General features: G+C 55.5%; 9 protein-coding genes across 17 annotated transcripts; 6 read left to right on the top strand and 3 right to left on the bottom strand.

Annotated features, from left to right (window-relative positions):
- The first annotated feature begins 91 nt into the window (after positions 1–91).
- LOC128059907 (hemoglobin subunit alpha-1) lies at positions 92–806 on the top strand. Its single transcript, XM_052652166.1, has 3 exons — positions 92–206; positions 308–512; positions 617–806. Exons 1-3 carry the CDS (start codon positions 112–114, stop codon positions 743–745), a joined length of 429 nt encoding a protein of 142 aa, XP_052508126.1. The 5' UTR covers positions 92–111; the 3' UTR covers positions 746–806.
- Positions 807–3,567: 2,761 nt separating this feature from the next.
- Positions 3,568–4,309, top strand: HBA1 (hemoglobin subunit alpha 1). Its single transcript, XM_052652161.1, has 3 exons — positions 3,568–3,684; positions 3,786–3,990; positions 4,095–4,309. Exons 1-3 carry the CDS (start codon positions 3,590–3,592, stop codon positions 4,221–4,223), a joined length of 429 nt encoding a protein of 142 aa, XP_052508121.1. The 5' UTR covers positions 3,568–3,589; the 3' UTR covers positions 4,224–4,309.
- Positions 4,310–6,423: 2,114 nt separating this feature from the next.
- On the top strand, positions 6,424–7,117 carry HBQ1 (hemoglobin subunit theta 1). The gene is made up of 3 exons (XM_052662612.1): positions 6,424–6,546; positions 6,685–6,889; positions 6,989–7,117. The coding sequence occupies exons 1-3, from the start codon at positions 6,452–6,454 to the stop codon at positions 7,115–7,117; spliced, it is 429 nt and encodes a 142-aa protein (XP_052518572.1). The 5' UTR covers positions 6,424–6,451.
- A 7,261-nt stretch (positions 7,118–14,378) lies between these two features.
- Positions 14,379–43,873, bottom strand: LUC7L (LUC7 like). 2 transcript variants are annotated; one of them, XM_052657010.1, is made up of 10 exons: positions 43,684–43,873; positions 41,710–41,804; positions 37,137–37,235; positions 26,920–27,030; positions 25,793–25,936; positions 22,320–22,496; positions 19,825–19,913; positions 16,315–16,344; positions 15,788–15,955; positions 14,379–15,173 (listed from the first exon to the last, which is right to left on the bottom strand). In XM_052657010.1, the coding sequence occupies exons 1-10, from the start codon at positions 43,742–43,744 to the stop codon at positions 15,032–15,034; spliced, it is 1,116 nt and encodes a 371-aa protein (XP_052512970.1). In that variant the 5' UTR covers positions 43,745–43,873; the 3' UTR covers positions 14,379–15,031. The 2 variants fall into 2 exon arrangements, with proteins under 2 accessions (XP_052512970.1, XP_052512971.1); XM_052657011.1 differs by lacking the exon at positions 43,684–43,873 and adding an exon at positions 42,448–42,676.
- A 5,657-nt stretch (positions 43,874–49,530) lies between these two features.
- Positions 49,531–68,963, top strand: FAM234A (family with sequence similarity 234 member A). Of its 5 annotated transcripts, none has more exons than XM_052661763.1 (14): positions 49,566–49,585; positions 58,917–58,992; positions 60,560–60,607; positions 60,898–61,195; positions 64,618–64,737; positions 64,933–65,124; positions 65,860–65,990; positions 66,165–66,297; positions 66,440–66,569; positions 66,875–67,015; positions 67,230–67,305; positions 67,410–67,565; positions 67,845–67,947; positions 68,036–68,963. In XM_052661763.1, the coding sequence occupies exons 4-14, from the start codon at positions 60,931–60,933 to the stop codon at positions 68,245–68,247; spliced, it is 1,659 nt and encodes a 552-aa protein (XP_052517723.1). In that variant the 5' UTR covers positions 49,566–49,585; positions 58,917–58,992; positions 60,560–60,607; positions 60,898–60,930; the 3' UTR covers positions 68,248–68,963. The 5 variants fall into 5 exon arrangements, with proteins under 5 accessions (XP_052517739.1, XP_052517748.1, XP_052517723.1 ...); XM_052661770.1 differs by lacking the exon at positions 49,566–49,585 and adding an exon at positions 53,154–53,168; XM_052661779.1 differs by lacking the exon at positions 58,917–58,992 and having other exon boundaries at positions 49,531–49,585.
- A 1,448-nt stretch (positions 68,964–70,411) lies between these two features.
- RGS11 (regulator of G protein signaling 11) lies at positions 70,412–77,508 on the bottom strand. Its single transcript, XM_052635540.1, has 17 exons — positions 77,446–77,508; positions 76,975–77,071; positions 76,851–76,901; positions 76,640–76,746; positions 76,013–76,064; positions 75,845–75,903; positions 75,609–75,685; positions 75,411–75,492; positions 74,265–74,333; positions 73,434–73,463; positions 73,298–73,359; positions 73,077–73,190; positions 72,887–73,002; positions 72,708–72,795; positions 72,492–72,630; positions 70,594–70,676; positions 70,412–70,520 (listed from the first exon to the last, which is right to left on the bottom strand). Exons 1-17 carry the CDS (start codon positions 77,506–77,508, stop codon positions 70,412–70,414), a joined length of 1,398 nt encoding a protein of 465 aa, XP_052491500.1.
- A 2,318-nt stretch (positions 77,509–79,826) lies between these two features.
- Positions 79,827–82,033, top strand: ARHGDIG (Rho GDP dissociation inhibitor gamma). Its single transcript, XM_052635886.1, has 6 exons — positions 79,827–79,899; positions 80,962–81,141; positions 81,212–81,295; positions 81,528–81,604; positions 81,685–81,748; positions 81,834–82,033. The coding sequence occupies exons 1-6, from the start codon at positions 79,827–79,829 to the stop codon at positions 82,031–82,033; spliced, it is 678 nt and encodes a 225-aa protein (XP_052491846.1).
- A 347-nt stretch (positions 82,034–82,380) lies between these two features.
- On the top strand, positions 82,381–85,394 carry PDIA2 (protein disulfide isomerase family A member 2). Its single transcript, XM_052654295.1, has 11 exons — positions 82,381–82,636; positions 83,219–83,425; positions 83,505–83,638; positions 83,712–83,849; positions 83,924–84,040; positions 84,117–84,242; positions 84,311–84,508; positions 84,591–84,711; positions 84,795–84,976; positions 85,090–85,200; positions 85,323–85,394. Exons 1-11 carry the CDS (start codon positions 82,381–82,383, stop codon positions 85,392–85,394), a joined length of 1,662 nt encoding a protein of 553 aa, XP_052510255.1.
- A 404-nt stretch (positions 85,395–85,798) lies between these two features.
- On the bottom strand, positions 85,799–124,819 carry AXIN1 (axin 1). Of its 4 annotated transcripts, none has more exons than XM_052654261.1 (11): positions 124,699–124,819; positions 121,003–121,963; positions 102,016–102,156; positions 99,733–99,829; positions 98,929–99,066; positions 94,848–95,377; positions 94,245–94,415; positions 90,205–90,450; positions 88,742–88,849; positions 87,103–87,270; positions 85,799–86,504 (listed from the first exon to the last, which is right to left on the bottom strand). In XM_052654261.1, exons 2-11 carry the CDS (start codon positions 121,878–121,880, stop codon positions 86,378–86,380), a joined length of 2,604 nt encoding a protein of 867 aa, XP_052510221.1. In that variant the 5' UTR covers positions 121,881–121,963; positions 124,699–124,819; the 3' UTR covers positions 85,799–86,377. The 4 variants fall into 4 exon arrangements, with proteins under 4 accessions (XP_052510221.1, XP_052510229.1, XP_052510236.1 ...); XM_052654269.1 differs by having other exon boundaries at positions 94,848–95,374; positions 124,699–124,812; XM_052654276.1 differs by lacking the exon at positions 88,742–88,849.
- Positions 124,820–135,390: the final 10,571 nt, after the last annotated feature.

Below are 135,390 nucleotides of genomic sequence, written 5' to 3'. Positions count from 1 at the left end.
CCAATGAGCGCGGCGCGGGCGGGCGTGCCCCTGGCGCCGGGCGCATAAAGGCTCGCGCACTCGCAGCACCGCACTCTTCTGGTCCCGACCCAGACTCAGAGAGAACCCACCATGGTGCTGTCTGCCGCCGACAAGTCCAATGTCAAGGCCGCCTGGGGCAAGGTTGGCGGCAACGCTGGAGCTTTTGGCGCAGAGGCTCTGGAGAGGTGAGCACCGCACCTGCCCCGAGGGGACCGGGCCGCTCGCCGGGCGCGTCCTTGTCCCGGGCCGCTCGGCCTGAGCCCGGCTTTCCCGCCTCTTCACCCAGGATGTTCCTGAGCTTCCCCACCACCAAGACCTACTTCCCCCACTTCGACCTGAGCCACGGCTCCGCCCAGGTCAAGGGCCACGGCGAGAAGGTGGCCGCCGCGCTGACCAAAGCGGTGGGCCACCTGGACGACCTGCCCGGTACCCTGTCTGATCTGAGTGACCTGCACGCCCACAAGCTGCGTGTGGACCCGGTCAACTTCAAGGTGAGCTCGCGGGCCGGGCCGGGACAGACCTGGGCTAGCGGGGCAGAGAATGCGGCGGCGCCCCCACCCAGCTCCCACCCCACTGACGTCCCCTCTCTCGGCAGCTTCTGAGCCACTCCCTGCTGGTGACCCTGGCCTGCCACCTCCCCAATGATTTCACCCCCGCGGTCCACGCCTCCCTGGACAAGTTCTTGGCCAGCGTGAGCACCGTGCTGACCTCCAAATACCGTTAAGCTGGAGCCTCGGCGACCCCTACCCTGGCCTGGAGTGCCCTTGCGCTCTGCGCACTCTCACCTCCTGATCTTTGAATAAAGTCTGAGTGGGCTGCAGTGTCTGTCTGTAGCCTCGGGTCTCTGTGTCCGCGAACCGGCCGGGGTGGGCGTGGTTCTCAGTCTCCAGGAGTGGGAGGGTGGAGGAGGGCGGGGAGCTAAGGCTGAGGGTCCCAGAATCTGCTGAACCAAGTTCCCCTCCTGGGAAGATTTCCAAGGGTTCTCTCTGAGGTGGGGAGTGCTGAAATAGCCACCCTGTTTTGAAATTTTTCTGATCCCCCTTAAACATAGATGAAAACAAAAAACAAACCACACAAAGAGGCTCTTCCTGTTGCAAAAGTAGGGGCAGGACAACCTCCAGGAGATTCCACTTCCTCCCGATCAGAGACAAGGGGGGTTGGAACAGGGGTCACAGGAACTCTTTGGGGCGTTGCGGGGGAGGGGCAGTCAGTGAGAAGAGGGGCCTCGAGCTCGCTTCCGCCTTCAGCAGGCTCCTCCCTCCCTTGTCCCTGGAGTCAGCGAAACTCACCGTGCCCCCAGCCCTGGGTTCCCTGGCCTCTAAGCCCCCTCCCCACATCCGGGCTCCTGGGGCTCTTGGCAGTTCTGCCTTGGTCCTGTGAGCAATCTTCAGAAAGGCCCTTGGACTCCACACTGGAACCTCGAACACCCCACCCACCCTGTAGCCCTTAAGGATTCAATAAGCGCCTCCAGCCCAGCCCCGCACCCCCACCCCTCCACCCTCATCTTCAGGGCAACTCCGCGTTGGATAAAAGGTGAGGAGGGTGGCGGGGCCACTGATGATTAGGTTCTTTTGGGGCAAGGACCTCTGAACAGCTGCGGAGTTACTTCCCCTCTAACCTTCAGTTCAGTCGCTCAGTAGTGTCCGACTCTTTTCGACCCCATGAATCACAGCACGCCAGGCCTCCCTGTCCATCACCAACTCCCGGAGTTCACTCAGACTCACGTCCATTGAGTCCGTGATGCCATCCAGCCATCTCATCCTCGGTCGTCCCCTTCTCCTCCTGCCCCCAATCCCTCCCAGCATCAGACTCTTTTCCAGTGAGTCAACTCTTCACATGAGGTGGCCAAAGTACTGGAGTTTCAGCTTTAGCATCATTCCTTCCAAAGAAATCCCAGGGTTGATCTCCTTCAGAATGGACTGATTGGATCTCCTTGCAGTCCAAGGAACTCTCAAGAGTCTTCTCCAACACCACAGTTCAAAAGTATCAATTCTTCGGCGCTCAGCCTTCTTCACAGTCCAACTCTCACATCCATACATGACCACAGGAAAAACCATAGCCTTGACTAGACGGACCTTACTCTTCCACTATCCCGCAGCCCCATTCACTTTTATTTAAATGTAGAAAATAAATGAAAAGTTAAAATCCACCTACGTTTTCACAAGGGACTTCCCCAGCAGCTCAGTGGTTTAAAAAAAAAAAAATCTGCCTGCAAAGCAGGAGATGCAGGTTCCATCCGTGGGTTGAGAAGATCCCCTGGAGGGAAATGGCAACCCACTCCAGTATTCTTGCAGGAAAATCCCATGGACAGAGGGCCCTAGAGGGCTACAGTTCATGGGGTCGCAAAAGAGTTGGACATGACTGAATGACTAAACAACAACAATGTTTTCACACATGTGCACCTTTTTTATGTTATTCAAAAGAGTGAGAGAGTCCCTCCATCCTGTCTCCCCAACCTCCACAGAAACAGCTGAGGTTCAAAGTCTGGGACTGAGCCCACTGGCTCCTATTCTGTGCTGAGGGGATGCAGTTATGTCTATAACTGTACTTTTTTTCCCCAAAAAAATAGCATTCTACCTTACACATTTTCTCCTTCAACTTTTTCTTCTCACTGATCTGTGTCTCCTCTACCTATTTTCTGGCCAATTCATTCAGTTCTGTCTCACTTATTTCAATATTCCTGTTAATTTTCCGGTAAAATCCTTTGTCAATTGTTCTCATAAGTCATTTGTCTTTTCCTTATGTCTATGCTGGAGGTCTTCCCATATTATGAATGTAAGACTTCTGCTGAGAAACGTTCAAGTCTTGCCTTGAAACGGCCGGGCTGCAGGAACCAGCACCTGGGAGAAGAGACTTGAACCCGGACTTGAACTCCTTGCAAATTCTGTAACCTGCTCTCAGTATCTGTTCTTTCCAAGACTGCCACTCAGTTGCACCCAAAAACTCTCTGCGGAAAGAAAGGAACCTGGAAGCGCCAAGGCTGAAGAGGAACAGGAGGGTTGGACGGGGGTGGGGAGGAATTCGCTGATTACATGTGAACGGTGAGCCAAGTGTGTTACGTCCGGCTGCCTCTGGCACGGACTAGGCGCACTCAGTCTCCCGTTCCTTCACTGATACTGCCCAAGTTTAAAATGCCCAGACTGTGCCAAGCCTAGGTCCGGGGAGGGTAGCACGGGCTGACTTACTCCCTTCCGTTCTCAGGACAGCTGGCGGACTCCTACAGGATGCAGGAGCGGGCATCTAACCATTCCACAATCCCGCCCCTGCCACCTGGCGCGAGGCTACCACGTCCGGGGAAGGTGGACGCAGCGGGCGGGAAGCAGACGGTGGAAGCAAGAACCCCCGGTCAGAGTCCAGGTCTGGGCGGGTGAGGGAAGCACCCATCGCCCGGCGGGGCGCAGGTCGGACGCCGCGCGCCCCCTGCGGTCCTGGTCCGGCCGCGCATGCCGCGTGCCAGCCAATGAGCGCGGCGCGGGCGGGCGTGCCCCTGGCGCCGGGCGCATAAAGGCTCGCGCACTCGCAGCACCGCACTCTTCTGGTCCCGACCCAGACTCAGAGAGAACCCACCATGGTGCTGTCTGCCGCCGACAAGTCCAATGTCAAGGCCGCCTGGGGCAAGGTTGGCAGCAACGCTGGAACTTATGGCGCAGAGGCTCTGGAGAGGTGAGCACCGCACCTGCCCCGAGGGGACCGGGCCGCTCGCCGGGCGCGTCCTTGTCCCGGGCCGCTCGGCCTAAGCCCGGCTTTCCCGCCTCTTCACCCAGGATGTTCCTGAGCTTCCCCACCACCAAGACCTACTTCCCCCACTTCGACCTGAGCCACGGCTCCGCCCAGGTCAAGGGCCACGGCGAGAAGGTGGCCGCCGCGCTGACCAAAGCGGTGGGCCACCTGGACGACCTGCCCGGTACCCTGTCTGATCTGAGTGACCTGCACGCCCACAAGCTGCGTGTGGACCCGGTCAACTTCAAGGTGAGCTCGCGGGCCGGGCCGGGACAGACCTGGGCTAGCCGGGCAGAGAATGCGGCGGCGCCCCCACCCAGCTCCCACCCCACTGACGTCCCCTCTCTCGGCAGCTTCTGAGCCACTCCCTGCTGGTGACCCTGGCCTGCCACCTCCCCAGTGATTTCACCCCCGCGGTCCACGCCTCCCTGGACAAGTTCTTGGCCAGCGTGAGCACCGTGCTGACCTCCAAATACCGTTAAGCTGGAGCCTCGGCGACCCCTACCCTGGCCTGGAGCGCCCTTGCGCTCTGCGCACTCTCACCTCCTGATCTTTGAATAAAGTCTGAGTGGGCTGCAGTGTCTGTCTGTAGCCTTGGGTCTCTGTGTCCGCGAACCGGCCCGGGTTCTCATTGCCTCGGACCAAGGAGCTCTCAGGCAGAGAGAGAAGGGAAAACTGGACGGAGGGTGGGGGTGCAGCCTGCCCCCCTGCCACTACCTGGGATTCTCTGGGCAGCCCTCACCCTCAGCCTGGAGTGATTTCTGAGTATCTTGGCCCTTCCCTGAATTCATCCCAGAGCCTTGCATGTTCATCATGGAGTTTTTTGTGCAAATGATCAATTTGTTGGCAGACCTCCAGTCAGGACTCAGAGCTCTCCCAGGCCTGCTCCCGGAGGCCCTCTGGGAGGCCCTCTGGGCGCCTCCCTCCCCACCAAGTGCCTAGAGGAAGCTAGGGGTGCATAGTGCCCTTATAGAGCCAGGCAAGGTCCTGGAGGCACCTCTGTCACCTGGTACACCCCCCCCCAGGACACCCACTGGGCCATTGAGGGTCTGAAGGCCTGATTTGGGGGGCCCAGCTCAGGATCCGCACTGCCCTGAGGCCCACTGACTCCTCCTGGTGCTGCTGTGGAGAGGAGAGCCAGGGGCAGGGCGCCTACACTCAGAGGTGCTTTCTTCCTGTGGAGAATGCCCCTAGCGCCTGCGGCTTGAGGTGTCCAGTCCTGGCAGTGGTCCAGCCCCAAGCTTTCAGCTTGGGAAGCAGTGTCCTTTCTTCCCTGGGCCCAAGAGTCTCTGTCAGAAAATGGATGGCAAGTTTCCTGCCTCAATGTGCTCTGCTTTTAGCCTATGAGCTCAGTAAGAGGCAGTCTTCCTTATTTTATTATTAGGCAAAATGAGAGCCTGGACTAAAAGTGGAAGCAACCCAAATGTCCATTGAGAGATGAGAGGACAAACAAAATGTGGTCTAAACAGACAATGGAATGTTATCCAGCCATAACAAGCAATGAAGTGTAAATACGAAAGACCATGTATGGCATGGTTCTATTCACATGAAATGTCCAGAATAGGCAAATTCACAGAGGCCAAGAGCAGACTGGTGATGTCCAGGGGCTGGAGGGCAGGCGTTATGGACTGACTGCTGATGGGGACAGCGTTTCTCTTTGGGATGATGAAAAAGTTCTGAAATTAGATAGTGGTGATGGTCACACAGTGGATATGATTTAAGTCACTGGATTGTACACCTGAAAATGGCTAAGACAGTAAATTTTATGTTATGCAAATTTCAATGCATTTTTTTTTAAAGGATGTATAGTGATGCCTGGCACAGAATGAGTGCTACATGGGTATGAGCTATTATGTGGGGGATCTATCCTGTACTGTGCTAGGTCGCTTCAGTTGCGTCCAACTCTTTGCGATCCTATGGACCACAGCCCTCCAGGCTCCTCTGTCCATGGGATTCTCCTGACAAGAATACTGGAGTGGGTTGCCATGCCCGCCTTCAGGGGATCATCCTGACCCAGCGATCGAACCCTTGTGTTCCCAACACTCATGTCTCTTAAGTCTCCTGCATTGGCAGGTGTATTCTTTACCATTAGCGCCAACTAGATTTCTATTTGGGATAAGAAAGTTCTGGAATTAGTGGTGATGGTAACACATAGTGTGAATGTAGTTAAAGACACTGAATTGTACACCTCAAATGGCTAAGACAGTAAATTTTATGTGAATTTCAATGCATTTTTAAAAAAGGATGTATAGTGATGCCTGGCACAGAATGAGTGCTTTATAGGTATTGGCTATTATTTTTAGGATCTATCCTAGCCACTCTGAATGCTCATTGTCCTGAAAAGGGCATCTGCTATGAACCAGGAACAACCTTGGGAAGAAGAAACTGTTACTTTCCTTATATACCATAAATGAGAAAACAGACTGACGTTCAATGCCAAACTCCATGCTAAAAATCAGGGTCACCTAATATTGACACATACTAAATATTAGTTTCCAAAAATAGGGATTTCAGGGTCCAGGGCGATTGGGAAGGCCCCAGGTCAGAGCTGACGCTCCGTGGAGATTTCCTAGACCCCTCCCGGCCGGATTCTGCGACCAGAGGCCCGGCGCCCCCCGGAGGCCAAGAGGACAGCAGGCCGAGAGGCGCAGGCGCAGGCGCATCCCGGGCTTCACCGAGAGGCCGAGAGCGCGGCAGGCTGGTCTCCACGATGGTGCTGGCGCCGGCGGACCGCGCTGCAGTGCTCGCGTTGTGGCGGAAGCTCGGGACCAACGTCGGCATCTACACGACGGAGGCCCTGGAGAGGTGCGCACGGCCCCGGCGCATCAGGGCTCACCTGTCTTCAGCGCGCTCGGGGGATGCGTCCCCCGCCGTCCTGTTCCGGAGCCCTTCCTCCCCAGGCCCCGCCATCAGGACGCGCCTCACTCGCCGTTCCTCCCGCAGGACCTTCGTGGCCTTCCCTTCCTCCAAGACCTACTTCCTTCACCTAAACTTGAGCCCCGGCTCCGCCCAGGTCAGAGCCCACGGCCAGAAGGTGGCCAACGCGCTGATCCTGGCCGTGAACCACCTGGACGACCTGCCGCGCACCCTGTCGTACCTTCGCGAGCTGCACACGCACAAGCTGCGCGTGGACCCGGTCTTTTTCAAGGTGAGCTCGCGGGTGGGGCCGACGCCCGTCGCCAGGGGAGGGGGCTCCCCCCAGGCAAGGGGTGGTGCACCGCGTGGGAACCACTCTGTATGTCTGCAGCTGCTGTGCCACTGCCTGCTGGTGACCCTCGCCCGGCACTACCCCGGAGACTTCAGCCCCAACATGCACGCTTCACTGGTCAGGTTTCTGAACCACGTGATCTCGGCGCTGGCCCCCAGCAGTGGCTAAATTGGGAGGGTGGTCGCTGGGGGCTCCAGTGTTTGAGTAAAGTCGGCAGAGTCCCAGCTGTGCCCGTGTTCTTTTCTAGGGGCCTGACGAGGGTGGGGTGGCGGTGAGTGGGGGTGGGACGCCCCTCCCAAGGGGAGGCGGTAAGTCTGGACAAGGGGTCTCCACTCCCACGTGGTAAGCCGCGACTCACCATGCCTTTGAGCGTGGCCGCTTGGAGGTGTAGGCCGGGGCTCTGGCCGCTCGGGACCGGGCGTCACGGGCCCCAGGGGCCCCGCCTGGATCGTCTTCCCCGCTGCCGCCTTCAGACACCTCATATGCACCTAGTTAGTACCGCCCGGCACAGCTTGCGAGGAAATTAGGGACGGGCGTCCCTGCAGGGGTGGAGCGGGACTGCGCCTCCTGAACGCCCAGGGCACTTTAAGCAACCGGGAAGCTTGGGGTCAAAGGTGCCTTTGCCAGACTCTGGACCTGGTCGGAGGAGGTGGCGCCTGCAGCGCACCCTGCCCCGATTCCACACAGCAGACAGAACTCAGAGCGTCTTCCTTTAAAAATTTTTTCTCATGGAATCAATCACGGTCATGGCAGAAACTTCAGGAAAGGACTCCCAATTGCTGCACCTCAACTGCCCATGCCTTCCTGTGGGTTCCGGCCATACATTGCTTAACAGCATGAATTTTTCCTTCTTCACAATTTCACATACAGGATTTGTTCTTATGTATATCTCAGCAACCTCAGCACGTTTTTTTTCTTTCCCTATTAACTCTATAATTTATTTTTTCACTTAAAGGAAGCACTTGAGGTCTTTGGTGCATTAATTCCTCTTGGGCACTGAGGCCACTATTCAAATAAGAGTCACTGTGAACACGAGTGCTGCGGTACTAGGACAGTCCATCGGGTTCCAGAGAGGACCACTAAGTGACCAGGGACAGTGGTCACACCAGAGGGGTGACTCACACCCCAGTGGGGAGGGGCGGTGGCACATTTGGAGAGATTTCTCATAAGAATATATTCAGTTTCACATTGACATGATCAGAGGAAACTTAAAACACAGAGAGATGGCAGCAGCTCCCCCTAGGCAGGGCCAGAGAGGCAGAGAAGACAGGTACTTGATCTAATCCCAGGAAAGGTATGATTTTTCACTTATGTTTTCTACTTTCACAATTTGCAAAAAACCTTGCCCTCAGTATTTGTAGCTAAAAATCTATGCACTAACATTGTCATGCCCTTGGGGGATTTCTTCAGAAGTGTAATTTCTGGCTTTTTGAGAATATTGCCAAAATTGCTTTCCTGAGTTTCGCCAGATGAGAGCCTGCACCCTCAGCAGCCTCACTTCCTCGCAGCTAGAGGAGCGCCACCCACTTTCCAGGGTAGCGTTCTTCCTCAGGTTGACCCAGATTTGGCCTATTTCCCCTCCGGTATTTCCTGGGGGGACTCTTTCCTCCAAATAATCCCAGCCCCTCTTCAGGTCTCTGGGCCCAACCATGCTCCATGGCTCTGCCTGTTCTGAGCTGCCGTTTCTGATCTACACCCTCATTTATGACAATTAGGAATGATGAATAAGACCCTTTTCACCCTCTAACAGCAAGTGGATTCGGAATCTTCAGACCAGATAACCAAGTGAAGGTGAGAACTCAGATGTCACAGCACCTAAACCACCTGGGTTCTGAGCTATTTGCCACAACGAGCAATCGAGCTGAAATTCTTTTTCCTTATGGGCTCACAGTTTAAAGGGCCAGTAAAAGGTGATATACCCAAAAGGTGACTTTCCCATAAACCTGGGGCCCTAAAGATATCCCACTGGGTCATCCTTTCTCCAAATACAGGGACTGGCAAAAAAAAAAAAACAGAAACCAAAAAAAATAAAACCTTTTCAGCAGTAAAGAAAAAATGCTTCCCTAATAAATTGAAATCACATGCTGATACACAAACAAATCCCCCCTGCCCACCCCCCACCCGCTGAGAAAAAAGTACTTCACAGGCCACAAGGTGCCAGGGCTGACAAACTCACCAGGCACACAGGTCAAGGCGCCTGCACGAAAGCCAGCAGGCACTGCAGATGCCACATTCAGTGCAACTGGGTTTGAAAGATCTGCAGGGAACCACAGAATATAAAGGCATATAGGAGGACTTATCTGGTGGGCCAGTGGTTAATCTGCCTGCAACTAAACTTGAGTGCCACAACTGAGCCCATGTGCAGCAAAGAAACTTTAAAAAGATAGAAATAGTCCTTCTGACAGTGTGGAGCAGTGTGGTGCTTATGAGCTTCCAGCATGGCGCTCCGGGGCCAGGGCCAGAGGGTGCAGAAGGTGCTGGTGCAGCGCATCAATCTCATCTTCAGATGCTTCCAAAACAGATCGCAGACTCAGGTGTGTGGCTTTATGAACAAGTGAACATGCAGATACAGGGCTGTACCGTTGGTTTTGATGAGTATATGAACCTCGTATTAGATGATGCAGAAGAGATTCATTCTAAAACAAAGTCAAGAAAACAACTGGGCCGGATCATGCTAAAAGGAGAAAATATTACTCTGCTCCAAAGTGTCTCCAACTAGAAGTGACGAAGTGAGAAATTGTTTGGCAATACCGTTGGTTTTTAGGTGTCCTTTGTCAGAGATGTAGTTCTAAAACGTATTCACATTGTTCTGCTCACCCTTATGTTATTACCAGATGACAATAAATGCTATGGGACTCTTAAACAATGCAGGAATTCCCTGGCGGCCCAGTGGCTCGGACTCCACACTTCCGCGGCCCAGGGCACAGGCTCAGCTCCTGGTCAGGGAGCTAGTCTCACTTGCTCTGTGGTGCATGGGTTGGTCAGTCAAGTTCATTCTGGTTTAACTTTCTGGCCAACCCAATATTGACTATGTGACTTAAATGACTCAAAGGATAAAGATCAGACGAGGCTTAAAGATGAAACGTGCAAATACAGTAATAAGAATTATCAATGGATCTAGAGACTAAAGTGGACCCTGCAACGCTCCCTGCTGGTGTTCTCATGTGGTCACCTCCCCTTGTGTGGCTGTTTTGTTGCTGTTTTTAAATTTTATTGGCATATAGTCAATTTACAATGTTGCATTAGTTTCTGCTATATAACAAAGTGAGTCAGTTATACAGACATATAATAGTTTGCATTTGTTAACCCCAAATTCCCCATCCATCCCTCACCGAAAGCTTTTTTTAATGTGGTAAAATACAGGGCTTCCCTGTTGTTCACTGGTAATCTGCCTGCAATGTAGCCGACCCAGGTCGATCTCTGGGTTGGGAAGATCCCCTGGAGAAGGGCATGGCAAACCATTCCAGTATTCTTTCAGAGAACTCCATGGACAGATGCCTGATGGGTTACAGCCCATGGGGTCACAAAGCTGGTCAGACATGAAGGAGTGATTAACACTAACTCATGCAAAATATAGGTAACAAACCAGTTCAACCACTGTAAAGAGTATGACTCAGTGGCATTCACTTCTTTCACAGCAGTGTGCCATTCACCACCTCTACCCAGCTCCAGAACTTCCTCACAGCCCCAAAGGAAGCCCCGTGTCCACTACCAGGCATCCCCCTCCACACCTCTCTCCGCCCAGCCCCATGGCTTTACTGATCTTGGCCTTTCCATGTAAATGTACACAGCTTGTGGTCTCTCGTGTCCAGCGTGTTGCTCAGCACAACATTCTCAAGGCTTATTGGTGCTGGACCTGCATCTCATCCTGATGCCCTGATGCTCAGAAGCTGTGGGACAATTAACGCGTGCTGTCTGTGGGGATTTTCAAGGAGAGCAGAGCTCTCTGGAAGGACTGTGGGGCAGATGAGGGCTCCGAGGAGCTGGCGATGTACCTCCGGGCCTGGGTCTGCAGTGTTTTGTGCTCTCTTCTGCTCAGAGGTGGGCCCTGGCCTGGGGCTGAAAGGCCTGGATTCCAAGGTGGCTGGACTTGGGCAGGTGTTCCAAAGGGGACAGGAGCAGCCCCAGAAGGCCCAGGACAACGTAATACTGCCCTGTAACATATCATGCTGTTGTTGTTCAGTTGCCCAGTCGCTTCCAACTCTTTGTGACCCCATGGACTGCAGCACGCCAGGCCTTCTTGTCCCTAACCATTTCCGAAAATTTGCCCAAGTTCATGACCATTCTATCAGTGATACCATCCATTCATCCCATCCTCTGATGTATCACACTAAACACCATTCTGTACTGCATACTTGAAGTTGCTGAGTAGTGCTTAAAACTTATAGGAAAAACTTAATTTTGCAAAATATATATATATCAAGTCATTAGCATGTATACGTAAAACTAAAATAACATGTCAATTTAATCTCAATAAAAATTTAAAAAAGAAGGTGGCCAGGATCCAGGTGAGGGAAGTCCCCTTGGCCAGCAGTTGGTAGCTTCTCTCTTGAACCATGAGGACAGTACCACCTCCTCGGGAGGGCAGCCCTGAGCCCATAGCCACCAGCAATGAAGTCAGGCAGGCAGGCTGGGGGTGGCACGGGGGAGGGCAGGGAAGGGGGAGAGCAGATGCAAGAGGGTGGCACTCCCCAGCACTGTGGGGGCTCAGGACATGCAGGGACCCCCCAGGCTTCCCTCACGGGCTCCCAGGTGCCCCCGGGTGGGAGCGGAGGGCCGCCTCAGGCCAGGGTTCACTGGCACCTGGGGGCAGACCTCATGTTGACACCTATCACATGCGACCCTGTGCTGGGGATGTGGGTGAAGGTCACCTGAGGGCCTGGCTTAGGGCTCGTGCAGTGGACACAGAGCAAGCAACCCACCGCGATTGGGCCCAGGATGGCTCGGCCCTCTTCCCCTCGGTCCAAACAAGTGTCACCATCGCGTGTGCCAATGACGAGAGCTGGGAGACCTGCTCTAAGCTGTCCCAAAGATGCCACTGAGGGCTTTCGGTCCAGCTCTCAGGGTGCTTCGGACCAGCAGTGGCAGCAGCCTGGGTAAACAGCTACATTCTCAGTACCGGTACAGGCTAGAGTCAGGGGGGTGGATGAACCCTGTCGACACCACACTCAGAAGTAACTGACATTGATCACAAGTCGCGTTCTGCGATTCCAGAGACAGACAGCAGACCAGTGGCTGTCAAAGGCTGGGGCCGAGGGGCATGCCTACTGGTGGGTGCGGGGCTGGGGGTGACAAGAGTGCCCCGATGCCACAGTGATAAACACGACACTGCGAGCACACTGAAAACCACTAAACCGCACACTTTGAAGCAGCTGAAATGTTGAATTTTATGAGAGATAAGTTTATCTCCATCAAAATACAAACCTGCAAAAAAAGAAATCTACGTTCTTGGATCCCCATCCCAGATCCACAGGAAGCCTAGAGGGGCTCACACCACCTGCTACGACAAGGCCTCCAGGTGACAAGGATGAAGTCCCAGCACCGCTCAGCTTGGCCCTCAGAGCAGGACCACCCTGTTCAAGGCAGGGGACCCTTCCGAGGCACAGCCTCTTCTCCACACAAACAAACCACGGCTGGACACCGGCCCCAGCCCTGGAATCAATCCCTCCTGGCTCCCAGGCCAGCCGAGCGCACGCACCTACTGCACAGCCGTCACCCTGGGAAGACGGCCCTGTGTCTGCGGGCCGCAGCGAGGGTCTGGACCCCCGTGAAGGCCATGGAGTTCCACAGAGCTGCAGGGCCAACACCGCCCCTCCAGCCCTCAGGTCCCCAGACTGCAGACCTGGGCCTTGCTAGAGACCCCCAGAGAGGGGGGCAGAAACCAAAGCATCCCTGGACAGACTGGGGCCTCTGTGCCACAACCCCCACCCCCGCTCCGGAGCAGAAAAGTGCGGCTGGGGGAATCCCTGAGAACTCGAGGACTAGAGGGGCCAAGGGCAGCACACAGCCCTGCAAATGACCAAAGGACCCTGGAGATCTGCACCTATGGGCTCGGCCAACCCAACTCTCACCCAGGACTGCCATCATGGCCCGCTCCCGGCATCCCCACCCATTCCTGCTAAGCCAGCGCTTCCCCACAGCAGCGCTCTAACTAAGAGGCGAGGGCGCGGGTGAGCAGTGCCACCCCTGGAGCCGCGCTCACCCAGGCTGGGCTGTGGCCTCCAGAGCAGCCCGCTGCACGCCTGCCCAGTGGAGTGGAGCCAGCTGAGGAGCCGAAGCCCAGGGGGTGCAGGGAACCAGGCAGCCCCTGCAGTCAGGCCAGGGCACACCAGGGGCAGGCAGGTGCCTCTGGACTGATGAACAAGCACCCAGCTGCGGGGGAGCAGAAGCTTCCCCCCAGGTATCCTGTCCCCAGCCCACCTGCTTCCTCGCTGGGACCTCCAGGCTCCTCTAAGGTCAGGGACGCCATCTGCCCTCTGCCTCTTCAAAACCAGCCTCCAGGGATGGTAGCAGATAGACTGCCGCGCAACTGTGCGTCAGAAATGAAAGCAAGTGTGCCGTCACCACGCAAATAGAACAGACCCCCAAACACCATCTCAGAAGGTTAAGAACGGAGACATGAGGAGCTGGGCAGCCTTGGCCCTGGCTGCCCACTCAGTCCAGACCCCGCCGTCATGAGCCGGGTCGCAGGGTGCAGTCAGGAAGCACAGCCTGCTTCTCTGCCTGCCCTGCCACAACCACCTCTGCCCTCCCACGGCTTTCCGCCAACTCCTATCTACTTCCCACAAAGACGGCATGTCCCCTCTCCCCAGCAGGTACCCACCCGGGCTCTCAGTGGTCACTCTGGCCCAGCCTGGCTGCAGGCCAGGGCAATACCCCTGGGCAGAGGGACATGCTGATGCCGCACCTCTTTTCCGTGGACACAGCTGGCTGGGGAAGACCCTGCCATAGGGCAGCAGAGCAGCCCACTACCCACATCCCTCCAGAGAGAAACAAACCACAGTGAGGAGCCTGGAAGAGGACCACCGACCACGCCCTGAGGCTGGCAGCCACACAACTCAGACCCAGTGTCCATGTGCTCTGCACAGGGTGTGGGTGTGTGTTTCACAACATGGCCATCAGAAGCTGCCTCCAAAAATAAAACCACACATTCCCCTGATGAACTTTCCTGATGGCTCAGACGGTAAAGAATCTGCCTGCCAATGCATGAGACCTAAGAGACACAGGTTCGATCCCTGGGTCGGGAAGATCCCCTGGAGAAGGGAATGGCAATCCATTCCAGTAGGTTGCCTGGAGAATCCCAAGGACAGAGGAGCCTGGCCGCTACAGTCCATAGGGTTACAAAGAATCAGACACGACTGAACACGGACACAGTCATCCTCCCTCTGAAAAGTGAAAAAATGAAAGAGCTCCCAGTTGTATCGTCAGAATAGCTCACTTTAGTCTCAAGATACAAGCAGAAGGGCTGAGGGAGACTGGGTAATACCACCAGCCCTGCCAAGGGTGAGCAGAACCACGACTGACCCCAAAGTCAACGTGCCCTCCTCTGAGGACCTCGTGGCCGTCAGGTCGACCTTTCCATGGGTCTTTGCTCGGAGTAACTCCGAGACAGGGAACTGCAGCTTATCTGAGCTCCAGTGCTGGGCGGAGGCTGCTGACCACAAAGCAGACAGGCAGTCCTCCAAAGAAATGGGGGAAGAGAACAGCCTGGACCTCAGAAGGACACATGGGGCAGGGAGAGCATAAGGCAGAGGGGAGCCTGAGGATGAGTCACATTTCTGGGCTGCGTGCAAGTGACCCAGGCGTGCCCCCCACCCTGTGGAAGGCATGGCAAGTCCAGCGCAGCCAGGACAGCAGAGAACGCACCGTGGCCGCCGGGAGGCAGTCTGTCAGGTTGTTTATTCCCACTCGACATAACCCAGAACACAGGAGCAACTCTGTACACCTCTAGAAACTTACAGCTAGCTCCAAAACAATAGAAATGTTAAACTACAAAAGATGAGCTGTATTCCGCAAATAGAAAGGGTAACGTGAGGCCGTGTCAAACGTGGATCGGACTATTTACAGCGCCTGGGCGTGGGCTCAGATCTCGCCGGCCTCCTTCTCCTCTGACCTCCGCGATGCAGCCTTCCCGTTGGCACTCTCAAGCCTCCAGTCGGTGGCCCCCCGCTCACTCCGCCCGCGCTCCCAGGACTCCTCCCTTGAAGTCCGCTCTCGGGAGAACCTGGGGAAAGGGAACCAGAGGCTCATCGAGGGCTGGCCCTCCCTCCTGGGTGCTCCCCAGGCGCGGACACCGTGGACCCTCCACGCGAGGGAAGGGAAGACCCGCACAGCTGGGAGGGCCAAGCAGGAACCACACAGGGAGGGCCGGGCAGCTAACACAGAGTGGCATTTTCAGAGGGTTCTAGTAACAGGGACAGCTTTCACTAAAATGTAAACAGTGCAAAGGAAAATACAGCATGAGTTGATCCATTATGTAAAAACACAATGGAGGAAAAGTATTACCAAAGCGAAAGGTGGTCATCTCAGAATATGGTCATCAGTAGTGTGTTTTTTTAATCACAAGATGGGTGAGCAGCCTATCAGGGCTGTGTGCGCCACAGTGGCAGTGCATGTGTAGCCCAAGCACAGCCTCGCCTACACGGGACACCTCTGCAGCTCTCAACTGTCCAGCCCTGAAGCCCCCTGCCGCCCCCAGCAGGTGGACTCCCAGAGCCCTGGGCCCCGTCAGGACCCTCAAGGCCTCAACGCTCAGTCCCTGGGTGACAGCCCCCAGGGCCTGGTGCACAGAGCAGGGCTCCACTCCTGCTGCAGATACTGAAGGAGCAGAGTAGTTACTTGTATTTCGAGCTCCGGTCCCTGGATGCCCGGCGATGGCCGCGGCTGTGGCTCCGGGAGCGACTTCGGTGGCGCCGGTGTCTGTCCCGGGACCGGGAGCGGGACGACTTCCGCCGCTCTCTAGAAGTAGACCTCGACCGCCTGCGACGTCGGTCCCGGGAGCGCGACCTGCAACAGAGGCTGTGCTTACACCTTACTGCTGTATCTGCTCTCTCCTCCCAGACTTGTAACCCGGGTTCACAATCGTCCCCTCAACGCCACCCCGGTCACAAATAACTGGCCAGACTCACCCCACCAATGCTTCCGGAAACATGCCAGGAACTTTCTGATCATCCTTCTCACTGACAGTGAACACCCACCCCACACTGCACTGCGCCCCAACCAGGGCTCTCCTTCTAACCCATGCCCTGTGCCCTGTGACCAGCCCTGACCCCAGACAACAAATGCCAAGTTATAAAGGCTAAGTATCAAGAAAAAAGCACGTGGAAAAGGACATCTTACTGAGAATGTATCAATGGAAAACCTACCTCCTGCGATCTCTTGTTCTTGATCCAGACCTAAAATGGAAAAAAAGATGAGCAATTTCCCAAAAACAGCCCAATTCCTTATAGCTGAGGGGAGGTGCCCCACGTCCACATGGTGACGAGGGTCAACTTCCCACAGGACCTGCTTTGAGGCCCGCCCCGGACCCCCCACCTGTTGGAGGGAGAAGGAAGAGACCAGCACCCAGGGGTCCACGCTGCACTGAGCTGAACCAGTGGTTCTGCAAACTTCACAGCGGACACCAACCCAGCTACACAGATAGTCACGGTGCAGGGCTGGGCAGGACACCCAAGCTCCAAACACAGGCTCACTTTCCTGGGAGTGCTGCAGGAGCTCCCGGAAAACAGTACACAACCAGCAATGGAAGAAATGCACTTGAGGGACCTTCCTTGGTGGTCCAGTGGTTGAGAATCCACCCTGCAATGCAGGGGACATGAGTTCAATCCCTGGTCAGGGAACTAAGATCTCACATGCCACGGGGAAACTAAGACCGCGTGCCACAACTACTGAGTCTACGCGCTCTGGAGCCCGTGTGCCTGACGCAAAGATTCCACATGATAAGAGGAAGACCCTCAGTTCAGTTCAGTCGCTCTGTCATGTCCAACTCCTTGCGACCCCATGAACTGCAGCACGCCAGGTCTCCCTGTCCATCACCAACTCCCGGAGTCCACCCAAACCCATGTCCATCGAGTCGGTGATGCCATCCAACCATCTCATCATCTGTCATCCCCTTCTCCTGCCCCCAATCCCTCCCAGCCATCAGAGTCTTTTCCGATGAGCAACTCTTCGCATAATGTGGCCAAAGTATTGGAGTTTCAGCTTCAACATCAGTCCTTCCAATGAACACTCAGGACTGATCTCCTTTAGGATGGACTGGTTGGATCTCCTTGCAGTCCAAGGGACTCTCAAGAGTCTTCTCCAACACCACAGTACAAAGGCATCAATTCTTCGGCGCTCAGCTTTCTTTATAGTCCAACTTTCACATCCATACGTTGACCACTGGAAAAACCATAGCCTTGACTAGACAGACCTTTGTTAGCAAATTAATTAATGTCTCTACTTTTTAATATGCTGTCTAGGTTGGTCATAACTTTCCTTCCAAGGAGTAAGCATCTTTTAATTTCACGGCTGCAATCACCATCTGCAGTGATTTTGGAGCCCAGAAAAATTAGGTCAGCCACTGTTTCCCCATCTATTTGCCATGAAGTGATGGGACTGGATGCCATGATCTTCGTTTTCTGAATGTTGACCTTTAAGCCAACTTTTTCACTCTCCTCTTTCACTTTCATCAAGAGGCTCTTTAGTTCTTCACTTTCTGCCATAAGGGTGGTGTCATCTGCATATCTGAGGTTATTGATATTTCTCCCGGCAATCTTGATTCCAGCTTGTGCTTCCTCCAGCCCAGCATTTCTCATGATGTACTCTGCATGTAAGTTAAATAAGCAGGGTGACAATATACAGCCATGACGCAGTCTTTTTCCTATTTGGAACCAGTCTGTTGTTCGCTACGTGCCTCAATTAAGATCCGATGCAGCCAAATAAATATTAAAAAAAAAAAAACACTTGACAACAAGAATGCACTTTTTATATCCTGTTCTAAGCAGCAATTTTCAACCTGTGAAGGAGGAAGTGACAAAAGATGCTGCTCACACACCATGTGGCTAGAGGGCGATTTGATAAAAACTCCAGGAAAATAATTTCCTTAACACCTACCAGTATTTATATATTAAATTCCTCTCTCCCAGGAATTCTAAGGAACTTTATATATACTCACATACATACAAAGATGATCGCGCTAGCACTCATTCAAAAACAGTTTTATAATAAGTCACCAAAAATTAAAATTAAAAAGCAAAGTTAACAAAAGCAAAAGTCAACAAGTGGGACTACATCAGACTAAAAAGCTTCTGCACAATGAAGGTAACCATCAGCGAAATGAAACAGCAACTGAATGGGAGAAAATATCTACAAATCAAGTAACTGACAAGAGGCATTCATCCAAAATATGAAAAGAACTCACACAACTCTAAACGGAAGGAAAAAAAAAGAAGATTAAAAAAATGGGCAGAGGACCTGAACAAATATTTTGCTAAAGAAGACATACAAAGACCAACAGGGACATGAAAAATTGCTCCACAACTTTATCCATCAGGGAAATACAAATCAAACCACAATGGGCTGTCACCTCACATCTGGCAGAGTGCTCTCACCAAATGACAAGAAACACAGGTGCTGGTGAGGATGTGGAGAAAAGAAAGCACTGCTGCTGGGAATGTAAACTGGTGCAGCCATTATGAAAAACAGGATAGAGGGGTCTCAAAAATTAATGGAACTGTAATATGATCCAGCAATTCCAATTCTGGATATTCACTTGATGGAAATTAAATCACTATTTTGAAGATACTTACAACTCCGTGGTCACTGCAGCACTATTTATAATAGTTCAGACACAGGAAAATCTAAGCGTCCACTGACAGATGGACTGATACAGACGGTGCAGCTGTATATACACCGTGGGATGTCATTCATTCTCCCATTTGCAGCAGCACAGATGGACCCTGAGAGCACTACGCTAAGTAAAACAAGCCAGATGGGGAAAGATAAATGCTGTATGAGTCCTGTTACATGCAGAATAGAAAAGAACCAAACTCACAGAGAGAACAGACTGGTGGTTGTTAGAGGTAGGAAAACGAGGGTGGGCAAAGGCGGGAGGACAGGTGACGCCAACGGCACAGATGGCGCTGCGCAGCCAAGAATACGCCAGCTGCAGGGACAAAGCACCCGTGCACAACGCCACCTGCGAAGGCGGCCACCCATGTGAAAAGACCCTCATGTCTGTGCTTGATATTTTTATACTGTTCCAGTCTCTTTATAATCAACATGCGACATAATAACAAAAAAGTTAGCAAGTTATTCACACAGGAATCCCTCCAGGTGTCTGTGTGCCCAATATAGAGCCTGGCTACTCTGGGCTCCAGACACTGCCCCGAACTCTGACCAGACCCACCACCACTACCTGGCTGCTCTCAGGCATCCCAGCCCTAACACAGCCAGAACCACCTCCTCTCCCAAAACTCCGCTCCCAGGCTCCCTTCCTCTGTCACCATCAGCGGCCACTCCAGGCCACCTCCACTCCTGCTCTGCACAGCTCACATCATCTGCTAGCAGATGCCATCAGCTCTGCCCCCAGAGCACACAGCTCGCCCCTGCGCCCTCTTGGGCCTGGACCCTCCTAGCCACTCATGTTCTCCTCGCTCCCACCCGACCACCCTCAGCCCTTGGCCCACGTGAGCCCGTCCCTGGTGGATCCCGCCATAGGGCCTGCTCCGGGCAGGAATCTTTTTGCTTCTTTTCATGGCCATCAGGTACCTAGCAGACCTCAAGTGTCACAGGCAACAGCAAGGCTGCCAAGTACATGGGGTGTCCTCGGGATAGGTGGGGTGTCCTCGGGATAGGTGGGGTGTCCTCGGGATGGGGGCTGTCCTTGGGCTCACCTTCTGCTCAGCCGCTCCTCCCGCTCTCTCTCCTCTCGCCTCCTCAGCCGATCCTGATTTCTCTTCTCCTGTTTCTCAGCCACGGTTTTCTAAATAAAACGGAAAACTGGGAAGATGAGAGAGGCACAGACACACTAGGGTGTGAACAGTGTTGAATAAAGAACGTTTACATGACCTCAGTACTGGCGATTTAAGAACCTTAGGGAAATTCAGGGAACAGGAACACAATTCTTTTTGTTAACAAAACCTCTTAAACAGCAGAAAATAGATGGAATAAAAACTGTTTTATAAATTCAGCGACAAACTACTAATTCTAACAGGTGCTGTACTTCTAAGTTACAGAGAGTTTATCATATGACTTCAAATCAGTCAAGAAAGTTAAGGTGTTTACCCAAAGAAGACCCCACAAACTTTATGTGAAGGAGAACATGTGTATTTGATCAAGCACACCTTGCTAAGGGAAGCCAAGGTACCCAGCCTCGTTGCCGCCTGTCCTGGGGGATGGGTTGTGGTGGACATGGAGGGACAGAGGGGGACAGGAGATGGCCTGGAGACCCTGCCACTGGAGCACCCCAAAACCCACTCGGAGCCTTTCACACCATTTCATGCTGCTGAGAAGAAGGCCTCCTCACCTCCCCCTGGGGAGAGGGAGGTATCCAGAGCCAGAAGACAAGGCCCAAGAGGGCGTGCAGCATGACCTAAAATATCAGTGCTGACAAAAGCCAGGCCCCCAGGAAGAAAGGGCACGGCTGGGGGTGCGAGTGTGTCTGTGTGTGACCTCGAAGCATCTGGGCCCAAGCTCTCCTGTGCGGCTCCTCTAGCTCTGCCCTCTGACGTCATACATAAAACACTGGGAGCAGCACCTCGGCCTCCACACACCCTGCCCAAGAACCAGCCTGGGGGTAGCATCAGCTCCTCCCCAAACCCTCCCTACTCCCTGAAGCATTAGGTCCCCCCACAGGCAAGTCCTCACTCTTCCCCGCCTCCCTCCGCCGTGTCCATCCAGGTGCAGGACCTGCAGGCGTGCACACGGCCGGGACCACTGAGTGAAGCCCTCTCCGAACTGGGCACAGAGCTCCCACTCTCCTCATGGTTAAGAGGGGCACTTCCAAGCAACCTTTTCTGCTGATAGTGTAATAGCTATTTATTGAAATCTGCAACTTGGCTGTATTGTTCTATCAACTGAATACTGCTCATAACCACAATAACAAAATACAATTTTTAGATCAGTGAATACTTAAGTTCTAAAGATTTCAGGGAAAGAAGTTTTAATGTATGCTGATGTAAAAAAAAAAAAAAGGCTTTCAGGTATAAGAAACATTAGGGCAAGATTCTGGCATGTTATGGAATGGAATGACAGTTTAAAGGAAAATAGGAATATAAGGAGATTTTTTTATGAAGATGGCAGCTGCCACCAAATTGTTAGTTATACTATATTAGCTTTCATGCATTGGAGAAGGAAATGGCAACCCACTCCAGTGTTCTTGCCTGGAGAATCCCAGGGACAAGTGGAGCCTGGTGGGCTGCCGTCTACGGGGTCGCACAGAGTTGGACATGACTGAAGTGACTTACTGGCAGCAGCTACATAGAATATATGTTTATATTTTATACCATAAACTTATAAAAAAATTTCCAACCTGAAACCGTGTGACAGAAAGTATCACTTTTCAGAATTCCACCGGAAACACAGGAGATGTTCAAGACCAGCGGCGAGCCTGCAACCAGCTCCCTCTCCAGTCTGAGCGCACACCACCTCCCGGGACCCTCCCTGGGCATAAGGGCGCCACCCACTGCCCCTTCCTGGGGCCACAGGTGGCCTGAGGCCTTGACTGTCAAGGTGGCCTATAGTTAGGGGCCACATGTCTGTCCTTCCAGATTTTGGGCTTCTGGAGGAAAGGCCTGCATATTTCCCAGCATCCTAGTACACAGCCAGGGAGGTTTCATCCATCTGAAAACAATTCAACTTATCCCAAAGTTGCTTAATTTTCCTTCTCAGCACTCCATATCCAGGATGTCGAATGCTATAGTCTAACCCAGGAAAACAAGGAGCCCCGAGGAAGGGACAGGGGCATCCAGCCGTGGGGCAGGGCCACCAGAAAAAGCTGCATCACCTTCTTATGTTTCTAGCCTGACCACACTCCAAAGGTCTGCCTTCGCCCAAAGAGAAAAACCACAAGCTCCTGGCTCTCTCTCACCTCCAAAGAGAAGTGTTTCCAGAGGGGTGCACGGGTTCCCTGTACCTGGGATGAATTCTGCCATTGTTCTCTGTAAACAAGGGGTAGTAGCCTAAACAAACATCCCAGGCCCTGTTGGATTCTGCGATCTCAGGAAACACAATGATGACACCTGAGTAGCTCACTGTAAAGCTAAGGTATAAAACTAAGGCCTGATACCTCCACCAACAAAAAAACACCACAAGGCTTGCTACAAGCAGAGAGACATGAAGATGATCACGACTTCGCAGGCTTCTTCAGAAACACAGCACTTTAACATACCCTTAACTGATCGAGCTTCTCACGGATCTGAATGAATCCCAAGTGTAACTTGCCCCCGAAGTGGTCTGCAAGACGACGGTCATTGTCATGGAGGCCAAGGTAGGCCGAACAGACCTCACAGACACGAAGCTTCTGTTGCTGAAAACTGGACGCAGGCATGGAATTTCTGTATTCTTCCTGGAGAGCAGGAAAAGAGTGATCCAAGTGAGGTTAACTCAAATGCCACTGTCCACTCAACCCCTAAAATGAAGTACATGAAGGGAGGTGACTTTTATTTTTAGATGCCCAGCTTGCGGGACTTTAATTCACAGACTAGAGACTGAACCCCAGGCCCTGGCAGTGAAGTAGGAAATTCCCTAAAGCTGATTTCAAAATACATAAACCTGAATTGTTTACAAAGCTTCAGATACTTGTAATTAAATTGTAATTTAATTTCAATAAATTGTAATTAAATTGTAATCCAATTTAAAATGTTTCTTTAAGAGATGAACTAAGAGTCATTATTTCAAAGCACTGAGGGATATTCAGAACACTGAGACACACGGGAAACTGTGTGCTAAAGGCCAGCGGGGAAGGGGAGTCCCTGCAATGGCGGAGAGCTCTCAGAAGACCAGACTACAGGCCCCTCACGGCGCCTCTGATCACACCAGACATGGCGGAGCTCTGGGAAGATCAAACTGACTACAGCGCCCCAATCACACCAGACAGACAGGCAAAACACAGAGCATCCACAGAGTCTGTCCCAGTGTCCAGGAATGCCCAGTGCAGCCCTGAAACCTAAAATCTGGAAGGAGAAACACACCAGACATCTCTTCAAAAGAGGAAATGTGCCTAAGGGAACAGAACAAAGCGCACAATACACACACCCCCTACCCCTGCCCAGCAGCCAGTGTGCTCTGAGTCTCATCACAGGGAGCCACTCTGCCTCAAGGGAAAATACACGAATACAAAAGAAAATGGCCCAGGACACAGTGATGTCTGCCTGTGCTCAAATTAACACACTCCTTCAAAATCTAGGTTGAGGGAGCATTTCAACATTTGTCCTTAAAGAGAAGACAATGTAATAATCTTCCATTAATTCATACATTCAAAACATTCCCTAAAAAATGCAGGTTAAAATAAGACATCATGTCACTCACTAGACTGACGGAGACACAGAACACCAGGCTGTCCCATACCCTGACGCCGGCACCCGTGCAGCATGGTTACTGTGGCAGCAGCCTGTCTGTAAAGGTGGGCTTACCAGAAACATCCCTCACACGAGCACATCGCTGGACACACAGACCGGCCGTGAGATGAGAAACCATCAGTGACCTGGAAAACCACCCATGGACAAACAGCCACGTGCCCCTAAAGTGCAGTCCCGCAGCAGTAAACAAACTGCACCCACCGGCCTACAGCAGCCTGGAGAGCACTGCCCGGCGATGCAAGTGGGAGGACCAGCAGCACCGACGCGGGACGCCTCCACGCCTGCCAGGGACGCACATGGTTTATGAGCCCAGGTATGCAATGAACGCACACGAACACCTCTGGGGACAGAGGCAGAAAGACCAGGAGCTCAGATTTCCATTAGAGTGCGGCTTCTTTCCTAAAGAGTCAAACAGCTTAACGAGAAACACTAAACGTGGTGGGTGAGAGTAATCTGAGACAATATTCTTTCTACACCTTTCAGTAGTTTTGAAATTACGAATGCCATCCTCTAATATCCTTCAAAATAAATTCTACGCAGAGTGGAAAAAAAAGTCAATCCCTAAGGGTTACATACTGTGTGAATCCATTATGCAATGTTCTTAAAATGAGCAAACGCTAAGAATGAAGGGCAGACTGGTGGTCAGAGAAGTGGGTGTGCTGTGAGGGCAGCAGGCAGGACCTACAGGTGGCGAGTGGCCACTCAGTAGCTGTTCTGGGATGGGATGCTGGCTTACAGTTTTTTAAGACAGAACCACTGCAGGAAACCAGGTAAAAAGCACACAGCACCCCTCCTGCTCCACTTCTTAGGATACCAAACAGCCTTGCCTGCCACTAAGGGCAGGGTGGATGCTACCCAGACCAGCACAGCAGAGGCTTCCCCCCCAACAAGCCACCCTGTCTTGTCTGTTAGTTTTAAGTAAGGGGGGCACTCAGGTGATAAGGAAAGGGACAGTGGCCGAAGCAAAGCGCCTGGAGTCCCCGTGTGTATCTGACTCCTGCTCCCCTTGGGGCTGTCTGCAGACATCCGAGTGGTGAACCCCACATCTATATTATTTCAAGTCTCGGATCCACCGCACAGGTTTCTGGTGTCTGCTCTGCTCCTCAAAGCAGGAAGGCTCAGCCTCAGGATTCACTAAAAGGCTACAGAGCTCCTTCCTTCCTGACCCTCTGGCCTTTCTGCTGGGTACTGTCAGCAACCCGGGGAGCCTGACTCCATATACTCAAATTTTCCCTTTAAACACACAGAGGTTTGGATCCTACGTAAGGATTCCGATGCAGGACCTGGGACTCCCCACGCACACGTCACTGCTCAGTGGGCACTCGGGAGGATTCACGTGTTCAGCTGTCATCACTGAGCTCCACTTTGTCTCAGGTGCCACAAGGAGCCAGGGGACCAGCAACAACCAAAACCAGCCCTGTGCTGGCACGCTGCCCACTCTGCCATCACGTCTCCATCCACCATCCAAACAATCTTCTGTCTGGGTCTCAGCAAATGGCCTTCAGGATCACCCTGCCCTACCTGAACATCCCCTGCACCCCAAGTCACTCTTAAACTGAGACCTCATTTCTCTTGAGCGCCCGTCTTCATCAGAGTGAATCTTAGCCAGTGCTCACATGCATTCTGCCTGGCCCACAGGAGGAGGAAAGGTGCACTCCCGTCCCTCTCTCCCTGACTCTAACCTTCCCCCCATTCTCAAAGTCAGCCCAGGCCACCTCCACTCCAGCGGGGAGGATCTGAGCAGCAGAAAACCCAACAGAGGAAACAGTCCAGACAGTCCTGGACTCAGCTTCTGCACCACACGGCAGAGTCCTGGCCTGGCAGCCCAAGGACACCACCGGGGTGCAGCCCATAACCTGCAGGAGTCTCTCTCCTGAGGGCACAGTCACTAATAACCTGAGGCCTCTCTTCACAGCAACTGCAAAGCCAGTCAGCCCCATCACAATCAGCTCAACACCTTGTACGCCGGGCCCTTCCTGGAAGCAGACGGACACAGACCGGAGGTGCTCATTAACATGGACAAGCTACGCTCAGGATGCACTCTACACACGGGAGGGATGCTCAGAGCGCAAAGTGCTCAGTCTGAGGCCTCAGGGGTCAAGTGAGCAGCGAAGACACAAACCCCAGGGTGGGCTGACTTGAAATTGTACCATCCTGACATTATCACCCTACTTCCAACTCCTCAATATTCAAGAAAATGGAGGCATGGCTCAGTTTTAGTCCAATGGTCAGCTCTCCGAAGTTACTATGTTTCTTCCCTCTTTAAGACATTTTCCTCACCAACCTCAGCTTCTTTTTTCTTTGCACGGACTTTCTCCACTTCCATGAGAATCTTCTGTGATTCATCCACATTTCCTTCAGCTCCCAGCTGCTCAGCTTTAGCAAGAAGCTTTCCTATTTCTTCATTCAATTCATGTACTTTTTCTGCCTGGAGAGAAAGAGACAGCCAGGTAAGACACCTAAAAACAAAAGACGAGAGCTGGGATGGAGGCTGAAAGGATGGTGGTGTGTGTGTGTGTGTGTGTGTGTGTATAGTTATGACTGATTTGTGCTGTTGTATGGCAAAAACCAACACAATATTGTAAAGCAATTATCCAATTAAAAAAATAAAAACAAAAGATTTTTTAATGCAAAGGGTGTTTCTCTTGTTGCATTTCTGCTGTTTCACAGAGAATACACCAACAGCTGGAAACTTCACTGATGACATGAATTCTAACAGTTACAGCACCCACACTGCCACCGAGACCGACCGTTAAGTGTCAGACCCTAACAGATCTCTGCACTGAATCCTAGCAGAGGCAACAACACACGCCTGTCACTCCCACAGGCTGTAAGGCCCGTCCTGTGGGCCAGCTTCCAGGCCGCCACTCTGTATACCTTCCAGTACAGCTCAGTCTCCAGGTGAGGGTAACAAAATGTGTGAGCCTAAACACATACATGACTTACCCTTTAAGCAAAATGACTAATCACTGGGAGTTTCTTTCAGAAATAAACAGCACCACTGGGCTAGTTAAAAACTGTCTCTCTCCTAAGAAATCCTTTCATAAAACTGAAGGAGAAAAGAACACTGAAGAGAACTCACTCAAGAGGGGCAAGGCCTTCTAAATGATGCACATGCCGATTTCACCAGGTCTGCTTTTTTCTTCTGTGACACAGACACACCAGAATCTAACCACTTCCCTGCTAACTTACCCATTTCCTGTTCTGCGCAGGGAGGTTGATCAAGTAACTTTACGACATATGCATAGCACAGTGACAGGCTGCGAGCTTGGTGACAGCTTCCCTCTTTCCTTCTAACAGCCAGGGCAGTAGACACCCACTGTCCACCCCAAAATGCGCACTCAGCACCGACAGGTCCCAGCCCCGCTTTGATACCGACGACTTGAGGTGGAGGCCTCCCTCCCCGCATACCTTTGCAGAAACTTCTGCACTGATTTCCTCCTGGGTCTCTGCCAGCCGTTTCTTGGCAAGCTCCGTTCTCCGATCACACTCAGCGATGAAGGACTCCAAGTGATCCATCGCCTAGCTCAGGAGAGGCAGAGGGCTCCAGTCAGTGACCTGCCTGTGACCTCAGAGCTCATGTGTTCGATAGGAAGTGCAGTCCTGGCTTGGTTCTTAAGGCCTGTCGGTTCAGTGGGAAGATCTGCAGCTACACTACTGCTAACATGTCCACAATCACATTCAATCAAGGGGCTTTGTTAAACCAAACGACCGTGCACAAGTATGGTCTTCTCATTTGATTTATCTTCAAATGTGTCAAAGAACCCCCATCCCTCAACAATTTCAAGAAATTCTAAAGGAAGTTGAAACACCTGGCATAACTAACTGTTCTGAGGGACAGGAGAGGCTAGGCTGTGTTATTATGTCAGAGGCCCTCCACTGGTGAGGCGGGGGGTGCAGATGTACTCACTGGTCTTTGTGAGCCACGTAAATATTATTCCCTCATGTTCTGAGGGTAGAGTTCCCCCTTCCACCTCAAAACAAAATAGAACAAATGTTACTTGAGCGGTGAACACGTTCAGTTATGGCCTACCATCTAAAGTAGTGGGAAAACAGGTTACTACTTACCCAAAGAGATAAAGGAAAAGACACTCTGAAAACAGTTGGTGGAAAACAATAAAATACTAATCAATAAGTGGTCATATATGCTAAGCAGTTAACTTGCTGTAACTAGTCAAGGCCCCAACATAACTTCAGATAAACATACAAACAGGACAGCCTTTTCCAATCTCCAGGCTAGGACCAACCAGTGCTGGGCAGCAGGTCCCACGCTGCTGACGCAGGGGCGTGTTACACAGACAGCAAGTGACGCTGGGAGCGGGTGACGGGATTAGACAGGGTGAGCAGAGCCAGGAAAGCTCTGGGTGCAAATGGTAATAAGGCAGAGGCCAAGGGACCAAGAAGTGATGACCTATGTCCCTGCCTCCAGATGTGGTCTGGAGAGAGCCCCCAGCAGGGATCAGCGTTGACAGTGGGATCCCCGTTTTTCAAAGGAAAGCACACTTTGGCCCTGGTCAAGACAGGGAAGAGGCTCTGTGATAGCGCTACACCTGTGGTCCACCAAGGAAAACTCCCCGACTCCACACTCCTGGAGCTAAAGACCTCCTTCCTGTTATTGGTCCTCAAATATTCTCGATGAGCATTTGACTATGCTCAAATCAAACCATCAGGAAAGCCAGTGACTGGCATTCGTTGGCACGCATGCACTGCATTTCCTGGAAGGATGTCGAGCTGACCAGCTCTGCTGACAAGGTGGGGACTTGACAGGATCAAAGTGCAAGTCAGGCACTGCCCATGCTCTTAGGGACAAGGGCTCCTGGCGGACCAGCCCAAGAGGCCCCAGGGCCGCCTGCTTATTGGTGCTGAGACCTGGGTACAGAGCTCCTCTACTGCCTCCCCAGAGAGCAACCTCACACCCGACACAGAACCAAGACTCTGCTCATCAGGGTTTGAGTGGGCAATTCTGCCAGTGCCTTTACCAAGCAAAGAACCACTGCACCTTACACAGAATATAAACTGGCTATGGACCCAGACATCTGATCAGCTAACAATAAAACGGTAAACTTCGCAGCACAGAACAGGCAGAATGCAGAGACATCTCAACTGAATGTTCTTTAAAAGATGGCTCTGTTTTGCTGCCCCTCCTTCTCTTCAATGTGCTTCTCAATTTCATTTTGCTTCCTAAATCAAAGAGCAGGTTTAAATGATGAAAATAAAATTCACAAAGAAGGTATTCAAACCTACAAATTAAGTGCTACTGACAATCCACCACTTACTAGGAAGTCATGCACCTCTACTCTGTAATTCAGGGGTGGTGTGATGAACCACATACTGTCGGGGTTGAGCTCATGGGGGTGCACAGGTCTCACTGCTGCTGAGGCTGCCCCTGACCCCCCAAGACGGTGAGGTGCTCTCCCTGACCCTCCTGCCCAGCAGCATCGGCAAGCCTGAGAGGAGCCCGTGCTGCCAGCAGAACAGTCAGTGCAAACACGTGCCTCGGGACAGCCATCCGGGGCTCTCCAGGCACCAACTCCCAGGTGAAGGAAAGGAAGCAGTCTCCAGAGTCCTGAGGCAAGGACTCCTGGGATCCGACTCCACAGTCCCTACGCTTGGCCCTCACAGCTGAGGCAGTACTCACCAGCCCCGTATATAGAAACCAGAAAAGGGCAAAGTAACTTGCCCAGGGTTGTACAGGGACTCTAACCCCGAACCTAAGGCAAAGTGTGACTGCCACACTACACACCTGTAAGACAGAGAGCAGTGGTCCCATTAGGTGAGACGGTGTGTTGCTCTAGAAACCTGTTACATCTCAAAGGAAATCAATGTGGGGAAAAGGTGAACTATATTTTCACTGAATAGAGAAAAATGTTTACATTTTCCACATGTGAACAGTGAATTAACAGTGCCCTGTGTGTCCACATGCAAGTTGGGATACTTGAGATGCATTTATACAGATGACCTACTCCCTCTCCTAAGGAACTCCTGGTGTAACTCTTTCAAGAAACTAAGGCCAGGTCCTGGGGTGGTCAGGCCAAGGCTGTGCTAGAAAGAGACAATGATGAGGTAATTTCTCCCAGGTAACCCAAGTTTTGGGTGGAGGAGCCAGCCACTAGCTAAAGTTGAGGGTCTAAGCAGGGTATACCTACACAAAGAAATACCTTTATGACAACCCTGACAGGCCCACAAAGAAATACCTGCATAAACCTCTCTGACTGGCAAAAACTGGAAGTTTGGTAACTCGCTCTGTTAGTGAAGACGTGAAAATGGGAACTCCCAGGTGCCACTGGGGGCAGCACTCACCCTCTGGAGAGCTTGGTGGCTCTAGCCACCAAAATGACAAAGCACAACCTTTCTGGGTGGCCAGTCCCGCCTCTAGGGATCTTTCCTAGACACACTCACAATGTGCTGATGTGTACTGCAGCACTATGCCCATCAACAGGGGACTACTCCTATGCAACAGACACCATCCTCTGGAATATTATGTCACCACAAAAAGGGTGGAGTTAACTATATGGCAGGGAATAATCTGAGATATATGTTGAAAATTAAATCAAGATGAGGGAAGAGCAGGCAGACAGAGCATGTGTCCAGGGAACTATTACTTGTGTTTTAAGAAAAGTGAGATACACGCCCCTCAGGTTCCACATCATCTCCAAAGGGAACAAAAGAAACTCAACACCTGACTAGCTCTGGGGCCAATCAGGGGGCTGAAGAGCAGAGCAGGAGACAGGCTTCACAACATACCTTTCGTATCTCAAACTCTGAACCATGTGAACATCTTATGTGTTTTACACTTAGTGACAAGCAGCAACCCTAGTGACGTAACTGATCTGGGCAATACTCCTCACTGCTGCTGGACGCACGTGGCCCCAGTCTGACGGGGGCCTGTGCAACCAGCAGCCAGACTGCCAGCGCCACTCGAGTCCATTGACGTCATGCCACCGAGGTGACATGCCAGCCGCTGCCCAGCTCCACCTCTGCGCTACTCTGTCAAACGAAAACCTGATTCTGACCGTCACGCATCCAGATCTAACTTCCAGCTTACAGGAAATTTCAAATATAAGGGAAAACACGTTAAAAAGACTGCATCATAAGGATACAATCAGAAAGATCCAGGATATGAGAAACGTTAATTTCTTCAAACAGATGTAAAAAGACTTACGAAGCATCCTAGCGTGTAGATCTTATTTTGGTATATGAGTCAAACAAAAGACTGTAAAAAAAATCCTTTTTGAGACAATCTGGGAAATTTGAAGACTGTTAGATAAGATTAAGAAATTATCCTTTAAATAATAAACATTTTAAATAAAATTATCTTCTAGATATATTTGCAGTACTTACAGATGAAATTCCATCTCTAGGAACTACTGTAAAATAATCCAGTATGGAAAGACAAAACAAAGATGAAACAAGTCTTAACATCAACAATCACTGAAAACCGGGAGACGAAACCCAGAGATGGTCACTATATTATTCTGCTTACACTTGCATGTTTAATTTTTTTCTCCACACATTAAAAAAAACATGCTAATAACATACAAACTACTATATATAAACTATACAAAGAAGGTCCTACGGTACAGCACTGGAAAATATACTTAGTATCTTGTAATATACTATACTGGAAAAGAATCTGAAAAAAAAAGTATATATATGTATAAGTGAATCACTTGGCTGTACACCAGACACTAACGCAACACCAAATCAACTGTACTTCAATTAAAAAAGAAAAACATGGTAATAAGTACATTCTGTCCCAACCAACTATAATACCAGATTTTTGTATGCAGAGTAAAAATAACTTCACAAGTCAATGGCAACACTGAAATATTTACAGATGATAGGATGTGTGAAGTCTGAGATTTGTGAAGTCAGTTGGCCATAAGCTGATCATTCCTGAGGCTGAAAGATGGGTACACGGAGATCCATTAAGCCGTTACACCTCCTGCTGTCTGAGATCCTCCAAGGTAAAACAAAACAAAAAGCAACTGGCCATCCAAGGTCGCCTGCAGCACTTGAACAGCAAGCTGTTGCTCCTTTTCCACTTTGAAGCTGTGGTAGGGGACTGCCTCCAGGGAGCGGGAGGGACACAGGGAAGGAGGCTTTCTGGGCTTTCCATGACAGTCTGGGAATTTTGATTTGGCCACACACTTTCAGTGAGAGCACACAGTGAGTTCCAATACACACACTCATCCCTTTTTTGCTCAGGACTTCCTAAGGAACTTAAGTCACTGAACATTCAGGTCTCACAAAAATTAATTTCAAGGGCACAGTCTACCATTTGAGTCCCTCATAATCTGTTCATTCATCACTAAAGCGTTTTTTGTTGCATCCAATTTTTCAACCTTATACACGATGCTACGACAACAATACTTTGTGTACCATTGTTTGCCTGTGTTTTCGATCATAGTTGACCCTTGAACAATGAGGGGGTGGGCGTAGGCGATGGACCCTATAGCTGTACAGTACGCATTTACTGAAAAAAACCTCGAAGTGCACCCTCACAGTTCAAGCAACAAGCATTGCTTAAAGGTCCACTGTACTTTCTTAAGACAGAGGATTTGTAGAAATAAATTATAAAGTAGAAGTACCTTTCAATTTTCATTTCTGCACACTATATTAGCAATTCAATTGGACCTAATAACGTCACATGACTTAAAAAGCATAATTCTTTCTTCCTCCCTAAGAAATAATCATTTGAGCTTGGTAAATACCTTTTAAAACTGTATTAAAACGCATATACAAGTACACAATTTTTACTCCATCTAGGATAGTTTTTAAAGCTTTTTCATTTTTTACATCAATGCACACAGTTTCTATATCTATAGCTGTGCAGCATTTCACTATTTTAAAATAACTATATACATTCCACAATAAATATGTATTTGCATTTTTTTCACCTTTCACTAATTCAGAACAATGCAATAAACACCTTAAGTCTTCTCATACACAGGCCAATACTCTAGGACCATTTCTTACAAACTGCTTAGAGGACATTAAAAGTTTATAAATACTTTAAAATTGTATACAGAGCTGATGAGCTCTTATAAAATATTTTTATACTGAAAGTCAAATGTCACCTAAGCTGAGCAACTAATTCAGAAATAAAACAGACTGGAACTTCCCTGGTGATTCAGGGGCTGAGACGCCACACTCCCAGTGTAGGGGCCCAGGTCTGATCCCTGGATGGGAAGCTAGATCCTGCATGCCGCACGCAACTAAGAGCTCCTGCTTGCCATGACTAAAGATGCTACATGCTGCAACTAAGGCCCAGCGTAGTGAAATAAATTTTAAAAAAAAAAAGAAATAAAACAGACTAATAATGATGCTTTCTATAAAAGCATAATTTTCTTTTAAATTAATGCATCCACTGATTAATAAATCCACTAAAACTCAAGTTTTAAAAGTTTTTCTTTTCTGAAATAGATGAAAGGCACCTAACATGCAAAAGCTTACATGTTGATATGACTATAATAACCTGTTTTAAAACCGCTGTCTCTAATACAACCTGGATTAAAAAAGCTCCTAAACACCCCTGACTGATCCACTCAACAAAATAACTCTCCCAGGGTCATGTGATGATGTTTCCATGACTTCTGGCAAATAGCACCAATATTATTATACTTTCAGAGACTCTGTGGAGATAAATGTTAGGTCCACCTCACAGATTTACTGTCAACAGTGAAGAGATTCTACCAAAACACGTGGTAAGATACACAAATATAAGCTACTAAGAAAAATCATGGATCAGTGACGGTTCACAATTTGTGAAAACTAAACCTGTGTCCGTCTTATAGTAGTGATGACTATACTGTACTCTCTCCAGAAACCAACTTCAACACAATACAGGAGCTGCTGGTTCCACGCCTGGGAACTGAACCATCCACATGGTCACGTGGCAGGCTTGGAACCTCACACCAACAGCAGCTCCTCAGGAGGCAGCAACAGGTCTGCGAGATCAAGAGTCAGCTCACTGACACCATCTGGCCAAAGCGTTTCTGCAGTGTTCTGATTTATCAAACTGCAATTCGACAAGACACATCACAACCAGCTTTTGCTATATACGTGTGTTCACCCTGAAGAGCCTATCTTCAAAAGATACAAGTGACCTCTGGAGAGTCACTGGATAGGAGTCATGTGGAAAAGGGCAGACTTTTCACTTGGAATCTCCAACAGTTGTCTTACCTATCAAGGAGATTGAAAAAGTTATTCCATCAGGTTCTTGTAACAAACCTATATTCTGGAAAAGGATTTTATTTTTTCCTTCTAAGTTTATTCTGCGTAACTAAGGAAATAACTATTTTAGCCTAGTATTTCAAAGCCAGGCCACATTTAGTGTATTAAAGTAACCCATGCACATCCAAACACTACTGATATGTATTAAAAATTCAAGGCAGGATAAATTTTATGGCTTGTGTATTTTACCTTTAAGTCGTTATTTTTAAAAATGATGGCAAATAAGTAATAAATTTTAAAAGTTACTCATATTTAAATAAAAATTATAAAAAAATTAAAAGTTATGGCAAAATCTTCCTAGCACCCAGAGCTCCACAAAGCACCATTCACTGTATGAAAGGGCAATAACTAATGGAAGTAGTCCTCATTAATAAACAGTCCCATTATATCCTTTTCACTTCAAAAAAAAGTTGCAATGAGCACCTTCTCTGTGGACTCATTAACATATACCATTAAGATACAGTCCCAGCAGCAGTCTCCTGGAACGAGTGTATACATACATTTAACATGCTGACAAGCTACTTGCTGACTGCCCTCCCACAACCACAGCTGCTCAAAGTCACCCCCGACTCATCAGAACAGGAAGACCTCCTCTGGAGGTTCAGCACTAGCTAGCAAACGTTCCAACATGAACCATCTATAAGGTAAAGTATGATTTTTTCTAAATTAGAGAACATACCTATTATTTAATATATATATTAAATTTTGGCTACAGCTTGTGGGATCTTAGTTTCCAGACCTAGGATTGAACTGGAACCCTTGGCAGTGAGAGGAGGAAGTCCTAACCTCTGGACCATCAGGGAATACCCTCAGATATGATTTTTAAGGAGCTGGAAGGAGGGGTGGTCACCTTTTAAATTGGAAAAGGTACTCCTCTAAATGGTAAATTTTCACAGTACAAAAACGTCGTGACCTACTCTAGCCCTCCAACTAAGACCAAAGTGCTCAGAGTCCTGTTCCTTCTACAACTACTCTGTAGAGCTAAGCATGTCAACAACACTAAACACCCTTTCTTTTTAAAAATCACACTATGGAAGTCATCATATCACACACACCAGTTTTCCCACTTTATCTTGCACATAATTTCACTACCTCAACCCTCCTTCCGCAGCTGCACATCATCCCACTGTAGAGAGCAATGACGTGACCCAAGCCCTCACCGATGGAGCCTGCAGGCTGCGATGCTGCCAGAGTATTCTGAAGCAGACTGACCTTCGTTCATAGCAAGTGTGTCACCAAATTCTCTCTCAGAGCTGGGACTGCTACCACCTGCTTTCCCAGCCTCGGGGCTCCATCATCCAAGAGGTGCATCGGAGTTACTCACCTCTCCAACTCCTCAGTCTCAGTGAAGGTGAATACCCATCACAGGGTTAGATGCCCACTAAAAATGTCCTTTATCCTCTAATCGTTTTCTATTCAGCTGTTGCTACAGTCCTTTTCAACCATGATGAGCTTTATCATGAAAGATATCTGCCCTTCATATGCTGCAGATATTGTGTCTCAGCTGAATTCTTATTTTATATATGGGAATTCTTGATATGCTAATATTTTTTAAGTTTTTATACAGAAAACATGTATCCATCTTCACCTCACAGCTTCTTAGGGTTTATAACATGTCAAGATGGCAAAACAAAATTCTCTTTAGGGGGCTCCAACCCAGTTTTTCACTAACTGGGTAATCCACAGTTTCTAATACTGTTCATTAAAAAAACTCATCTTCTCCACAGTGGCTGAACACATGCCCCGCATAAAAATACTAAATTACCATATGTTTCAGTCTTTCTGCACATAAAAATACTAAATTACCATATGTTTCAGTCTTTCTGTATTCTCAATTTCTCCCATTACTCTGTTCTTAAATACTGAATTCATCAGGCCATTTAAAAAGTACACAGACATTCTAATTCAGCAGAAATCCTAACATTTGTGATACAAAAAACTACATAACTCAAAGTAAAAATTTAACCCATACATCTTTGTTCCTGTCCCAACAAGATTCAACACTGATGCACTTGAAAAAGAAATGGTAATTTTAACCACTTTTTAAGATTACTGATTTAAGTAGAATTTACTCCAGCTACAATACATCCTCTAAAATGTCTACTGGAAGGAAAAAAAAAGAAAAAAAACACCTTTCCTTTCCTCTGACTTCCTCCCACCAAGCTCAGTGCGTCCCCAGTCTTCACCCAGGAACCTGAATGGCATCAAACCCCTCACTGACCTCTGCTTACTCTAGGAATGGAGGACTCAGGAAAAGAAAAAAACTAAAACGGAGTGGCTCTATCGGAATCCCTATGGTCCAGTGGTTAGGACTTCACGCCTCCACTGCAGGAGTCCTTGTTCAATCCCTGGAAGGTGATCTAACATCCCACAAGCTGCACAGCATACCCTAAAATAAATTAACAAAATAAAGTGACCAAATCGTGGATTCCCAATGGGGACAGGAATGAAAACTGGTCTCAAAGAGTGAAGAAAATCTTAGTACAATGATATGTGACCTGTAAAGGATCACAGTACATAAACTGATATGCTGGGTATCTGTGTTATCAAAATTTCATGGAGGGGACAACCAACAGCAACAACAAAAACATTCATGGCGGGAGATGGATGAATTAGGGAAAGGGTCTAAAAACGGCTCTTTTGGGAGGGAAAAATGACAAAAGTTATGAAATACTAGTTTATAATGACTAAATTGCAAAAGATTTAATGGCCTGATCATACCAAGCATTGGTAAGGGTTTGTTCGCTTTATTAAATGGGTAAACTGATACACTTCATCAAAACTTAGGGAGGAAAAAGAAAAAAACCTTGCAAGAATAAACGTGCAGATCCTACGAGCAAGCAATTCTTCTCTTAAAAATATACCCTAGGTTAACTGTTGTACACGTGCACCAAGATATTCAAGAACATTTATAACACTATTCATAATAAAAAAGACAAACAAAAACAAAAAACCCACTAGAATCAACCCCGCTGTCTGTGAATATAGAATGGATAGCTCAGGGAACTATGAAATGCAGCAATGAAACCAAACCATACCCAGAAGTATGTAAAGGAACATAGCACTGAAGGAAAAATAAAGTTACTAAGATTACCTACACTATAAATCCATTTGTAAGTTCAAAAGCAAAAACAAACATCATGTCCAAGAAATCATAAAATATATAATAAACACGTTAAAGAAAACAATACAGTACAAAATGTAGAAGAGGGGGGATGGTAGACACACAGACACAGAACGGTCCTGGCCACATTCTCGCTCCCAGCCAGAGAGTGGTGGAATAACATCTGTTTTATCATTTTGCATCATAACTTACACACATTACATTATTCTTGTTAGTGCAGTATTTGGCTCTTCACAGTAGGGAACGATTAACATCAAATAAAACTTACATCCAACTCAAAAAAGAGGTCCCTTTCTTTACTTGCAATCTCATAATCTGCTCGGAGGGCCAAGTCGTGGATTTTGGTACATTCTCCTAAGTCCATGCGCTGTGAAAGAGAAACAAAAATTTACACACAAACATCTAACCATTTGGAGGAAGCACATGACCTGGTGATAACTGTCATCAAAATCAACAATGCTTTTTTGAATGCTGACTATGATAAGAAAATTAAGAAACGATGTGGCCAAAAAGTCTTATTTTCCTTTTTCTACCATGATTACATGACACTCAGAAAAGGTGCACTTCAGTGTAATGATCTCTATCTCCTACGGGACCAGAGATTACTAGACTATCTTTCATTACTTAGCTTTCACCATTATTATTATCTCATGAGTGTAGAAATGTCTATTCAGTAAAGAGCAGCATGGGGGAAGGGGTGGCAAGAAGGCCAGGAAACAAGAGTATCACTGACAGCAACAAGTTTCCATGCATTCCTTCTGACCACTAAAGTCTAAATCACAGAAATAAGAAGAGGAAAGCACAGACAGAAATCAGGTTTTGGGGTGCTACCACATAACCTAACACCTGATGTTAGGTAGCTCTTTGCATATCAAAGGAAATCAAACCCAACTGGCTGACTCAGAGCCCACGAATCCACTCTGCTAACCTGGCACAGGACTCTGGACACACACCTGGGGACACAGACTGGACCACTCACTCATCCCACGTGAAAGACAAAAGGCTCTTTCCCCAAAACAAATTATTTGGGTTACCAGTAAGACCAGCCTGATGTGCTACTGCTCATTGTGAGCACAGACAGAACAATTAGACAGCAGCGTGCATTTCTTACCTAAGTCCTAAGTAAAGGACCCTGTACAGGGACCCCCTCCACTCCTGTCTGTGGTCATCTCAACAGCAACAGGGACGTTCGGATGCTGAGGGTCAGGTTAACAAGTCAGAAAGTGCCAATTAACAAACCCCAACAGCCCGGTGAGGAGATGCCTCGGGAGCCCACGCTGCTGGACACAAGCACAACTGCCTAACAAGGGAACAAAGAGCAGCAGAGTCCAGAAATCCTTCAGCTCAAACTACAAGTGTGTTCAAAACGAGGTTAACAAAATCCTCCATGGATTACAAACTCCTTAATAGTCTGGGACAGGATCCAGCTCTTCAGCCCTAATCTCAGAAGGTGCAGCCATCCTTATGACAAAATGTCCTACCGCATCACCAGTGACAGAGCCAAGAGTGGGCTGCCTAGGGTGGAGTTTATATTCATTTTGACCAAATGGTAAATGCAAAAGCTCTGTTCTCCTTCATTACGCTTACTATGAAGTCATGTGCAGCTTCTGTATGTTGGTTACCTGGGGAATCCAGAGGACACACAAGTTCTAAAAGCCAAAGCTGCAACTAGAATTGCTGTCATTGTAAAGCTGGCAAATTCTGCTTCATTCACTCTTTTAAATACCAAACATAATCCTTAAAAAGTACACAGCTTCTGAACTAAGCCCATGGGCCACAACTACTGAGCCGCTGTTCTAGAGCCCGAGAGCTGCAACTACTGAAGCCCATGCTCCACAAGAGAAGCCACTGCAATGAGAAGACACCGAATGAGCAGACCGCTTGCTACAACTAGAGAGAATTCCATGCAGCAACGAAGAACCAGCACAGCCAAAGATAGTAAGTGAATAAATGTATTTAAAAAAACATATTTTACATATATATACACAGCTTCTGGATTTCCCTAGTGGTCCAGTGGTTAACACTCCATACTTTCAAAGCAGGGGGTGCGGGTTTGATCTCTATTCAAGGAACTATGATCCCACATGCTGCATAGCCAAAAAAAAAAAAAAACACACAAAGGTAACTAAGTGCTATAGCTGAAAAACGAGAGACAGCTCTTAGAAATTCTTTAAATGCTAACAACCATTCTATCGCTCAAAGAAAAACTACTTCCAGATGAAGCAAGCAACAAAACCACTAAGTACTAAAAATCTTAAGTGCAAATCAACTTCCATTCTAAAAACTTCAACTGTCAAGAAAGTTTCAATATTAGGGAACCACACACGAAGCAAAATTGACCAACACCTTCCTTCAGATGGGAGCGCTCAAGCGGCCACTGCCGAAGCAGGAGAAAGACAGGCCTGGGACTCCGTGTGTCTCTGAAGGTCGCTCTGCAACTCTGCCAAGGAGGCAGAAGTACTAGCCAACTCCTCTGGCAGTCAAACACCCAGCAGAACTGAAATACCTCACTCATTTACTTCTTGCAAAATACTGCAAGTGGCTGTCAAATGCAGCATGCCAGGTCTTGTCTTTTCTAATCGCACAAACATCTGTGTTCTCTACCCTCCAGAGGTCTCACACAGCAGCAGCGAAGAGCAATAAAGGCTCTTCAGAGAACTTTTGAAAAACCAAAGTTCTTCCACAGAGACAAGTTACACTGCCTTCCCTCCAGCTATCCCTCTGGTCTTACTATCAATACACCATTTTCCCATTCCATTCCTCTGCTGCCTCACCTCTACTGACAGGAGAGGGCCTGGAGCAGCCCTTAGCATGCTGAAGGTTCTAACCACTGCCCTGTGGCTTATACTCAGTCCATCTCCATGGAGTACAGCAGACTCTAACCCTGCCACCCAGGAGCCCACAGCCATAAGGCTCCATCTTTACATTCTCCACCCAAATTTCCGGCCCTCATCTCAACTGACTTCAGCAGCCCCAACACTATTCACTGCACCTTTTCATGAAAACAGGTCTCCTGAGCTCTCTTCTCGGTTTGAGTTGCCTGTCCAATGGGGACAGCAGTGACACTGCTCAGTCCCTGGCCTTTCATCAAAGCCCCACAGTCTCTGCCTCCTCCCCCTGACCCACACCAACCCAGATACACTCCTGCTTCCCTTGGCTCCACCAGCCACCTGGAGCACTATTCCCCTGAAGGTGCACCTGTGTGTTTTCTCAGCATTGAGGTCTCTGTTCCAGTATCCTGAGAGGCCTTTCCATATCGCCCTATCCAAAACAGTCCAGAACCTACTCGCTATTTACTGTCTGTCTTGTTTCTCCATTAGATGAGAGTAAACATTTTTTGTACCACATCCCCAGTGCCTGACAGAGTGCTTGTCCAGTAAATACTTGGCAAATTAACCTATACCTAATACACAGAGAAGGCAATGGCACCCCACTCCAGAGCTCTTGCCTGGAAAATCCCATGGACGGAGGAGTCTGGTAGGCTGTAGTCCATGGAGTCGCTAAGAGTCGGACATGACTGAGCGACTTCACTTTCCCTTTTCACTTTCATACATTGGAGAAGGAAATGGCAACCCACTCCAGTGTTCTTGCCTGGAGAATCTCAGGGACAGGGGAGCTTGCTGGGCTGCCGTCTATGGGGTCACACAGAGTCGGACACGACTGAAGTGAAGTGACAGCAGCAGCAATACACTAAACATCTGTAGGAAATGCCCTCCCTCATCAGCATTCCAAAAAATACGGCTGAAATGTTCCACTCTGGTGCATGTCCCTCTACTTCCTCTGACTTCTTCCAATAAGACCTACCAACAACTGCAGCTTGGGACGCTGCCTACTCCAAGTTAGGCTGCCTGCTATGACCAGTGGAAGGCAGCAGTCTACAGTGATGGCACTCCCGTGATCCAGAGCACTCAGCAGTCATAACCAGTCAACTGCAGGCAAGACCTCAGCTAACAGAGGCGTGAGGCTTTGCAGCCATTTCCTATTTGCTGTCAGAAGGTCCAGCCTCAGAAGACTTAATACACCAGCTAGCTCAGTGTTCCAGAAACTCCTCCCTGAAGTGGTAATGACAAAAGCACTAATCAAGCCTAAAAAAAGGTGTTCCCAGCACATGCATATTGGACCCTTAAAATGAGGAGACAATTTTTACATTACATGAGGGGGATGTGACATCTTAAAATGATAATGGTGTTTATGGGACTCATTTTCTGTAAGTGGCTGAATCATGGTAGATAATCTGACACTCTTTAGTCTTCTTAAATACTATTTAACGTTGGAATGAATAATACTAACATTTGAATAAATGTTCATTCTGCAAAACTAGCATTTATCTGTTTGGTTCATCTGAAATGAACTTAAAATTGTAGAGTTCTATACTTATCAGGTCATGTACTGAATTCTTGAAAGGGTGGTGTAACACAAAACTGCAAAGTAATATTAATCCACATATTTCAAAAACCTACAATCTGGGAAAACCATATCCTGTTACCAGATCAAAAAACTAGTATGTGTTTAACCTGAAAACAAACCAACCCATAATCTTACAGAGCTACAAGCTAACCTGAAGTACTCTTTTAGCTAAAGCCGAAGGAGACTAGTAATACTTAACTTATGAATATCTCAGTATAAATAACTCTCCCAAAACCTGAAAACCTTACCAACAGAACTTTATAGAAGTGAAATAACATTATGTAAAATGCCACCAAACTAACAGAACTTATCATTTAAAGGACACTAGGTAATTTCTGCTTAGTAAAGGAAAACACAATTCAACCTGAACCACCCCACTGCCTGCAGAGCACCCATGTCTGAGTATCCTAGGACATCCCCCCAAATGCACCTACCGTCCCAGCCAGAATGTCGTGGGGGCAGCAGTCCAGAAGGTGACTCTTGCAGACACGATCATCTGTAAACTTGACCCTCTGTCTGGTTTCGTCTCCTGAAATTCATGTGTGGTTTTAAATAAGACAATATTATCACATGAAGCACAAAAGCATATCTGGTACAATTCACCTGGATGATCTGCAGACTACCAAATACTCTGAAAAGCTGACCTAGACGGTTTTTCTTTTTTCTTTTTTTTTTTTACAACTGGAACAAAACACAGATGATTTTTGATGCTATGTATATCATGAAGAATGACGCTTAATGAGATCTGACTCCGTCATTGTGCCAAAGAGATCAAAGAGTCAGAAGTAAAATGTTGAGCACCAAAAGGCCATTAGCCCCACACATACATGTGGGCCATGAGATACCAAAACCCATGCTAATCAGAGGGCCATGAATCACCACGTATGACTTAAAAGCTTGTAGTTTCCAACAAAAGCTTCTTACTAATCATTCGGCTATAGACAAATGTATAGGCAATATTTTGCCCAGAATTATATGAAGAAAGCTTTCCCTTTCTGTTACTGACTGATAAATAAGCTAGACTTAGTCTACCTCTCCCCCTTTAACCCCCACCCTTTAAAAAAAGGAGTTGGCACCTGGGAGTCACTTTTAACAAGACAATACCAAGGGAAAAAAAGCAAAAAAGGAACCAGGTTAGTCAATACACACTGTGAGTTCCAACAATACTGTACCCATCTGCATTCTTCAAGACCTCAGCTGCAGAATTTTATGCCCGCTGTTGAAAAGTTTTAAAGGAAAAGTTTTCTTGCCCAACCTGCAGTAAGGAAGTCAGGGGAATGATACATAAAAGTAAAGGCAAAGTGGAATGTGACAGATTTTAAAGCTAATCTGTGTATATGACACAGAGCTGTGTAAAACTAAAGGAGGAATATATTTCAGGATTTGCAAGCATCCAGGATTAATGTAGTGTCTTTTTATTGAAAATGTTTTCTTTCTAAACTACACTTTTAAAGTTACTTGTGAAAAAAAGCAAACACTTTTTTGTTATAACAGCTTAAAAATTGGTTGTGACTCACGGCTCGATGAACATGAGGCTTTTCTGCAACTCCCTTGCAGATTGATGTAGGCAGGCAAAGATACACTGAACCTTTATAAATAAAATAGAGGGGCCACAATTGTTCAGTTTGTATGAAATAAAAATATGGGAAGCAATTCAAAAGCAACTCAATATACAAAGAAAGCTAAAAAGCACTTATTCACCTATGAAATAAAGTGCAATGAATCTGCACAGCCCTGCGAATGTGCCAGTGTGAACTTACAACTTCATTACTTCGGTAGAAAAGAAAACACAAACCACAGCAGGTACATAGTTTGCAAAGATCCAACCGCTTTCTCCTGAGACAACCATCATGATATTGCGTTCCTCCCTACAGCACAACCTACCTAACGACTGCCAAGCGCAGGCTAAACAGAAGCTCTCCAAGTGTGGCTGGGGAAAGGGGGGGCTGGAAAAGCACGCGGCAGGAACCCACGTTAGAAAAGCTCAATTTACGGCTCCCCTTACAATGGTACAGAACAACGGCAGGGTTTCCAGGCCCATCCGGCTCCCTCGGGTGGAGGAGCTCCGCCAGCCCACTGCCAGCGACCTGAGCCCACGCTGGCTGCAGCCCTTCGCCGACTCCCGGTTCGAAGAGAGGCGAGGGCCGCCGGAGGGCGGAGAAACCGCAGCAAGGTCAACCGGGAGGGGGCTGGCGCCCCACCGACAGCACGGGCTCCGAGGGAGGAGCCTGCCGGGGACCCACGCCGCCAGGGAAGGCTCAGACAAAGGCCCGGCGCCCGCGGTCGGCGCGCGGGGGAGGGGAGGGTGCCCGCGCAGGCGCAGACGGTCGCGGCCCCCGCCTCAGGCCGCCCGGCGGCCTCGCTTCCCTCCCGCCCCAGCCCTCGCCTGGCCGGCCGCCCCGACTCACCGTCCCGGGCCGTGCCCATGAGCTGGTCCAGCAGGGCCCGCATCTGCGCCTGGGCGGACATGGTGGCCGGCGAGAGCGGCAGGGGTGGCCGCGACGGCTTCTCTCAAGTGGCGGTGGCGGCAGCGGCAGCGGCAGCGGCAGCGGCGACGGCGACGAAAGCTGGTCTTGTCGGTCTCGAGCCCGCTTGGCTCCTTCTCGACGCGAGGAACGCCGGGAGGAAGTGCGTCGGCGCCGGCACGTGGCCTGCTGGGAAATGTGGTCTGAAGGCGGGCCTGACGTTCCGTTGCGCAAATTACGCAGGCAAACTGCTCAGGGGGCGGGGCTAATTCCCTCCCTGATTTTACTCTGGAGCCTAAAACTTCCAAGCTCCACCTAGGCGAAACTGCAATAAAGGAAAATAAATCCCGTGTTTTCTTGCTAGTCGTGAACCTGTAAATATCATTTAGCTACTTTCAGACTATTTTTTTACACCTGTGAAAATGGTGCCTGACAACTGACTTTTGTGAAAGTTAAATTGAGCGTGGAATTAGTTAGGTTCTGTGACTACTACTTGCTGGTAGTCCCCCTCTGAGTTCACAGTGGCCTGGCCACTTCCAAGACTGACAATGAACCTCTGACACATGCGTACAGCAAACAGTAGGGAACCGTAACGCCTACCACTGGAACTGTCCATGTCTCCAGACATGTATTGGAACATTTTGTCCACGCTTGTCCTGACTGCAGTGTCCGCACACCCGAAGGCCTGCAGGAGGCCTGACTGACTGACATGGGATCCTGAACAGCGTTGCCTTATATCAAGAAATCCATTTTACTGTAAAGAAGGTCAAGTATTTATTTCTGTATAGTAAGTCACTTCAAAACATAACAGTGTAAAGCAAAATGGATTCATTATTTCTCATTTTTCTGCGGTGCTTAGGCAGGGATTAGCCGGCCCTGGGCTCCTTGCTGTGGGTGGTTTGGCTGGGTTCACAAAATTGCTTGTGTGAAACTAAGCAAAGATCCAAGAAGGTTGCACTGACATGCCCAGCCTCTGTGGTGCTCCATGCTGCTTCTATCTCTGTATATGTGAGATCATAACATTCTGAAGTCTAGCCCACGTTGCTGTGGCAGCTGGTTGCCCCCAGGGAAGGAGTGGAAGCTGTCGGTCCTCTTAAGGCTCAGACCCCGAGAACTCTCCTTCTACCATTATCTGTTGGTCAAAGCAAGTCAAAAGGCCAATGCAGATTCAAGAAGACGGAAAAACATGCTATTTTTTTTTTTTTAGCTGCACTGGGTCTTGGTTGCTGTACGCCAGCTTTCTCTAGTTTTGGAGAGCAGAGACCACTCTCTAATTGTGATCTGTGGGCTTCTCATTGTGGTGGCTTCTCTTGCTGCAGAGCGCTGGCTCTAGGGTGCTTGGGCTTCAGAGGCTGCAGCTCTGGAGCATGAGCTCAGTAGTAGCAGTGCACAGATTTAATTGTCCTGCAGAATGTGGAATCTTCCCAGATCAGGTATTGAACCCTTGTACACTTCACTGGCAGGTGATTCTTAACCACTGGACCGCTAGGGAAGTCCCAGATGGTACCTTCTGATGTGAGGACCAGCTTGTGTGTATAAAGATGGGATTTTTCAGTAGTCATATTTGAAGCCTCTGACTGCAGTCCCCAATACCTAAGTCATCCAAGGCTTTGGAATCAACGGTGGGAAGCCGTACCAACATCTCACCACTGCTCTCAGTAGCCGCATCATGGAATTTGCACTTCTTGCCCCACCGAGAGGCTTCCCTTGTCATTGAGGCCTGACATGACCATGCATGCGCAAATCAGCAGCACAGAGGAGTTATATTCTAGGTGATGAAACTTAAACTTGGACCAACTGGAGGTATAACTTGGTAGACAAATTTGTGACTTTTCCCATAACACTTCCAGCACCCACTGACTACCTAGAGCCCAGGAACAGTCCTCTGGGAAAGCAAGGTGCCCAGCGTAACACCACAAAGGGGCAATGGCCTGACACTGAGTTGGGGCAGTGACGCCTACTCATTTGTGCTCTGCTCCTTCCACGCCTCACTGCTTTCCTCCCGTTCCTAATTCCCTGGGAATGAGGCCCTTAATAAAACAGTTCCAAAGCGTTGCTGTCAAGCTCTGCTTTCTGGGGAACTAAAGCCAAAACGGCACTAAATCTAGGTCTGCACTAAAGGCATGTGTGAAGGATGCCATTCAGAAAGAAAATTATCTCAAAAGACAGCTGAGACGTATGAAGGAATGGTGAGCAAAAAGGGAAAAAAAATGGTGAACATGTAAAAATGGAAACAAAAGCATGTATATACTATATACTGACCTCCTCACACACTTCTTCAGAGCAGTTCTGAAGTTCAGAGCTTACTGTCTTCAGGGTTACTATTTTCAGTAAATCCTAAGTAAGACTGAACTCACTGCTGTCTTATTGTGTGTATCTGTGTTGCTGGTTTTTTTTTAATTCAATATCACCCAGAACTTCACTTCACTATCTGCAGTTTCTTTCTGTCCCTTCCTGCTCTAATAAGTGGGATTTTATGCAGCATTAAGATATTAATAAATCTTAGTTTAAAATTCTCCCTCAAAGAATGCATCAGGCCTACCTAGTTTATACTGGCGAAAAATCTGGTTTTCAACTCAACTTTTTTCTTCACGCTTTCAAGTCCTTTTAATTAGGTGCTCTAAGAAGCGGTCAGAACAGTAGGCAGGGTAGAGAAGCTGGTGCTTCTTAAGCGCCTTCCAGCAACCAGTCAGTCTTCATCCTCTGGCAGCTGGATCTTGCTGGGGTCGTGGAAGCAGTTGGATTCCATGATGGGGAGGCCATTGGCCTCTGGGTATTTCACAAGCCTCTCAGCTTCCCGGCAGGCCCATTACTGCATCCTGTAGTCAGGCAGATAAACCACATTCAACCCAACTTTTTAAAGGAACAGATTATTCCAATCCACAAACCTCTCCAAAAAATATAAAAAGGTCACTGCCCAATTCTTTCTGTGAGGCCAATAGAGTACTGATAACAAAACTAGACAAGGATAGTAAAATGAAGTGTGGTATAATCCAACCTCCCTCATTAACATAGAGGCAAACCTTCTACACAGTATCAGCAAGTGAAATCTAGCAGCATGTATAAGGGTAATAGACCATGAACAAATTGGTTTAATCTAGGAATACAAGGATCAGTTATCTTTAGAAAGTTAATGGCATTTATCGCTTTAAAAGATTAAAGAAGAAAAACCACATAATCACCTTAAGAGATGCAGGAAAAAAACCAGTTAATAAAACTCAATGCCAGTTGATGATGTTGACAAAGAATAAATCAATTGACCTGAGAAAGAAACGAAAAACTTTATTTAAGTCAATTTGAGGATTATAGCCCAGGAAGAGCATCTCAGAAAACTCTGAGAACTGTTAGAAGTCAAGGAAGAGTTATATAAGTTTTTTGAGACAGAGGGATGGTCATCAGTGACATATTATTGACAATTAACATGGCAACCAGATCTAAGCATCATCATGGCAGGTCATGTGGCCCTATACAAGATCAAGAAAGAATGTTATCTTTTAAGGAGTTATCTTGTTGGTGCTGGGAGAATGCTGCTCTTTATGGTTGAACTGGTATTCCATGAAGGGGAAGGCTGGTCCATGTATAACACAGATACACAATGCACAGTATGTGGGAAGAGGGGGCCAAAGGGCAGACAAGAACTTTTCATGTTTAAATTTTTCTTGTCTTGTCATAAAATATTAATTTTATTTCACAATGATATTAGGAAATCGGGAATAGAAGAAAACATTTCTAACCTGTTTTAAAAAAGAAAAATTAGTCGCTCAGTCGTGTCCAACTCTTGGCGACCCCATGGACTCTAGCCTGCCACGCTCCTCTGTCCATGGGATTCTCCAGGCAAGAATACTGGAGTGGGTAGCCCACTGCCTTCCCCAGGGGATCTTCCCATCCTAGGGACTGAACCTGTGTCTCCTGCATTGCAGGCAGATTCTTTACCCTCTGAGCCACCAGGGAAGCCCAAACCTGTTAAAGAATATCTTAAAAAAAAAAAAAACTTTGTATTTTCTCAGAATATAATCATAGCATCTGAACACAGACCATTTTCTTTCTTCTCCTTTGATCCTTAACTCTTTATTCTCTTTATTGTAACTTCGGTCATGTGTCCCTAGCACACTGGAACACATACTGATTCCAGAAAGAAGCTATGAGCAAATAAGACTTCTCTCCATTTCCCAGTGCTCCAAAGAAATCCCTAGTCCCCTGAGACTCTTCACATACTTAAAAGAATTGCGTTCGGGCTAAGTCACTTCAGTAGTGTCCAGCTCTTTGCAACCCTATAAACTGTAGCCTGCCTGTCTCCTCTGTCCATGGGATTCTCCAGGCAAGAGTACTGGAGTGGGTTGCCATTCTCTTCTCCAGAGGATCCTCCACCCCCAGGGATGGAACCTGGGTTTCCTGCATTGCAGTCATTCTTTACCATCTGAGCCACCAGAGAAGCCTGGTGGAGAATTAGGTCTGTAATTATTTGTCTAGTTAATTGCTGTGATTCAAAAGTATAATAACTTGCCTTATCTCTCTGAGAGGGTCAAGTAGTTACAGCCTGGCTTAGGTGCCCAGGTACTGAGGAGAAAGGCTGGTTATCTTGATCCAAGTGTTTACATTTCAAGGATAGTGAGGTCCAGGAGTCTTAAAAGTCTAGACCTAGGACCCTGGGGCTGCCTGAGTCCAGAGAGATTCATCTACATACTAAAGGACTCAAATCTGGAGGGGATCCAGATCCCCTCTCTGAACAGATAGAAGTGATTTTTCTGAACCTCTCAACTGCGCAGCATCTGGCCACTCAAAAAAGACAAATTTCCATCAGTTCTCAGTGGGCTGGGTGGGCGTGGGGGAGGCCTGTGGAGGGTGTTTCATAGTTACTGTTACTGTAGGGTAATTAATAAAAAAACTAATTTAATGCATTGTGTGAGCTTTAGGACAAAGTTAATAACGCTTAATATTAAAAACCCAACAGAAACCCATGCATATATAGATTTTTTTTAATATGGCAAGTGCCATTGCATACTGTTGGGGGAAAGAGAGACTAATTCAATAAATGGCACTTGGACTGTTGATTATCCAAATGGGCAAAAAATGAAGTTACCTATTTAGCCCATACTAAAGCTATTTCAAACTGAATTAAGGACTTAACTGTTAAAATCAAAACTTTAAAATGTGAGGGAGTAACTTGGGGGTAGGAAAGGATTCTTTACACAAGACAAAGAAGGTACTTATCATAAAAGATTGGCACTTTTTGTATTGAAATAGAAATCCATAAACTGAAAAGACAAGGCGCAAAACGAGATACTTGACACAAGCAACCGACAAGAATTTAACATTCCTTAGCGACTTCACTTTCACTTTTCACTTTCATGCATTGGAGAAGGAAATGGCAACCCACTCCAGTGTTCTTGCCTGGAGAATCCCAGGGATGGGGGAGCCTGTTGGGCTGCCGTCTATGGGGTCGCACAGGGTCGGACACGACTGAAGTGACTTAGCAGCAGCAGAGCGCTAAGAAACAGTACGAAAACACACCCCACTGAGAAGAAAACTGGACCAACGACCAGAATAGGCACTTCCGGAAGAGGAAGCGTCGGCCAACACACGGAAAACCTACGAAAGAGGCTCTAACGCGCCGACGACCGCGGAACCGCAGCAGAGCAGCCAAAGCCCCAAGTGCAACTCGCCGGGCGGACCCGCACTGCCGTCAGTGTTGCTCGGCAACCATGCGGGCCGCAAGGCGGGGCCGGACCCGGAGCGCTTCCGCCTGGCCCGCCCCACCCGACCGGAAGTGACGCCAGAGGCGGGCCCGAGCGGCCTGCGGCGGCGCGGCAGCAGCTCCGGCAGCCTCGCGAGGGCGCGGCGGCAGGTGAGTAGCGCGTCCTCGTCCTCCTCGCGCGTGCGCGCCGCGGGGCTCGCGCGGTCCGCCCCCTCCCTGCCCGCAGCTTGTGTCCGCGCCGCCGCGGGGTCCCAGGAGACCCCAGCCCCCAGGGCCCGATCGTGCTCGCGCCCACCGCCCGGCATTGGGGTCCGCGCGTGTCCGCGCTGCCCGGTGGGTGGAGGCGCTCCGAGCAGATCCGACTCCCGCAGCCCGGGCTTCAGTTCAGCCGCGCTTTTCCCCCAGGACAGGATTAACTCCCATCCCTCGTTAGCTACTCGGGAGGCGAGCCAGCCATTGCTTCATGGGTTGCCTGGGGAGTAATTTTAAAATATGCTAAGACAGGATGTTCGTGAGCTGCCGCTAGCCACGGTCAGAGATCCACGTCCTGTTACTAGGACAGCGCCAGTCAGAGGACCGGCCCGGTAACCGAAGCTCAGCTGACGGTTACTTATCTATGGGGTGATCGCTCTCTGCAGCCGGTCTTCTAAGCAAAAACAAGGCAAGGTTGAAAAGGAGGAAGAACGCTGTCTGTGAGACTTCAGCTCCCCCGTGAACTGACTGCCTGGGAACTGACAGGCAAATCCTTGCAACCCTGTAATTTCAGCCTAGGAGCTTGTGCGATGGACTTGCTTCCTCCTAGGCTGCTGATTGCCTGGAGAATTCCATGGACAGAGGAGCCTGGCAGGCTATAGTCCATGAGCGAAGGGTAGGACACGGCTGAGCGACTCACTCACTCAGGCTGCTGATGTCCTGAGCCTCACCCAGACCTCTCCCCCTCCTCTCTTGCACTTGGACTGTGAGCCTGCAGTTACAGCAGCTCAAGGGAACTCAAAAAGTGCCCCGAGGGATGGGGGTGGGTGGGGTGGGGGAGGCGGTGAGGCATGGTTGTCTATGCTGAGGATTTAGCACTTTATCAAGGAATTCCTGTTCTCAAGGAGCTTCAATTCTATGGGAAGATACACAGATAGTAAGTACAATAAGTTAGCTAAATTAGGAGCAGGAAAGGGTGAAATGAAAATGGCCCTGTTAGCAACCAAGTGGAGATTTGCTTGGGCATTTTACCAGTTCTCTGAGCTTTCGGCTTTGAGTGTCAAGCATCTGTTAAAACTAGTTCAACCTCTGGAGGGACTCCACTGCCTTTCATTTAGGAATGTCCAGGGGACCGGAAACAGATGGGGCCAGCAGCTTAAATGAGACCATCAGGATCTGATGATGGCCTGACTAGTGGTCTCATTAGTACCACTACTTTCTCACATAACTCTTTAATCTGTTTATGTGTTGGCTTTCTTCTCAGGTTCCTGACTCTGTCCTACCTGCTTGTATTAGTTATCTGCTGCTCTGTAACAAATCAGCACAAAGTTTAATGAATGAAAACATCAAACATTTATTATCAGTTTCTGTGGGTCAGGAATTCATGAGTGACTTAGGTGATTATGGTTCAAGGACTCTCATGGGGTTGCAACCAAGATACTGGCTGGGGCCACAGTCCTCTAAAGTCTTGATTGGGACTGGAGGTTCTGACTCCAGGACAGCATGCTCACTCAAGACCTCGGTGCCTTCTGGGCTGTTGGTTGGAGTCCTAATATCCTAGCTTGGGGGGCTTTTGCACAGGGCCCACGGCCTCCTCGCCTCAGACCAGGACGTCAGAGAGGAGAGGATGGTGAAGCCACCACACGTTTATGAACTTGTTTTGCAATTTTGCTGGTTCTCCTGCCACATTCTATCTGCTAGCATCACTAAGCACAAAAGACTTCACCTTTTTATTTTTTTAAAAAACGATATGACCAAGGTATATTGGATATGCCTAGAATGTATCCAGCGGGTCTCTAACATATCTAGGAAGCAGAATTTTGGCTGGTTCTGGGTAGTCGTAATGGGAAGGAAAGTGTTTTAGGGAAGTTTTAAGGGGCATAGTAGGCATTTATTTATTTACTTACTTATTGGCTGTGCTGGGTCTTCGTTGTGGCATTCGGGCTTAGTTGCTCTCCAGCACGTGGGATCTTAGTTCCCCTGCCAGGGGTCGAACCCACATCTCCTGCATTGAAAGGCAAGTTCCTAACAACTGGACTGCCAGAAAGGTCCTCAAAGACGTCACCTTGAAGGAAGGCACATCAAAGAGCTTGTGAACTTATTTTAAAACCACTCCTATGGGAAGAATGCCTCTTTGTAATTCCAGTTGGATCCTAACCCCTGTTGGCTAACTGATAGCTAACCCTAGACAAGGAGCTCTCCTCAGAGTTACCAGAACCACAGTCGGCTTGTGGAAAAGTGCATTTACCCAGAGAAAATCCAGGTGCTCTTACAGAAAGAAGGGGTAGATGTGAGGTAGTCAAACTGACCCCGACATCTGATACATGCTCTATATTTCAGATGAGGTTTTAAAAGTCACCTGCTCCTGCACAGTGTATGCATTTATGAAAAAGCCCACAAAAAGAAAAACAACAACAAAAAATGCATTTATGAATTACTCTTCCAAGAAAAGTTTACAGGCAGACCATAGGAAGAATTGGACATTTATTGACAGGTGAATGTGTGTGTTTATTTTATGCCATGCACCATGCTTTATCCTGGGAAAACAAAGGCCACAAAGAAGGGATACCTTCTGAAGTTTCTGCCATCCGGGGCAGATCTCACCAGTGGCTCAGTGAGTAAGGAGCAATGGCAGGTGCAGAGGGCAGGGTCTGGTTTGAGTGGGCGTTTAAGGCCTCATGACTGAGGGAACAGATGCTTGGTGTAGGGTTTGGGGAGAGATGACACTACAGGTTGGCAAGAGCCAGGTGGTGAAAAGACCTGCAGGCAAATTGTGAAGGGTTGGTCAAGAGTTTCAAGCAGGGGAATGACATAATCAGGAGATGTTTTAGAAAGATGTCTCTTGCAGCATGAAGGCAGGGGTTTTTTTTTGTTGGTTTTTTTTTTTATCAAGATTTGAGAGGGCTACAGAAATCCAAGTGAGAAATTATGAAAGTATGACCTGAAGTAGTTGCTGTTGGTAGGATAAGCTAATTTAAGAGGTAAGTTAGAATCTACAGGGTTTGTTGGTTATTTGGAAATGTACTGGATACCTCACTCAAAATCAGTCTTTATAAAACCCACAAACTTAGTGAATTTTGTCCCTTTTCACTGTGTTAAATCCTTCATGGAATTTGGATATGGTGTCCGAAAAGAACACTGATTCCTAAATGAATACCCAGGAAGCAGATGTTGAGAGATCAAATGGCATGTCTCCAAAACTGGAGCAACTTTTTTAAAAACTGGAGGTGGGGCATGGTGGAGAAGAGTGCTGGTCTGTAGACGCAAACGGCTGGCTCTGTTAGAAATCACTGAACTGGGTGAGTGGAAGGTTGGGGCTAGTGCTCTCTGCGTTCATGAATCTCTAAACATTTGTGTGCCAAAAGCTTTTAAAAAATAAGTAAATTCAAGTGAAGACGAACTTATAGGATTGATGAAAGAAAGGTGATCAAATAAGTTATTCTTTATCTTCTTAAAAGCTCTGCCTTCCCTAATGTGAGGACAAGAAGAAATACTGGTTTGTGGGGGAATCAGAAGAAATTAAATCTGCCTTAGAACTCAGGTAAAAGGCTTCTTCCATGTGATTTTATGGATAAATCTGCAAAACCTTGTTCTGTGTAATAGTCACTCATCTGAAATACAGGTGGCTAGTCCTTCTTAGCTCACTCTTAGGCAGTGTTCCAGCCACCCTCACCTGCTCTGACAGGTGTGGCCTTGAGTCTTGTGAAGGAAAGGGATTGTGCTGAGGTCTGGTCCCTAAGCACTGACCTGCCCGTGAAACATTTGTCTTTATCCGGTTGTCTTGAGATTATTTGCTTAGTGACAAGAGGAAATAGTTTTTCGGCTATAAACAACTGAACACTGAAGTGGGCATTGTCTGACTTCTGCTTTGCTCAGCCGAAAACCCAGTTTGCCCAGTTGGGTTCTGAGGGCGTCTGTCACACGCGCGCCTCTGGTTGAATGCTGTCGGAGCAGTCCTGATGTAAAGACATTCCTAGACCGCTTGTGTGTGTCATAGCTGGCTTTGGGGACGAGCGTTGGGGCACGTGTGCTGTAAGGTGGATTCTTGATTACAGGTCAGGAGGTCTGACCACCAAGACAAGCTCTTGCGTGAAGCTTTCTCCCCACGTAACTGACACTTGTGTTTGGCACCGGGAGTGTGCCTGCCCTAAAATAGCTCTCCGTCAGTGGCTTCAGGAGGAGTATCATGGGCGCTTTGAAGGAAAAAGCCCGAGTTCTCTGGTGGAAGGTGGCCCGCCCGGTCCATGGGGCTCACGCAGGGCTTCCTGAGGTTTGACGCGGTCCAGCCAAGGCTCGAGGCTGGAGAGGGCCTCCTGGCAGGGGACCCAGCCCCACAGAAGACTTGAAAACCAGCCCCCTTACTGGTCAGTCACAGCACGGCCAAGTGAGCAAAGGCAATGGACACGCGATCAGATGCTCTGTGTTCCTTCCTGTATGATTCCTGCCCCTTTGAAATATAAGCCCGCTGAGTGTGAGTTAGGGGGAAAGCTCCCCGCCGAGAGAAGCCTGCTCCTCCCTCACCCCCACCTTACGAGTCTCGCTGGACCTAATCTGTTCGATTAAATCTTGTCATGGTTTAATCCAGGGACAAAATCCTTTTGGTTTCTCTCACTAGCTGGTGAAGCTAAAGGAGTGAGGTTAACCTATAGTCAGAGTTTTTCCTGAGTGTTCCCTACATATTTTTCACGTTTTCTGATTCACAGTTACCTTTGATTAAAATAATACCTGCTTTGTGAGGCTGTCACCCTAGTAAGGTCAAGTAATCGAAGCAGCTATTCCTGTGTGAATGGAGGGAGGTAGTCTGGGTCTCCACCAGGACTTCCGGGCAAATACCAGCGGGTGCCTCCTCCCTTCTTCCCTCACAGAGCAGACTGTGGTTCCATGTTCTCAAAATTCTCAGCTAAAACCAGAGTTAAGATTTTAAGGCATGCAGTTTAAACAAAAATTTTACTTACTTTAAGCCAATTTTTAAAAACACGCAAACAGCCTTTCTGTTTGAAGTGCTTAATTTTCAATATCTGACCTCTTTGATTCGTAGTCTGAAAATTCCTTTAAAAGAATGCGGTGGGGACTCCCCTGCTGGCCCAGTGGCTAAGAATCTGTCTTGCAATGCAGGGCACATGGGTTCGATCCCTGGTTGGGGAACTAAGATCCCACAAGCCTCTCTGCACAACCAAAAAAAAAAAAAAGGAATGCTGTAAATTTGAACATTTTAAAATTGGGCAGGGGGTGGGGGTGGGGGACATGTTTCTTATTAAACTCCTCTAAAATGATCTCTCCAAAAAAAGTTACCAAATTTTAGTTTAAAAAGTTAACCCCTGCTTTCATAATCCCTGTAGAATCCTCAGGTCTTTGTCAGGGCAATTCTCCCTTGTTAGACTCTTTGTTAGCCTTGTTAGATAGACTCTTTGTGCTTTCATTATGCATCACAGTTAGGGTGAGGCTTTTTTATTTTTTATTTTTCTATTGTCTCTGACTCAGTAAACTCTTCTCAGAGAAAGAACTCTTGGAGGAAAAGGAGTTATTTCTTTTCTCCAAATACTGCATCTTCTTGCCCCTCCAAATGTTAACTCTTGCTGGGTGTTCTGTCCTTCCCTGCTGGGCAGGAGCGCAGGTTTGGCCTTGAGCAGACACACCCAGGGGAGCTGGGTGAGGCTTCTTAGTGCTGGGGGCGGTGGTGGGGCGAGCAGCTTTGAAAAGCCTCACTCAGTGATTGCGTGTTTATCTCAAGCAGGTGATTCTTAGACTCATACCTTTTGCCTTAACAGATATCATCTAGATGGATTTTCTTTCTTACCTTTCACTTTTCCCTTCATTTCTTTTTTCTGTTGGTTTACTTTCATAGTTATTTGGGAAGCTCAGAAGCGTCAGGAGAAAAAAAAACCCAGTGACCAGAAATCATGTGAATCAGCTTGATTTCTGTCGTTAAGTCCCAGAGCAGCTTAGAAATGACAGAAAAGGACAGGGCTGCAAATAAGGTCAGGATTCAAATCGCTGAGCCTCAGGGCCTTGCCCTTTATTATCTTTTCATTCTCTGTTGTATCCTAACAGCTGTTATTTGAGGTGAAAGTCACTCAGCCGTGTCTGACTCTTTACGCCCCCATGGACTGTATAGTCCATGGGATTCTCCAGGCCAGAATACTGGAGAGGGTAGCCTTTACCTTCTCCAGGATCTTTCCAACCCAGGGGTCAAACCCAGGTCTCCCGCCTTGCAGGTGGATTCTTTACCAGCTGAGCCACCAGGGAAGCCCAAGAATACTGGAATGGGTAGGCTATCTCTTCTCCAATGGATCTTCCCGACCCAGGAATTGAACCAGGATCGCCTGCATTGCAGGCGGATTCTTTACTAGCTGAGCTATCAGGGAAGCCCCATTTGAGGTGAAAGCGGCTTCATTACCTCGGGGTCCGTGTGCCCAGTGCAGGCTGTGCTTTCCTTCAGCATCTGTTGCCCTGATGCTGATGAGGATGCATACACAAGGCTCCCACGCTGAGTTTTGCTAACGTAGAAGATATGCATTCCATGCCCAGGCTGGCCTGTCTTTCCAGCGGGCCCGTTACTGAGAGACCATCGGTGGGGGGCTGTGGGTCTGTCCTGTGTTGGCAGGTGAGGGGCTAATTAATCAACACACCTGGGTTTGGGCTTCATTCCGGGGTTAAGGTTGCAGAGGCTTCATTGCGGTATTAGAGGCAAAAGACCTGTTAAGTTTCTTTTATTCCCCCTTTGTGTGGAATTGAACCAGAACAGCTGTGATCTGAAACAGACCGGAAAAAAACCTGGGGTTCACCAACTGACTGATCTAGCTCCGAGGAGACTTTGGGCAGTGTACTCTGCATCTGCCAGGCTCAGGGGTCGGGCTGGCACCCTGAGGCACTCTCAGCACCTTCAGTTGTGAGCAGTGCTGTGGGCACCCAGGCCAGGTCCAGGTGTGCCTTCGGCTTGGGGGACCCTGGAGCCCCGCCACGCCCTCATGGGCTCCCCTCCTGCCCAGGCAGGCCCTTCGTGACCTCAGACACCTGTGCTGTCTTCTTCGGGGACTCGCTGTACATGAGCAGCAGAGAACCAGAGGGACGTTCTCCCCATGGTGGGGAGAGAAGTGATTGCCATGGGGGGCCTGCAGAAAGGCAGTGATTGGTGTGAAATAGGCAGGGTGGAGGTTGACTGTTCTCAGAGGTCTTTGCAGAAACTCCACTGTGGTTGATGTTCTGCCAAGAACAAGCAGAACAAAGCACAAACAGTTCTCTGACTCTGGAGCAGAAGCTTCAAGATCAGGCAGCTCCAGGGCGGCGCCAGCACAGGGGGAGCTCTGACCCCACTTCTTTATTATTTTTTAAACTGTGTACTTGGAACTAATTATAGGCTCACAAGATGTTACAGAAAGCTCTCAGGGCTGGCCCCGGCCGGTGGTGACGTCCTGCGTGGTGTTGGAGGCACTGTGGCGCAGACCCGCCTCCCCCGGCCGCCAGCCTCCACACGCGCTCCCTTGTCTGTGCATCTGAGGACAGGGGCAGCCGTGGGCGTGTGGACCCCCACCCGACCCGAGAGCCCCGCCTGGCCTGTAGGGACCCAGGAAGGAGGAGGAGTCCAGGGAGTGGTTTAGAGTCTTGCCCCAGTCTTCTCTCTGTGCACTGTTTGTTTCCAGGTGAATCAAGTCTTGTTACTTGGTAAGGTTTCTCTCCTGAGAACACAAACCTTCCCCAGGAAGGAGCATAGTATCCTTCACCTGTTTGTTACAAAGTATCTTTAACTTGGAACTCTGTTAATAATTAAAAGGAAAAAAGTTATTCAGAGTAACTAGAGTGAGCTCTTGACTCAGGGAGGTGCCTGGCGTTCTGGCTCCTAAGCGGGATAGGCAGCAGGGCGGAGGGACCCAGAGACCTCCAGCCAGAGACCCCCCTGGCCCGCCCCGGCACACTGTTAGCTCACAGGAGCCGAAACGGCTCTCGAAGACGCTGCAAAGTAGAGCTCAGTATTTCACTTTCCGGAGTGGTTTATCACTGGCCGTTTGGGCAGGCTCTGCCCGAGGTGAGGGCGGTGGCCTTTGGCCTCGCTCACAGGCGTGACTGGAGGCTTGGGGCCCACGTGGCTGCACAGCAGGATGGAGAGCCTGTGCTTCCTCGGGGCCAGTCTGTCGGTGCCACCACCTGCCGTGCCGTCTCCGGACGCCCCCAGGGCCCTGGTAGGAGGGCGCGGGGCTGGAAACGGGGCCAGGGCCCTGGTGGGAGGTTGCGGGGCTGGAAACGGGGCGGCCCAGGGGATGGGCGGTCCACAGTGGATGCGCAACCGGAGGGGTGACCAGCGTGCCCCAGGAGCATCCCACTGAGAGGGCCCGAGGCAGAGCCTGGTGCCAGCGCCGACTGCCCCCAGCCATGGGCCCGCCGAGCCCCGGCCACATTGGGTCCCCAGTACCCACCAGTCTCTGAGTTTGGCTCTCCGGCTCCCCTCCATTCTGGCACTGTCTGCGTGACTTAGCCACTGCACCACGCAAACAACAACCTCTATCCAACAATTTCTCTTTCTGCCAACATTAGCTGCGGTATTTTGGCAATCGGGAACCTTGGGTGGTGTAGCGAGGTCGGACGGGTACCTTGGACGGGGCACCAGAGAGCCCGCATCTGTCATGGGCCGCAGCTCTAGGGGCAGGCGGTAGCCTCCTGAACACAGTTTTTCATTAATGGTCTTTAGACGCTGGGAAGGCTTACGTGTAAGAGAGGGATTAGATGTGAGTCCACAGCACAAAATCTGGACCGGGAGCTGGTCACGGGAGGCAGATTTCAGCTCACAATACGGCAGGTTCCCAGCAACCAGGCCTGTGCATCCCCACACTGTCTGCAGGCCCCATACCATTCCTGTGCCACACCTGCAGGCCAGCAGTGTGCTCAGTGTCCTTTAATATTTTCCTTTAGTCAACTCACTTTTTCTGGGTTTAATACACTTGACGAGAACTGCCCGCAGGGTCGGGGACACAGAGCTTGAGAGGGGGCCGCATCCCAAGTCCCCATGGCCAGGGCGGGCACAGCATCCCCCCCCCCCCCCGACTCCCACAGTTGTGCTGCTGCTGCAGATACCAAAGCAGGGCTGAAATGCCCACCACTTGGCAATAGAGGTAAGCCTACCAGCACGAGGGTGCCTGTTGGAAGCGCCCGGTGTTGACGACCTGTCTGTGAGCCGGCTTCCCAGACCCTCTCTCCTGGTGCCCCGCTCCTCCCCTGCAGTCAGATGCTGGGCTGAGAGGAGGCCCTGGTCACAAGCTTTGCTCCATTTCCTGTGTTCAGCTCATTTCCTTGACAGGCTCACCTTTTCACGATATGAAAACTCCTGTCTCAACATTGAGGAGAACGCACAGACGTCTGGTTTTTCAGTTGTGGTAAGGTACACATAACATGGACGTTACTATCAGTGACATTTAGTACACGCATGAGGTCTGCAGCCATCGTTACATCACAGGACAAAGCAACGCCTGTTAGCAGCCGCCTCCCCCGCCCCGGCACGCACTCACTCACTTTCTGTGTCGAGAGAGCTGCCTGTTCTGGGCACACTGAATGAGGCTGTTCAGCGTGTGCCCTGTGTCTGCACAGTCTCACCGAGTGTTCACAGCTGTGCAATACTCCGTCACACAGGCAGACCCATGCTGCTTACCCACCGCCTGTAGAGAGACACTGGGGTTGTTCTAACAGTGAAGCTCTGAGTGTCTGTGTGCAGGTGCTCTGGGTCTCCTGGGGGGACGCCCAGGAGTGGTGCCGCTGGGTCAGACCACTGCCCCGTGTCTGACCGTCTGAGGAGCTGCCAGGCCACCTCCACGGCAGCTGCCCCGATGCCCGCCCCCTCAGCCGCACACGACTGTTTACCCAGGGTCTCCACCTCCTCCTCCACACTTAACATTTTTTTCACTTTATTACTAAAGCCGCTCTAGTGGGTGTATACACAGGTTTTTATTATATAAATAGAGAAAAGGCATTAAAGGGAGAAAGTAAAAAGTTTATACAGGGAATCGGTGCTCTCTGTGGCCTCTTCCTGCTTCCCTGACCCACCCCGTGGGAGCCCGTCACACCATCCTGGTTTTGACCTCCAGCAGGGCCTCCCTCTCGGGTAGATGAGGATTTCACCCACTCAGGCCCTGTGATCTTCTGTGTCCTCTCAATGTGATCTGTATCCGTTAGGACACTGGTTTGGCTCTTTGCTACTGCTGCTGCTGCTGCTAAGTCGCTTCAGTCGTGTCCAACTCTGTGCGACCCCATAGACAGCAGCCCACCAGGCTCCCCTATCCTTAGGATTCTCCAGGCAAGAACACTGGAGTGGGTTGCCATTTCCTTCTCCAATGCATGAAAGTGAAAAGTGAAAGTGAAGTTGCTCAGTCGTGTCCGACTCTTAGTGACCCCACGGACTGCAGCCTACCAGGCTCCTCCGTCCATGGGATTTTCCAGGCAAGAGTACTGGAGTGGGGTGCCATTACCTTCTCCGGTTTGGCTGTTTAAAAAGGATCAAAATGACAAATACCTGGCCTTACACAAGACAGAAGTGTGGGACTTCCCTGGTGGTCCAGCGGTTTATCTTCACTGCAGGGGGCTCGGGTTCGATCCCTGGCAGGGGAACTGAGATCCCACGTGCCAAGAGGCGTGGCCAAAAGCTAAAATAACAGCAGTGTGTTTCCTTCTCGCACAATGAAGAGCTCGGGGCTTGGTGGTGGTGGTTTGCAGCTGTCAGTGGTTCACCTCTTCAGAAGGGTTTTCCACCGTGTTTTCCGAGCCAGCCTCCCTGGGTTCCCTCCCTGCCCACGCCTGGTGCACTTGGCGAGGGGGCAGGAAGGAGGCAGGTGGGCCCCACCCACGTTTCCAGCAACAGTTTGCTGCGCTATGTGTCAGAAGCTGTACCTGTGCTCTCCGTGTCTTTAGCACTCTAAGCCTCAGCCTCCTGAACACTGTTCCTTTTCGCAGGGACAGACACAGGCCCCAGCAGGTCTCGGCCAACGCCCAGGTCACACCGTGAGTAAGCGCAGCCCCTCCCTGGGGTCCGGCCCTCTCTCGGGGCAGGCGAGAGGCGGGTCAGAGGTGCCTCAGTTCATGGTTAATGTTTAACGTGTGCTTTGCTGTAGTCTCGCCTGGCTGGCCTACCCGGGTCAGCAGGCGGGAGCCGTGGTCCCTGCTGCCTCTGAGACCACGGCCTCCCGGTCCAGAGCCCTTCTCCAGAGGAGCCGTGATGCCGTTGCCTCTCCTGGCTGATGGGCCACGGCCACGCCAGCTCCTGACCGCCTCTCCTTCTGTTGCCACTGCAGTGGCCGGGAGGTGAACTCAGGGATGTGCACACGATGACGGACGGCAAGGACTTGGAGGCCGAGATCCACCCGCTCAAGAGCGAGAACAGGAAGGTGCCGGAGAACGCAGGGGCCCCGGCAGGAAAGGAGCCCCGCGGGACGCCGGCCCCACAGACCCGCCTCTCGCGCTGCCGGACCGCGGCCTTCTTCCTCTCCCTGTTCGCCTGCCTCCTCGTGGTGTTCGTGGTCTCTTTCATCATCCCGTGTCCGGACCGGCCGGCGTCGCAGGGGGTGTGGAGGATCGATTACAATGCGGCAGGTGTGGGCGGCCGGGTGCCCTGGCGTCTCGGAAACGGGAGTGCCCTCGGGATGGTGGGTGGGGTCAGGAAAAGAAAGGGGCCCGTGTGGTTACTTTCCTGACTTAAAAAGATATTCGCAAGAGAGCACCTGGCAGAACAGATGCAGAGAAGGCCATCCCAAAGGCGAGAACCAGGCTGCCGGTCTCCTGACGGGCTCCAGCCCTCCCTGCTGACTAGTGCCCACGATCTGGGCCTGCAGCTGAATCTGCTTCCTGGGCACGTCCCTGCCCACAGGGTGCCATCCCGCATCAGGGGGCCTGCGTGCTCACAGCCTAGCAGTGCTGCTTTTAACAGACTGGAAGCCCTCTCTGGTGGAATAGGGCTTCCCTCATGGCTCAGTTGGTAAAGAATCCGCCTGCAGTGTGGGAGACCTGGGTTCGATCCCTGGGTTGGGAAGATCCCCTGGAGAAAGGAAAGGCTACCCACTCCAGTATCCTGGCCTGGAGAATTCCACCTACTATATAGGCCATGAGGTCACAAAGAGCTGGACAGGACTGAGCGACTTTCACTTTCACTTTCTGGTGGAATAAGGGAAATGTCTTCCATGAGCCTCACTTACAGTTGGTTCTATTCAGAATTTGGTGCTTAATTTTGACAGCGAGCGGTAACATCTGCTTCTATGTTGATTTTTGTCAGGTTTACTGAGCGGTAGTTCATGTATCGTAATATCCACCTGTGTTGAGTGCATGATTCGGTGACCTTTAGTCAGTTGAAGGCCTGTGCACCTGGGCAGCTGTCTCTGCATCCAGCGTTGAGACTGCCCTCTCATTCCTGGCCGGCTCCTCGCCATGGCCTGTCCCCACCACCGGCTCCTGTCTGCATGCACGTCCCAGGCCTGGACACTTCACGTGAATGAAATCCTGTGAGACGCATCTTCACTTCTCTCACATGAGTTCATCCGTGCGCTCGTGTGTTCCTCTGTGTGGACAGAGTGTTCATCCACTGGCCAGCCAGTGACCATTTGCATCATTTCAGTTCCTGACTTTCATGAGCAACACTGCTGTGAACATTTGTGTACAAATCCTTGTGTGGACGTGTCCTGTTTTCCTTGGGAAGACTGGCAGGAACAGGGGTGTTGAACCTCTCACTAAGTCCGGTTTGACTCCGGTCCCTTCCAGGCCTCCGTTTCATGTCCCCACTGGCCAACACTCATCATGGTCTTTGCCGTGTGGCCTTCCTAGTGGGTGTGAAGTGGTATCTCACTATGGTTCGCATTTCCCTGGTGACTAGCAATGTTCACGTGAATTATTGGCTGGTCTTACTCCTTCTGTGGTGAGCGTCTATTCATATCTTCCGCTCACTTAAAAGTATGATTGTCTTATTATTAACACAACATTGTTAATCAAATATATGTCAGTCAAAAATTTTTAAGGTTTTTATATTAATATCTTCCAGGTACAAGTCTTCCATCACATGTATGGACGTGCGAATATGTGTGACTCATCTGGGGCTTGTCTTTTCATTCTCTTTAGGGTGTCTACTGAAGCACAAAAGTTTTAAATTTCGATGAAGTCAAATGTACCCATTTTTTTTAGTGTGGATTATGCTTTTGGTGTCTAAGAACTCTTTGCCTAAGTTAAAGCCATGAAGATTTTCTCCGGGTTTTCCCGTTATAGTTCTTGCCCTGCCGTTGAGGTCTGTGATCCACTCTGAAGTTGCCCGCGCCCCCACCCCGCCTGCCCAGAGGGCACTCGCGCGTTTTCAGTCCCTCTGGCAGGAAGCTGCTGCTTTCTGATCTTAACCCCATGTGGTCCCCGGCTGACGGAGGGTGGGCAGCCCAGAGCTCCGGTTATGAGTCTTAAATCAGTGCTTCCCCAATAATGTGTGCCTTCGATTTGCTCCCAGAGTCCTGAAATGGGAGCTTTTCACAGTTCTGTCTCATTTTAGCGTTATTTTTGGAGGAGAGGGTTTATTTGCCAAGCTCTTCACCACTTAATTCTGAAAGTCTTGTGTCCAGTATTCAGTTTTTATTTTTGTGGTAAAACGCGTATCACCAAAAAACACTGCCATTTTAGAGTAAACAGCTGAGTGGCATTCGTTCAGAAGACTGCGCGACCATCATCACTTTCTCGAAACTTTTGTCGTCTCAGAAGTTCTGTGGCCAGTGCAGGGCAGCTCTCCACCCGCCTTCTCGCCCAAGCCCCCCACCCTCTGTGCTGCTTGTCTCTGGGGATGGGGGTGGGTGCCTGTGCCTAGCCCCTCACGTGACTGGGGGTGTCTTTTGTGACTGAGGTGTCTTTTGTGACTGAGGCATCTTTTTGACTGGCTGACTACACTTGAGGCTCATCCATGCTGCAGCCTGATGCAGAATTTCACTCTTTTTTTATGGGTGAATGACAATCTGTTTTATGGATGGATCACATTTTGTTTATTCTTCGACCCATGGACACCTGGCTTTTTTCCATGTTTTGGCTTTTGTAAATAACGCAGCTGTGAACGTTCCTGTAGAAGTGACTACTTGAGTCCCTGCGTTCAGTTATGCTGGCTGTACACCCAAAGAATGGAAGTGCCAGAGCCCAGGCTAATTCTCTGTTAACTTTCTGAGAAACTTCTGGGCTGTTTTCCACAGCAGCTGCCACATTTTACATCCTCAGGAGCAAAAGACAAGGGCTCCAGGCCGGAAACTCTGGCTTTCTTTTATTTTAATAATCGCCGTCCTAACAACTAAGAGGTGGTGTCTTATCACGGTTTTGATGTGCTTCCCTTATTACTAGTGATGCTGAGTGTCTTTCTGTGAGTTTATGGGCTATTTGTACATCTTAGGAGAAACATCTTTTCCAGTCTTTCGCCTGTTTTTGAGTTGGGTTGCTTTTGTTGTTGTACACTCTGGGTCCCCCTCATCAGGTGCACAGTCTGCAGACGCTTCATCCCTCTCTGTGGCTCTTTTCCCTCTCCTGACGGTGCCCCCTGATCAGGTCCAGTTTGCCTGTTCTTCCCTTTTGTCGCCTGTTTCTTTTGTTGGTTTGCCCCATGTTTCTTTTTCTAAGAGTTTTATGGTTCTGGCTCTTCAGTTTAGGTCTTTGATCCATCTTGAGAAAATGTTTGTATCCAGGTTGAGGTAAGGGCCGCATTTCATTCCTTCAGATGTCTGATTTTAAAGCATGTAGTTTGTAATCTGAGTCCTTGAACGGAGGAAGGGGTAGCCCCTGAGTGTGGACTCCGGATCCCAGGCTAATTAGGGCGGGCCTCGGCCCTGATAGAAGGTGCTGCCCAGGTGTCCTTGGCACCTAATGCCCCCTCTGGAGGGCATGGGGTCACCAGCCCGTGGAGGCAGCACTGCCCTGCTTCCCTCCGTGCGCGGCCACACCCAGCTCTGGCCCCATGGCACACAGCGGGACGCGCCGGGCCTGGCCTGGGAACGTGGCTGGTGTTTCCTTTCCAGTCGCCTATGACTTTCTGGCCGCAGAAGACGTGAACAAGGACAAGATCCAGGATATTCTCTTTCTTTATAAAAATACCAACAGCAGCCGCGGCAATTCCAGCCTTTCCTGTGCTGATGAAGGTACGTTTTGTTTTTATCCCAAAGCTGAGTGCTCCCTGCAGGAGGAGGAGGGGTCCCCTGGCCTGCTCGGGGTTTGGGGGAGGCAGCTGGCGGAAGTCCTGGACATGCCCACATCGCCACCTCCCCGTCTGACCCCCAAGGGCTTGGGGCCAAGGCCCAGGGTCACGCTGCAGCCAGCGGCTGCCCTCCCTCCAGGCTTTTCCTGCCCCTGCACCTTCGTGGCCGCTGTGTCTGGGGCCAGCGGCAGCGTTCTCTGGGAGAGGCCTGTGGCCCAGGATGGGGCCTTCGTGGAGTGCGGCATCCTGCAGCCCAGGGGCAGCGCGACGCCCTCTGCCTGTGTCGTCCTCGGCAGGCCCGGCTCTCTCGTCGCTGTGGACACGCTCACAGGTGGGCTGCTCCCTGCAGCAGGCCGCCCAGGCTCGAGGGTCTCAGGGCTGCACGCTCCTCAGGGCTCAGCTCGCCCTCCCCAGGGGCAGCGAATCTGGACAGGAGGGAAGGCACGGGCCTGGGGGCCGTGAGGAGTCACACTCCATTGTTCACCCCTCCAGTGCAGCTGCGGGCACCTGAGGCTGAGGCAGCCAGCTGCTGCCCACTCGTGGGGCAGGTGCAGGTACCAGGCCAGGTCTAGGGGGAGCAGGGTGTGCGCCGGTCCAGCTCAAGCCGTGAGGCGCGTTCACGCCTTAAAGACAACAGGCCCAGGTCCCTTTCCAAGGCCCTGAGGAATCCTGTGCCTTGACTCTGGGGTGGTTCAAGGTGGCACTTGCTTTATAAGCTGTGGTTTTAAGGACAGGCAGGAAAATAGAGGAAATGTTCTAAGAACACGTCTAAATACGGATGCAGGCAGGTTGTACCTGTGTCAGACACTGTCAGGTCAGCACCTGCAGTCCCCGGGTCCCCACCAGGCTGCACCTTCATTCTTGCCCGGTGCGTGCACGTGTGTGACCCCAGAGAGCAGCAGTGAGCCAGACCCTGCTCACCCGGAAAGGGGAGGTCCACGTCGGCCAACCTGCAAACACGATGCAGGCAAAGGAGGGGCCTGCCGCCAGAAGGACACTGTTGACCGTGCCTGTGGGCCACCCGGCGGTCACACACACACTGCTTGGGTACTGTGTTCTGTTTCAGGGAAGACCTTGTGGAACCAGCCCAGCAGCTTTGGGGGAAACGTGTCTGTCCTGAGCCCTCTGCTCCGCGTGCCTGACCTTGATGCCGACGGGGCCCCGGACCTGCTGGTCCTCATCCAGGAGGAGAACCAGGTACCGCCCCATCCCAGCTGTGCCGCCTCCCCATCGGGGCCTCGTCTGGGGCCCTGAGATGGGCAGAGAGCGCGCTCCCCGCCAGAGCTGCAGGCAGCCCCGTGGCCCCCAGCCTCATCAGCCCTGGACGCCCCGCCGGTGCACTGAGCCCCGTCTCCTCCCCTCGTGCTACAGGTCAACGGCTCCATCTACTCGGGTGGCACCGGGCAGCAGGTCAGCCCCCCGGACAGCCTGGGTGTGAACAGCGCCAGCGGCTCCATCCTCCACGTCACCAGAGCGGGGGCCCACTACATCCTCATCCCCTGTGGTATGTGGTGCCCGCAGCCCCAGGATGGCCTCCTCCACGGGCCTGCTGGCACCTGGGTGGAGACGGGTGTGGGGCTGGCTGTGCCTCCAGGGACGCGAGGGCCTCGCTGCTGAGAGGGGACGAGGCTCTTCTGTGTTCCCAGGCACCGCCCTCTGTAGCCGCTCCGTTAAGGGCCTGTACGAGAAGGTCAGCAGGAGGCACAGCCCGCTCAAGAGCGACCCCCTCTGGGAGGACATGCTCAGCGCCACGTCGCACAGGCTGGTTGTGCACAGGTGGGGGGAAGTGAGGAGCCGTGGGGGGCACAGGCCGTGTGCCAGGGGTCTAGGGTCACCCTGGGCTCAAACTCAGAAACCTGGCGCCTAGAAGTGGAATAAAAACTGGGAAAAGATGGGTGCCCCCGGGCTCGCTGGTCTCTGCATCCAGCGAGGTTCTCTTGTTATCCTGAAACTGGAGAAGCAAGAAACGTGAGGCTCTGCCCTGGGAGTCCCACAGGCGCGCTGGGGAGTCGGGGGAGAGGATGGGGAGCATCCCGCCCCAGCCCTGCGGGGGCCCCCTCCCACCCCTCCCACCCCTGCAGCTTGGGGGCCATCCGCTACCTGATGAATGTGCCAGGGAAGGCGGGCGATGACCTGCTTCTCGTGAGCACCGAGGCCTGCATGCTGCTGGACGGGCAGGACCTGACGCCCAGGTGGACCTTCGGGACAACCCAGGTCCTGAGGTATGGGGTCCTTCTGCAGAGAGCCGGGCCCCCCAGCCTGTCCCCCTGTGGAGACCTGGGGACAACGCCACTGCCTGTCACCTGGTGCCACCCTGCTGGGGGGGCGGTCGTGAGAACCCCGCTGATGACAGCAGCCCCTCCTCACTGGCACGCCCCATCCCAGGCACCTCCTCACAGAGGCCCTGCATGAGCCCCCTCTCTGCTCTCCTTCTAGAAAACCCGTTCTTGGCCACTACAAACCCGACACCCCAGCTGTGCTCGTCGAGAACGGGACCGGCTCCAACAGACAGGTCGGCGGCATTTTCTCCAGCCTCGGCTCTACTCACAGCTGGGAGCAGGACCAGGGCCCCGCAAGCCACCCCCAGGGCTGCAACCTGTCCTTTGCCTCCGACAGGTGCTGCTCCTGGATCTTGGCTCTGGGGCCGTCCTGTGGAGCCAGGTCCTCCCGGGCCTCCCTGGGGACCCGCCGTCAGCCAGCCTGCCCACCGCAGACCACCGCTCCGCCTTTTTCTTTTGGGGCGTCCATGAGCCGACTGACTCCAACCAAACGGTACAGTCTTGGGTTCTGGCTGACAACACAGGGCAGACCCAGTGGCTGGGGGCATGCAAGGAGACAGAATCCCCCGGAGCTGGCAGAGACGAGGGGCAGTGGGAGGACGGGGGTGGCCGGGCAGCAGCCAGAAGACCCCCGAGGAGGGTCAGGCGGGGAAGGGGGTAGGAGGTGGGTGCAGAGCTGGCACTGGCATTTCCCGGGACCCTGGCGGACACAGCTCTGGGCGGGGCCTCGAACGTGAGCGTTGGCCTCGCCCTCCACCCCGCACTCACACAGGAGCCCGGAGCCGCCGGGCACCGCCTGTACATGCTCCACCCCACGCTGCCCAGCGTCCTGCTGGAGCTTGACAGCGTCTCCGCCCCCATCGTCGCCTTCCAGGGTGAGTGCGCCCCCCGTGGGCCTGGGCCTGCCAGCTGCAGGAAGCCCACCCTGGCCAGACCCCCGCCCTGATTGCTGTGTCACCACAGTGGTTCTGCTGGAGCCAGGCCGCCACGCTGCCTACATACTCCTGACGGGCCCAGCCAGCCCCAACCCGCCAGGCCTGGTCTCTGTGACCAAACAAAAGGTGCAGGACCTCGTCCTGGGCGGCAGGGTGGTCCGCCTGGCCGAGGGTGGCCCCGAGAGCGACCAGGCCGTCCGGGACCGGCTCTCCCGCCTGCGGTACCGAAGCGAGGCCTAGACAGGCCGGCAGAGCCCACGGGGAGGAGGCCGCTGCAGTCACATGTCCCAGGACGTTGGTCCATCACTTACTCAGTCTACGTGCTGACTCCTGACCTGGCCACACACTCTGCACGGGTCCCGCCACCCCAGGGACACTCAGGTCCTCACCCAGCCCCCTGTCCAAGCCCCTTGGGGTTTCCCTGGGAAGGGCACGGGCCAACAGCAGCTCACCCTTGCCCCTCCATGCCTGGCTGGAGACAGCCGCCTAAGTCCCCTCCCCCTTCCGTCTGAGCCTCGCCTTCTCTGCACTGTCTCCCGGGGTCACGGCTCCTCGGGGCGGTAGGCCACTCCAGACCCCCACATGGTTGTGGTGAGTTACCCGGACAGCCCGTGACGGGGCCACGAGGAATGGACCTGGCAGGAGGACGTGCCGTGTGGAGCTGTGAGTGCCCTGAGGACCTGGCCGGCATATACCTGGCTCCACATGCACCCCTGGATGCACACCAGGGCTCCTTGTCCCTCAGGGGTCCCTGCAGCCCTGACTGGCCAGCGGCCCCTCCTTCCTGGTGCTGGGACATCCCCCCACCCCAGTTGGTGTCACCTCTGTGCCTTGTTCGCCCCAGACTTCCTGGTGCTGTGGGGCTCCGCCGTGACCGGACAAGAGCACGCAGCCTGATGGCCCTGGGCACCTCGGGAAGAAATCAGAATAAACACTGGTTTTGCACCATCAGGAAAGCCCTATATGTGCCTGTGTCTCTGCTGAATCGGTGGGAAGTCTGTCTGGAGGGTGGGCATCCAGCACCCAAACTGGCTGACCAGGTGTGGGGGGCGTCCCGCATAGCCTCCAGGTGTGTCTCGGGTTTGCAACCCTGCCCTGCTCACCCAGAACAGGGCAGGGGCCTGGCCTGTGGGTGCACTTCCCCCTCTGGGACAGGCTGGGGGGTCCCCCAGCCACCCAGCAGGAGCAACCCAGGCAGGAGCTTCAGTGAGATGCAGGTCTGGGCACAAAGCAATGGGGCCGTGTGGGGAATCCTACAGGAATTTACTAAAAGTGTTTACATGACGAGGCTGCTTCCAAAACCAGCTCTGCTTCTTGCAAAAGCCTCGGACGTGGTAACGAGGCCAGAGTTGAAGGAATGCATCCCTTGTCCCTGTGAGAAGCCACGGAGCCCCTGAGGCCCAGAGCAGGGCCCACACTGCAGAGAGAGGAGCCTGCTCCGGGCAGCGAGCAGCCTGCAGGCCTCAGGACAGTGTGCCGGCAGCCAGGGCTCAGGGCCAAGAGACAGCCTCCTCCGTGCACCTGGGCCTGTGAGTGAAGCCGCTGTGCCGGTGGCCACTGCACTCCCAGGGGCTGTGGCCGGTATTGTGCTCCCCACAGGGGTGCCTTTAGGCACAGCTGGCCCTGAAGACCTGGTTCAGCACCACCTGGCCCCCCGGAGAACTCTGGTGTCCGTGTGCCGCCAGAGCACAAGATTCTTGCTGGGTCTCCCCCCAAAGCCCAAACCCCAAGTCTGCAGCCTGAGCTCTGCCCAAGGCCTGTGGACTCCACATACAGGACCCTGAACCCACAGCCTCTGACGCCCAAACTGCCCACTGCTCACTTCCTCACCAGCGATCGCAGCCTCCACACCACACGCACACGCACCACCACTGGGACCACAGCAGCGAGGGTTCAGAGGGAGGGCCCAGAGGCCTTTATTTCTGTGCCGGAGGCAGGAGGGTGTGGGCCGCCCTGAGGGCGGTGGCGCTGCCCCTCCAAGGAGCCCGGGTGTCTTTCCCCAAAAGCTCTGCCACCCTGGCCATGAACCAGGCCCGGCTGTCAGAGGATCAGTGATGCTGGAGCTGTGTCTGTGTCTCTGGAGGCCGGGAGGCCATGGCCCAGCGGGAGGGCAGGTCCCCTGCAGGCTGGCGCCCCCTGCTGGCGATCACCTGACTGCGCCCGAGTCTCTGGCCGGGTGGGCGCCAGCACAGGACACCAGGACCTGCCATCCCGTCTCAGCGCAGGGCACCCCTGCCCTGGGAATCAGCCCCCCAGGGAGGGTGTGACAAGGGAACAGGAGCTGCTGCAAGGCAGGATGCTCAGGGCCTGCGGGATCGCCTGCGTGCCGGGTCTCAGCAGCTGCCAGGGCCCCGGGTGAGAGCAGCTGATGAAGGCCAGATGGCGCCCCCTCCCCCAGGGCCCCCTAGGTCTCCCCATCACCATCCCCACCCATGGGCTCCCCAGAGGCTGAGGCAGGACGGAGAGCAGGGCTGGGGCTGGAGTGCCGGGGCTTCCGCATGAACGGGAACACCCTACGGGCGAGAAGGGGCCTGAGAGCTTGGCCACTGACCCCCCGCCCGTCGCCCCGGGCACCGCCTGGCTCACCGCCGCTTGGTCTCCGGGGGCACCACAGCCTCCGCCAGCAGGTCTCTGTACAAGTCTGACTTCAAGAAGCGCGGGTAGGAGTCCTGTGAGAGACAGCATCTCGCCCTGAGCCCTTCCTCCTCCTGCTCAACCAGCACGGCCAGGCCTCAGACAGGGCCCCCCCAGACCAGCTCAGACTCAGGGAGACCGGCCCCCATCGGGGCAGGAACCTCCGGCGACAGGGACCCGTGTCCCTGATTCTCTAGGACCCTCAGAGAGGGTGAAGGCGTGGGCCAGGATGACAGGATTCAGTAACAAGGGACAGGAGCCTATGAACCCAGCTGCTTATGTTTTAAAAAGAAAAATAAATACACATTTATATTGTTAACTTCAGGTGGAGGAACAGGGATATAAACAAGATTCAGTGGAAGATACTTTGCTTTGTAGGTTAGATTCTGAAGCAGTGCGGATGTTTCACGTGATTATAAAATAAACAGGTGATTTAACAAACATTGAAAGTGAAGTGGGGACAGGGGAAGCTGGGCGTCAAGTGGGTGACATCACCCTCACTACATGTAACCAAGCATCCGAGGGGCTACAGCCAAAGGACCAAGAAAAAAAAACAGTAAGCAACTTTCAGTGACTGTGAGTGGTAGTGCCACGATCCTCGGTTCAGCTGCTGAGTGAATTGAATCTAGAGGAAAAGTTGAGTGATTATAACAGTACCACTGAGAACCCAGATTTTCAGAAGGTGAGTGAGGAGAAAGAGGTTAAGGGAACGCTATAATCGTGATTCCGAATTAGAAGCTTCAGTATGAACTCCTGGTGTTTTATTTAAAACACACCCTGATTCCACTGTAAGGCCTGGTAACCATGACTACCCCTGACGCTACAGACCAGTCTGGTTTGCAGGTCAAGGCTTCCAAACGCCACTACAGGGGGAAGGCCGAGGCCTCGGGGAACTGCTGGCTTTGGGGCAGGATGGCCTCATAGAAAGGAAGGGAGTATCACAGGTTTCAGACACATCACAGGACTCGAGAGCAGCCAGCTGAGAGGGGGTTTCTGCACCTCCCGTGAGATGAGGGGGCCAAAACCCATCCCATACAGTGAAAATGTGAACGGACAATGGCAATAAAAACATCCCGACATCACCAACTGCCCTCAGCAGATACCACGGCTCCAACTGCCTATTCTGAAAAGTGGCAGAGGAGGAACCAAGTCTATCTCTCCGTCCTGTCTCTCCTCTATGATCGGTACCGCTGGGCCAGCAACGCACAGAGAGGAGGCAGTGGTGTGTGAGGCCTGGGTGGAGCTGTCAAGGTGGGGCTTTGCCATGAGAAGAGACGGCTGGCCCTGCGTCCCTCCTGAGTGGAGAACACGCAGCCACCACCTGTGCAGCAGCAATAAAGACCCAGCACAGTGAAAAATACAAAGAAATTTAAGATCCCATGTGCCACAACTGGAGACGCTGCTTGCTGTAGCTAAGACCCGGTGCAGTCAAATAAATAAATAAAAATAGAAAATATTTTAAAAATACAAAAAAAGGGGACGTCCCTGGTGGTCCTGTGGCTAAGACTCTGAGCTTCCAGTGCAGGGGGCCCAGGTTCGATCCCTGATCAGGGAGCTAGATCCCACATGCTACAACTAAGACCCAGAGCAGCCAAATAAATAAATAAAATTTAAAAAAAACACAAAAAAAGTAAATAAAGAATACCGTTGGTGTTTGGGAAGTGACGCTGGCCTCTGTGGCCACATTGAAAGGAATTAGAGGTGGGCATGTCCTTTAAGGGAACTTCCTACAGATAGGGAATCTGGAAATGGCTTTCAAGTCAAGGAGGGCAGTGGGCAGGAGGGGCAGTGAGTCTGGACAGGCCTGGGCTGCAGTCTGACCCCAGCTCCCGGGGGGTGGGGACACCCACCTTCTTCATTAGCAGGTAGATGTGCCGCTGGGCGTCGTCTAGCACGTGGCGGTGGGGCTGGGTCAGGCCCGCCAGCGTCTGCTCCATCGTCCGGCTGTCGATGTTGACCCAGCGGGCGGCGCCGGGGGCCAGGAACTGCCTGCATGGGGCGCAGGGAGCCTGGTGGATCAGGCCCGCAGGGCTGCCACGGCCACCACCCCAGCCCGCGGCACTCACTGGTACACCGCGTCCACTAGGGCAGGGACCCGGGCCTGGCCTCCGTGGCGCAGCTCCTCACAGGCCTCCCAGAAGCTGAGGTTCTCGGCTGGGGGTCCAGGCACCAAGTCAGGCCCACCACGGGCTGCTGGGCACCTGAGGTCGGGGCTCGAGCGGGCAGCACGGTGGGGGCTTCTCACCACTGAACTCTTTCCTGAGAAAGTCCATGAAGTGGGCCCGTCCCACGGGGTCTTCCAGGAGCTCCCGGAAGCTGAAGGCCCACTGCTCCACGCGCAGCCTGGTGGGCGCAGCTGCGCTGGTGGAGGGCGGGGGGGTCAAAAGCGTGAGGAATGGGGTGGGTCCACCTGCACCCCTGGCCCACCTGCTCACCTGGGTGCGTTCATGGCCCAGTAGGCATCGTCATCTGTGACCCAGGGGTTGCTGGGCAGGCACCCCGACATGATGGGGTCATGCGGCCCATGCTGGCTGCTAAACTTCAGGTACCTGGGGGTGGGGCGGTGCCAGGGCTGCTGCAGGGGGACTGTGCGGACCAGGGCGCAGAGGGAAGTGTCTGGGCTTGGGGTGCCAGCCGCCATCCCCATCCCACTCACGCCTCGAGGCAGGTGGAGGACTTCACCCGGGCTCGGCCCAGCGCCCTGCGTAAGCACTCGACCTAGGACAGGAGGCCTGTGAGGGGGGCCAGGCCTGGGAGCCGCCAGCCCCCCGCCCTCTCCTCCCCCCACCTACCTCCCGCCTGTAGAAATCCACGGTCTCGGTCTGCAAGGGGCCAGTGGGCTGCCGTTAGAATGCAGGCCCCTCTGGGGCCTGATGTCCCACCCCTGCCCTGCCCCTCAGATCCCCTGCCTCTATTGCAGGGTCTGACTTTTCAGGAAGCTCCCTGGGGCCCCAAGTCTGGAGGTTCCGGGGTGTTGACCAAGCCCTTGGATGCTCAGAGCTGCCTGAGGTTCCTCAACCATCACTACTTCCTGCTTAAACATACCACAGGGAGGGGGGAGGCATGGCACCCCCAGGAGACCTGGGATGCCGACCTTCCCTCTCAGCTGACTCTGATGGAAGTGATAAAACCGGGACCACAAAGCATGATTCTTAAGTCGGGAAGACCAGAAGAACCTGCCCTGTTGTGGGTGTTATAGGATCTGACTGAGGACTCAACAGTGACCAAGTTCAGACGTGTGTCCTGGGCCAGTCATGCTCTGGAGAGTGTGGTTCTTTCTGCCTGGATCCCTTGGGCCCCTATCCCTACCCACCCCCCCAAGGCCCTGCAGACTCTGATGCTGCCCTGGCTGGGGGAAGCCCCCCAACCATGGGGCCCGCTGCACTCACTTGCACCCAGGGCAGCAGGTGGGAGGCAAAAGAGAACAAGTTAGCAGGGGGCTGGGGTGGGGGCAGCAAGGCAAGGAGCAGAGCAGCCGAAGTGACCGAATGCCAGGACGCCGGGACCAGCTGACTGACAGGTGGGTGGGCAGTCCACAGCAGGCCCCCTGCGGTGAGCGGGCGGGGGAGGTGGGGGCACTCGGGGCGGGGAGGGGGGCGGGGGCAAGCCCGCAGGGCCCTCACCATCGGTGCTCGCCCGGCCATGCAGGGGCCCCGTCCTGGCCCCTGCTCCAGCACACTGGGGGCCCCCGGCTGCAGAGACAAGAGGAAGTGGGGGCACAGCTCAGGTGGACTATGGAGACCCTCCTGACCCCCGACACTGAAGCTCCGACCGTGTCACCCCCACCGAGGAAACGTGCTCAGAGGAGCCTGGGCCCCATCTCCTGTCTGCCCGCCCAGCCCACCCCGTCTCCTCTCCAGCCCTGACCCAGCTCCTCCAGTGCAGCTCACGATCTGCCCCAGGCCTCTCGTCCTTCCTCGCCTGGGCCAAGCTCACCCCAGGCTCTGGGCTGCTCAGACCGGAACCCTGGGCGGCCCTGCTGAGCCCGTGGGGTCCTGCCGCCCCGCCACCATGCGCACCCACCCTGTGGGAGGTGGCGGCTGCCCTCCCTGCTCACAGCCCAGGAGCCCTCGTGGCCCTCAGCCCGCTGCTCAGCCTCGGCCACACCTGCCCGCGCCACCTCCCTGCCCTGAGTCCAGGACCCCCAGGTGGAGGGTTAGGGGTCATCTTCCTGGAGACGCCAGCCACACCTGATGGAGGAGTCATCACGCCCCCGGTGCCTGCTCCCGCAGGGACGTCCCCCAGCGCACCTACTGTGGTCGGCTGGCACTGCTCGCATAGCAGATGGCCGCCAGGCTCTCCAGCGGGGCCTCAATCCACCTTGCAGGCCCCAGGCCAGCACCTCAGGAGCCTCTGGCCTGCAACCTCAGCCCCTCACACTGCAGTGAAGCCTAGCTCCCACTTGCCCCCCAGAGCCTTCAGGTGACCCCACCCCTACCCTCAAGGGCCTAAGGTAAACCCACTCGCCTCTCCCCCCAAGGGCTTCGGGTGCCCCCCTCACCCCCCCAGGGCGGTGTTGTCCTCCATCAGATTCCTTAGACCCAGAGAGAAGCAGGTGGGCCCTGGTCTTTGGGCAGGGGCAGCTCAGGCCTGGCCTTGTGACCTCTGGGTTGTGACGTCACAGAAAGAGAACTTCCTATCACCCAACAGAACCCCTAAAAGCATGTCCTTCCCAGGGGTCAGAAAGGAGGTCCTGCTCAGTGAGCATGTGAGGCAGTACACTGGGCAGGACCCCATGGCTGTGCAAGAACCTCCCCCCAGGGGCTCACCGGGGGCCTGTTCACCAGCCAATACGTCTGCTCTTGGCACGCAATGACCAGCCTGTCCCCCTTCCTGCGCTGCTTAGCTGCCCTGGTGGGGGTGGACGAAGATGGAGGGACACCACGTCCACGACAGCAGCCCCACCCTCAGGCCAAGGCCTGGACGGTCCCGTGCGGGAGGGGCGGGGGTGAGCCGGAAGGCCTCACCGCAGCTGCTCCCGGGCTTGCATCATCACCAGGTCCCACGCGTGGCTGATCCTCATGCGCAGCTGGTGGTACTGCTCCTGGGCAGGGTCAAGGTCTCCAGTGGGACCCTCCCTCCTGCGCCCAGCGCTGGGGCGCAGACGCCCTCCTCCCCTTGAGTTACCCCACGTGCTCCAGGGCCTCAAGTGGGGACTGGCATCTCCAGGCCGGGTTCAGCCTGCGAAGGGAAGGATGCCCACCTTCTCGTGGTCCACCAGGGCGCCCTGCTTTCGGATGTTCTTCTTGGCCAGGTAGATGGCTGGAAGGGCAGGCACAGATTGCAGCGGAGCAATCACACACCCGGGGCCTCACACCCGGGGCCACCAGACCGAGGCTTCACCCGGGCTGGCCCACCCCTCCTCGCTCACCATAGTCCAGCTCGGCGGCTGGCCACAGGGTGCTCGTCCAGAAATAGGGTGTCTGGCAAGGGGCAGGAACAAAGGTTTCTGGGTCTTTCTGGGCCTTCCCCACCCCGAGAGTTTGTCCCCACCCTCTCAGCTCCCTTGGGAAGAGACTGGGCCGGCTGGGGGGCATCTGTCGACTACCCCCAGGCTCAGTGGACCACCTGCCATTCCCTGACTCCTGCCCAGGACCCTGATGCAGTTGCAGTTCTGGGGTCTGGGACTGAGGGCAGGCCCTGCCGGGGTCCCTGGTGTGGCCAGGATGGGGGCCCATCACGACTGAGGACACGCACTGAGATGCAGCGCTGCTTTCTTCAGGGCCCTGAGGGTGGGGCCGGGGTTGCTCAGGACCCAGGTAAGCTGGCAGGGTCCTCTGCAGGGACTACCCCTTAGGGGGCCCTGCTTAATGTTCCTCCCCTTGACCTGGCCTTTCTGTCATGGGGACACTTCCAGCCCAGACCTTTCCGGGAGTGGCCAGCGGACCACCAGGCCTGTAGTCCTGCTCCAACCACAGCCCCGCCCCTCCCTGGAGTCCCCGACGTGTGGGGGGGTGCAGCCACCGGGGCGCCGCACCTGCTCCCAGTTCAGGCTGACCTGGAATCTATAGGGCGTCTCATCCGGCCGGAGCTCGAGGCGGCGGGGGTCGCGCAGCGGGTAGAGGTAGCCATGCTGCACGAGGAGGCTGCCCAGATGCAGGGCCTCTGCGAAGCCAGGCGGTGAATTCTCAGGGGCGGGAGGAGCCCCCGGGCTTGGCCCCGGCCCCAGGGCCGCGTGGGGCGCAGGAAGAACGCCGGCGGCCCCTTACCGTCCTCCGCGATGGAGTACTTCTGGATCAGCCACTCCACGATGTCGCTGCCTGCGCGGCAGACGCGGGGTGAGCCGAGGCCTCGGCGGGCACCCGCCCCCGCCCCCGCCCGCGGCGGCCTCACCGTTCGCCGCGTGCGGGATGACGGTGACGAGCAGGCGCTGGCTCCGCATCCTCACGCCCTGGTCGGGGTCCTGCATGGTCACGACCATCCGCTCCATCTGCGCGGAGGAGGTTGAGGGGCTACGGCGGCCGGCCTGCCCCACCCCCAGATCCCGATTTCCAGGAACCGGCCGGGACGCGCCGGATCAGTGTGCTGGGAGATTAACGCCCACTGATGGTGCGATTTCAGGCCGCGGCGGAGCGCGGAGGCGCGGGGCCGCGGGGGTTGGGGGGCGCGGGCGAGGGGCGACCCCAGCCCCAGGGTTTCCGTCGCCTCACCCCACTCGCACAGGGCCATCGCCCCTGACCCGCGGCCACACTCGCGCGCTCGCGTAGCGGCCACACTCGCGCGCACCCGCACTCACTGCTCTCCGGCCCCTCCCGGCCTCGCGTGCCAGGAAATCGGGGGGGCAGCCGGGACCCCGGCACCCACCTTGCTCAGATGCGGCCTCTGCACGCGGGGGTGCCCGCCAAGGGGCGCGGAGCCGGCGGCCATAGCAAAGGCAGGCCGGGCGCGGCGAGGATGTCCGCGCGCCCCGCCCCGCTCCGGCCGCCTCCCCGCCCCGCCCGCGTGTTCGCCCGCAGCGGCCTCGAGGTCTGGGGCTGGGGGGCGCGCGGGCCTCAGAGCATCCGCCTCACGACAGGCTCCCCTCACGACACGAGAAACCGATGTCCGTGGGGACTTGCGTGGCCCTTCGAGGGGGGCTTGGCCCCACCCGGACTACATGGGGGATGAGAGAACCGGGCTCAGCTGGGAGGAGGTTCAGATGGGCGAGGACTCGGGGAAAGCCTGGGGCATAGACCCAGGAGAGGACTCTGGGAGGGGGAAGGCGGCCTAGGTGGGGGACTGCTGCGACCCCTCCTCCATACCTGCTGGGTGCCCGGGGGTCAGCCATGCGGGGGCTCTGGGGTCTGGGTGAGGGATCGAACAGCCCGCAGCGAGTGTCCCTGAAGTTGTGAACCTGTGCCTGAACCCCCCGGTGCTCCCGGGTTGGGGGGACACTGCTATGTAGGGGTGCGGGTGGGGGTCCTTGAGGCTTGGGGAAGACTGCCGGCAGCACCCGTCCCCTCAGCTGCACAGGGGCCTGAGGGGGCTTTGGAGAGCAGAGACCCCACCCAGGTGACCTGAGGCTGTGGGAGACTGTCGGGTGGGGCTTTACTGGCAGAGGGATCTCAGCACCTGCTCCCGGAGGTTCGTGGCGTTCTCTGGGCTGAGGGCCCAGCCTGGCCATTTTTCTCCCTCCTCCAGTGTCTTGGTGTCCCACACGCCTTTGCTGGGGCCTTTCTAAAGTGTGCAGACAGGTCTATTTCTGTTTTTTAGGTGCTGGGGGGTGGGGCAGGATGTTGGCATTGGCCTTTGGCCAGAAGCCTGTCATGGAGATCTGAATCCATTTCCACTGCCAGCGAAACCAGGTCCAGGATGAGCTGGGGAGGGACCTGGAGGGGGCTCCTACCCCTCCAGGCATCATTCTCCCCTAGATCCCAGTGAAACCCACCCACCCAGCCCCACCCACCCAGGTCGGGTCAGGCTGACTGCAGGCCTACCTAGCTGTTCTCTTCCAGAGAGGTTGAAAGCCACCAGAGGCCAGAGCTGTCCCCGGTCTGGGGAGAGTGGCCTCCTGGGCCCCCGCAGTGGAGGAGGTGGGTGGGATGTGACGCTCGAGGGGCTGAGGAGATCCTGCCTCGGAGAGATTGTGGGCAGGTGGGCTCCAGGGGTACACTCAGCCCACGTGCCCCCAGCACCGCAGCCTGCTGGCCTCCTCCGAAGATAGAGGCTCCTTTGGGCAAGGGCAGATCTGAGCCTCGGGTGTCCTCAGAAACCAGGGTGTAAGGAAGCAGGGGGACTCCAGCTGGTGTTCTGCGCCCCCCACCCCAAGCTGACCTACAGGGCCCCAGCCTGCCGTCCAGCTCACCCAGCCCCCACCCCGCTGACCCCAATTTGCCTGCCGCAAGGGTTTAGGCATCACTACCAGAGAGCCCTTCTGTGTCCCCTCTCAGCTCTCCACCTTCCCATCCTGTTTTGAATCAGTCCCTTTTCTCCCCCCACTAAGGACAGGGGCTTCAGGAGCACAGAGCATACAGAGGCCCCTCCACCCAAGCTGCCCTGGCACAGCCCGGTCAATAAACAGTCCCATCGAGGCAGAGTGCCTCACTGTGTGGGGGTCCCCGGCCCTGTGTGTGGATGCTGGCCCGTCTGAGCTGACGCTGGTGAACCTCTGGGGTGCGCAGCTCCCCCGCCCCCCAAGGCTGGGCACACTCCAGGGGTCCCCTCTGCCCAGACTGAAGCTCCAGAGGGTGTAGGAGGAGGGGCCTCCCAGGTGCGGCCTGTGCTGCCGACAGGTAACAAGAGCCTGGGGACTTGTCTGGGGGACGCACCTGCTCCCCTCGGCGCCCCAGGCCCCAACCGCCCCGCCCAGAGGGCTTCCCCGGAGACTCTCCAGACTCCCGGCGGCGCCGCGCGGGTGGGGCCTCCCTGATGGCCAGAGCGGGGTGCAGGCGGGGCGGAAGGCTGGGACCGTGACCGCGGCCGTGTGCGTCTGGGTCCGCGGCGGCCGCGCGGGGTCCGGGTGCGCCCGCGGCGGGGACGACCAGGTGCCGGCGCCGAGCGGGCGACACGCGCGTCTCTGCGGGGCTGCGCGGGGTCCGCGGAGCGGCTGGGGGCGCGCGGCGCGGGCGCGGCGCTGGGCGCGGGGGGCGCTCCCGGCCGGGATGAGCTCACCGCAGTCGCGCCGGGGCTGAGCGCCGAGCCGGGCGGCGGCGGGGCGGGCGGCGGCTCCTCGGCGGCTCGGCGGCGGAGCCGGGCCGCGGGCCACCATGCTGGGCCTGGACGCGTGCGAGCTGGGGGCGCAGCTGCTGGAACTGCTCCGGCTGGCGCTGTGCGCCCGAGGTGAGCGGCCCGGCTGGGGCCAGGGCGGCCACGTGGGCGGGGGGCTCTGGGCGGGGGCGCTCAGCTCAGGGCGGACCCGCTTCTCCCCCGCGGAAACTTTGGGGGCGCTGGTGGGAACCTTGCGGCGCGGTCCCCCCGCCGCGCTCTGGCGAGGGTGGGGGCTTCTCCCAGGCTAGACAGTCATGGGGCAAGGGGTGAAGAGGGGGCGGGTCTGCTTGTGAAGCCAGGGCCGCAGGGGGCTCCTCTCCCCGCAGGAGCCTGCCCCCGAGGTCCGCTCTCCCTTGGGTGGGGCTCGCGCCCCTTGGGGAGGGTGAGGAGCCCGCGGAGACCTGGGCGCAGTGGGCAGGGACTCAGAGACCTGGCCCCAGGGCACCATGGGAGCCGGCTCCCAGGACTGTGCGAAGGACTGGGAGTGACCCCCATTATGGCCTGGGGACGGGGCTCAGCTGACGGGGTCTGGAGGCACCTGGGGCGGTGGCCTCAGAACATAAGCAGAGGGGTTTGGCAAGAACTAAATACCGTATGGGGCATGGTGTGGGGGAAGCCCCCGCGCCGTGGGGAGGCATTCAGGGAAGCTAGTTCCGGGCAGTGTGGCAGGGGCCCAGAGCTGTCCCAGAGCGCTGTGGGAACGGGGCCCAGGGGCCCTGCAGGGCGTCGGGGAGCAGCCTCTGCTCCAGAAATCTCAGTGGTCACCGCTCTGCAGTGTGGACCCCGGGCCCTGGGGTTGCTCCCCATCTGGGCCCTTCCCTCTCCTCACCTTTGCCCTCAGAGTCAGGGAGGGGCTCTGCACGAAGGGTCAGGCCAGGGGAAGGCGGCTGGTGCCTCCAGGGGTCCCTTGCCTCCTCTCTGGGAGCCTCCTGCACTAGCCAGGCCCCTCCTGAAGAGGCTGGGTGTGGGTGCTGGTCTGCATCTTCCTGCCCACCCTGCTCCCAGAGCCCTCACCGGCTGCCTCTTCAGTCCCATCCTTTGGGCGGTGGGAGGCCCAGCTGGCCATATGGCAGACTCTAGCAAAGGCCAGGGTCAGCTGGCAGCAGCTGCTCACACGGCCTCCCCAAACCCCAGTCCTCCTGACCGACAAAGAGGGGGGGCAGCTGCCACCGGAAGAGGCGCTGGATGAGGCCGTGCCCGAGTACCGGGCCCCGGGGAAGAAGAGCCTCTTGGAGATCCAGCAACTGGATCCAGATGACGAGAGCCTGGTCAAGTACAAGCGGGCCCTGCTGGGGCCTGTGCCACACGCCATGGGTATGCCGGCTCCCTGGGCCTGGGGGGAGGGCGGGGTAGGGGCACCTGTAGACTCCCGGTTTCTCTTCAGATCCAAGCCTGCCCAACGTTCAGGTGACCAGGCTGACACTGATATCTGAGCAGGCCCCGGGGCCCATCGTCATGGACCTCACAGGTAACTCCCAGATGCCTGGCGCGACACCAAGCCCCAGGCAGAGACCTCACAGGTAACCTCCCCTGCAACTGATCTTTGGGGTAGAGACCTGGGCTCATCGCCATGGACCTCTTAGGACCCAATTCCAAGTCCTCAGACTGCAGAGCCCACAGACACAGGCCCCCCGTGGGGGCTCCGGGCTCGGGGTCTCATCCTCACAGGAGTTCATGCTTAGTTGCACTTTCCCTAACAGGGGAGTTGGCTGCGCTGAAAAACCAGGTGTTTGTCCTGAAGGAGGGTGTTGATTACAAAGTGAAGATTACCTTCAAGGTGAGGGAGCTGTCACGAGGGATACCAGCCAGCCCTAGGCCCAGCCCCAGAAGTTCCCGTTAACACTTTCTGTCCCTCAGGTCAACAAGGAGATCGTCAGTGGACTGAAGTGTCTGCATCACACCTACCGCCACGGCCTGCGAGGTGAGGGCGGGGTGCAGGGGGCAGCGGTGGGGGGGGAGCTTTGTGGGGGCAAAGGGCAGCCCCCAGTGCCCTCGTTCCCCTGCAGTGGACAAAGCCGTCTACATGGTGGGCAGTTACGGCCCGAGCGCCCAGGAGTATGAGTTCATGACTCCGGTGGAGGAGGCGCCCCGAGGCGCGCTGGTGCGGGGTGCCTACGTGGTCACGTCCTTCTTCACTGATGACGACAGGACCGCCCATATGTCCTGGGAGTGGGGCCTCCACGTCTGCCAGGACTGGGAGCGCTGAGCACCCCACCCCGGGGCCTCTTCCCACTGGCCTCCCCGCTTCTGTCAGCTGCTGCAAGGGACCCCTGAGCGTTCCCCAGCCCCTCAGTGACCAGAACCCCACCCCCTGTCCTGTACCGGGATGCCCCACCCCAGGCCTGGCACTGTGCCCTGAACAGTCCTATTAAACGTCGCTCTGTCTCGGTGCCCTTGGTGTCGCCTGTCTGCCTCCCCTCCCTGGGCAGCGGCGGCGGGGGGGGGTGCTCCTGGCCTTATCTCTCCTGCGAGCAGGCCCGGGTGCCACGTGGCAGCCGCTGCTTGGCCCCCCGCCCCCTTATCTGCCCCCGCCCCAGGGGCCCCCACACCATCATGGATGGCCAGCTCCTGCCGGTGCTGGTGCTACTACTCGGGGCCTCAGGCCTGTGCGAACAGGGGCTGGGGCCTGGGGGTCCCTTGGAGGAGCCCCCAGAGGAGAAGCCCCCTGAGGAGAAGCCCCCAGAGGAGAAGCCCCCTGAGGAGAAGCCCTCCGAGGAGGAGCCCCTGGAGGAGGATAGGGTCTTGGTGCTGAGCCAGCAGACCCTGGGCCAGGCCTTGCAGGAGCACCCAGCCCTGCTGGTGGAATTCTGTGAGTGCTGGGCCAGCGTGGCTGGGGACCCGCAGGGGCCTCCCGGGTGCTCTGCTCCACCTTCACTGTGCTCCTGGGGCTCCATCAGAGCCCTGGGGCAGAGCTGGGCCTGGGGTCCAGACTCACGGTGGGGAGGCACAGGTGCAGGGGAGAGCCAGTCAGTGTCCCCCAGGCTCTTCTGTGAAGGGCCAGCCAGCACTCAGGCTTGCACACGTCCATCTGGGGTTGTACAGCCCATTCATAGGCAGGAGCCACTCCCAGCCGGTAGGCCTCCACAGGCAGACGGCGGGAGCTGGCCTCAGGGGTGGCCACGGAAGATCCGTCCCAAACCCACTCTGGGGACAGTGCTGGCCACTGCAGTCCCACGCGGGGGCCCTCAAGGAGTCTGGCCTCCGGTGCCCGGGCTCTGTCTGGCCGAGGCTCAGGTAGGCCCCTGGCTAGGGGGCTGTGGACTCGACGTGTTGCTCCCTGCCGGATCTCAAGAGTGGAGCTGGCCCCGAGGTCGGCCGGCTCTGGCCGGGCCGGAGCAGGGGCTGTGGCGGGGGTGGTGAAGGCCTGCGCGCTCATGGGTCTGTCCTCCAGATGCCCCGTGGTGTGGGCACTGCAGGGCCCTGGCCCCTGAGTACAGGAAGGCGGCCGCCCTGCTGGCAGCAGAGTCAGCCAGAGTCACACTGGCCAAGGTGGATGGGCCCGCGGAGCCAGAGCTGGCTGAGGAGTTTGCGGTGACAGAGTACCCCACGCTCAAGTTCTTCCGAGACGGGAACCGCACACACCCGGAGGAGTACACTGGTGCGGGGCAGGCAAGGAGAGGGTGGGCGAGGGGGCGGTGGGCGGCAGAGGCTGGGCCTCAGCTGAGGGGTCTCCGCAGGCCCCCGGGAGGCCAAGGGCATCGCTGAGTGGCTGCGGCGGCGGGTGGGGCCCAGCGCCAGGCGGCTGGAGGACGAGGAGGACGCTCGCGCACTCATGGACGCCCAGGATGTGGTGGTCGTCGGCTTCTTCCAGGTGCGCTGAGGGCCGGGGCCGGGCCTGGGAGCAGGGTGTGGGCCCGGCGGCCTCACAGGCCCGGGCCCCTCAGGACCTGCAGGACAGGGACGTGGCTACCTTCCTGGGCCTGGCCCAGGACGCTCTGGATATGACCTTTGGCCTCACTGACCGGCCGCAGCTCTTTCAGAAGTTCGGCCTCACCAAGGACACGGTGGTCCTCTTTAAGAAGGTGGGTCAGGTGGGCTCAGGGAGGAGCCGGGGTGGGGGGCGCTGGTTCCCATTGACCCACCAGGCATTGTCCAGTATGACGAAGGGCGGGCGGACTTCCCAGTGGACAAGGAGCTGGGCCTGGACCAGGGGGACCTGTCTCGCTTCCTGCTCACGCACAGCATGCGCCTGGTCACAGAGTACAGCAGCGAGGTGAGCGGGCTGCCGGGCAGGTGCGGGCAGTGGGTGGTGGCCGTGGGGCCTCCACGAGCTCCACCTGCCCCTGCAGACGTCCTCGAAGATCTTTGCGGCCAGGATCCTTAACCACCTGCTGCTGTTCATCAACCAGACGCTGGATGCCCACCGGGAGCTGCTGGCAGGCTTCCGGGAGGCGGCTCCCCATTTCCGGGGGCAGGTACTGGCTGGGCCTAGGGGCCGGGGTGGTGGGGCTGCGGGGTACCCATGCGGACCCCCTGCCGGCAGGTGCTGTTCGTGGTGGTGGACGTGGGCGCCGACAATGACCACGTGCTCCAGTACTTTGGCCTCAAGGCCCAGGAGGCCCCCACCCTGCGCTTCATCAACATCGACACCACCAAGAAGTACGCACCAGAGCATGGGGCACCGGTCACCGCTGCCACCATCACAGACTTCTGCCGCGCGGTCTTGGGTGGAGGGATCAAGGTCAGTGGTGGCCTGCCCATGGGGTGGGAGCAGCAGCTACCAGGAGAGACCCCCGGTGAAACCCCTGGCCCTGTTCCCCTAGCCCTATCGCTTGAGCCAGGAGGTCCCCCCAGACTGGGACCAACGGCCAGTCAAGACCCTCGTGGGCAAGAATTTTGAGCAAGTGGCTTTTGATGAGACCAAGAACGTGTTTATCAAGTTCTGTGAGTGTGGCTGTGGCGGGTGGCGGGTGGCGGGCAGCAGGTGGCGGGGGCCCTGCTGCCTGTGCTGACGTGTCCCGTCCTAGATGCCCCGTGGTGCACCCACTGCAAGGAGATGGCCCCAGCCTGGGAGGAGCTGGCCGAGAAGTACAGGGACCACGAGGACGTCGTCATCGCCGAGCTGGACGCCACAGCCAACGAGCTGGAGGCCTTCCCTGTGCACGGTTTCCCCACCCTCAAGTACTTCCCAGCAGGGCCCGGTCGGAAGGTGCGGCCTGGGCTCGGTCTGGGCGCTTCCGCCCTCGGCTGGAGGTGGGCATGGCCTCGGAGGGTCAGCCTTGGGTCCAGGAGGCGGGGTCCCCAGACCATGTCCCTCCTCAGGTGATTGACTACAAAGGCGCCAGGGACCTGGAGACCTTCTCCAAATTTCTGGACAGCGGGGGCGAGCTGCTCGCAGAGGAGCCTGCGGAGGTGCCTGGAGCCACCTTCCCGGTGGGTGTCTGTCCCCAGGCTCCAGGCCTCGGGCCAGTCCTCTGGAGGGTAGCTGTGGGCGGGCATGGAGGGGGCTGGGTGGAGGGTATGGCATCCAGCTGGGTCTCTGTGACCCTTGCCAGAAGCCAGCAAACACCACAGAACCCAGGGACGAGAAGCCAGGAAACACCACGGAGCCCAGGGATGAGCTATAGCTGCCCGCCGTCAGCACCCACCCAGGAGCCATGTCCGGGGCCGTGAGAGCAGCCGTGTGAATAAAGAGCTCTGGTTCTGGACTGTGTGTGGTTCCTAAGAAGGGCAGCTCTCGTCTTGGTGTGGGCCCCATTTCAGCCCCCGGGGTCTCTACATCCTGGGTGGGGCCCAGCCCTCCTGATGGGCGCTTAGGTCCAGCCTGGGTCTGCAGCCTCACTGGGGCAGGAAGGAGGCCCACAGCACTGCTGGTGTTGGCCCTGCCCTCTCCCCCAAGCTGCCAGTGTGGCTCCGTGCCCCCACCCCATGCCCCCACGAGGCTGGGCCCGACCTTGAATGCTGCTTGAGAGGCAGGGCACATATGCCGGGAGCCCGGCAACCATGTCAGACAGTGCAGTCCACGGCCAGGGAAGGTTCAAAAATGGTTTTATTTCATTATTATCCAAGTACCTTTGAAAAGATAATTGTACAAGTCAGCGCATGAAAAACGGGCTCAGGGCAGCCCCCCGCTGGTGCGGGCCTGAGAAATGTACATATTTACAGGGGCCCTGGGGAGGGCGGCCCGGACCCGCTGAGCCGGATCGGGCCTCGGTGCTCGGCGCCGGGCCCACACAGTGGCAGGCCAGAGACAAGCTGGTTGAAGGCACTCGGTGACATGGAAAATGGACAGAGGCCCCGGAGCCCCTGCACCCTGGCTCTGGGGCAGGCCACAGCAGGCAAACGCCAGGGGCGTCTGCTTAGCAGCACGGGGTTGCTGGGCAGGGTCTCCAGGTGGCCCCATGGCGGGCTCCCCACAGGTGCGGGCTAGCGCGCATCTCAGGGAGCAGGGGCCCCAGCGGACTCCCGCCCTCCTGGACACACAGGGGCCGGGTGGGCTGCTTGGACAGGCACACTGCCCCGCCAGCAGCTGCGCCCACTGCACGCGCGCAAGCGGGCAGCGTGGCACGGGCCTTTGTGGAGCCCGGGGGCGCAGCGGCCAGGCCGCCGGTCAGTCCACCTTCTCCACTTTGCCAATGACCTTCTCCTCGAAGACGGGCAGCACAGCCGCGTCCTCACGCACCTCCTCGAACACCACGCCGCACTCGAACTCGTCGCTCACTTTCTTGAAGTAGAACCTGTGGTCGGGAGGAGGCACTGAGGGCGGTGGGGCCAGGCAGCCGGGTGGCCGCCCCCAGCACCTCCCGCAGGCCCGCGAGCTGGTGGCTGAGGCCCTGGTGTCTGAGCGCTGGCGCCAGACGCTTGCAGGTCCCTGCCCCAGCCTCTGCAGGGAGAGGTGGGTGGGCTCAGGGTTCCCGTTCCCTCCACTGGCTACTGCGCGCACTCGGCCCTGCAGCCCCCAGTGGGGTTTCCCAGCCACTCAGTGGATGGAGGAAAGCATGCAGGCAGGCTCTCCGTGGACTGGCCCCAGACCAGACCCCACCGGCCCCAGCGTGTTCTGCAGTGCCCCTAGCGGTCTCCAGGGCGGACCTGCAGTGGGGGCCTGGCTTCCGCAGTCCCATACAAACACCTGGTCAGGAAGCCAACACAAGGCCGGCTTGGGCTGCACCAGTGTGGGTGCCCTGGTTGGCCTGCAGGACCTGGTCCCTGAACCGAGGCCACACACGCCTCGCCTGTTGTAGGGGGCACGCCAGCAGCCCATGGCCAGGCAGACGGGAGTAGGACTCTACGGGAGGGGAGCACACGGCCCTGTGCTGCGAGGCCCCGGCCTCTCACCTGTAGTTGCCCTTCTTGGTCAGCAGCTCCTTGAACTGGCCCAGGGTGACTGCGCGGCCCCGCACCAGGGTCCGGTAGGGGATGGGCTCTCCGCAGAAGTAGTAGGCCACGACGATGCTGTCGCATGGCTGGGCACTCCCACCGCCCGCCTTCCTCTGTGATTTCGTCCTGAGGGCCGAGAAGCATTGTGACCGCTGGGGCTGGGGCCGTACCAGTTGCCCCAGGAGATGACAGGGCAGAGCCTGCAGGGTGGGCTGCACCTCACTTGGAAACGCTGTGCGTCCACAGGCCCCGCTGCCCACCCTGCCCCAGCCACGCCCACCCCTGGGGGCTCGCTCTGCACATTTCCACTCTGTGCCAGCCCAGACCGAGACGCAGACACAGCCAGCCGTCTGCCGCTGCCGCCACCCACTTCGAGGCCCTGGTCTCACTGTGGGGGCGGAACCACCACGCAGACCATGTGAAACGGGCGAGCAGGCCTCTCAGGAGGACCCCACGGTAGGCGCCTCTGCTGGGTGGCTCAAGATGGCTGGCCCCTGGCTCTGCGATAGCAGGCTGGGTGGCTCAGCCCATGCCCCTGTGAAGCCACCTTCAGAAACACCCCAAGGCCGGGGATTGGACAGCAGAACTGCTGGAGCCGGAAATGGACTCGCCTCACAGCAAAGAGCTGCTCACAAGACCAGAGGCGGCAGCCAGCCCCTTCTCCAGAAAGGACTGAGGCCCGAGGCTCCTCCTGCACGGGCAGCGAGGGGTTTCCTCTTGATGGGCGGCGCCTGTGCCCTCCTGAGTCCTGTCCAATGACCACCCCGGCTGCCCAGTGGGCCCAGGCGCAGCCCTTGGCTCTGGCCAGATGGGCGGCCAGTGTTGCGTCAGGAAGGCCCCGAGTCATAGCAGGCTCTCCGCTCCATGGGGACCCCCCACGGGGACCCCCCACACCGGTGCTCCTGGTCACATAGCAGGCGGTCACCTCAGCTGAGCGGCCGCCCCCAGCTTGAGTCAGGCTCCTGACACCTGCTTCCCTTCCTTCGGTCGGTCCTGTGACCTCAGGCCTGGCCCAACCCAGGAGCTGTCTGGGATTCCCAGGGGGTCCATTCGCTACACAAGAGCATCCCCCACAAAGAGTAGCAACAGGGAGGCTCAGAGCAGAGCCCTTGGCCGCGCACGACGGAGGACTGGGGGGTCGGCTGGCAAGGGCTGAGTGGGGGCCCCTCTTTCTGCTCAGGGACAAGGTGGCCCGCGCTGTCCACATACGGCCCTCAGGCCCTGGACGCCCAGCCTGGCCAGTGTGCATGGGCATGGACCACGCGCTCCCACACTGCATGTGAGACCAGAGCCGGCTCGCTGTGCACACGGCGCCCAGGGCCCGCGCTTTGGTCAGCAGTGCCCAAGGGAGTCAGGGCCACAGCCCCGAGCCCATCACACCAGGCAGGTCACTGCAGCGAGGGCCGAGGCCTCGTGCGGGGCATGAAGCCTTGTGCGGGATGCACAGACCCCTCTCAGGCCCGTCGCTCGCTGTCCCCACGTGGACAGCCAGGGCTCCTCTCACAGACACACTAGTAGCCCCAGCTCCTCAGGCACGGCGCCCAAGCTCCCGTCGCGGGCCGGCCGGCACTGGGAGGACCCAGGGGGGCGCACGTACTCTGTCTCGGAGAGCTCCAGGTCGGACACCGCAGGCACGGCGCTCAGCACGGGCGTGCACGCTGGCCTGACACAGCAGCGCCCCCGCTGGATGACCTCCTGCACATACCTAGGGAACAACGCGCAGTGAGCCGGGCCTCCAGCAGCGCTTAGCTCAGCCACGCTCCGCAGCAAAGAGGAGGTGCCCGCTGCGTGTGGCTGGCAGGACAGCAGGCCCTCGAGGTTGTGGAGCTGGAGGTCAGGGCTCCGTCAGAGCAGGCGGGACACCAGCGCTTCCGCCCACCAAGTCTTTACCAGGCAGACCTCAGGCTCCTGAAACCCGCAGGCGCCTGCTGCTCCGTGCACTCAGAGGAGCCTTAGCCTCCAGAGGGGAGCAGGCCCCGACCTGGCCCTGCAGCCCAGTCACTGCCAGCTTAAGAGGGCTTACCGCCCACTGCTCCCATCCCAGGGCCATCCACCTCAGCTGCGATGCTCCGCGGCCCTGACGTGATGTCTATTTTGACTGGCCTGGGTGGGGTCACCCCAAGAGGAAGGCCCAGCGGACCTCTGCTCTGGGGTCTTTGCTGTCTACAAAAGGCACACACGTGCTGGACTGACCAGTGTGGAGCGCCTGAGCCGCCCCTGTGGCTCAGCTGTGTCACAGCCAGACAGGACCTGCCACTGGGCAGGGCCCATGGGTGCTGGCACAAAGAGCAGACCAAGGACACAGACCACAAGCAAGGAGCCCTGCAGGGGCAGGCGTGGCAGGATGGGCCTGCTCGTCACAGCACCCTCCCGGGCGGCCCCGCTGCTGTCCTCCACCCTCCAGCTCACGGGCCGGCCCGCCAGGCCTCTCCCCGGGCCACGCACACCAGCAAGACCTCAGTGTGTGACACGGCTGCTGTAAACAGGGTCACCTTCAGTGACCAGGGACACGCATGGGCCTCCCGCAGGGCAGCAGGCTGGGGCACGTCTGCACCCAGGCGCTGGCTTCCCCAGAGCAGCATGGACTCTGCAGCGAGGCCCGGCCCCAGGAGCCCAGCTGACTGAAGACTGGACACCTAACACCCGGGACGTGTAACACCCATAACACCAGGGACGAGTAACACCTGGGACGGTGCCGCCATCCGGCAACCACACTCCTGTCTCCAGGCCCTCAGAGCCCGGACCACCCTGGAGTCCCGAGTGGCTGGCACGCCCGGGAAAGTGACCGCAAGGGCCCCATGGCCAGGGTCCAGTGTGGAGGGGTGATCTGCCCCACCAAGGGCCGCAGCGGCCCTGACAGCCACACAGGGCGCCGCGAGGAGGGCCGTGGGGCTGGGCTCTCAGCACCGAGAGTGAGTCACCAGGGCTCCTCCGCGTGGCTGGGAACACCAGGCCCCTTCGCAGACACGGTGGGCCTCACCGGCACCCTGAGAGCAGCCGCAGGCCAGCCAAGGCGCAGTAGGGCTCCCGCCCCGGACGGATGCTGCGAGGACCACGCACCTCTGCTTTGAGGGCGCCTTGCTGGCCCTCTTCTCCTCCTCCTCCAGGCGCCGCCGTGCCTCCTCCAGCTGCGTCAGGGGGTTGGGGGCGGGGTTGGGCGGCATTGTGGGGTCTTGAATGAAGAGATGCGACGGCTGCACCGAACTCCGGAGCTGGGCGCTGACCCAGGGGTGCACGGCCCCGGGGCGCTCAATGGACAGGGGCCTGGAGCTCTCGTGGGCCTGCTGCTTTTTAGCCCCGGACGACCTTCGGGGGCAAGAGAAGCAGGTGAGCCGCGCCCAGGCCCTGTACAACCCCTACCCCTGATGCACAGCCTTTCTGGAGACCTGCTCTGCACCGTGCTCATCGCTTTCTGAAATGTAAATCATACCCTATGTGGACATTTTCTTAATGTTTCCCCACGAAGTGTTCTTTTACAAAAAGGTTTTTTGTTTTTGAAAAGTATTTTGATATTAGAATAAGTGTTCTCGGGACTTCCTGGAGGTCGGATGGCTAAGACTCCCAGCCCCCAATGCCGGGGGCCTGGGTTCGATCCCTCGTCAGAGCACTTGCTCTCACATGCCCCAACCAAGACCCAGGGCAGCCAAACAAACGAAAGCTTAACTTTCATCATTCCTTTAAAAATATAAATACATAAGTTTTCTTTTTGTGAAAAACTTGAAACGTTCATGAAATTCTAAGAAAAAAATAAACATGATTTAGCGACAGCCACTCAGTGCGTTCCGCGCGCTTCCTTCCCCACTGAGAGCACCTGCCATGGTTGGTATAATTCTGATCACGCGCTGTTTCCTGCCTTTCCTCCACGTGATGCCACCTTCCCCGCCATCAGACACCAAGAGCCTTCTACATCTGCGTGACCTGCCGTCACTCAACCACTGCATGGAATTCAGGTGAAAACACTGCCTCTCTCAGCTGGACTAGAGGCTTCAGAAGAGGGGCGTGTCCCCAGGAGCAAAATGAGGGAATCCCAGGATGGCACCCCACGGGAGAGGGCTGACTCAGCGCCAGTGTGATGTGACCTGCCCCATGGGGAGGTGGACTCCTCCTAGGACCCATGAGGCCCCCACCTCCTCACTCCCTGCTCTGTGCCCTGCCCCCAGGTCCATAGACCCCAGAAAGGCCTGCACGATGGAGCCCACAGCGTACCCAGGACACTGCTTCCAGGCTCATCTTCCCACAAAAACCCTCCAGCTGCGGGAGGCCAACAGCCAAGCAGCGAGCCACCGGGACAGGGTTTGTGAGTGCAGAGGGTCTGGACCCAAGAGCGCAGGACCAGGGAGCCCATGCCCGGCCCCAAAGCCCAGGCCCCTGCCCATCCCGCCCCACGACGGACAGGACGGGGACACTGAAGCCAACACGGAGCGGGAGCCCAGGGCAGAGGCATGTTCTCTGGCAGCTGGGGTCAAGGAGGCCAGCTCAGAGGCTCCTCCTGGAGGGGCAGCCACAGGGCTGTAGGATCCTGCCCAGTGGGGCTGCAGCAGCTGACCCCCCTCAGTGGGCATTCCTGCCCGGGACACTGACATTGTCACCAATGCCCACCCCGTCACAGGGCCCACACAGGAAGGGTTGACCTCACGCTGCCATGGGCTGGCCCTGGTCCCACAGGCACATGGCCTGCACAAACTGCCGCCTGGCACTGACAGCAGGCTCTAGGGCTGGCAGGGACTCAGAGCCAGGGGGAGGGGGATTCAGAGCCAGGGGTAGGGGGATTCAGAGCCGGGGTGGGGGTACTCAGAGCCAGGGGTGGGGGTACTCAGAGCTAGAGGTGGGGAACAGAGCTGGGGGGACAGGGACTCAAGAGCCGGTGGGAAGGAGAACTCGGGGGTGGGGGGACTCAGAGCCGGGGGGGTAGGACTCAGAGCTGGGGTGGGGGGACTCAGAGCCAGGGGATGGGGGACTCAGAACCGGGGCAGGGGAGGACTCAGAGCTGGGGGGTGAGGGACTCAGAGCCGGGGGTGGGAGGACTCAGAGCTGGGATGGGAGGACTCAGAACCAGGGGGCTGGGGGACTCAGAGCCGGGGGCGGGGAGGACTCAGAGCCGGGGTGAGGGGAGGACTCAGAGCCGGGGCTGGGGGACTCAGAGCCGGGGGCGGGGAGGACTCAGAGCTGGGATGGGGGGACTCAGAACCAGGGGGCTGGGGGACTCAGAGCCGGGGGCGGGGAGGACTCAGAGCCGGGGTGAGGGGAGGACTCAGAGCCGGGGCTGGGGGACTCAGAGCCGGGGGCGGGGAGGACTCAGAGCCGGGGTGAGGGGAAGACTCAGAGCCGGGGTGAGGGGAGGACTCAGAGCCAGGGTGAGGGGAGGACTCAGAGCCGGGGTGAGGGGAGGACTCAGAGCCGGGGGGTAGGACTCAGAGCTGGGGGGTAGGACTCAGAGCTGAGGGTGGGAGGACTCAGAGCCAGGGGGAAGGGGGCTCAGAGCCGGGGCAGGGGAGGACTGAGAGCCAGGGGCAGGGGAGGACTCAGAGCTGGGGGGTGAGGGACTCAGAGCCGGGGGCGGAGGACTCAGAGCCAGGGGTGGGGGGACTCAGAACCAGGGGGCTGGGGGACTCAGAGCCGGGGGTGGGGGACTCAGAGTCGGGGGTGGGGAGGACTCAGAGCCGGGGTGAGGGGAAGACTCAGAGCCAGGGCGAGGGGAGGACTCAGAGCCGGGGGTGGGGGACTCAGAGCCGGGGAGAGGGGAGGACTCAGAGCTGGGATTGGGGGACTCAGAGCTGGGATTGGGGGACTCAGAGCCATGGGGGAGGGGAGGACTCAGAGCCGGGGGGTAGGACTCAGAGCCATGGGGGAGGGGAGGACTCAGAGCCGGGGGGTAGGACTCAGAGCTGGGGGGTAGGACTCAGAGCTGGGGGGTAGGACTCAGAGCTGAGGGTGGGAGGACTCAGAGCCAGGGGGAAGGGGACTCAGAGCCAGGGGGGAGGGGAGGACTCAGAACTGGGGTGAGGGGACTCAGAGCCAGGGCGGGGTGGGGGACTCAGAGCCGGGGGTGGGGGACTCAGAGCCAGGGACGGGGAAGACTCAGAGCCAGGGCGAGGGGAGGACTCAGAGCCGGGGGTGGGGGACTCAGAGCCAGGGTGAGGGGAGGACTCAGAGCCGGGGCGAGGGGAGGACTCAGAGCCGGGGCGAGGGGAGGACTCAGAGCCGGGGTGAGGGGAGGACTCAGAGCCGGGGTGAGGGGAGGACTCAGAGCCGGGGGTGGGGGACTCAGAGCCAGGGCGAGGGGAGGACTCAGAGCCGGGGGTGGGGGACTCAGAGCCGGGGCGAGGGGAGGACTCAGAGCCGGGGATGGGGGACTCAGAGCCATGGGGGAGGGGAGGACTCAGAGCTGGGATTGGGGGACTCAGAGCCATGGGGGAGGGGAGGACTCAGAGCCGGGATTGGGGGACTCAGAGCCGGGGGTGGGGGACCCGGCCGGGGGAGGACTCAGAGCCGGGATTGTGGGACTCAGAGCCGGGGGCAGGGAGGACTCAGAGCCGGGGGTGGGGGACTCAGAGCCAGGGCGAGGGGAGGACTCAGCCGGGGGTGGGGGACTCAGAGCCATGGGGGAGGGGAGGACTCAGAACTGGGATTGGGGGACTCAGAGCAGGGGCGAGGGGAGGACTCAGAACTGGGATTGGGGGACTCAGAGCCGGGGGTGGGGGACTCAGCCATGGGGGAGGGGAGGACTCAGAGCCGGGGGTGGGGGACTCAGCCATGGGGGAGGGGAGGACTCAGAGCTGGGATTGGGGAGAGCCGGGGGTGGGGGACTCAGCCATGGAGGAGGGGAGGACTCAGAGCCGGGGGTGGGGGACCCGGCCAGGGGAGGGCTCAGAGCCGGGGGTGGGGGACCCAGCTGGGGGAGGACTCAGAGCCGGGGGTGGGGGACTCAGAGCCAGGGGTGGGGGACCCGGCCGGGGGAGGACTCAGAGCTGGGGGTGGGGGACTCAGAGCCGGGGGTGGGGGACTCGGAGCCGGGGGTGGGGGACTCGGAGCCGGGGGTGGGGGACTCGGAGCTGGGGGTGGGGGACCCGGCCGGGGGAGGGCTCAGCCGGGGCCCTCACCCGTGGCCCGCCTTCCGGTGCCGGCTGATCTCCTTCTCGCCCTCAATGATCCACTGCATGATCTTCTGGTGCTTCTCCGCATCCTCAGCCGGGCCTGGTGCCTCTGTGCTGCTGCTCTTCCCCAGCTCCGCCTTCTTGGAGTTTCTCTTGGAGGTCGTGCCCGCCTTCCCGCTGCAAGAGCAAGGCCTGGTCACTTGCTACTTCAGCCGGCCCAGGCTGGACGGCTGGCCAGGACCCTCAGGGCTGGGGAGGACAGCCTGCAAGGGCCCTGCCTGCACGTGGGGCCTTGGCCACACTCTTGCAGGCACAGCCGGGCTGTTTCAGGCCGACTCTGTGGACAGAAGGCGTCCAGGCAGCTCGGGCCCAGCCACCCGTCCTCACCCAGACACCACCCCCGAAATGGGCCCATCCAACCCAACGGTGCTTCAGGGCTGGAGCCCCACGGCCGTGCACCCAGGCGCACACTCCTGCCAACCCGCGCTGGCCCTGGCTTAGGGACTCCTCAGGGAAACTCTGGCCCGAGGGTGGCACAAAGGACCCTTCTCTGGGGCACACCATCTGCACTGACCTGCGCTGGGGCAGGGGATTGTGGCTCATACTCACCCGTAGGCCAGGCTGTCGCCGGCGGTAGGGGGGGCGCCCGTGCTCTCCATGTGGCTGCGGGGCTTGGCTGTGTGACTGTGCAGCTCCGGGCCCCAGGCAAAGGTGCCCGGGACCCGGCGGGCGGGCTCGGCTTCAGCTGGCTCCTTGGGCCGGGCCGGGCCGTGGTGGCCGTGGTGGTGGCTGTGTCTGTGGAGGTGCAGCCCAGCCGGGTCCAGCTTTGCCCCCAGCTTGGGCACGTGCTTTCCGTGCCCAGGCATGGCACCCCCCAGCACCCCGATCTTGGGCACGTGCGCGCTGTCCGGGGATCGGTGACCAGGCCCTGGCGACTGGCAGCCAGGTGTCCTCATGACTCGCTGCACGTGCTCGTCCAGGATGCTCTCAGGATTCTCCTCGTGCGCGTCCCGCAGCCCTGCACAGCCCACGTCCGCGTAGCGGGATGGGAAGTGGTGCCAGGCCGGGGCCGAGGGAAGCTTGTGGCTGGCGCCCTGGGGGCCAGAGGGCATGTCACTGTCGTCACCTTCCTCCTCCTGCTGGGACAAGACAGCGTGGCACCTCTCGGCACTGGCTGCACAGTGGAGACCCCATGCTTGGGGACACAAGGCACCAACAAAGGCCCAAGCCCCGAGCTGGGGACGAAGCCAGGCCAGCGAAGGGCAGGAGCGGCCTCCAGATCCAGAGTGGCCCCGCGCCAGCGTGGCCGGGCTCCGGGAGGACGCAGCGGATGTGGGCTGGCCGGGGCTCCCCTCCCAAGTGCGGGGACAGGACCACACAGACTGCCAGGACGCCTGGCACCGCTTCCATGTTAAGCTTCTCAATAAAAATTTTTATTTTTTTCAATTGTTTTCCTATTCCTCAATTTCACCGCTGTATTTTCCATCATATTTTCCCAGCAAACACTGCCTTTATACAGAAGAGCTCCTGGTTTTTCCTATCTTGCTACGAGTGTTAATAAATTATCATATCAAACTAGCAGAATTTCCTTTGACTCTGAGAGTTACGGTAAGCAGACCTGTAAACATACACATTCAATCACTTCAATCCTGAAACACACAATTCACGTCCACTGTCTCGTCTTATTGAGTTGCCCTGAGCAGACGCTGAGAGACCGGATGACCGAGCCACCCCGCGCTACGACATGAACAAGCCCCCAGGAGTCCCCACAGGACTCCGCACCACTGCGGAAGTGCCTGCGGTCATCAGACATGCCGCCAGCTGTGGGAACCACGACTCAGAAATGGCACCCAAGAGGACAGGCTGGGAGAGAGGGGCAGACGGGGGGACATGCAGGCCTGTGGGCGAGCTGGGAGCTGCCCTGGAGTGCCCCAGACTCCGGGCTCTGCACCCCCTATCACTACCCGGACCCTGGGTTCCTGCACTCACCCTGTCCCCACACCGACCCTGGTGCTTCGTGGTTATCAGGGGTGGGGACTCGGGAGACTCGCACCAAGGGGCACCCAGTATTGATGCCATTCGCCCCCTCCCAGGGCAGCAGACTGTAAAAAGAAGCCTCCAAACATCCAGGGGTCTGAGACCAGCTATTCCTAATAGCTCTGCACGCACAGAAATTCAATTTTAGGGTTTTAAAATATTACAGATTTACGTAACCCTTCAGCGCTAGTTTTCATCTTCTTCTGTTCTGATTTCCCAAGCTTTACAGTAAAATTCAATTATTAAAAAATCTGTAGGACTTCCCAGGTATTCCAGTGGTTAAGAATTCCACCTGCCAATGCGGGGCACATGGGTTCGATCTCTGGTCCAGGAAGATCCCACGTGCCATGGAGCAACTAAGCCTGTGTGCTCCAAGTACTGCCTCATGAGCCACAGTAGTGACGTTCACATGCCCTAGGACGATGCTCCCCAACAAGAGAAACCGCTGCACCGAGAAGTCCACACACTGCAACAAAGAGCAGCTCCTGCATACCACAGCCAGAGAAAGCCCGCACACCGCCAGGAACACCCTGCTCGACCGAAAATAATTAATTACTTAAAAATCTGCAGTGGGAATTCCCCGCAGTCCAGCGGTTAGGACTTGGTACTTTCACTGCAGGATTTCAAGTTAGATCCCTCGTCAGGAACTAAGATCCCACAAGCTGCAAGGCATGGCCCCAAAAATGTCTGAGCTATTACTCGTAAAAAAGGATTCTTGTTTGTAACACAGTTCACATAGCTTACAAAATCACACCTGGTAACAGACTCAAGACCACACGGCCAGCTGCTGGGCAGTGAGCCACCCCCTGGGGCGGGGGGACGCCTCTGGGAGCCGGCCAGCTACACCCCTGAGGCTGGGAGCCGGGACCCGAGGACTACGCGTGGCAGCCCTCCTGAGCCTGAGGCCCCGAGCAACCGACACCGGATGTTTGCTGGGACACGTTCGGTCACGTCAGAGAACACTGCCGGGCCCAGCCCCCTGAGAGCTCGTGGGCTGCAGGCACAGCCGTCCAGCGCCTGCCAGGGACGCCGTGGGAGAGCCTCAGACGCCGTCAGACAGCTGGGCCACCTGAGCGCGCCCCTCCCGCCCGACGCCACCGGCCAGGACCGCGTGCACACAGCCCGAGCCAAGGCCGGAAGCACAGCAGTGCATCGCAGAAGCCCAGGTCTGCAGTGAAACCTGCCAGTCTGCAGGTTTCTGAAGCTTCTTTCACGAAACGTTACACCTTGCTTCCTGCGCCTGTTTTAAGCACTGTCCATAGCAATGCACTCAGAACAGCCTCACAGAGAGGCAGTGGTGGAGACGCTGCCAGGGCGCCCGCTCCTCACATGCGCGACCCGGGCTGAGCTGCACCAAGGCACTGGCACACGCGTGACTCTGGCCTGCGTTTGTTCCCTCTGGGCAGCTCCCAGGAGGCAGGAACCCTCAGCTCTAACGAGCACCGCACCCCTAGCCCCGCCTGCTGGCCATGCCCTCCTGAGCAGTGATGGGGCAAGGGCCTCGGGCAGGTCGCTGAGCCACGGGCCATGGGAGGGCCGCCAGAGGGCTCAGGGCAGGCCTTGGGCTGCACCTGCCCTGCCAGGAGGCCGCGCCACCGCCAGTGGCGGGAGGGGGAGCAGGGCACGGTCCCACGGGGCCCCCCGTGGCGCCGCACGGCCTGCGACCACCCCACACTTGGGGCTGTCTCTGGTACCTCCAGGGCTCCGCACTCCACCCCATGATGACATCTGCCTGCTGACTCCGTGTAGGGAAGGTGGGGGAGCCCAGCCTGTGTCAGGGCCAGGCGTCACACAGAGCCCTGCAGCCAGGCGCGGGGGCAAGAGAGGGGACTGCGGGGCTGCCCACCTACCAGGCCCCTCACCCACCCTGATGGCACTGCCTCCAGTGGCGGTGCACACATCACCCCTGGGGAACGTGGAACCCGAAACAGCAGGGGCCCCCTTGGGTTCTGACAGGGTCCGGGGAGGGCTCAGGTTCTGTAGTTTAAACAGGAAGATCAGGTGATTGGTAGACAAATCATTCCGACAAGAAAGTCACATTTTGAGTTTCAGATATTGAACGAAATACTGAGAAGAGAATGAACTCCCGCCCTGAGAGAAGGCCTGTGTGCCAGAGGCCTCGAGGCCCACAGGTCCAGGAGGCGGTGCACATGAGGGAGACGTGGGGCACGCCTGTCACAGCACCTCTGCCCGGGGGCCCCTTGTGTGTAGAATGACACACGTGTGCAGCGGCCAGGACGGGAGAGCGCCACGGCAGGCAAAAAAGACAGGTACGCAGGCACCTACAGGCAAAGAGCTACAGCAAATAGATCCGGTGTGCTGAAACGCTCAGCTCCCGGAGTTCTATCAGAAAGGCTACCAGCCAGGAAACGAGACACACAGAGCTGTGTCCCAGCCGCAAAGCCACTCTGCACGCAGTGACGGGTCAGAGCCTCAGGCTGCTCTGCCCAAGGGAGGCCATCTGGGCTCCACGCAGCAGGGAGGGCACGGAGCAGGACGCAGGTCAGACCCTCCAAAGGACCGCGGGCCACCGCCCCTCAGGTGGGAGCAGGGAGCCCTGACCTGTCCGGCTGGCGGGGAGATGCCCTCCACTGCATGGAGAAGGCCGAGGCCTCAGGGGCCTGCTGTGACCCGCGCCACGGCAGCCACTCACCATGCGGACGCGCTTCAGCCGCTCCTCCAGCTCCTCCTCGGCCTCCCGCGTCCGCTGTACAGCCTCCAGGCGGTGGATGAGCTCTGCCGCGAACTTCTGGGGCTCCACGCGGACTTCCTTTGGCATTCGGTACGTGCGCTGTGAGGAAACGCCACAGTGGGCCCTGCTGCACCGCGGTGAGCAGGGCACGGTCTGCACTCTCCTCCCTGCCCCGGGCTGACTGGCAGGGGACAAGTGGACATGGCCGCCTCCTGCCTCCCACGACCACGGGTGAAGACCCTGAGGAGGCCGGGGGCTATGCCTCCTCAGGGACGGCCACCCTAGTGCCCACAGCCCAAGGCGCCCGCCCGAGGCTGCCAGCCAGCCCTGGAGAAGGGCTTCTTGTGACTGACCAGCCAGCTGTGCAGAGGTGTCCAGCTGTGCAGACCCCTGAGGTCGGGGCTGAGCCTGGACGCCAGAAAGGTAGGTGCTCTGCAGTGCCCACCCTACACCCAAGGGGCAGCAGCACCCGACACGGGAGGCGCCCAGGCCCTGCACCCAGGACAAGCGACACAGAAGCTGGGTGCAAGGAGGAGCCAGGGAGGGATGGGGGAGCCACATTCAGAGAATGCAATTCCACGCATGCCTCACAGCAGCAGCCGCACAGCTTTGGGGGCGGGTACGAGCTGTAAACTGAAATAGCTTCAAATCCAAAACACTTGCAAGCAGAGCAAGAAACCCTGTGCGCAGTTACCCAGAGCCTCCAAAGGACTGCGGGCCACCGCCCCTCAGGCGGGAGCAGGGAGCACGCAGGAGGACACTTACGGGAATGTGAGGCAGAGGCACCCGCCCGTTGGCCTGGACGCTCTCCTGCATCTCCCGGCGGTGCTGCCTGCGGGCCCTGTAGGGCGGGACTCCATCCCTGTCAGAGAGACACTCGCGTGAACACACACACAGCTCAGCCACGGCCACCGGGAGCTGGCCCGAGGGGCCTGTCTCCTGAGCTGCACTGGCTGAAGACGACTTCGCGTTCTTAAAAAGAACGGGTCGGGTTCCTGAATCCTGCTTTCTTCCACGATAAGACAGTAAAGCAGAATAATCTGTCAGATGCTCAATTTTGTTCTCTTGACATGAATTTTAGTTACAACCCTTCTGAAGACTGATATAACCATAAGTCAAATCACATACTGCCTTTAAAATGACTAAGCACTTATCTGAGAAGCATCTCACTTGCTCGCCTCCTGCTCTCTGGTACCCGTCTCCCAAGGACCTGAGGGGTGGCCCCCTGACAGGCCCCAGCCTCCCAGGTCTCCTGTGGGGGGCACCCACGGTGCCGGCGCTCCCTGGCCCCTCACCTGCCTCCCACGCACGGCCTGCGCTGACGGCTGCTCGGCCAGCAGAGGCGCCCCAGGCACACGGTGCTCGGTGTGTCCCAGCCTGGCCCAGGCGCACTCAGCCCAGTGTGAGAGAAGGGTGGCCCTGGTTCAGAGCAGGGCACAGAGGTGGGGATGCTGGGTCCCCCAGGCCTTCAGGACCCCAGGTGGGGCCACAGTGCAGCGGGCACAGCGGTCCAGAGGGCCGGGCCTCAGGGAACAAGAGCCACAGTGCACCTGCACGCCCTTGGTATCCCGAGCCCCATGCATGAGGCTCGCGTGCTCTGACCGTGCACCTCAAGTCCACGCCTGGGAGGCTAGGCGCTGTCCGTGGAGTCTGTGCCCAAGAGCAGTGGACTGAGAAGCCCTTCGGTAAGTGGAGGTGATGCTGAATTGCCAACAGAAATAATTCAGATGAAACACACGATCCTATTTTTTGCCTCATATATTCAGTACATTTAAATATCTGCCACAATTTTACACTCCAAGTTCTTAACTATTCCTATATTTCTGAGTCTCAGTGTAAACCAAGATGAACAGAGTATTGGGGAAATTCTTTTTGTTTAGATCTTCCCTTTAGCAAACATATGTCCTTCCCTTAGAGAGAATTAAGAGATTAATTGACACTGTAGTAACTGAGTTTTGGGGAAGAGAACAGAACGCATGCTGTCAGCGGCTCCCGGGGGCTCTGAGGGGCGCAGCTCGTTGGAACCCTTTAACACGACACTTTATATTCATGGCAAGTCGTGCTGAAACCCTAGTAATATCAAGTAAGTTGTTAAAAACACCAACATTTTCTATGAAAGAGTCAAAAACAAAGGAGAAGGTAATGATGAATGCAGACTGCCCCATCGAGGCTCAGCCTGGTGGGACGACGCCCCCATCTCGCGGCCCCCAACAGGAGAAGGGGCTCCCGATGCGCCAGACACGGGGCTGTCAGACCAGAGCCAGACACGGGCAGGCGGTACGAGGCGCCAGCAGACAGGACAGCCCACAAGGCAGGGCCACAGCACGGAAGGAGCCGGCCACCTGCAAGGATGGGCGAGCCGGCCTTTTCCTCCTTCCTTAAGCCTGTCTGACCTCCAGACACCACGCAGGGCGGGGACACAGTCCCCATGACCCGCTGACAGGGTCAGGGCCGCAGCCCACGCGCCATCGCGGGGGTAGATGCCCACCCACCTGCTGGCTCCAAGCCAGAACCTCCCTGTCGGGGCAGAGAGACAGCAAATGGTGTGTGACTGAATGCAGGCAAGCCTGATGCACATGGGCAGTGGAGTTGGGCCCCGTGTGACCCCAGCAGGCAGACAGGCCATGCCCTGGTGTGACATGGGCAGGTGTGACACCATCACATCCTGACCTGCACCAAGGTCCCCGAAGTCATTGGCGAACCAGAGAAAGGTGTCAGAAGCGAGCACTTTCCCCAGGGGAGGCATCCCTGGACAGGGGTTCATGCCACCTTCGAGGGCCCCAGCCGGCCGGCACAGAGCCACACCGAGGGGACGACAGGCCCTGCCAATCGGGTGAGACGGCTTCCAGATCACAGGGGGGCAAGCACAGAGCAGATGCCTTGGGGTGGCCCGCTCTGGACGCACTGCACACACCAGCACCGAGACCAGGGCTGGGCACCACCAGGCAGCTCGGCGTCTCGCCTGGAGGGAAGCAACCAAGGCTCTGGTCTGCAGGAGGGTCTCCAGGAGCAGCCCCCGCGATGCGAGGAGGGGCGGCGGGCACTTACACACTGCTGTCGGTGAGGGACAGGCTGTCAGCATCGCTGGACAGGCTCTGCTGCTCGCTGTCATTGGCGCTGGTGGCAGGGGCGAGAGCGTAGCCAGAGTTGACGTAGTAGGGGTTGACGGGCTCCCGCCACGGTCCACACCTGCCAATAAGGAGGCATGTTAGCAGCCGCCAGGCCATGTCCCCGTGCACTGATCCTCTTCACAATCACCAGTGACCCCAGCACGTGGACTACAGACCCAAAGCATTCAGAAGAGACAGGGCAGAAAAGGCCGCGGGTCTGCCCTGCCCCCACCCCCATGCTTCCGGGGAGACGGGCACCCCACGCCTCCCCTGTGCAGTTGGGCAGCTGTGCCCGTGAGCACACGCGTGCTCTCTGCCGGTAACTAGAAATAGGGTACCAGCTCCGCGCCCCTGCCCCTGCAGCCACAGACTCACTGACCCACAGAGTGCGCCCCCCTGCCCCGGCCCCGTGCCAGAGCCGTCCACGAGGGCCCCAGCCAGGCGTCCGGGGCACAAGCCTGAGCACTGGCACAGCGCGGGCGAGCAGGGGCGAGCACGAGAGCCGTGGGTGTGCGAGCGGCCGCCATGCTGCCCCCCAGGACAGCAGGGCCCATCCTGCACCCCCGGGCGGGACGCGCCACCATGGGGCGCCAAACTAGCCAGAAACCGACACTAACAGCTTGCATTTCCCTGGTAGATGGTCAGCAGGGGGAGCACTGAGATATCCTTAAATTAATTCTTTCCTCTTTAAATGACCTGTTCATACCTTCTGTCTATTTTCTGTTGGGCGGTTTACGAGTTTCTTAGTGATTTACAGATGTCTTTAAATATTCTTGAACTTTCCTTGCAGCTCAGCTGGTAAAACATCTGCCTGCAATGCGGGAGACCTGCATTCGATCCCTGGGTTGGGAAGATCCCCAGTAGAAGAGAAAGGCTGCCCACTCCAGTATTCAGGCCTGGAGAATTCCATGGACAGTCCGTGGGGTTGCAAAGAGTCGGACACAACTGAGCGACTTTCACTTAAATATTCTTACTATCAACCTCTGGTTACATACGTGAAAATACTTCCTCCCTAAATGTCACTTCTTAACTTTATGTCGATTTTGGTATTAGAAAAGTTTACTTCTGTGAAATCAGACTTACCAGTCTTTCTCCTTACAGATTCTTACATAGGCCAACTTTCCTCATTTGACAATCATAAACATATCCCTCAGTTTTTCTCCAAGTATTTCAATGCTTTCTAAGATCGCTACCTGAAATAGTGCATGTAAAACCCACCTACTCCTCTGCATCAGAATGGAGAGCCAGCCACGGGCACTGAGCACATCACCGCCGCGTCCTGAATCCCTGCACACCTGACCCCACACGCGCCCCTTCTGGAGTCTCTGTTCTGCTCAGTCCGCGAAGGCCCCGCCAGTCCCTCGGAGCTGCGGCTCCCGGCACCACCTGCTCTCCCCTGAGCCGCCTGGAAGCAGCGGTGGTCAGTCCCCAAGGGTCACGCGAAGGGGGTACATGATGAGGAGGCCTCTGAGGGCTCTGACCGCAGCCTCATCCTGGTCAGGGCGCTTGTGAATGGCAGCCGCACTGGCTCCAGGGACCCGTGTGCTCGATGCAGAGAAGGGAACAGAGCACTTCTGCATCCACGGGGCCCTGGGGGACACCTTGGTGTGAGCCGTGCACGCAGGATGCGTGAGCTGGGCCGGGCCAGGCAGGATCGCTGGAGAGACCCCAGTGAGCAGCCCACCTCCCGGGCGCCACGCACAAAAGCAGAGCAGCCACGGCACCTCCAGGACGATGACAGTGCACACAACCACCCCTTCAGGTCAGGACCCGGGCTCGTCACCCCACATCACGGTCCTCCTGATCCCCCACAGCAGCCGGGTCCCACCAAATGAGGGCGGGCGCAGGGCCCAGAGGCTCTGGGGAAGGGACGGGGGCCATCCCGGGCCCACACGCACGCTGACGTGGAGCCCACATCTGCAGCACCACGCTCTCCCTAAATGACACTGCTATTCCTCTGGCTGTTTAAACACAAACCATCAACACAATCACCAACACAGCTACCGCGCTGGAATTCAGACCACGGACAGCTGAGTCGCCCCTCCATGTCCCGCTACCTCAGGGCCAGAACCCACACGCCCCGGGCCCTCACCCTTCCCAAGAGGGCAGGACTGAGCCCGTGACCCCAACGCCTGCATGGGCCGCCTGTGCCCTCCCCCGACGGGGCCCAGGAAACCCAGCTTTGAGGTGACAAGCAGGGGAAACATGGGTTCTTTCCCCAGCCTCCGGTGCTGAGCAAACCCCAGCACAGACACAGCTCCACGTCCAGACACACAGGGAAGAAAGTGCGTGGGGAGAAAGAGGAGGAGGGCCCGGCAGCGAGGCCAGCCCTCGGGACAGGTGCCGCAGACTGCCGCAACACAGGAAGCTCTGCGAAACGTCACTTGGGGACCGCTGGCTGCTCCCCACACGACGGCCAGAACCGGAACTCAGACGCAGGATCTAGGGAGACCTCCGGCCTCTTTGCGGCTTCCAGACCTCACAAGAGAACCCCCAGGACCTCCAGGCCTCTGGGGCTGCTGAGTGCAAGACTCCGCCCTCCACGCTTTCACTCGAAAACTTCCTGCGTCCTTTCGCTTCTGTGTCTCCTTCCTGAGCAGCGGCCTTCCCACGATCTGGTCTGACCGTTCCTCCTTTGAATCACTTCTCCGGTCCCGCTGCGCTCAGTGTGACGACAGAGTGGACCCGCCGGCTCACTGCTCGCTGCCGGTCACGGCTGTTCTAGTTTCCTGTGTTCCTCCTTGCCTCCTTTTGGAATACTTTCTATTCTCTGTCTCCTCCCTCTGATAGAGTAGCTCTTTCACTGTTCTTTCAATGGTTCCTTCAGGGATTACCAACAGGTACCCTTGATGCATCAAGGTCCAATTACCTGCATTCTACCTGTTCCCAGGCAACACACGGTCAGAGTTAAGTCCACTCGGGAGTCCCCTGGCAGTCCAGCAGGTAAGACTCTGCACTTCCCCTGCAGGGGGTGCACGCTCGACCCCAGGTTGAGGAACTAAGAGCCCACGTGCCACACGGAGCAGCAAAAAAACAAAAAAACAAACAGAACTAACTCCACCCGCCTCCCACACACTCATGTGCTGTTGGAGTCCCGGGTTTTGAGTCCACATGGTGTCTTAACCCCAGGAGACATCACCAGTCTTGCTTTATCCTTCAGCAGCGGCCTGGAGTCACCACGCCCTCCCCTGTCCCTCCTGCCCTGAGAGCATTCTCTCTGCCTTAAGAACACCCTCCAGTATGTCCATGAGAACAAGCGCTGCAGCTGACACTTCCTCAGTGTTTGCTCGTCTGAAACTTGTCTTCATTTCCCCTTCATTCCTGAAGGGTAATTTCAGTGGGTTGAAATTCACTTTCACTGCTTGGTAATCCTTCCAGTTTCTGCGGAACTTTGTAAGCTTTTGATGGGGAGGGAAACAGCACAGACTCAGGGACACTGACCGGTAGTCTCTAAAACTTAAAACAGAGTTGCCATAGGATCCAGCCATTTCCCTCCTTGGTAAAAGCCAAAGGACTCAAGAGCAGGGTCTCGGGAGAGCTCTGCGCCCCCAGGCCCTGTGCAGTGACCCTCCTGGTCTTCACCTCTGCAAGCCCCTCCTGGGAAGGCGAGGCCCACCCCTCCCACCCCGCCTCTAGACCCAGTGCCCCAGGCCAGACCCCAGCGACTGGGGACGCAGGGGCGACAGACAGACAGAGAGTGGCAGGAGGCAGAACGCAGACCCCTCCCCTGGGCAGGAGCGGCCTTGAGAGCCATTTCGATGTCCTGAGACCCAAGCCACAGCCTCATAACAACTGTCCCATCTTCAGATGCCCACAGCCTGTCCCGCTGGGACACTCTCAAGGTCCCAGATGGCCTCCTGTGAGATCCCGGCAGGCGCTTCCAGGAGCGGCACAGAGGCGATGCCACCACGCTTCCAAGAATGTCCTGCAGGCTGGTCCCAATGCCGGCGGCAAACCCAGGGCCTGCCAAGTTTCTACTCTAACTTCACTGTTTTCCTTTGTAATTAAGAGATGATCTCGTGGGACCCCCCTGGTGGTCCAGTGATGAAGAATCCGCCTACCAATGCAGGGCACACAGGTTCAATCCCTGGTCTGGGACTGAACATGCCGTGGGGCAACTAAGATTGTGCACGGCAACTACTGAAGCCCTCACGTCCTGCGGCCCGCCCTCTGTAACGAGACGCCACCGCGATTAGGAGACCAAGCCCAACAACTGGAGTAGCAGCCACTCACTACAACTAGAAAAAGCCCAACAGCCAAGACCCAGTTCAGCCAAAAGTAAAAAGTTACTTTTCAAAAAAGAGGCGATGTGTGGCAGAGATACTTTAGGGTGACACACACATTCTGTGCACGCCCGTCGTCTGATCTGCGTGCACTGGGAGGCCGCTCCCTTGCAGCAGGACATCTGCCTGCTGTGCCATCCTCCCACCCCTGAGCCCAGCCCCACCCCGCCCTGACGGGTCTGCACCAGACAGGCGACTGCAGCCTGTGATCTGCGCTGTGAGCAGCCTCCCGGTCCCACACGCCTTTTATTTTGTGACCCTTTACTTATTTTTATTACCCAACTGGCACACCACACCCACCACCATGAATGAACGCTGAACTGCAGAACACACCAAAGGGCATCAGAGTCAAAACTGAACAGTAACAACAGAAGGATCTATGTTCTGTGGAAAAGGCACACACAGACTGGACGTGGTGGCCACGGGGGCCACCCGGCCCCCCACAAGGTAGGCAGTGGAGAACCCTGGCCCCAGAGTGGCCCCCAGGGCCCCATCTGCCCTCACCACTACTTACCAGCACTTGACGGTGGGCACGTTACCCCTGCAAAGTGGATCGACGATGGCCACCTCTTTGAAAGGGGTCCGAGTACCCTTCACGAGCACACAAGGGGATGCCAAGCGCCAGACGATGCAGAAACCGCTAGACTTAGATGGGCCAGCACATCCGGCGCGGCGTCCCACACGTGGGAGCAGGATGAGGCTGGGGGCTAAGGGCTGCAGGACGTGGATCCCCCCGACTTCCTGTAAGATGCTGAACACAGCAGGTTCAAGGCTCTAAGGTCAGAACTCCATGCTCAAGGGAGACCATGCACTCCTGGCTTGAAGATTCACGGGTCAGCGGGGGGGACTCCCTCTTTGCCACAATTCTTGTGTGCAGCTGTGAACACCAGTAACTCTTTACGATAAACTAGCAACTCTTTACAACACCTGCTAAAGATTCGCACTGTGAGTGACATGAGTCGGGCCCATCTGTGCAGGGCGGAGAGACCACACAGATGCTAAGAAGATTCGAGAGGGACCCAGCTAGATCATTTCTCACTTCTCTGTATTTTTCAATTTTCCTGCACCAAATATATTTCTTATATAACTTCTGCACTGTGTCCCTGGGTGTTTATTGCTGCAGAGCAGTTGAAATCTATAGAACAATATATGTGAAGAGCACGCTGAGAACCTGAAGCACCACAGCTGGAACTCGCCGGAAAGAGCTCACACGAGGGGTGAACCAGAGCAAAAGTCCTGTTCATCTCTGCTCCGCGCAAACACTGCACATTTACATCAGCTTTCCTCTGCACAGCAGGCTTCTCAGACATCAGCAGCAATCCTTCAGGGCCTGGACCCACACAAATGCTTCACATCAGATCTTTAGGTTACATGGATCTGATGAAGAGGAACTCCATGTGGCAGTTTTTAAGAAGTGTAACAAAAAATGTTTCACAGAATCTGCCACTGTGATTTTTTTTTTGTATTCATTTTTAAAAATTTTTAGTTGGAGAAGAATTGCTTTACAATGTTCTGTTGGTTTCTGCCATACAACAACGCGAATCAGTCACACTCCCCAGCCCCCTCCCCTCTAGGTCATCAGAGCGCACCAGGCTGAGCTCTCTGTAATTAAGACAGCAGCTCCCCACTAGCTGTCTGCTTTCCACATGGTCATGTATGTGTTTGCCACCATGATTTTTAATGAATCACTCTCACTCCAATGACGGGGTCAGCACGCATCTGGCACTAACCTCCCCTGGAGACTTCAGCCCCTCACTCCAGCTTCTGACGGCTCAAACAGAAGCTCCAAGGAACTGGCTGGTCACTCTTCACAAACGCAAATCATCACCATCAACATGCAGGAGCGACACCTCCCAACAAACTGCAGGCTATTCAGAGTAACAGACAGAGACGCTATCTGTCGACCCCTGAGGTCTCGCAAACCCGGCTAGAGACTCCAGACCTGGGCTCTCGGGGAGCTCAAAATCACAGATCACGTGGCTGGCCCAAACCTCTTTGCCACAGGCCTGAATCTGTCCCAGTTCACAACCTGAAGCAGACGGGAGGCTGAGGGCTGCCGTTCTGAGATCGCACAGAACTCTGATGAGGAGACTCGTTCTCGGGACTGAAGCTACAAGACCAAATCAGCAACTCTGAAAACACGGCTTTTCAAAAATTAAGGACGTGCACTTATGAATCTAGCCAAAATCAAAACTCTCTTCATAAAACAGTACGATTTGTTCCCTTGAAGTAATTCAGAAACCAGAAATTCCAAGCCTTGGGTCACCCTCTTCACTTCCTAACATCACCAGGTAACTCTCGTTTGCTGCTGTTTAGTCACTAAGTCCTGTCTGACCTTTGCAACCCCATGGACTAGAGCCCACCAGGATCCACGGGATTTCCCAGGCGAGAATACTGGAGTGGGTTGCCATTTCCTTCTCCAGGGGATCTTCCCGACCCAAGGATCAAACCCACGTCTCCCGCGCTGCTTTACTGCTAAGCCACCAGGGAAGCCCCAGGTAACACTCAACCTTCTCTAAGCTAACCGCGCGTCTGGCAGCCCCTAGGCCCGAAGGACACTCTTGTCTGCCTCCCCTGACTCAGCACATGAAGTCTGCCCAGAAAGTGAAACCCTGAGGGAGAACTCAGACTCTTCAGGTACTTTGCTTTTATAAGTTATTTGGTTCTCCCACTGATGAAGTTTTCTTTCACAACATTTCAAACGGATTTTCTTTTAAAAGGACTTTCACTGTATCCAATGAACCTGCCCTGACCACCTTACAAGAAAGCCCTACCAGGTAAGACACAGCCCCTGCTTCCATTGCCCACAGGATGGACTCTGGACTGCTCTTACTTGCCAGACTCCTTGTTCACCACGAAAATGTGTGATCTTTACATTAACCCCAACAAACTGCCCACAGCACCACAAAACTTTACATTCCAAAGCAATCAGAATTTCACAGCACCAACGTGCAAGCCTGCCATTTCGTCGATGCCAGGATGTCCAACAGTGTCCTGTTACTGGCCTACCCCGGCTCAGACCGTCCCTCGGAGCACCGCGCCAGCCTCATCCGGCCCCTTCAACTCTGCCCTCTCCATGCCTGTGGCCCTAGGGGCTGCCTGGAAGGTGGGGCATGGCCACGTCGCTGGGAAGCCAAGACCAGCAGAGTGGGAACCCCCGTGGGGTGGGAGGGCCCAGCAAAGGGGCACCTGGGGGCCTGTTCTCGGCCCCCAGGAACAGTGTCGGTGGCATAGCTCAGACACAGGCCTGCGCAGGGCGGATGCGGAGGCCAGCAGCTCACACTGAGGGAGGTGAGCCAACACGTGGCTGAACCCGTCTGCCATGCACACCGAGTAACACGAGGTCCACCAGGGACCCAAGTGTGCTTCTCATTTAGGTCACAGGGAACCCGGGCACTAATCCACCCAGCTGCCTGTCACACGGGAGACACGGCAACAATACCTAGAGGGATGAAGCAACAAAACCCCAAACTCAAAGAAAACACTGGAAATGCTTAATTAGTAAAGTCATCTTTATACCTGAAAAACAAACATATATTCAATGGGTCTGGAGTTTATACTCAACATAAACCATATTCTGTGTGATGGACCTCATTTTTTAGGTCACATACATTTCTCTAAAGAAAATTCCTACTTTACAACGTATTTAACGTTGAAAATATAACAATATGCTTGTATTAATTTCTATATTCATAAAGATGCTTTGGAAGGGCACACAATTATTCAGATTATTTACCTTTGAACAATATTGAGAGGCAAATGGGGTCGGTGTGTGGACACAGGACATTTGAGTTCTATGATCCACAGGGCACTCATCTGCCCGGAGGCAGCTAAAGGCACATCCAGAGAAACAGGGATGCCCAACAGGACTCTTCTCTTCACAGACTTTTTTTTTTTGGCTGCACTGCATGGCACGTGGATTTTAGTCCCCTGACCCGGGATCAAACTACCACTTGCAAGACCAATGAGAAAAACAGACAGAAAGGTTTTCATATGTTTTAAGGCACAGAGGGGCTTCCCTGGCAGCTCAGTGATGAAGAATCCACCTGCAATGAGGAGACGTGGGTTCAACCTCTGGGTCAGGAAGATCCCCTGGAGAACGGAATGATCCTATTTCCCTGGGAAATCCCATGGACAGAGGAGCCTGGCGGGCTATAGTCCACGGGGTTACAAAAGAGTTGGACTTAGTGACTAAACAACAAGGCACAAGAGAGCCACCAGGGAAATGAGGTCTTAAGGGGCTAAAACATGAGAGAGAAAAGAAAAACAGATGGACAAGTCAGACACAGGGTCCCACTTTTCTCCTTGAAGTCCTCAAGCAGGGACCTCCAGGCTGAGAATGTGATAACTTCCAGAATTCCTAAACGGGTGTTTCAAATGCACCAAAGGTGTGGATGCTGGTGCAGACCCCAGGCCTTCAGCTGGGATCCCAGTGGCTATCCTAGAGGGATGACTGGTTCTGGCTGGCGTAAAGTGACAAGTCCCCACATTAAAAGCCAGGTAAGCCCTCACTGGAGAAAAATGTGATTGGGGTCCTCAAGTGAGTTCTTAATCTGTGTCACATACAGAATGTGTGTCCAGTGTTCAATAAAAACTGGCCAGCATACTAGGAGGCAGGACCAGCCAACTCAAGGACATGAGAGAAAGACAATAGAAAAAGAACCGCAAAATACCCCAATTTAAAAATTACAGGACATTAAAATGCATGTGATGAACATGTTCCTTAAAAGACAAGCTTCTGAGAGAGTTTGAGCAGAGAACTGAATATTAAAAAAACAAAAAGAAGAATCAAATGAACACTAAACTTGAAAAATGTAACAACTGAAGTTAAGAATTCCACAGACAGAGGTAATGGTAGACTGCACGCAACTGAAGAGAAATGAGCCAATGGTAGACAGGTCTGGGAAACATACATATGAAGCACAATGGGGGAAAAGAGACAAAAATTCCTGAAACTGTTTACAAAAGAGAAAAGGTCTGGACTTCCCCGGCGGACCAGGGGTTAAGAATCCGCCTGCCAAGGCAGGGGATGCGGACTTAATCCCGGTCTGGGATGATCCCAGAGGCCAAGGGCAGCCACGCCCGCAGCACAACCAGAGCAGCCGCTGCAGTGAGAGCCGGTGCTGCGGGCAGAGCAGTCCCCGCCTGCTGCGCTCAGAGCAAGCCCGCGGAACACCAGACGCAGCACAGGTCTCTGAACCAGTGCAAGTTGGTCTCTTCGGTCATGTCCGACTCTTTGCAACCCCAGGGACAGAAGCCCACCAGGCTCCACTGTCCATGCGATTCTCCAGGCGAGAGTACTGGAGTGGGTTGCCATTTCCTTCTCCCGGGGATCTTGCTGACCCAGGGATTGAACCTGGGTCTCCCGTACTACAGGCAGATTCTTTATCATTTGAGCCACCAGTGAAGCCCAAATAAGTAAAATGTTCCAAAAAGTATAAAATAAATAAATAGAAATATAAGTGGGGCTCTGATCCCATAGATCACTGCCCTCGGCAGAAGAGACCAGGGAGGTGTCTGTCTCCACCAGGACCCAGTGAGAAAAGGCCCATGCGCAGACCACGAGAGGAACGAACAGAGGCTGCTTTGCTGCTGGCGCCTCGGCCTGGGGCCCCCAGCCTCCAGAACCGTGAGAAGAGTCTGTCGCCCGAGTCCCCAAGTCTACCGTATTTTGTCATGGTGACCTGAGCTGACTCACACTAGGGTAAGAAGCTGGACGTGGCCACCCTGGAAAGGCCAGGGGTCATGAGACTGCCAAACTTAGTTTTCGGCCTTTGAGCATTCTTTGAAATTTTCCTTCTCTCTTTTATAATGAAAATTAATTAAAATACTGGTATAATAGTGCAAACATTAAGACCTAAGATCACACTTAAAGGAAACATTTATATGATCCTGTTATGTATGTATTTATTTTATCTCATTGCTTTATTTTTTAATATTAACCTATGAACTTCATCTTTGTCTCATTGCTTTAAATTGTTTTTAGCCACAAAGTTTGCTTCATTTCAATCTCCAAATGATATTAAAAACAATACATGGCTTTTGTTTGCTTATCAAATGCAATCATGGATTAAACATTGTTGAAAAACCGAATATAAGCTCATGTATAAGCTACTATTTGATAGTATAATTAAAACAATGGGCTACAATAGATAGTTCTGCTGCTGCTGCTGCTAAGTCGCTTCAGCCGTGTCCGACTCTGTGCAGCCCCACAGACGGCAGCCCACTAGGCTCCTACGTCCCTGGGATTCTCCAGGCAAAAACACTGGAGTGGGTTGCCAGTTCCTTTTCCATATATGATCCTTTTAAAAGACAAAGATATGCTTTTGAAAACCACATATCATCCAGACCTTATGATACATTTTTGTATATATTTTAATAATATATTTTCTAGTTACAAAAATGTATGCTTTATAGGAATTTGGAAAATGTAGAAAAACCAAATGAAGAAAACAGAAAGCCTATATTTCTCCAGCCATAGAAAAAAAAAATCCCTGTACAACCAGCCCTGTGTCAGATCAGATCAGACACCAAGTAAGCTATATTCTGACTGCGGGCTATCACTCGCAGCGCCGCAAGCAACGTGCTTTCTGGTCTTTTCGAAATATCTCCTTAAGAGAAGACTGAAAATGAGCCAGTGATTCAGACAGGATCAATTCCAGACGAAAGCATGTTAACGACTCCAAGGAAGGGCGTTGGTCCAGTGACGGTCAGGTCTCCCAGCTCTCACTGCCGAGGGTCCAGGTTCAATCCCTGGTGGGGGAACTAAGACCTCATAAGCCAGTGGGAGCCTCCTGGCCCTGAGGGGCTGAGGAGGGTAACCACTGGGCCATGCCAAGCAAGGCTTGTCGTCCCTATCCACAAAAACTGGTGGAGTTTGGTCCAAACGAAAGAGCTGAGTCCAGCTGCTCCCAAGGTTTTCACTGGTTCTGAGGAGGCCGTAATCCACCCGGGGAGGGATGAGGAAGGGGCAGGCTGCAGCCCCTCACAGATAGACACAAAGCCCTCTGCACGGTCCTGGAGACTGCGTTTCTTTTCACAAAGTCGAAGGCACACCTGAGTTCCGGGAAGCAACTGAAGAGATTGACTGAGTCGTTTCCTCAATCACACACTTTTTGGAATCAGTGGGCTCTGGGTGTAGCCTGAGTGGTTCACAAATGTGCATCTGTACTGATGTGACACGGGAAAAACAAAGCGACGCTGATTTTCTCACACACACACACACACACACACACACACACACACACACACGTACTCAGCCTCAAGGTGGACTGAAGACAGAATTATTAGGCCATCTGCCTCTTCCCTCACTGAACAAACTCCACCATTTCTAAGGATGCCAGGTAAACCGGCGTAAATGAAGCCAGGATGTTAGAGGAGACTAACAGACAGTGCGTATGAATCAGATTCAAGTCCCCGTGACGCTAACTGGCACGCAAACCTGAGAACTGGCTGATCCCTGGGCGGTGGTCACACAGAGACGCACACGCCCGGCCACCTGCCTGCCCAGGCATCTCGATCTGGCCGCAGCAGCCTCACGGGCCTTGGTCCCTGCAGGCACTCCCCTTTCATAAACCCACTGCTGCGGAGCACATGACAAAGGGGCCTCTCCATCCCCGAAGTCCTCGGTTTGAGGACTGTACTTCCTGGGCTCTGCTGAAATCTGTCATCAAAGACTACAGAGTTCTGTGGGACTGAAATAGAGAAACATGTTTTTTTACTCTCCTGCAACTAGCTCACAGACTCTCACTAGCCAGCCCCCCCGACCAACAGGTACACGAAGCACACACAGTGTGTCGGCACTGTGACCAGGTCTCCCGTGGACATGCGGAGTCACAGAAGCCAGGGCGAGGGGGAGTCCGCGCATCAGGGAGGAAGGGAGCGTGTGCCAAACCGGCATCTGGAAACGTCCCTCTGGGCGTGGTGGGGAAGAGACTGGGGCAGAGACTCAGCCAGAAAGTTCTGTGGATGCAGGAGGTGGCAGGCGCCACAGTGAGAAGCAGAGGGCTGAGCACACGCTCGGCTGGGGAGTCAGGTGGGCTGGGCTGGAGCTGGTAGATGGTGGTGCCGCTTCTGGAGCTAAGGATGGCAGCTTTGGGTGCCTCTCAGGATACATGGTTAGTAAAACTGCAAAGTGTCACGATGGATGAGAGCCTGTCACCTGGATGAGAATGTCACCAGCACTTGCTGTGTGCCCTGAACACCTGCTGCGTGAGGCACCACCGTGGATCAGCTCACGAGCCTCCCTGGCAGCCTTATCCGGCAGGCCCTTGCTCCATCCTCCTCATGTTGTAGGAAAACTCAGAGAGGTGAAGCAACTCTCCCACCATCACATAACCAGGAGAAGGCTGACCCCAGAAGACACAGCCACTGGAAAAGGCATCAAGCGAGGGGTCCTTAAATTAAACCACTGGGCGTAATTAACCTTCTCCCCATCTAGCCCACAAGGTGAATGGAAAGATCTATAAACTCCTTTTTTGCTTGGTTGCATTGCCCAGCTTGTGGGATCTTAGTACCCCAACCAGGAAGTGAACCCGGGACCGCAGCAGTAAGAGTGTGGAGTCCTAGCCACTGGACCCCGAGGGAATGCCCTGTAAATTCCTGTCCTGAGAACCCCACAGCTGCACACTAAAGTCCGTCTAAAAACATCTCCAGTCACCAGCCTTGGGATCATCTATTAAAGGAATTCACCCAGGTGGACAAGTCACACACCTGGAAGGTGACAAAGAAAAGGCAGCAGGGCTGTGTTCTCTTCCCAACCTGCATGTCCCAACCGAGAGCGACTACAGCCGCAGCCGCAGGAAAAAAGAGGGGAAGGCTGCAAGGAGAGCCACTCTGCACAAACGAGTTCCCCTCCAGCCAAAAGATCTAAGAATCCAGCAGTGAAGAGTACCTGCAGTTCACTGGTGCAACGGTAGTCACGGTCAGTGACGGTAAGCCACTTCAGCCACGTCTGACTCTCTGCCACCCTGGGGACTGGAGCCCACCAGGCATGGGATTCTCCAGGCAAGAAAACTGCAGAGGATTGCCGGGCTCTCCTCCAAGGAATCGTCCAGACCCACAGATCGGGATCAAACCTGTATCTCTTATATCTTCTACACACGGAGGCGGGTCACTTTACTATCCGCGCCACCTGGGAAGCCCTGAAGGTCAAATTAAACAGGCTGTCACCAGAATCCCTTGGATAGCAAGATCAAACCAGTCAGTCCTAAAGGAAATCAACCTTGAGTATTCATTGGAAGGACTCATGCTGAAGCCGAAGCTTCACCTGATGGAAGAGATTCTGATGCTGGGAAAGATTGAAGGCAAGAGGAGAAGGGGACAATAGAGGACGAGATGGTTTGATGGCATCACCGACCCAGTGCACATGAGTTTGAGTGAACTCTGGGAGATGGTGAAGGACAGGGAAGCCTGGCGTGCTGTAGTCCATGGGGTTGCAAAGAGTCGGACACGACTGAGCAACTGAACAACAGCCACAACAGCAGGGCCAGTGTCCTGAGACCACCATCGCCTGGGCCCCCGCCACCCTGAGGACAGAAGCAGCCGGCCCCAGAGTCACCGCCCCACCCCTGCCCCGCGGCGCTGGAGCTGCAACCAGAAACCCCAGAGCAACCTCACTTTTCTGCCTTCCACACAAAACGACACACCTTTGGGTGCCTCCTCTTCTTACATTTCTCCTTCTTTAAGCCATTTACCAGAACACAGTTGATAAGGCAACAAACAGGTCAGGCAGTTCCTCAGTGTGGACAGGAAGGGTTGGCCATCTGTCCTTCACCAGACCCACAAGTTACTGCTGCTACAAGCATCATCTGCGTTGAACTCTCTGCCCACGGCCACAGGGACCAGCGCTGACCAGGGGGCCTCACTGTCTGCCCCACCCAGAAGATGTAAGGAGAGAGCAGGTGAGACCCTGTCCTCGGGCAACTTCTCAACCAGTGAGGAAGGCAGTAAAGAGAAATGGAAAGCATTTGCCACTTGGACATTAAAACTAGCAGCAACATAAACAAGGTTCTACTGTGGAGCACAAGGATATATTTGATATCCTGAGACAAACTGTAAGGGAAAAGACTACATAAAAGAATGCGTATACAGTGCACGTATAACTGAGTCACTTGGCTATACAGCAGAAATTAAGACAACATTGTAGGTCAACCATATGTCGGCTAAAAAAGGAGAGGGGCTTCCCCGGTGGCACCATGGTTAAGACTCCACGCTTAACCACAGTGGGGCACGGGTTCGATCCCTGGTCGGGGAAGTTTCACACACTGCATATTGTGCCCAAAAAGGAAGTATGTGTTTAAAAAGAGACAGAGAAAAGAAAACCAGTGGCGACAGATAAGTGCAGGTAGTGGAAGGACTGGAAAAGATGGCCTGACTTCAAGCCTGACCAACCAGGCCAAGCCCAGCCCCTGGCAGGCCGGCCAGGCTTCCATCCTGCGGGTGTCTTACAGGCCCTGGGCCCCCAGGCCAAATCACTCAGTAAATAAATAGCCAAAACACCTGTGCCATCAGACGGCCCTCTGCCAATTCACACCAAATTTAAATGCGGGTATGAACCAACCAAAGTCAGTGCCGAGTTCCACTGACAACGGGCCATAAAGACCAGGAAAAATTTCCACACAGAGAACAGCAAACTAGTAAGGAATTTAGTGACCCCTCTGCCCAGGGCTCAAAATGACCCCAGGGGACTAGGCTAAGTGCAGAAAACACCAGGGACACCCCTGTTTTCTCAGTTTTGACAAAGACCTATGGAAAAGGCTCTCAAGTCAGCAACATGAAAAACCGCCATGTGCACACGTGAAGCCAATGAGGAGCGGGCACACGGGCAGCCCCACCTGGCACGGGGAGTCAGGGCGGCCCCAGTAAGCGCCGCTGGAGCAGCCTCACGGTACAGGGCCCGCGGGGCCGGGGAGCTCAGCTCTGGAGCCCCTTACTGTCGTTCTGTCCCAGACAGGCCCTCCTGACACACACTCTCCAGCAGCGGCCGCGCTGAGATGGCACATGCTGCCCCTCCGAGTGGGCGGAGGGGGCGGGCACCAGCACCCACTCTCTTTCTCCCTCCCCGCTGGACAGAGCGGGGCGGCCCTACTTGGTCCGAGCCCAGGCTCGCGGCAGCCCCAGCCACGGGGGGCAGTTGTTTACAGAACCTGGGAGCAAAGCCGGCCGTGGGGAGGCAGGCAGAGCAGCACCCAGAGAAGAGCGGTCCCTGTAAAGCCGGCCTCCCACACGAGCCAGCACCCACGACCCTAGACGTTCTACCCACAGGGGATGAAAGCTCACGTCCTCGCAGAAACCCACACACAGGTGCTTACTGCAGCTCTAGTCACAACTGCTGAAAACTGGACCCATCAGGAAGTCCTCTAGCTGGCGAATGGATACGTACACTGTGGTCCATCCAGAGAGTGGAGTATTATTCAGGGCTGAAGCTATGAGCTATCGAGCCACAGAAGGACACTGAGGAACCTTAGAAGCGTATGACCAAGTGAGAGAAGCCAATGCGAACAGGCTACACACTGTCTACTTCCAGCTCCACGGTGTCCAGGAGAGACAAGACCGTGGAGACAGCAGAGATCACTGTCTCTACATTAGAGACAGCCTGGAACTCCACGGTGTCCAGGAGAGACAAGACCGTGGAGACAGCAGAGATCACTGTCTCTACATTAGAGACAGCCTGGAACTCCACTGTGTCCAGGAGAGACAAGGCCGTGGAGACAGCAGAGATCACTGTCTCTACATTAGAGACAGCCTGGAACTCCACAGTGTCCAGGAGAGACAAGGCCGTGGAGACAGCGGAGATCACTGTCTCTACATTAGAGACAGCCTGGAAAATCCCATGGACGGAGGAGCCTGGTGGGCTGCAGTCCGTGGGGTCGCTAAGAGTCGGACAGGACTGACCGACGTCACTTTCACGCATTGGAGAAGGAAATGGCAACCCACTCCAGTGTTCTTGCCTGGAGAATCCCAGGGACGGTGGAGCCTGGTGGGCTGCAGTCCGTGGGGTCGCTAAGAGTCGGACATGACTGAAGCGACTTAGCAGCAGCAGCAGCAGCATCCACTGTTAACAAATGACCACTCTGGGAGGGGCGCTGATGGGGGTGGGCGGGGGAGGCTGTGCACATGGGGGGCAAGAGCACACAGGAAACCTCTGTACCTTCCTTGCAACTGTGCTGGGAACGTAAAACTGCCCTAAAAGACAACGAAAACAAAATCAAGTCTTTAAAAGAAACGGCTGGAGTCAGAATCAAACCGCACCTGAAGGTGGGCCTGCTCCGGACTTTCCGTCTATCTGGGCCAGCCCAACACCTTCACTGTGGAAGCCGGGCGGGCTGGGTTTTCTGTGACTTTCAACCGCATGGACCCTAACCGCAAGCCCTGCAAAGCGAGTGGACTGTGCTGGACTCCACAGCCTGTCAGTGCTGATGGACACTGGCGCTGACACGGGAGGGCGCCCATCCACACACCCACACAGGCAGCCCCGGGGGGGGCACGTCCCGGCGCAGGCAGGACTCGGGGGCGCAGGCAGGACTCGGGGGCGCAGGCAGGACTCGGGGGCGCAGGCAGGACTCGGGGGCGCCAGGTCCCTGCGGCGCCAGCACCTCCACATGCCGGAGTCCTCACAGCTGAACGTGTTCCCGCAATCAGACAGTAAAGGGTACATACTACGAAGAGCAAACCGAAGAGAGAGAAAGCAAGGCTGCTGCTACAACGGGCCCCCGACTGAGAACTGGGAAGTGTGAGGGTAGCACGTGGAAGTTCTAAAATCAGAAATCAGAATTGAGCTCAATGTGTTTTCCTCTGCAGCCCAGGCCTCAAATATAATCCCATTTTAAAACTGTTCTAATCAAATATGAAAACTTCCGTGTTAGGTTTTAAAAGCTATTGTCACTTACTAGCCTTCCTTACCAGGATAATTTTATAGTATACTCTGTCCTAAAAAGATTACAGAATCAATAAGGACAGTGAACAAAAGGTGCACAAAGATTACCTAAAACAGTGTATCTTTTTTCATCACACCACTTAAAGAGTATTTAAACCCTGAGAAAGTTGAACCCTGTTTTTGTCAGAAGTAGCCAATCTGCCACAGAAACCCTGGAGATGTGATCTGGCCTTTTACCAGCTCCATGGGAGAGCCCAGCACCCAGGGATGCCTCTGCAGATCCGCGATTGAGTCGGCAGGGCCACAGAATCCCCAGCTTTCAGTTCTGCAGGCAAGCGTGTCTGGGACCACCTACCAACAGGGAAATGACTGAGAACGCGAGTGCCCACCGACATCGGCTATAGGCCCCACCTCCCCACCAAACACACTTCCAGCAAACTGGCACACTTCCAAACTGGCAACGACTTCCAGAGAGCGCCACTCACGCCTCCAAGGCTGCACCGTGCCCCATGCAAGGACTGACGGCAACTGGAGAGAGCTGGGAACTGAACACACAGCAGCACAACCCTTTCCTTGGCGGGGGCCAGGAGGTGCAGAACCAATCCTGGAGCCCCACTGCAGCCACAGGGAGTTCCCAAAGTGCTCGGACAGCCTGCGGCACAGCAGCCTCCTCGCCACCACCTCCCAAGCGGCTTGGAATTCTCTCCGCACTGACCACTCAAATGTCCTATCAAGCCACGAGGATCAAGTCTGCCACACAAACCCACCTTCTGTGCACGAGAACACAAATTTTACTACTAAAAGGTAAGGTTTAAATACCATATGACTCCTAAGAATTCCAACATTCCTAATGACTTACAAAGCCATATATTCCAGGCTGTTCTTGATAGGTGAGTCAGTCAGCTCAGTCGCTCAGTCGTGTCCGACTCTTTGTGACCCCATGGACTGCAGCACACCAGGCCTCCCCGTTCATCACCAACTCCCGGACTTTCCTCAAACTCATGTCCATAAGAGTCGGTGATGCCATCCAACCATCTCATCCTCTGTCGTCCCCTTCTCCTCCAGCCTTCAATCTTTCTTGATAAAGGGGCCCTCAAAATATTAAATACATCTAGGGGGAACTTCCCTAGTGGTCCAGTGGTTAAGAATCCCCCTTTCAATGCAGGGGACTCCAGTTCAATACCTGGTTGGGGAATGACGATCCCACATGCCTGGGGCAACTAAGCCCCCAGGCCATAACTACTGAGCCTGTGGGCCCAAACAAAGATCCCAGCAACTAAGACCTGATGAAGGCAAACAAACATCTGGGACTTCCCTGGTGGTCCAGCGGTTAAGAATCTGCCTACCAATGCAGGGGATTTGATCCCTGGTCCCTGAAGATTCCACGTGCTGCGGGGCAACCAAGCCCGTGCGCCACAACTATGAAGCCCATGAGCCGCAACAAGAGACGCCAACACGGGAGAAGCCCGGGCTCCACAGCTGGAGGGCAGCCCCGCTCGCCACAGCCGGGGCAAGCCCGAGCACGGGAACAAAACACACACACACACACACACACACACACACACACACACACACACACACACACAATTTAAAAAGAAACGTAAAGACACCTAATACACAAGAAGGTATCGTGAGCAAACACCAGCCCCACAACTCACCCTGGCTCCGGGAGTCCACCCACTCGGGCTGAAGGACAAGGCCTGTCCCTGGCTGCTTCTCCAGTCGTGGAGGTGGGCACAGGACTGCAGGCCGCGGGTCGACTCACCTGAACTCTCTTCCTTCGCTGTACCGTCTACTCGAGGAGGCCCTCGGGGCGGCTGTCTCCAGGAGCAGCTTCTGCGTGAGCCTGCCAGGCGGAGCAGGGTCCCGGCCACTGTCTTCGTCCGCCTCCCGGTCACACTTCCATTCCTCGTCTTCGTTCAGCGTGGGCAGGTACCCGGGGACACCCTTCCCTGTTCCTGACCCAGAGCTCTGGTCGCTGCAGAGCTTCGGGCTCTCTGAGCCTGTCCTCGTGTACTCCAGGTAAATGTCGGACTTGAGGAAGGAGGGGTAGGTGTTCTCCTCCATGGTGGACTGGACCTCCGTCTGCGCCTGGTCGAACATGGCGGGGTCGATCTGCTGCTTCGAGATGCAGTCCTTTATGAAGCTCTTGGTGGCGGGCTTGGTCTGCCGGGACACAATGCCGTTGTTATCAAGGATGTATTTGCGATAGATGGCTCTGGCCAGCTTCAGCCTCTTCTCTTCATTCGAGTCACAGGGCTCCAGTTTTCTGAAGCCGCTGCAGGCAAACCAGAAGTCCAGGAGGTCGGCACAGTCCTCCTGTTTCAGGAAAGTCCTAAACAGGTTTATGCCATCTTGATCGTCCAGCAGGGAGTGCAGCGACTCGGCCCACTTCAAGTACGGAGGGGTGGGCGACGCGCTGCCCTCGGGCTCGTACCCCAGGTCCAGGTCCGAGCGCCTCGGAGTGGCTGTGGAAGTCTCCCCTTTAATCCCAGCGCCTTTCCCAGAGCAGAAGCTGTGGCTGACGGGCCTGGGGTCTGTGGACACCAGTTCACCCTCCTCACCAGGCACTGGGGGCCGGGGGGCATCTTCGGTGAAACTTGCTCCGAGGTCCAAGGGGAAACCCTGCTCCTGGATATTCATTTTGGGACTCTGTGCGTCAATGAACAATGAGCGCTGCACCCTAATACATCAGTACTTACGGCTCCAAAGTGAATCAATCTGTCCTGTTGAAACCATTAAGAGGACAAGGATTAGGAAAGGTGGGTCCATGGAAACATGACCACAGAGGTTTTCTCACGACAAGACTTTCAATGATGCCCTCCCGCTCGAACTCAAAGCCAGAAACTCAGTTTAAATGTTCAATCCTTTGTCACAAGGTTTTGTACTATGTTAGAACAATTTCTGTAAACTTTGCCAACTACAGGAATGCCTCTGGCACAAAGAAATCAATGTCCAGAACACAGAGAGCGTCACTACCCTTGAGGGTCCTTCTGTGAGAACAAAGAGAGACTACAAGCCTGGGGACCCTCCATCCTGAGCTGCTACAGGACTGCGTGGCCAGGCCCTCTCAAGCTCGGGAAAGGCAGGAGGGCTGGAGGAGACACAGGAGCTTCTGGTCCTCCCAGCTGTGCAAAGCCAGGTGAGAGCCAGCCCCTCACGAGGAAGGTGAGGGTGTGTATCTCAGCGTCACAGGGCCACTGTGATGCACAGACATGGCACTCCACACCGAAGGCTGGCGCCCATGTCTGCCCTCCCCGCTCTTCAGGCTCACAGCCGCTCTGCTTCTTGCTTTCCACCACTTCACACTGAGTGTCCCCACGACCCGGCCAAACACACAGCGACTGGTTCTTCTAAGTCTCCACACGCCCCAAAGAGCACGGAACCTTCCAGTGAGTGAGCACAGGATGCTGCTCCCGTGCACAGGGGCCTTCTCACACCACCGATGATGTGAAGGCTTTTATTTTTTTTGGCCACACAGGGCAGCTTGTGGGATCTTAGTTCCCCAAGCAGGGAATGAACCCAGGCCCTCAGCAGTAAAAATGTGGAGTCCTAACCACTGGACCACCAGGGAATTCCCATGAACAGTCTTAAAAAATGCTTCCATCAGAGACGTGCTCTAGATTTGAAAACCTTGCTTAAAAGTAAAGTGTCCTTCTGACAGCAAATGGCAACTGAGTACTCTGAGAAGCAGAGAGGGTACAGAGGAGACGAGGCCCAAACCCTACTAGCTAAGGAAGCCCGCGGCTCACAGGATGAAGCTCGGTAAAGTGAAAGCCACGTGACTCGCCCTCTCGGAGTGAGGGAGCCATGGTTCTGTCTCTGCTGCTAGAAGCCTGTCTTGCACAAGGGAGGGCTGCCCTGCCAGGGCTCTGCCACAGTCTCGCGTCCTGTCCTCCCTGACACTGAGCTTATGGGCTCAGGCCACACCTCCCAACCTGGCCTGCTGGATGTAAGTGGTCTGCCTAGAAAGACACTGGAGAGAAGCGTGATAGGCCCAATCGCCGAGAGTGCAGAGCAAGTCAGAGGAGCAGAGCAAAATCCAAAAACCTGGCACCAACACAAGGTACAGACCTCCCAGCCACCTCTCCACTCTTGGGCCTTGGCCTACATGCAACCTGCCCCACACCTGGTCTGCACACACTCGCCTGCCAGCAGCTGCCGACGCCTCACGGCACCCAGAGGCGGAGCATGGGTCACAGCTATTGTCCTGCAGCTAGTGACTAGCCTACCGGGTCGGCTGCCATCTCGGCCTCGGCAGAACAGCCTGCTTTCTCAGGTCAAGGCCCACAGGCTGTGACAGCTGCTGCTCACGGACCACTTCAACTGCAAGGTCGCCTCCTCTGAGCCCCGTCGAAGGGGACTGAGCACCCCTGAGGTCTCCACACGAGCTCCCAGATGCTAGCGCCCTCTTGTCGGGGTCACCATCCCAGGAAGGAGGACCCTCACCTGGTCCCCTGAGCCTTACTGCTGGAGATGCTCTGTGGTTCACTTGCCTTGAGAAAAAACCAAGTCACTGTGTTCTAAGACGAGGCTGATTACTAGTCACGTCACTTTCTCTTAAAGTGCTGATTTCTTTCAGGTAAAAGACTTGGAGCAGCCTGGTTTAAACGTTCTCTGCAGGGCCTACAGGATCTGACACAAGGTCTCACAACTAAAGGGCACCAACAGACATGTAATTCATCAACATTAAGGAAAACAGCACTCGGCACAGATGTGGAACATTAGCCCTTCACAGGTGCTGAAACAGCAGCAAATTCAACATTGAGCTGTCTTTTCATTTGGGTGAGAGCAAGTCCCCTTAATCATTTGAGCTATCTTCTCATAGCCCGGAAGAAATGTTTCTTAAAATTCACATCTGTTTTGGGCTGTCAACTGACAGGAGACCTTCGGTGTCCCAGAAGCACAAGAACATCTCTCCACACTGCTGCTGTTACGAAATGCGCTCCCATTACTGAGATCTCCGGGTTCCCAAGGAGAAGCACGGCAGGCATTCAGTGTGCACACGTACACACCACATATGAAGATGCTGCCTTGCTTCAGATTAGAGTCACGGGTCCACAGGCACTGGATCTGGCCAACAGCCTGTAACCACCTTCAACAAAGGGGACTCCACAAAAGGAATCTACAACTCTGATGCCTCATTTACAATCTCCTTCAGTCACTGCCAAGGAGCACCCCCTGGGTACCACGGCAGCCAGCTCAAGGCTGTAGGCGTGTGTATATTTATTTGTTTTACTCAAATGCAACTTCTGAATTTTTGATTTATGTGAAGTATGGAAACAACAGAGTGTGACTCTGACATACTCCCAACTGTCCGTTAACTAAGGACTGTTCTAAGTATTGGGACTACAGCTTTACATGTAATTTATTCCCCCACCACCTAAATCCTCAATGACCAACGAAACCCAAAAAGTCCACTTAGCTTTCCTGAAACCATAAATCCAAGAAACATCAATACCTGCTAGGAATCAGACAGAAACATACATCCTGTATGCGTTCCCATCCTTGTTCCTGAACAGAAGTTCTTAAAACTGAAACCCAGATAGTGCTATCTTGGGAGGTCAGGTTTAGACTGTGTGTGTTCTCCAAAACAAGGCCTGGTCCAAGGATGTCTGAGGGTCTCCCTGAAGCAGCAGAGAACAGAAGTATGAGCACAAACAAGGGGCCAAGATGCACAATCACTCTTTATTAATTATTTTAGAGACCGGCTGAGAAAAATGTCCAGAGTACTAAGGACTAATGCATTTTTCTCTGCGGCGTATGCTAAACTATGAGCGTCACTGCCCTGACTGCACAGCTCTGGTTTCAGAAGGGACTCAATTCCCATGAAAATGGAGAGCAGAGGTGGACTCTAAGACATATACCCGGGAGAGAGGCAGAGAAAGCTGAGGGGTGAGGCATCTACCCGAAGGAGTAAAGCCCCTCAAGCAAGCCAGACCACCCGGCCTCAGGCTCTGCCTCACGGGGAGTGCTTCCTCCGGTTTCAGACTCACTCACTCCTACTTTTTGCTTGGGGGGGCGGGGGTTGTACGAGGAGGAGAGGGGACCCTCCGCCATCCGGCTTATCCTCAGGATGCTTCTGCACCCACCACCCACTCTGCCCCGGGCCCACGGATCACAGCACCGCACTCAGCACCGTCCAATCAAACACATCAGCTGCACACCCCAGCCTCCTCCCGGACGACCTTCCTTCTGAGAATCCTGAGTATTCTTCACCCCTTTCAGCTCACCCAGAGCAAGTGGCTGCCCGCTGTGAGCCGTCCACGGGCCCCAGAGTAAACAGGGGCCGACCCCTCGTCTTCGGCATCAGCAGCGAGCACCCCCTCCCAGACACACCCGCCCTCGCAGCGGTGGGCCGCACGCCTCCTCTAGCGCTCCGAGCCCTCGCGGCCCCGGACCCGCACGCCCCCCGAGCCCCTCTTCCGGGTCCCGCTCCCGGCCCGGCCCGCGCGGCCTACAATGGGCGCCGCACAGGCCCGCGCCCCTCAGGAATGCGCGCCCGACCGCGCGACTCACCCGCGCGGCGGCGGCGGCGGCGGCGGCGGCGGCGGCGGCGGGGCCCCGGGCCCGGCTCCCGGAGCGGCGCGGCGCGGCCCATGCGCTCAGCGGCGGCGCCGCGGGCGGGACGCGGCGGGGGCGCGGCCCCGGGCGGCCCCCATCGCAGCGGCGGCGCGGCGGCCCGCAGGCGGGCGCGGGGCAGGCCGTGGGGCCACCGCCAAGGCCGGCCGCACACTCCCGCCGGCCTGCTCCGCGGAGACGCGGCTCCGGCCCGACTCCGGCCGGTCCGGCGGCGGCGGCGGCGGCGGCGGAGGTTGCGGCGGCCACGATCGCTTCCCCGAGCGGGGAGCCGGAGCCCAGAGCGCCTAAGCCCAGGCCGGAGCGCCCCCGCCGGCGCCGCCCGGAAGTGCGGGGGCGGGGCCCGGAGCGTCGGGCGGGGCCTGGAGCGCGGGGCGTGCCCAGAGCGCGGGGGCGGGGCCGGGAGCCCCTGACGGAGCCCAACGCGGGGACAGGGCGAGGAACGCGCGGCGCGGAGCCACCGGCGTGGAGGCGGGGCTGTGTGGGCGGGGCCGAATCGTGGGCGGGGCCAAGGCGGGGGGAGCCGGGCGCAGAGCGCGAGACCGAGCCAGAGAGCGAGACCGAATCCGAACGCTGGGAAGGGCCTGGAGCCTGGGGCGGAGCCTCTGCCGTGGAGGCGGGGCCTGGGCGTGGGCGTGGGCCCTGAGCGTGGAGGCGGAGCCAAAAGCGTCCAGGCAGACGGGAGGCGTGACGCAGAGCCCGGCCGAGTGGGCATCCTCAGATATGTCGCTGGGGGCGGGGCCTTGGTGTGGGCGGGGCCAAGACGCCGTCGAGGATGACCCCAGAGGGGGTGCCGGAAACCGCGCTGGTCCTCTGGGGCTGTGTCATTAGGGAGGGTGCCCCGAGCGCCCAACGGAGAGACGGTCTTCAGGCGGCCCCGGAGACGCACGCCAGGTGGAGCCCTTTTCTGCTTCCCACATGGTGTCCACTGACCCAGGGCTCCAGAGGTCAGCACCCCAGTCCCCGCCCGCCCAGCCGGACTGCCACGCCCACCGAGCTCCCTGACCCGGAAGACTCTCGAACAAGGACGGCCACCCGACTGCCCCTGGCACGAAAGAAAGCAGGTGTCCAAGAGTTGGACGGTTGCAGGGCCAAGCCAGGCTGACCAGGAGCTAAGCCCCGAGTGATATACAGCCTCGTTGTCCCCCTTCTCCATGCCTACTGCCTCCTGGTCAGCCAGGACCCTGAGAAGGTGGGCTTGGGCTCTGCCCTCCCTGAGTCCCCGTCAGGTCACACAGAAGGCATCCAGGGAGTGCTGGTTGTCACTAGGGCGGGAGCTCCAACCTCCAGAGAGAGCTGTGGGCGGGATGGCCGGGCCCCACCCCAGCTGGTCCAGCCCGCCCGGGTTTCACTCAGGCACCATCCAGGGTCCTGGCAGGGGCTTCACTTCCCACCACTGCCCCACAGGTCCCACTGGCCCAGGCCAGCCTGAGAGCAAGGGCTTCCTGATGTCCCCACACCTGCACGACAACTCCCTCACCCTCACTGTCGCCATGGCCTCCCTGGCCTGTTCTGCAAGCCCCGCTGGCTAGCTCCTGGGATGCCCACCCATCACCAGCCCCTCCCAGAGGAGAGATGTGGGCATACGGAAGTGCCCCTGCAGTCCACCCCCACGATCACCCAGGACCTCATCCTCCAGCTGTGCCACGTCAGACCGGGCACCTTGAGAAATGCTCCCAGGGGCCCCAGGGCCTGGGTGTACCCCCTTGTACACACAGGCAGGTTGAAGCTCAGGCCACACAGGCATCTGCTCACGTCCTCCAGACCTGGGGCCCCGTGTCCCTCACCCGTCCCATGCTGTCCCTAGCACCCCCAGTCCCTCTGTCCTAGGCTGTCCCCAGCAGCCTGCCTGCTCCCTGGAGCCCTCACAGTCTTCAGGGCTCTTCCCTGGCTGCCTCTGGTCACTTGCCCCCAATCCCTGAGGTCATCTCTGATGCCACTACCTCTTCCCAGGGACACTACTTGCCCCCATTGCCCACTACGAAGGGAGGAAGTCCAGGCTCTGGGCACTCCCCCGCCAGCCAGCCTCCTACGCAGCTGCCCACGACTGGCACCTGCCTGAGGTGCACAACACAGAAGCACCCCAGCTCCAGCAACCAGCTTTCTAGGGCTCAGTACAGCCTCCTCTGACACCCAGGCTTTCATCCGTGAGGGAGGAGGCCATCAGGGAAGTGCCCCCACCTGCTGATGGCCCAGGCCACCTCTGAGGGCTGTCACCACACCCAGGACAGGCTGGGCAGCGGCAGTGGCTACGGTGGGTCAGCACCGCAGAGGAACAGCACTGATGAACCCAGTTGGACCGACTAGGGTCCTGGTGGCAGGTGTCACTCTCTCACATCCCCTGGATGGCCCCAGGCTTCCCAGGGCTGGTACAGGAGATGGCTTTGCAGCCTCTCCCTGGCTCTGTTCAGCTGCAGAGCCTTAGAGGCAGAGTGGGTGGGCTTCGTGGCACAACAGGGTCTGTTTGGGCTGCAGGAGTCCTGGGTGGGCTGGACAGACAGCAGGGCCTCCAGGACATCGGTCCTCAGGCTGTCTTCCCACCACCAGACATGGGCCCCCAGTGCTTGCCTTGGTTCTGCAGAGCTGCTGCTGTGGCCAGGCCAGGCTCCCAGGGTCGTGTCCACATCCATCCTCCTCCTGGCCCATGGTGGCAGATGTCCCCAGGCCCTGGGACCAGAGCAGGACCCTCGCACCTCCGGCTCCTCGGGGCCCTCACCCTGTAGGGACAGGAAGGGAGTCAGAAAACCTCGAGGAAAGGCTGCAGCCCACTTCCATGGGCTGTGGCTGTGGGCACTCAGGGTGGGGATGGGGGACCCCACAGGAGGGAGCTCAGGGAGGCTCTGGAGAGAGGGAGGCAGGGAGGGCAGCCCTGGGGGCCTGTGCTGGAACAGGGGTGGCTGGTCAGAGGGACTGCGTCAGCCACCCAGAGCTGTGATCAGACAAAGCCGCGGGAGCCTGGGAACAAGGAAGTGCAGGCTGGAGCCCTTTCTCCTACAGAGGGCCTTTCCGATGCACCCTCCCCAGGGGCAGGAGTCTTCCAGTACAGGCTTTGATGTGATAAACTGTGGATGACGTGTGTTCAGGCTTTCCAGGAACTAAATGAAAAACTTAAAACCAGAAAAGAAATTATTTTCTTCAACTTAAGACATGAAAGGAATATTTGAAACACAGTGAGCTCTGAAGCCTTACAGGTGTTTGTCCACTTGGCTGAGGAAGACCATTTATCCTAAGAAATGATCCGCAGGAATCATCCGTGATTGACTGAGGAGGCACGTTGACGGGCATCAAGCCTGATGCCACATGTGAGGGACGAGCCCCCGGGATGGGCTACTGCTCATGAGGTCCGCACCGCCTCCCAGGAGGGGAGGACAAGGAAGAGGCTGCTCTGAGTCAGCCTTGTAGAGGCGGTCCTGCTTAGCAGGCAGAGCCTCTTCTGGGTTCTGCATTTTCTTGCTCCTCTGCCTGGTCACAGGTGTGCATGGTGGGGGTGGGCAGTGGGCAGGCAGGTGAGGACCCGAAGCGGAAGGAGGCCTTGGCTCATCCATTCTGACGAGGGCACGTGGACTTCTAAGAGGTGGCCCCAGCCACAGGAGCCACCTGCCTTTCCGGCCCCCGGGACTCCATATCTTGTCCAAGTGTGCTTTTTCCATCAGCTCTGAGCTCAGGGAGGGGGTGGGGGGAGCGGGTGTGCCCCCATCACAAGTTTGACAAAGGATGCAGAGTCGTCACACCGAGGGCATGAGATACACACCAAGTAGAAAGGCTCAGAGCCCACACACACGGTACCCGCCTGGGTGGATTCAGAGGACATGCCTGTAAAGGCAGGAACCACCCCAGAGCACCCACACTGGAGGGGATTGGGGCCGGGCTGTGGTTTCTTCGTGTGTCAGGAAGGACCACAAGGACACTAATGTTGTGATCTCAGGAAGCTCTGCAGCAGGCTATCTTCCCATCAACGGTCGGTACAAATTAATCCAACAGAGACAGCTGCAGGGCGAGGACCTTGGGCTACGGGACAGAGCTGATCCCTGAGGCAGTGTCAGGCTGGGTGTGACTGCTGTGGTTGCCCCGAGTCAGTCCTAGGACCGGCAAGGACGCCTCCTGGGCCAGCCGACTCCGCCGCCCGTCTGGGCCTTTCTGAGCCCAGGCTTGGCCTCTGACAGGTCCTCCACCTCTTTCCACCTGTGTCCGGCTCCTCTCGCCCTTCATACCTGTAGGCAGGAGTGTCCTTCAGGCTGGCATTCTGCATCCCTCTTACTGCCTGGACTTCTCTCTCCAGCCTGCAGCCAAAGCTGCCATAGACAAGTCAACCAGTAGCCACCTCAGCCTAAGTGCCAAGCAGGGAGGGCAGGGGACAGGAGCAGGGCTTTCCTCAGACAAGCTGGCTCCAAGGCCAGTTCACTGGCGCAGCCGATACTTTCTGACCCTGCTGCTTTCTGTCATCCAGTCCCAGTGGCCTCCACTCCTAGGAGATGTTTCATCCTACCCAGACCTCTCTCAGGCCAGGAGGTCCCACCCAGAGTGGAGAAGGAAGCATTCCGAGCACCCTGCCATTGCGGGCATTCTCAAAGACAACCAGCTGCAGGGGTCACCTGCTTGTTCCGCTTGTTCGGAGCCCCGACTCGCAGGCCCAACAAGCCAGCGCCACGCTCATCCCAGGGTCCCTGAACAGATGACTCACCCAGAAGACCTGAGAGCCCCCACACCCCTGCTGGCCCCTAGGAGTCAAGGGTCAAGTCCCAAGCCAGCACACTTAATCCCAGGGTGCCCTCCACACGTGCCCAGCTCGGGTCTTACCCTGTGTCCTGAGGGGGTCACGTCACTCCAGATCAAGGGGCATAGCAGGGCCACCCTCCTGTACTGCCTCTCTGGTGGATTCTGACCACAGGGCTGTCTGTTAGGCTCAGGGACGGAAGCCAGGTGTTGAGGGTTTGATGTCCAAGGTGGCTCCCAGCAGCCACTGGGGCCTGGGAAGGAGGAGGGGCAAGCAGCACCCCCCACCCCAGGCCCACACCTCCCCAGCTTGGTGCTTCAGGACCCCCTGTCCAGCTCCCACCTCCCTGAATACTTGAGCACCTGCCTGCCTCAGGCCAGCCAGAGTCTCCAGGCACCTCCCTGAGCCAGAGTGCCCTCCTCAGCAAGTGAGGGTGCCGACCTGCTGCTGGCCTCAGAGGTCTGTGTGCAGCCCTCCGTGAACAGGCATAGGCCACGAGCTGGACCCTCCGCTGGCCGTGGTCCAGGTCGAGTGTCTCAGACACATCACCAACAGAGGACTGGCCTCCCGGCTCCACCCACTCCCAGGGCTTTCCCCAGGAGTGGCAGATCCAGGCAGAGGGGCCAGGTCCCCGAGGGACGCCTGCCCTCCTGCTGCACTGACCTCATACTGGGTGGACTGGCACCCCTGTCCTCCCTGTTCCCTGTCCCAGCTGTCCCATCCCTCAAGGCCTCTCCTGGGGCAATGAGAACTCACACCCATCTGTTGGTTATGCCTTCTCCTTCGGCCTGACACACTTCATTCCACCCCCGCAAGCCTGCACAGTCCGGGGACCAGGGCCACTCCCCAAGCTCATAGCTGGGGACTGGTGCCAGGAGATGGGGAAGTGTGCCCAGGTGGACCAGCTGCCCTCGCCCACACCCACGCCCTCACTTGCTGTCCCTCGATGTCTCTCTCGGCTGCCTAGGAACCCTGCGGCCACTGCGGCCCGGTTATAAGTATGTGATTATGTATGCCGGGTCCCTCTGGCCCCTTTGTTGCTGCAGAATCTGTCATGGCAAACAAAAGTGCACTGGATTAGCCACAGTGGATTAAAAGATTTGCTTCTCAGAGTTTACCTAATAACCTAACAATCGCACAGACGGAGGCTTTGAACCTCCAAGACACGCTCACCAGGCCATCTGGGAGCTCGCGGCCTCTGCGGGCAGCAGGACGACCGGGCGCTTTCAGACGCCTCCGCCCGTCCTCACGGTGGGCTCAGCCACAGCGGGCCTGAGCCCTCGGCTCCTGCCAGGTCCATCTGGGCCAAACACGGGGACGAGAGCAGACCCGGACAAGATGGAGGCCCGTGCTGGGGGCCGAGGCCCAGGGAGGACCGGTTCCAGAGGGCCTGCTGCCCAGGGCCAGCTGCTGGCGGTGGGTACTGGGCCTCGCCTGCGTGGGCTCAGCCCCCAGGGCGTCCACACGTAGCACACAGCGGCAAGGACACTGCAACATGGAGGGTGGCTGTGGCCGGCAGGTGACACGCCAGGCTGCACCATGCCATGGCGCACGGTCCCACTGCTGGCGCCCCTCAACGCGCGTTCCTGCACACATGCGTGCACACGCCCACACATGCACACACATGAGCGTGTCCCTCTTTGATCTCCAAAAGACACTCCATTTACAAGCTCTTAATCACAGCTGCCTTTTCGGGGCCTGTTCTCTGAAGTCCCGAGTAATGGGATTTGGCGCTTCTGATCCATCTTGGGCTGACCACTCCCGTTATAGGTGGACATTTTTTCCCTTTTTTCTGCCTTTTTTTTCTTCTAAAAAAAAAATACTCCTGCAACTGCACTGCCTTGACATGCCTGTTGCCTAGCCCTGGGAGCAGTGGCCGGGAGAGGGGCTGGGCGGCCGTCACGCCAAGGGCCCTGGCCAGTTGGGGGTCTTTGATGCGGCCCCTATGTGAAGCCTGCCGAGAAAGGCCCACGAGGGCGGTTTCCTGGGCCTCGGTGCGCTGCGACCCGCCCTGCCTTCTGCCGCTCCCTTTGTCCCTCTCCCCGTGGCCCCTCCTTGGGGTATCTGGGGAGAGGGTCCCAGGGTGAAGGTGCAGAGGGCGGAGTGGGCGGAGGGCTCTGGGCTCCGCCACAAGAACAATGGGCAGCAGGGAGCACATCCACCTGTCTGCCTGTCCACCCGCCTGTCTGTCCATGCGCCTGCCCGGCTTACCTCACCTGCCTGGCTCCGTGCGCCTGCTCCCGCCCCACCGGCCCACGCTCCGCCATGCTGGGCCTGGCCGTCCGTGAGAGCACTCTGAGCCACTCCAGGAAGCGGGTCCCTGCTCTTGGCCACTGTGTGGCTGCGAGGAAGAAGCGTGACTCTAGGCTGCAGCTCGGGCTCCCACCGCCGATTGGCTGAGGCAGGGACCAGATGACGGCCTCGGAACCCTATGGTAGCCATGGCAACCAGCCCCTTTAGACACCGCCACCCCCGAGCCACTCCTGACTGCGGAGGGAGCAGGCGGCACCGCTGGTGGGCCCATGCCAGGGTCCCCTCGGAGGGTCAGGTCAGATGTGGCTGGGTGGTGGCTGCTCCTGCAGCAGCCATTGAGCGTGTACGTGTGTGTTGTGCACGTCCAGCATGAGGGGGTCCCTGTCCCTCTCTTGAGACATCTCAAACCACTCCATGCCCTTCCTGACACCCTGGCAGTGGCAGGAACAGTGTCCATGCAGCCCCTGCTAAGAGGACAACTTCAGGTCAGGCTTGCACCAGGAGCTGAAGGCCAGGCCCACGCTGGTGAGAAAATAATGGGTGAGGGCAGTGGAAGCAGGAGCCGCGGGAACTCCCCACCCTTGAGGGAGGTCCAAGCTCTCTCCACCTCGGACTGCAATGGGCCTGCTGGCCTCATCTCTGCAGCCAACACCTCCTTGGCCCTTTGGACACACTCACGTGACCCCAGCACAGCCCTCCTGCCCCAAAGACCTTGTGTGCCCGTCCGACAGGACCAGGGGACTCTTTCCAACCCCAAGGCTTTGCAGCTGCTCTTCCCAGGGCCTGCCCCATCTGCTGGCCTCAGTAAGGCCTTCCCTGAGGTCTCAACGCCACAGCTTTCCAGCAAGGACACAACACCCCATCACTCCAAGGACTGGCCCTTCTGGGTGTTACAGGGCACAGAGCAGCCTGGAGCACCCCCAACCCTATGTCCCTGACAGACCATGGTCTTTCCATGGGCTGCTGGGGTCAGCACCACCTTGTCAAGGCCCCCTTGAAGGCTACTGGAGAGCCCTAGGCAGCCCAGCCCCACCTGCTGAGCAGAAGATGACTAGAGGCTGGGTGAAGAGGAGGAGGTGTGAGCCTCATGCCCCAGGAAGAGGCCAGGGTTGAGGCAGACCCTGCAGAGTCCACTGCCAAAGCCAGAGGGATCCGGAGTCAAGGGGAGTGTGGGACAGGAACCCAGGGCTCACACACTTGACTGAACAGGCAGAAGGCATGCTAGGCTGGGCCCAGAAGCTGCTTGTCCAATACCCTAGATTCATTCCACACCTCTTCACACTGGCCTGGCCCCACCCCACGCTGCCCAGCCTCCAAGCTTCCACTCCCAGCTGTGGGGCCTCTTGTCTGCGGACACCAAGCACAGTCAGAGCCTGTCCAGGGGCAAAGTGCAGGCAGGGACTCAGCGCTGGGCCACCTGGGGCTGGTAAAGGGGCTTCGGCTGTGCTGGGAGGGCTCCAGCCTGTTGCCAGGGAGCGCCAGCCTGCACAGGTTCTTCTGACCCCTGCAGGGCTCTGCCTTGGCGGCAGCCAACAGGAGTGGGAGCTGGCTCAAGGGGCAGCGATGGGTGTGCATGTTGGGTGGGTCCCGGTGTGTGTGGATGCCCCCACGGCTCCTCTGCCTCCCCCACACCCTGACAGGGCCCAGGCTGCCCTGGGCAGATGGGAAGACTCAGGTGAGACCCTCCTGAGGGGCCCTGCCCCTCTTGATCTAGGGTATCCCCTTCTCCAGGGACTCAGGGACATCAGAAGAAGGCAGTGGACACAATAGGGCCTCAGGATGCCACACTGTCAGGGCCCCACGGCTGGTCCCGAGGGCCCCTCCCTAGTCCAGAGCCACCATGATGCGTCACCCTCCTGCCCTGTCCAGCAGAGAAGCATACTGGTTGAGCTCTGCTGTCGTGGAAACACAAGAGGAGGGTCGATCCAGCTGGTGCAGAGACAGGGGCATGGCCAGTTTGCAACCAAGAGCTAGTGCAGGGCAGCTCCGGTTCCTGCAGGCTTGACCTTCCTCGGTACAATGCAAGTCCTGAGGGGCTGCAGGACCTCGGCCAGGGCAGAACCAGAGGCTCTAACAGCAACACGTCAGGGGTGTGGTTGAGCAGGGCAATGGCAGCTCAGGGGGTCTCAACCTGACCAGGACTGGCGGTGGGACACGTGGAGGGCAGTCCCTGTCCCCTCGCCACTGCCCCTCCCAGACCAAACCCGCAGGCCCAGGGGTGGCTTCCCAGGGGCCGGGCAATGAGTCTGGCCTGCAGTGAGGGCTGTTAAACTTCTCCGGAGTCAAGGGTATCGGGGAGAATTTGACGAAACTGCTGTTCCACCAGAAGAAAAGGGCTGCACTCAGACCCCCCCGCCAGCTCAGCCTCAGGTGGCGGGCAGGCTAGTGACCCTCTCAGGACATGCCAAGCTCCTCCCAGTAGCCAGCAGAGGCCTCCCAGGACCCACCAGTCCCCCTCAACCCACAGCCACTGCCGGTACCTGGCCCAGCCCCCACCTACTCGGGTCACATACCCTATGCCAGTGCAGGGTCCCTTGGGGGCCCAGGAATGACCCAGGTGCCCCCTCGGCTATGGCCTTAGTTGGAGCAGGAAGGAGCAAGCCAAGA

Source organism: Budorcas taxicolor, chromosome 2, assembly GCF_023091745.1.
Source record: "Budorcas taxicolor isolate Tak-1 chromosome 2, Takin1.1, whole genome shotgun sequence".
Lineage (NCBI taxonomy): Eukaryota > Metazoa > Chordata > Mammalia > Artiodactyla > Bovidae > Budorcas > Budorcas taxicolor.
Note: the sequence above shows the minus strand (reverse complement) of the source record. Positions and strands in the feature narration are given on the sequence as shown.

Excerpts from the sequence above, each read along its gene's own strand:
- LUC7L (XM_052657010.1), bottom strand. The coding sequence starts at position 43,744 with ATGTCCGCCCAGGCGCAGATGCGGGCCCTGCTGGACCAGCTCATGGGC. Across the intron at positions 27,031-37,136 it reads ACCTCTTTTTTGAGTTGGAT|GCGATGGATCACTTGGAGTC; the intron begins GTAAGTTTTATT and ends CTCCTGAGCTAG. Across the intron at positions 25,937-26,919 it reads GTGCAGAAGTTTCTGCAAAG|GCAGAAAAAGTACATGAATT; the intron begins GTATGCGGGGAG and ends CTTTCTCTCCAG.
- PDIA2 (XM_052654295.1), top strand. The coding sequence starts at position 82,381 with ATGGATGGCCAGCTCCTGCCGGTGCTGGTGCTACTACTCGGGGCCTCA. Across the intron at positions 83,850-83,923 it reads CGGTGGTCCTCTTTAAGAAG|TATGACGAAGGGCGGGCGGA; the intron begins GTGGGTCAGGTG and ends GGCATTGTCCAG. Across the intron at positions 84,243-84,310 it reads CTCCCCATTTCCGGGGGCAG|GTGCTGTTCGTGGTGGTGGA; the intron begins GTACTGGCTGGG and ends CCCTGCCGGCAG.
- FAM234A (XM_052661779.1), top strand. The coding sequence starts at position 60,931 with ATGACGGACGGCAAGGACTTGGAGGCCGAGATCCACCCGCTCAAGAGC. Across the intron at positions 61,196-64,617 it reads GATCGATTACAATGCGGCAG|TCGCCTATGACTTTCTGGCC; the intron begins GTGTGGGCGGCC and ends TTTCCTTTCCAG. Across the intron at positions 66,298-66,439 it reads CTACATCCTCATCCCCTGTG|GCACCGCCCTCTGTAGCCGC; the intron begins GTATGTGGTGCC and ends CTGTGTTCCCAG.
- ARHGDIG (XM_052635886.1), top strand. The coding sequence starts at position 79,827 with ATGCTGGGCCTGGACGCGTGCGAGCTGGGGGCGCAGCTGCTGGAACTG. Across the intron at positions 79,900-80,961 it reads GCTGGCGCTGTGCGCCCGAG|TCCTCCTGACCGACAAAGAG; the intron begins GTGAGCGGCCCG and ends CCCAAACCCCAG. Across the intron at positions 81,296-81,527 it reads CATCGTCATGGACCTCACAG|GGGAGTTGGCTGCGCTGAAA; the intron begins GTAACTCCCAGA and ends TTTCCCTAACAG.
- AXIN1 (XM_052654261.1), bottom strand. The coding sequence starts at position 121,880 with ATGAATATCCAGGAGCAGGGTTTCCCCTTGGACCTCGGAGCAAGTTTC. Across the intron at positions 102,157-121,002 it reads AGCGAAGGAAGAGAGTTCAG|GTGTGGACCGTGGCGGGAGC; the intron begins GTGAGTCGACCC and ends CCTTATTGGCAG. Across the intron at positions 88,850-90,204 it reads AAGGCGCCCTCAAAGCAGAG|GTATGTGCAGGAGGTCATCC; the intron begins GTGCGTGGTCCT and ends GTTGTTCCCTAG.
- HBQ1 (XM_052662612.1), top strand. The coding sequence starts at position 6,452 with ATGGTGCTGGCGCCGGCGGACCGCGCTGCAGTGCTCGCGTTGTGGCGG. Across the intron at positions 6,547-6,684 it reads ACGACGGAGGCCCTGGAGAG|GACCTTCGTGGCCTTCCCTT; the intron begins GTGCGCACGGCC and ends TTCCTCCCGCAG. Across the intron at positions 6,890-6,988 it reads TGGACCCGGTCTTTTTCAAG|CTGCTGTGCCACTGCCTGCT; the intron begins GTGAGCTCGCGG and ends GTATGTCTGCAG.
- LOC128059907 (XM_052652166.1), top strand. The coding sequence starts at position 112 with ATGGTGCTGTCTGCCGCCGACAAGTCCAATGTCAAGGCCGCCTGGGGC. Across the intron at positions 207-307 it reads GGCGCAGAGGCTCTGGAGAG|GATGTTCCTGAGCTTCCCCA; the intron begins GTGAGCACCGCA and ends CTCTTCACCCAG. Across the intron at positions 513-616 it reads TGGACCCGGTCAACTTCAAG|CTTCTGAGCCACTCCCTGCT; the intron begins GTGAGCTCGCGG and ends CTCTCTCGGCAG.
- RGS11 (XM_052635540.1), bottom strand. The coding sequence starts at position 77,508 with ATGGCCGCCGGCTCCGCGCCCCTTGGCGGGCACCCCCGCGTGCAGAGG. Across the intron at positions 76,902-76,974 it reads CATCCCGCACGCGGCGAACG|GCAGCGACATCGTGGAGTGG; the intron begins GTGAGGCCGCCG and ends TCTGCCGCGCAG. Across the intron at positions 70,677-72,491 it reads TCTACCTGCTAATGAAGAAG|GACTCCTACCCGCGCTTCTT; the intron begins GTGGGTGTCCCC and ends TGTCTCTCACAG.
- HBA1 (XM_052652161.1), top strand. The coding sequence starts at position 3,590 with ATGGTGCTGTCTGCCGCCGACAAGTCCAATGTCAAGGCCGCCTGGGGC. Across the intron at positions 3,685-3,785 it reads GGCGCAGAGGCTCTGGAGAG|GATGTTCCTGAGCTTCCCCA; the intron begins GTGAGCACCGCA and ends CTCTTCACCCAG. Across the intron at positions 3,991-4,094 it reads TGGACCCGGTCAACTTCAAG|CTTCTGAGCCACTCCCTGCT; the intron begins GTGAGCTCGCGG and ends CTCTCTCGGCAG.